General features: G+C 43.3%; 1 protein-coding gene and 1 pseudogene across 5 annotated transcripts; both read right to left on the bottom strand.

The window, feature by feature from the left end:
• Nucleotides 1-2,380: 2,380 nt before the first annotated feature.
• On the bottom strand, nt 2,381-96,097 carry LOC115208313 (vitamin D3 receptor B). Of its 5 annotated transcripts, XM_029776259.1 has the most exons (14): nt 92,707-93,523; nt 92,562-92,588; nt 92,389-92,458; nt 83,732-83,882; nt 81,502-81,584; nt 38,097-38,244; nt 32,773-32,903; nt 28,490-28,674; nt 23,927-24,026; nt 18,952-19,132; nt 16,699-16,850; nt 13,380-13,496; nt 10,414-10,658; nt 2,381-3,566 (listed from the first exon to the last, which is right to left on the bottom strand). In XM_029776259.1, exons 5-14 carry the CDS (start codon nt 81,566-81,568, stop codon nt 3,543-3,545), a joined length of 1,350 nt encoding a protein of 449 aa, XP_029632119.1. In that variant the 5' UTR covers nt 81,569-81,584; nt 83,732-83,882; nt 92,389-92,458; nt 92,562-92,588; nt 92,707-93,523; the 3' UTR covers nt 2,381-3,542. The 5 variants fall into 5 exon arrangements, with proteins under 5 accessions (XP_029632119.1, XP_029632118.1, XP_029632117.1 ...); XM_029776258.1 differs by having other exon boundaries at nt 92,562-93,523; XM_029776261.1 differs by lacking the exons at nt 2,381-3,566; nt 92,562-92,588; nt 92,707-93,523 and adding an exon at nt 96,019-96,097 and having other exon boundaries at nt 10,041-10,658.
• On the bottom strand, nt 96,036-99,635 carry LOC115208314 (tripartite motif-containing protein 35-like; annotated as a pseudogene).
• Nucleotides 99,636-109,273: the final 9,638 nt, after the last annotated feature.

Here is a 109,273-nt window from a genome sequence, read left to right as displayed (position 1 = left end):
TCTGTTGTAATAGAAAAAAAAACATCTTAAAAAGAAATAAAAACAAAGAACATACATTGCAAGAAATTAGACAAATTACTTTGATAATTGCAGCCATATAACGCTGACATCGACAGGCAGTAATTGATAGCATATTCATCCAAATGTATGCATTGTGTTACAAACAATACTCTAAGTGCTTTCGTTGTTTCTGTCTTTCCATCGAATGTGATGTGGTGCAGTGTCTTAAAAACAGGATTATTCATTTAACAAGCGAACATTTTAGAAACAATTCTTAAACAACTAAATTTTCTTGCCAATAAAGACAGCTCAAGTAGAATCACCGTCTGTTGCTAGAATAATAGGTTATTAAGTAGTATTGACCAATCTTTGAAATAAGCCATCTTGAGAAACAATATATATATTTTTTAATAGTTTTAACATACTTGAAAAAGATAATTGGAAAAGTTTGCTTGCTAACTTTCTAATCCTGCTTCACGAAACACTCCAATCTTCAAAAGGTTCCTATAGGCACTCAACTCAGGCCCTGAAGGGCCACAGTGTCTGCTGGCTGTCAATACCTATAGCTAATCGCTACTAATTCTGAACTCCTTTCACTCCCTGCATTGTTCCCCAAAGTGTAGAGTGAGGAGTACATGGGAGCCAATTCCCCATTTTCTTTGGGAAAAAGGAATTCTTTGTGAATGCAGGTAACTTTAAAGTACTTTTCAGTTAGCTTCTATCGATTTCATGTGTAGCAAGGTCTACATACACTACCGTTCAAAAGTTTGGGGTCACTTAGAAATGTCCTTGTTTTTGACAGAAAAGCAATTTTTTTGTCTAATAAAATAACATCAAATTGATCTGACAGTGTAGACATTGTTAATGCTGTAAATGACTATTGTAGCTGGAAATGGCAGATTTTTTATGGAATATCTACATAGGAGTACAGAGGCCCATTATCAGCAACCATCACTCCTGTGTTCCAACGGCACGTTGTGATAGCTAATCCAAATTTATAATAAAAAAAAGGCTAATTGATCATTGTAAAACCCTTTTGCAATTATGTTAACACAGCTGACAACTGGGGTGCTGATTAAAGAAGCAATAAAACTGGCCTTCTTTAGACTAGTTGAGTATCTGGAGCATCAGCGTTTGTGGATTCGATTACAGGCTCAAAATGGCCAGAAACAAATCACTTTCTTTTGAAACTTGTCCATCTATTCTTGTTCTGAGAAATGAAGGCTACGAGAAATTGCCAAGAACCTGAAGATCTCGTACAACGCTGAGTACTACTCCCTTCAAAGAACAGCGCAAACTGGCTCTAACCAGAATAGAAAGAGGAGTGGGAGGGCCCGGTGCACAACAGCAAGAGGACAAGTACATTAGAGTGTCTAGTTTGAGAAACAGACGCCTCACAAGTCCTCAACTGGCAGCTTCATTAAATAATACCCGCAAAACACCAGTCTCAACGTCAACAGTGAAGAGGCAACTCCGGGATGCTGGCCTTCTAGGCAGAGTTGCAAAGAAAAAGACATATCTCAGACTAGCCAATAAAAATAAAAGATTAAGAACACAGACACTAGACACAGGAAGTTTGGAAAAAAGAGTTATGGACAGACAAATCTAAGTTTGAGGTGTTCGGATCGCAAAGAAGACAATTCTTGACACGCAGAAAAAATGAAAAGATGCTGGAGGAGTGCTTGACGCCATCTGTCAAGCATGGTGGAGGCTATGTGACGGTCTGGGGGTGCTTTGGCGGTGGTAAAGTGAGAGATTTGTACAGGGTAAAAGGGATCTTGAAGAAGGAAGGCTATCACTCCATTTTGCAATTCCATGCCATACCCTGTAGATGGAGGCTATGTGACGGTCTGGGGGTGCTTTGGCGGTGGTAAAGTGAGAGATTTGTACAGGGTAAAAGGGATCTTGAAGAAGGAAGGCTATCACTCCATTTTGCAATTCCATGCCATACCCTGTAGATGGCGCTTAATTGGAGCCAATTTCATCACAGGACAATGACCCAAAGCACAGCTCCAAGCTATGCAAGAACTATTTAGGGAAGAAGCAATCAGCTTGAATTCTGTCTATAATGGTAGTTGCCAGCACACTCACCGGATCTCAACCCTATTGAGCTGTTGTGGGAGCAGCTTGACTGTATGGTACGTAAGAAGTGCCCATCAAGCCAATCCAACTTGTGGGAGGTGTTTCAGGAAGCATGGGGTGAAATCTCTTCAGATTACCTCAACAAATTGACAACTAGAATAACAAAGGTCTGCAAGGCTGTAATTGCTACAAATGGAGGATTCTTTGACGAAAGCAATGTTTGAAGGACACAATTATTATTTCAATTAAAAATCATTATTTATAACCGTGTCAACGTCTTGACTATATTTCCTATTCATTTTGCAACTCATTTCATGTATGCTTTCATGGAAAACAAGGACATTTCTAAGTGAACCCAAACTTTTGAACGGTAGTGTACCTCCAATAGCTAGCATGATGATTGATTATCAAACTGGCTGATTTTTCTAGACACTTTTCTTTTTTAAAGTTCTGTTTGAAAACAAATGGTCAAAATTGAGACAGTTAGTTGGAAAGATAGTAGAGAGCATTGCCAAAAAGTATTAAAAAACAGTACTCAAAGATATTAAAGCAGTTACTCAACATCTTTAATTGGTACTAACTGAGCAATGTCGGGCAGGGCAGAATTGTTTTTGTTTGCCCGCGCTACAGACGGCTATATAGGTCCACTAATACAGGACTTGTAAAGGCCTACCTTTGTTAAAAAAATAAAAAATAAAAAAACGTTTTCATAACGTAATTCCGATTTTTCAGGGGGTGCTGCAGCACCACCACTTCCCGCGGCTATGGTAGCTGGCGATTAATATTACACTGATCAATTAAAGCGGTTTAATCAAAGTTTATAAATGGGCATCTACTTCCTCAAGTCCACACTGTTCAAATAGGAACTTGCCCCATCTGTGCTTTTCTAGAACCAGCTTGTCCTAGCTTCAGACCAACCTAAACTACACAACACGACACTGTGGCCTCCTATGTCCTGGTTAGCATATTTCTGCTGGGTGATACTCAACCGTGCCAATGGTAGTAAGAATAACAACATTCCCATCAATCTGTGATGTTCTTGATAAAAGCAGCATTAAATGGATACTGAGGGTTGTCCTCTCAGAACTTTTGCCCTTTCCTGAAAATCTGAAGATCTATATGGAATAGTCTACTCTAAAAAGGTGGGTTGGTGCATAAGAGTGGAGAAAATGAGCTGAGAGAAGGAGGGAAGGAGAGAGAGAAGAGATGGATTGGGGAAAGGGGACAGAGTGAGAGACATCTAGTGAGGGCAAAGACCATTCCAACTGTGCCAAGAGGAGCAGACACTCCAACTCTCCGACCGAAACCATATGACTCATGACCTCTCTATACAGAGGTCACAGTTAAGTCTCTGGCTGCGTTTCATTCCAGGATGTTGCTCCCTCCCTTCTGTCCTTCAATGAAAGCCGAATATGGCGGAAACCAGGTGGAGGTATTTCTTACATACAGCTACCCAGTTGTCAGACGTGCGATATGCGAGTGAACTAAGAAAAAAAGGGAGGAAACCACGTATTAGAATGAAACGCAACCCCGGCCAACCCAAACCCAGCCTGGAATCCCATTGGTCAGAATGCAGGCACAATTAAACCACAACCTCTGGTGGGTCTTTGTGCGTTACTTAAAAAATGCAATGCTTTTAGTTGAAAAATACTTTACAAAAAAATACCAATGACTTCATTAGCTGTATAGTCTCCCAGTCTGCATGATGAGACATCTTTGAGGTAACCAAAGTGTTTCATTAGACAGCAATAAATACCAACACATATTACAAAAGTAAAAACAGAGGCAACTGCTTTAATGCTAAAGCATAATCTGTAGCTAAAAGAGGTAGATCATTGTTGTGTACATCCATTGTGGACACTCCTTTTTAATGTTTGAAGAAGAACAAAATAAAAATCTACACGTCGAAATCAATGGTACTGTGTATCAATCCCTGTCACATTCAAAACATTTATTGAAAGGCAATCTCACTCGATCAAAACGATTCGTATGTTCTTTAAAGAAGAAAAAAAAAATCTATTTGTGAGTTGAATTTCTAATCATTTTTTTGAAACTGGATTTGTAATGGGTAATTGCTTTGTACAACCTTTATACATAAGAACTTCAAATATGAGACTGTTAAGCTAGCTGATGCTGGTGTACCATGGGCTGTAATGTAGGCGTTCACCCTCTGTTTGACATAGAAATATAAACAAGACAAGAAAAGACATAGCCTACTGTATTAACCTCAACATTTCTAGTTGAATTTCGTTTAATAAATGGTTCCTAAAGGTAACTGACAAAATAAAGGAAACGCCAACAAAGTGTCTTAATAGGGCGGTGGGCTGCTACGAGACACCAGAACAGCTTCAATGGTCCTTGGCATAGATTCTACCAGTGTCTGGAACTCTATTGGAGTGATGCGACACCATTCTTCTACGAGAAATTCTGTTGAAGGTGGTGGAAAATGCTGTCTCAGGAGCCGCTCCAGAATCTTCCATAAGTGTTCAATTGGGTTGAGATCTGGTGACTGAGACACACACACCCTTTAAACCCCCTATACTAATTTGAGACCCCCCCCCCCTCTTTCAAAGTCACTGAGATCTCTTCTAGCCATGGTAGCCAAAATAATGGGTAACTGGGCATTTTTATACATGACCCTAAGCACGATGGGATGTTAATTGCTTAAATCATTTAGGAACCACACCTGTGTGGAAGCTCCTTTGCATCCCTCATTTGCCCAAGTGTTTCCTTTATTTTGGCAGTTACCTGTATGTTCCAGTTCGGAGTTCAATAAAAATGTCAGAGCTAAAATTGAGACATTCTAAGTCGATGAATGAAAATGAAAAAAATGCTTAATTTGGATTACTGATCAAAAATCTATAGAAAGAAAATTAAGAGTTTGCTTGTCCGACCCATAGTTAATGCTATTGAACAGCTTATTAGGTGAAAAGTCAAAAGTTTATATCAATGGTCATAAAGCCACATTAGGCCTTTTCTTCATCAAGCGTTTTGGAATATCCCCTCCGGTTGTTGACTGAATATTGAGCAGCGATAACTGTGCAAACCAGATGCGAGCGAGAGAGACCTCTCCTTACCCTGTACTTCTTTAAAGGGGAGATTTGTGACAACATCCCGCCCTGTGGCACTTACATGATACCCGAGCCTTATACGCACATATCGAAAATCAATACTGTATATCTATATCTCATCAACTGAAAACAATCAACTCTCTTTATGTACACACAGAGATATGCATGTGGAAAGGAAATTAAAAACCAAAGCCGCCCAAAATGCACAAGTCATCTAACAACCGTAAACTCGCAACACACCATAACCTTCACCAAACTGACATGAACACGAGTGGTACTGAGTAAAAGGAATCATGTAGCCTATCATCACCTTAATAAAACACATCCCGAGAAAGAGGAACTTGTCAATCAACAGTATGAACTAAAATAATTCCACAAATCATCAGGTGCCTATGTAAGTGAATTCCTAACACTAGGTATTTAGTGTGTTTTGCAAAACAATATCACTTTATACGACTTATATAGCTTATCGATAAAAATCCATTAAAAAGTCACTTTTCTGCAGTCATTCAACGGAACATTTGCTATGGTGGCTGGGAGGGGACATAACAAAATAATGAATGACTGTCAATAAGGGGGAGAGTGATGGTATAGGCTGTGGTCCACTATCTGACGTCTAATGTTGATGTTGATGTTTTAAAGCAATGACGAGGTTTACTGTATGCTAAGAACACAATGTTCTGATTACGTTCCTTCAACAGTAGGAAGACAGTGTCCTTGTTCTCCCCCACGTCCTGCAAAAAGACCACAAAATAGCCCTCTCTGTAGCCTATAGTGATGATGTCATAACTAAGTGTCACAGTAGTTTCTGTTTGGCCAATCACGAGTCCAGTTGAAGCAGAAGTGGCACTCGCGTACAGGGACTGAAGGACAGGATGTACAATAGAGAGCCGTCTACCTCGACTCACGCAATCCATTTACCCTCTTTTTGACAATTTCCCCAGATGATGTCAGTGTCTTAGCTTCGAGGCCACAGCTATAGGCTGACATAATTGGAAGTCAATGTGTCATGCCCATTAAAACAGAAGGAGATACTATAGGCTCCGGGGACAAGTAACCCCTAGGTACAGATCTAGGCTCAGCTTCTTCCTTCCCCAATCCTAAACTTAACCATTAGTAAGGGAAATGACCCAAGGTCAGCGTCTAAGGGCAACTTCACCATACACCAAGATCTCGCTATAGCCTCTTCGGCCAGTTTCCGGCACACAGATTAGGCTAAGCCTAGTCCTGGACTAAACATGAATTTAATAAAATGTGTCCAGGGAAAGCGTTCCTCAGTGTCCATTCACTTGCTTTACAATATCATATACATGTAGGTCATTTTGAACACTGGAGCAGGTGATATGACATTAAATGTGGTCAACAGGTGCTCCCTAAAAACCTTTAAGGTCTCTGTAGGGTAGCCTTAATAGTTCATAATAAGGGATTGGAATGAAGTGCTTTACATTGTATGGGTGAACTCACCTAATCCACACAGCCAATGTGTTGCACACCCTTGGGTGACCTTACACACGGTTCGTGCATGGACAGGGGAATGAAGAGATCGAAAGCATATGAGTTGATTCTACTTTACACAAGTACAATAGCACATCTGAGACATAGAAATAAACATATTAGATATATCAATTGTGTATCTACAGCCCAATGAAATCAATAGCTACTAATGAATACGAGCCACATTTCTTTAAACTGGCTTTTTTTGTATTTCTCTCCCTCTATATGGCTTATATTAGAGAGCAGCACTGTATATTCAGCTTGTATAACATCCTTTTTCTCCCAAATGACTAACCAAAGTAAAGGCGCCAACCACCCATCGACGACACAACCTTAGCCAACGCGTCAATCAATCACTCACCCACACCCAAAAATATATAGATTAATCTATATAGATATATATATATATATATATAAGTAGAAAGGTTTGGACACAGACTCATTCCAGGTGTTTTCTTTATTATTTACTATTTTCTACATTGTAGAATAATAGTGAAGACATCAAAACTATGAAATAACACATATGGAATTATGTAGTAACCAAAAAAGTGTTAAACAAATCAAATATATTTTAGATGTTAGATTCTTCAAAGTAGCCAACCTTTGCCTTGATGACAGCCTTGCACACTCTTGGCATTCTCTCAACCAGCTTCATGAGGTATTAACCTAGAAAGGATTTCAATTAACAGGTGTGCTTTGTTAAAAGTTAATTTGTGGAATTTGTTTGTGAGCCAATCAGTTGTTTGTGATAAGGGAGGGGTGGAATACAGAGGATAGCCCTATTTGGTAAAAGACCAAGTCCATATTATGGCAAGAACAGCTCAAATAAGCAAAGAGAAATGACAGTCCATCATTACTTTAAGACAAGAACTTTGAAAGTTTCTTCAAGTGCAGTCGCAGAAACTGGCTCTCATGAGGACCACCACAGGAAAGGAAGACCTAGAGTTACCTCTGCTGCAGAAGATGCGCTCATTAGAGTTAACTGCACCTCAGATTGCAGTCCAAAATAATGCTTCAAGTAACAGACATCTCAACATCAACTGTTTAGAGGAGACTGCATGAAATCAGGCCTTTATGGTCAATTTGCTGCAAAGAAACCACTACCAAAGAACACCAATAAGAAGAGACTTGCTTGGGCCAAGAAACATGAGCAATGGACATTAGACCGGTGGAAATTTGTTCTTTGGTCTGATGTGGCGAAATTTGAGATTTTTGATTCCAATCGCCGTGTCTTTGTGAGACGTAGAGTAGATAAATGGATGATCTACGCATGTGTGGTTCCCACAGTGAAGCATGGAGGAGGAGGTGTGATGGTGTGGGAGTGCTTTGCTGGTGACATTGTCAGTGATTTATTTAGAATTCAGGGCACACTTAACCAGCATGGCTACCACAGAATTGTGCAGTGATACGTCATCCCATCTGGTTTGCGCTTAGGGGACTATCATTCGTTTTTCAACAAGACAATGACCCAAAACACACCCCCAGGCTGTGTAAGGGCAATTTGACCAAGGAGAGTGATGGAGTGTTGCATCAGATGACCCGGCCTCCAGAATCACCTGACCTCAACCTAATTGAGATTGGAATGAGTTGGACCACAGAGTGAAGGAAAAGCAGCCAACGAGTGCTCAGCATATATGGGAACTCCTTCAAGACTGTTGGAAAAGCATTCCTCATGAAGCTGGTTGAGAGAATGCCAAGAGTGTGCAAAGCTGTCATCAAGGCAAAGAGTGGCTACTTTGAAGAATCTAACATCTAAAATATATTTTCACTTTTTTGGTTACTACATGATTCTATATGTATGATTTCATAGATTTGATGTCTTAACTATTATTCTACGATGTAGAAAATAGTACAAATAAAGAAAAACCCTTGAATGTGTAGGTGTGTCCAAACTTTCACTGGTACTATATATATATATAAAAAAAGTTGAGAAAGCATAGTGTTTCAGAGAGAGAAAGTGAGAATAAGTCATAAAACACGGTCATCAATATCATGTTTGCATATATAATCCAAGAATATCTTACTAAGCGTTAGTAGTAGTAATATCTATGTAGCCCTATGTACAGCTGCGCGGTCATTGTATCGATACGTAGTATTTACAGGATGCAGCCACTGGAGGGCTGAGCAGCATACAACACCGGAGGACTCAGACGTGTCAAAAAACTAAACAGAAAACGGTCCATCCGAGTCCTCAAGACATTCTTTTCAACTAATTCCACTTCCGAGTTGGAAACGAAAGGGGTGATATCTGTGAAGAAGCAGCTTTGAAACACTCCACCTACTAAAAACTGTACATTTGAGGAAAAAAAATGAACAATTCATGGAATTGTTTTAAGATCCTGTCCAGATAACTTGCATGGTTTGTGGCTATAATACAAAAAGACGTGGACAGTAGAGTAACCGACCTAACTATGCATTTCCAGTCAGAGTTTGGCATTGTAGCCCTTTAAAAACGGTGGTATAACTTAAACATAGACATATATTAATAGATACGCATGAGTACAGGTAGCAGTGTTCGTGATACATAGAAGTTGTAGCTAAGTCCATTTAGAGCTATCATAACAACCCCCCCCCCCCCCCCCCCCCCCACCCCAAACAACCAGAGCTCTGGCTTGGTTTGATTGACAGCTTGTTTTAGTGACTAAACAGCCACAGCTCCCGCACACTATTCCGCAACCAAACTATTTCCAGGTTACAGATAATATTCCGTAGGCTGTATGAATCTATTCAGAGTATACACATTTCCTTCATCAATTCCTAGAGGCTAGTTAGCAAAAGCTAGCGCAAATGGTGAGTGTGCACATAAAAGGCATCATGTGGCTACACTAGAAGCCTGGAAGCTTAGAGAGCGTTGACAATACCTTTGGCAGAGGTGAAGAACGTGCGTTTTGCTGCGTATACGGTACACTCAAACACTTGCCCTTGAGGGAAGCGATTGAGCGGAATAACCGGAGAAAGGATGAGAGAAACATGTGGAAATACTTTGCAGGCACTGTTTTCGCTCCAGGGAGGACGTAGTATCTATTTGCTATCCATGATTGAAATGTTATCATGCATTTTGAAGGTTCGATGCTGTGTGTATTTCTGAATACAAAAACTGAGAGGAGAAAATCAGAGGTAGCTCCAACATATTGGCTAACTGTATAAGTGAGTGTCCTTACGTGTGTGTGTGTGTATGTGTGTAATCATATGTATGAGTGATCATACACCGCCATGCAGAAAAGCAGCACTTGCATGACACACACACAAAAAGCACACGGTGTACTGTATGTACCGGCACACAAGACGCAATACTGTTTGGCAATATACTGTCTCTTAAATACCAAGGTAAGCGTACATGTCAAATATAGGCAGAAGTTCCATGTAGGTATGGTTCTGAAGTAAATTCCCTTGTTTGTATCATTCGCTCCCCATCGCTTTGCATGTTCCAGTCAACAGCTCCTCAGGTACCCAGTCCCAGGCCTGACCTACCGAAGCTCCTCACGCACACACGGCAGGGAACTTTCTAACACACACACACACACACACACACACACACACACACACACACACACACACACACACACACACACACACACACACACACACCTATTACCCCCCCTCCCCCCTCCCTCACAAGACACACTTACATTCACACCATCCACAGTCCGTCTAACCACATTCCTCATAGCTCCCACCTCATACTCTCCTCCCACCTCTCCTATGACCCTTCGTCCACCTCATCCACCTCCATCAAAGGTCACCAAAAAGTGTTAATTTAGGAGACCTCGCTGCCGAACACCTCCAGCACCAGCGGGGTCAGCTGCATGCTGTGCTCGGGCTGGAAGGACAGCGAGCGGTACTGCTTGGAGTGCTCTTCGTTCAGGCTGCGCAGGTCCGCCAGCTTCTGGATCATTTTGGCATACACGAGGCGGCCGCCAGGGTGGTGCAGCTGGATGTAGGCCTGCAGCGTCTCCGACAAACGGTCCTGCAGGGTCTCGATGCGCCCGTGATCCTGCACGCCCGGACGGTCTGGAGGGGAGAGAAAGGAGGGAGAGGCGCAAGGAGACACGGACGGTAAGACTTTTAAAGGGCTTCTTCGTATTCAGCATCGTCCAGCGCCGTACTAGACAGTGTCTACACATGAAGGGAGTAGGGAGACATGCTGGTAAGACTTTAAAGAGGCTATATAGAACTTTTGCCTCAGAGAGGTGCTCTTGAGCCAAAATGAGTCCGCTAAATGTCCAGAAATGAAGTCCAGAAATTACCTTATTGTATGAAAAGTGGCACACCTCCTCACAGCCATGACCAAAAGCTTATGTTAGCCTAACATCAGCCTAAAACTAAGCATATGTGTGGTTTCATAGGAAAATAAATCAATTAGGCTAATATTATATAATGTACAAATATGCTTGCATGTATATTTTAGCCTACAGTAAACTGGGAAATCTACACTGAGTGTACAAAACATTAAGAACACCTGCTCTTTCCATGACATAGACTGACCAGGTGAATCCAGGTGAAAGCTATGATCCCTTATTGATGTCACTTGTTAAATCCACTTCAAACAGTGTAGATGAAGGGGAGGAGACCAGTTAAAGAAGGATTTTTAAGCCTCAAGGCAATTGAGACATGGATTGTGTATGCGTGCCATTAGGAGGGTGAAAAGGCAAGACAAAATATTAATGTAGCTTTGAACGGCGTATGGTCGTAGGTGCCAAGGCACCTGTTTGAGTGTGTCAAGAACTGCAACACTACTGGGTTTTTCACGCTCAACAGTTTCCTGTGTGTATCAAGAATGGTCCACCACCCAAAGGACATCCAGCAAACTTGACCCATATTGACACAAATTGATGCTGTTCTGAGGGCAAAAAGGGGTGCAACTCAATATTAGTAAGGTGTTCCTAATGTTTTTGTATACTCAGTGTATATACACACACATTATCAGACACTAAGGAATTCATGAGACAAGAAATTGATTAATATTAATGTACAAACACAGGCACGCAGTGCATGCATGTACAGTGCATTCAGAAAGTATTCACACCGCTTGACTTTCTCCATATTTTGATTCGTTACAGCCTTATTCTAAAATGGAATAAAAATAATAATAATCACACATAATACCCCATAATTACAAAGCAAAAACAGGTTTTTACACATTTTTGCAAATGTAAAACGGAAATATCAAATTTACATAAGTATTCAGACCCTTTACTCAGTACTTGAAGCACCTTTGGCAGCGATTACAGCCAGATTACAGTGTCTTCTTGGGTATGACGCTACAAGCTTGGCACACCTGTATTTGGGGAGTTTCTCCCATTCTTCTCTGCAGATCTTCTCAAGCTCTGTCAGGTTGGATGGGAGTGTCATTACACAGCTTTTTTCAGGTCTCTCCAGAGATGTTTGATTGGGTTCAAGTCCGGGTTCTGGCTGGGCCACTCAAGGTCATTCAGAGACTTGTCCCAAAGCCACTCCTACGTTGTCTTGGCTGTGTGCTTATTGTCATTGTCCTGTTGGAAGGTGAACCTTCGTCCCAGTCTGAGCGCTCTGGGGCAGGTTTTCATCAAAGATCTCTCTGTACTTTGCCTCCGTTCATCTTTCCTGAGATCCTGATTTGTCTCCCAGTACCTGCCGCTGAAAAACATCCCCAAAACTGCCACCACTATGCTTCACTGTAGGGATGGTGCCAGATTTACTCCTGACGTGACGCTTGGCATTCAGGCCAGAGTGTTCAATCTTGGTTTCATCAGACCAGAGAATCTTGTTTCTCATGGTCTGAGAGTACTTTAGCTGCCTTTTGGCAAACTCCAAGCGGGCTGTCATGTGCCTTTTACTGAGGAGTGGCTTCCGTCTGGCCACTTTAATATAAAGGCCTGATTGGTGGAGTGCTACAGAGATGGTTGTCCTTCTGGAAGGTTCTCCCATCTCCCCAGAGGAACTCTAGAGCTCTGTCAGTTATCATCGGGTTCTTGGTCACTTCACTGACCAAGGCCCTTCTTCCCCGATTGCTCAGTTTGGCTGGGCTTGGTGGTTCTAAACTTCTTTCATTTAAGAATGATGGAGGCCACTGTGCTCTCAGGGACCTTCAATTCCTTTGACCTCATGACTTGGTTTTTGCTCTGACATGCACTGTCAACTGTGGGACCTTATATAGACAAGTGTGTGCCTTTCCAAATCATGTCCAATCAATTGAATTTAGCAAAGATGGACACCCATCAAGTTGTGGAAACATCTCAACAATGATCAATGGAAATAGGATGCACCTGAGCTCAATTTTGAGTCTTCTAGGAAAGGTTCTGAATACTTATGTAAATAAGGTATTTCTGTTTTTATTTGTAAGAAATGTACAAACATTCCTAACCACCTGTTATCACTTTGTCATTATGGCATATTGTGTGTAGATTGATGAGGGAAACAATTGATTTAATCCATTTCAGAATAAGGCTGTAACGTAACAAAATGTGGAAAAAGTCAAGGGGTCTGAATACTTTCCGAATGCACTGTATATGCACATGTTATCGTCAACCTCGCTGACGAAAATGTACAAAATATACACACACGCACAGGTGTGTGAACTTCAGCACAAAGACACACCCCCCCCCCACACACACACACACACACAAGCTAACTGATCCTCACAAAAACAAGCAGACTCACATAAACAATTCATGACAGACACACACACTACCCGAACCACCCCCCCCCCCACACACACACACACACACACACACACCCAGTGTCAGCGTGTACCTGGGGAGAGTAGGCAGATGGCCATGAGCAGCACGTGTTCCTCCTCGTGGAGGTTGAGTTTTTTCAGGCCCACCTGGAATTTGACCAGAGGCTCCAGCAGCTCCAGAGTGTGGCCCGCTGCAGGACACAACACACACACACACACACACACACACACACACACACACACACACACACACACACCGTCAATCAGATCAGATAACAATCACAATATACAGTACCAGTCAAACGTTTGGACACACCTACTCATTCAAGGGTTTTTATTTTTATTAAGAGAGTGCAAAGTTGTCATCAAGGCAAAAGGGTAGCTACTTTGAAGAACCTCAAATATAAAATATATTTGGGATTTGTTTAACACTTTTTTGGTTCCGTATGTGTTATTTCATAGTTTTGATGTCTTCACTATTATTATACTATTATTCTGCAGTGTATAAAATAGTAAAAATAGAGAAACACCCTTGAATGAGCAGGTTTGTCCAAACTTTTGACTGGTACTGTATCTGTCATTATATTGTTTGAGTAACACTAAGGATTGGTGTGGTTTTGTGAGATAAGAAATTGATTTATATTATATAATGTATGTGATATATTATACAGTATATCTACACTGAACAAAAAATATAAACACAACATGTAAAGTGTTGGTCCCATGTTTCATGAGCTGAAATGAAATGTCTCTAAAATGTTGTGCACAGATTTGTTTACATCCCTGCTAGTGAGCATTTCTCATTTGCCAAGATAATCCATCCACCTGACAGGTGTAGCATATCAAGAAGCTGATTAAACAGCATGATCATTACACAGGTGCACCTTGTGCTGTGGACAATAAAAGGCCACTCTAAAATGTGCAGTTTTCTCACACAGCACAATGCCACAGATGTCTCAAGTATTGAGGGAGCATGCAATTGGCATGCTGACTGCAGGAATGTCTACTAGAGCTGCTGCCAGAATGTTCATTTCTCTACCATAAGCCAAGCCCAATGTCGTTTTAGAGAATTTGGCAGTACGTCCAACCGGCCCCTCAACTGCAGACCACATGTAACCACGCCCAGGACCTCCACATCCAGCCTCTTAACCTGCGGGATCGTATGAGACCAGCCACATGGACAGCTGATGAAACCATGGGCTTTGCATAAGCGAAGAATCTCTGCACAAACTGTCAGAAACTCATCTGCATGCTCGTCATCCTCACCAGGGTCTTGAGCAGACTGCAGTTCGGCGTCGTAACCGACTTTAATAGGCAAATGCTCATCTTCGATGGCCACTGGCACACTAGAGAAGTGTGCTCTTCACAGATTTATTCCTGTTTCAATTATACTGGGCAGATGGCAGACAGAGTGTATGGTGTCGTGTGGGCGACCGGTTTGCTGATGTCAACGTTGTGAATAGAGTGCGGTAGGGTTATGGTATGAGCGTGAATAAGCTACTGACAACAAACACAATTGTATTTTATTGATGGCAATTTGAATGCACAGAGGTACCGTGACGAGATCCGGAAGCACATTGTTGTGCCATTAATCCGCTGCCATCACCTCATGTTTCAGCATGATATTGCACAGACCCATGACGCAAGGGTCTTTACACAATTTCTTGGAGCTGAAAATGTCCCAGTTCTTCCATGGCCTGCACCAGACATGTCACCCATTGAGCATGTTTGGGACGCTCTTGATCGACAACGCGTTACAGTTCTCATCAATATGCAGCAACTTCGCACATCCATTGGAGAGAAGTGGGACAACAATTCCACAGGCCACACTCAACAGCCTGTTCAACTCTAAACGAAGGAGGCAAACGGTGGTCACACAAGATACTGACTGGTTTTCTGATCCACACCCCTACCTTTTATTTAAGGTATCTGTGACCAACAGATGCATATCTGTATTCCCAGTCATGTGGAATACATAGACTAGGGCCTAATGAATTTATTCCAATTGACTGATTTCCTTATATGAACTGTAACTCAGTAAAATCTTTGAAATTGTTGCATGTTGCGTTTATATTTTTGTTCATTGTATGTCTCTTATTCATTATAATTTCAAAGGCCAAACTGATCCTAGTTTAGCACTCCTAGATTACAAGGGCCCAGATAACAAATAACTGTTGATTATGGTTTCCCAAACACTCCTCTCAATGCCATTTTCAAAGATGTATGGGTTTATTTCCAATTATTGATCTTACGGTTTTCACATGGTTTCCCTAGCACTGAGGATTTGTGTGGTTTCATGAGATAAGAAGTGGATTAACTGAATAGCATACAAGTCGTAGCGTTGTCGACGGAAACATGTAGTTCACCTCAGTTCACTTTGGTTAGGTGGTAAACGCGACTACATGTCTCCTGGTTGTCTACTTTGGAACATAACAAAAGGAAAATGAGAAAAAAGCAAGTTGCCAACTTAACAACCAAAAAAGTCTACTTGTGCGTTATCAATTGATTAATGAATTGTTAGTTATTAATTATCTATATTTACTTCTATTGAATAATACTACAGCTGGTTAACAATCATAGCCTGCTTATTCAAATCGCCTTGTAACAAAGGAGAATGGAGTGTCGCTAGACAAAAGCTGACAAAGTAACTAGCTACGGAAGACAACAACAACAGCATCATTTTGAGTGAAAATACAAAAATGGGTACAACGCTTGTTTTCCGGAAAAGTCTGGCTAATTTGCTGTTGAGCCCGACTAAAAGTCCAATTGACTGGTCGGCCACAGAGACGCCATGGCTAACTTAGGTTTGTCTTCTAGGACAACGCCAAATTCGTTCTGTGAGAGACCAGACGCTTTGTGAGAGAGTCTTGGTCTAGAGTGACATTCTTCGGTTGATCTGTAAAAAATACCCGAGGCTTCTTTGGAAGGCAAATGAATGCCGTGCCTTGAGGGTCTGCGGATGGGTGTATGGTGTGTGAGAGAGTACGTGTTTATAGGTGCACGTGCCAAAGTGTGTTTACACTCCATTTCAGCGTTCCTGGCGGAACTGACACACAGTCATGATAGGAAGGCCACGGGACATGTACTGGAGAGTGTATTGGAGAGTGTATTGCATTTTTGTTACCCTTTCTCGCTCACCTTTAGTGGCAGCAATGGTTGTCAAGTGAGTGTGTGTGGGATTGTCACATTGACTCGCCTTTTTGTAAAGTGGTGTCCCCCACAGTTTCAGAACACGTCCTCTAAACGAAACGACTGGTGTTTGTGTGTGTGTGCTAGTGCCATCGTTGACAGAGTACAATGGTTTATGACTGCCTATTTTGTGTGTGTCGATCTCAGGGTCTGTGTTCCATCCTCACGCATACATGTGTGTGCTAGCCTGCCTAAGTCTCGTACCTTTAGTGACGTCGTTGACGCAGTACTTGAAGTCGGGCCCTCCGCAGCTCCAGGACATGTCCTCCAGGTTGAAGGACTGGTTGGAGCGCAGCATTATCACCTCGATGGCACTCGACTTGAGCAGGGCAATCTGGTCCTCAGCCGTCAGCTCCCTGGAAGGATTACAACCAGGGGTGTATTCATTAGTGCACACCGCAGAAAAAAACGATTTTTGCAGCAGGAAACAGAAAGGAGCGTTTCTCATTGTTTAAGTCGTTTTTCTTCTGTTTGGTAGTTAATGAACGTGAATCAGGAAGATGGCATCTGTTAAAAGAAGAGGACATAATCAGTCGGCTTACGGTCTTCTTACGGTCAGAAAGGGGTTAAAAGGATTGGGTTGTTGATTGAGATTTAGGAGACGGTTGGTTCCAGCCCACGATATCTGATTGGTCAAAAAAATCAGTCGTTCCAGTCGCACAGTGGGCTAATGGTCAGACAGGGGTTAAGTTAAAAGGCTCGGGGATCTAGATCTAGCTATAGGGGGTAAATAGTGGAAGGATCTGGTAACACTTTAGATAAATGGGGCACAAGATAGCTATTGGCTATTCATAACACCTTTATAAACTCCACTCACAAGTGGTGATATAAGGAAGTTCATGTCATGTTCATGTAGGCGGTTTTCCTACCCTGTCATTGAGTTACCAAAGATGTATACCCATTAGTTTGAGCAGTTGTGTTGTGCAATCGAGATAAATAATTGTCTAGAGTTGTAAGGCGCTGTATCTCACACATGCATGCACGCGTCCACACACACACACACACACACACACACACACACACACACACACACACACACACACACACACACACACACACACACACACACACACACACACACACACACACACACAGAGAGAGAGAGAGAGGGAATAATGACGTCCAGGAAAGACAGGCCCCTTTCCATGACCTCCATGACACTGAACGATGGCCTCTGTTGGCAAACTTGACATGCACCAAAAGGAGCACACGCTGTACGACAACAGGCCTTGTGTTGTCGGGTGAAAAAACAACAACCCGTCATATCTGTCACGGCAGAAGTTAAGAGTTTCCGCAGGAACTTCTATGTCATATCCGTCACAAACTCTATCATATTCGTCACGGCAGGTGTTACGAGTTTCCCCAGAAACTTGTATATCCATCATGGCTAACGAGCTGCAATCAGTAGATATTATAGCCCCTGAGGGGATAAATGAAGTTGTACAGAATTGAATTGAAAATGTTATTTATTTTTGATGATTTGTTTTGTATTCTTTGTACTATTTCAGGGTAAACGTACTGAAGACCCCTAGTTCTTTACTGACGCAATATGACCTTCGACCTAATCAACCAATCACATCTTCAGTGTGATGTTAAAGATGCAAGCTGTAATTTTGACAGCCTGTTTCTGCCACTAGGCTTGCTTTAAGCTGAGGGATGGGGCTTGAGAAAGAACCACTCTCAAATACATAAACAGCGCTATGGATGCATGAACTAGTTTTCAACACATTGAAGCTATACTGTTTGTATAGCTTGTTAACAAAAGACTCAAAAGACAAAAAACATTTGAGTAATACAACCTTAGATTCAGCTGTAGTAAGACATTCATAATGTGTATTATAGTCTTCGAGAAGCAACGGCTTTCTAACATTAATTGTAGAGCACTGACAAGCCTTTAAGCTCAAAGCTCTTCTTGGGTCAGAAGACAGCTTACGTGATCATGACTAACAATGCCCATTACTGTGTCCTCGACCTCACTTTACTCTGCCACCCGGGGGGGATGAAGACAGAATGTACACATTGACGACCACACACACGCCTAAGGTTACTGTGACGACAGCCACTCGTGTCATGTGTAGGACAGATATCAGCTGCTGATAACAAAAGATAACAGAAATAATTGCATGTGTAGGCACATTTGTCCTTGTTTGTAGGAACACTCAGACCCTTAAACGAGTAAACACACAAATAAGGCTTCGTTCACAAGTGCTTTTACTCATATTGGAGTATCGCATATACACATTTTTTTGGGGCACATTGTAGGAACACACACAAACACATGAACGCACACAATCTCTCTCTCTCTCTCTCTCTCTCTCTCTCAAAAAAACAAGCACACAATGTAAAGTACAACCCCCCCACACACACACACACACACATTTACCCCCCTTGCTATCCCCTCATCCCCTACCTAATCCACCCACCCACCCCCCTTACCCCACTCAGCCCTCCACCCACCTGAAGCCAGGGATCATCTTGGCGAAGCCGATGACCTTTTGGATGCTGTAGCTGACCAGGTCGGCCAGGTGGGGCAGCATGGAGAGCTTGGAGCCGTCGTCGTCGGAGTCCGGGCTGCCCCCCTGCTCCTGGTACATCATCAGCAGGTTACTGAAGTTCATCAGCTTAGTGTCCACCGACTCTATATGGAGGGAGGGTGGAGGAGAGGGGGGGGGGGGGCGCGAGCGAGAGATTAGATGAGTTAAAAACTCTTCGGAGAAAAACAACATTCCCACCAGATCCTGCTGATAAAGGGAAAGGGGACACGGAGAGAGCGACAGAGAAAGAGTGAAAACATGAAAACACAAGAAAGAAACATAACATCTACGTCAGTCGGATAAAAAAAACCTGGATACTGTGGTAAACCACACACACACACACACACACACACACACACACACACACACACACACACACACACACACAAACACACATGCGCATACACACACACCCACCCACTCACATGTAAATCGAATGAATGACTCAACACAGAGCAAGGTTTGTTCCATTGAGGAATGGAACACAGTGACCATCAGAAAACAGCTTAGATAAGAGTAAGAGAGAAACAGAAGTAGAGTGATTGACAAAAAGAGATACGACAAAAGGATAATAGAGAGAGAGAGAGATAGAAAGAAACAGAGTAGAGATACAGTTGAAGTCGGAAGTTTACATAAACCTTAGCCAAATACATTTAAAGTAAGTTTTTCACAATTCCTGACATTTAATCCTAGTAAAAATGTCCTGTCTTAGGTCAGTTAGGATCACCACTTTATATTAAGAATGTGAAATGTCAGAATAATAGTAGAGAGAATGATTTATTTCAGCTTTTATTTCTTTCATCATATTCCCAGAGGGTCAGAAGTTTACATACACTCAATTAGTATTTGGTAGCATTGTCTTTAAATTGTTTAACTTGGGTCAAACGTTTTGGGTAGCGTTCCACAAGCTTCCACAATAAGTTGGGTGAATTTTGGCCCATTCCTCCTGCCAGAGCTGGTGTAACTGAGTCAGGTTTGTAGGCCTCCTTGTTCGTACACGCTTTTTCAGTTCTTCCCACAAATTTTCGATAGGATTGAGGTCAGCGCTTTGTGATGGCCACTCCAATACCTTGACTTTTTGTCCTTAAGCAATTTTGCCACAACTTTGGAAGTATGCTTGGGGTCATTGTCCATTTGGAAGACCCATTTGCGACCAAGCTTTAACTTCCTGACTGATGTCTTGAGATGTTGCTTCAATATATCCACATCATTTTCCTCCTCATGATGCCATCTATTTTGTGAAGTGCACCAGTCCCTCCTGCAGCAAAGCAGCCACACAACATGATGCTGCCACCCCCATGCGTCACGGGTTGGGATGGAGTTCTTCAGCTTGCAAGCCTCCCTCTTTTTCCTCCAAACATAACGATGGTCATTATGGCCAAACAGTTCTATTTTTGTTTAATCAGACCAGAGGACATTTCTCCAAAAAGTACGATATTTGTCCCCATGTGCAGTTGCAAACCGTAGTCTGGCTTTTTTATGGCGGTTTTGGAGCAGTGGCTTCTTCCTTGCTGAGCGGCCTTTCAGGTTATGTTAATATAGGACTCGTTTTACTGTGGATATAGATACCTTTGTACCTGTTTCCTCCAGCGTCTTCACAAGGTCCTTTACTGTTGTTCTGGGATTGATTTGCACTTTTTGCACCACAGTACGTTCATCTCCAGGAGACAGAACGCGTCTCCTTCCTGAGCGGTATGACAGCTGCGTGGTCTAATGGTGTTTATACTTCCGTAATATTGCTTGTACAGATGAACGTGGTACCTTCAGGCATTTGGAAATTGCTTCCAAGGATGAACCAGACTTGTGGAGGTCTACAACTGTTTTTCTGAGGTCTTGGCTGATTAAAAAAAAAAATGTCCCATGATGTCAAGCAAAGAGGCACTGAGTTTGAAGGTAGGTCTTGAAATGCATCCACAGGTACACCTCCAATTGACTAAAATTATGTCAATTAGCCTATCAGAAGCTTCTAAAGCCATTACATTATTTTCTGGAATTTTCCAAGGTGTTTAAAGGCACAGTCAACTTAGCGTATGTAAACGTCTGACCCACTGGAATTGTGATACAGTGAATGATAAGTGAAATAATCTGTCTGTAAACAATTGTTGGAAAAATTACTTGTGTCACACACAAAGTAGATGTCCTAACTGACAGGCCAAAACTATAGTTTGTTAACAAGAAATATGTGGAGTGGTTGAAAAACGAGTTTGAATGACTCCAACATAAGTGTATGTAAACATCTGACTTCAACTGTACATAGAGAGAACGAGAGAGAAAGTGACAGGAATAAAGAATGTGTCACGTCCTGACCAGTAAAGGGGTTATTTGTTATTGTAGTTTGGTCAGGACGTGGCAGGGGGTGTTTGTTTTATGTGGTTCGGGGTTTGTTGGGATATGTGTTTATATAGAGGGGTGTTTGTTTAGAGTGTTCCGGGGTTTTGGTTAATGTTCTGTTAGTATATTTCTATGTTCTAGTCTTTCTATGTTTAGTTGATGGGGTTGACCTTCAATTGGAAGCAGCTGCTCTTCATTGCTTCTAATTGAAGGTCTTATTTAAGAGGGGTGTTTTTGTCATGGGATTTGTGGGAAGTTGTTTTTGCACTGCTGTGTTTAGCCTGTAATACTGTGCGTTTGTTCATTTTCTTGTTTTGTCATTTAAGTGTTCTAATAAACGTTAAAATGAGCACTCAACCCGCTGCGCCTTGGTCCACTATATACGACGACCGTTACAGAATGATAGAGATTTAGAAAGAAAAGGAGAGAGAAAGAAAAATAACGAGCAAGTGAGAAAGAAACAAAGAAATAAGGGGAAATAAAAAAGGTTGAAAAATACATGTATCATACAATATCCCTGTAACAAGGTAACAACACATCCACCACGCTGATCCTCAACACAGGGGACCCTCAGGGGTGCGTGCTCAGTCCCGTCCTGTAATCCCTGTTCACTCATGACTGCACGGCCAGGCATGACTCCAAAACCATCATTAAGTTTGCCGATGACACAACAGTGGTAGGCCTGATCACCGACAACGACGAGACAGCCTATAGGGAGGAGGTCAGAGACCTGGCCGTGTGGTGCCAGGACAACAACCTCTCCCTCAACGTGATCAAGACAAAGGAGATGATTGTGGACTACAGGAAAAAGAGGACTGAGCACGACCCTATTCTTATCGACGGGGCGGTATAGGAGCAGGTTGAGAGCTTCAAGTTCCTTGGTGTCCACATCACCACCAACTCTCTCTCCCTCCCTCTCTACGACACCTGCTGTCTCGACGTCTGAATGATCGGCTATGAAAAGCCAACTGACATTTACTCCTGAGGTGCTGACCTGTTGCACCCTCTACAACCACTGTGATTATTATTTGACCCTGCTGTTTATCAGTGAACGTTTTAACATCTTGAAGAACGATCTGGCCTTAATGACCACGTACTCTTATAATCTCCACCCGGCACAGCCAGAAGAGGACTGGCCACCCCTCAGAGCCTGGTTCCTCTCTAGGTTTCTTCCTAGGTTCCTTCCTTTCTAGGGAGTTTTTTCTAGCCACCGTGCTTCTACATCTGCATTGCTTGCTATTTGGGGTTTTAGGCTGGGTTTCTGTATAGCACTTTGTGACATCTGCTGATGTAAAAAGGGCTTTATAAATACATTTTATTATTATTATATATAACAAACTAACATGGTCCAAGCACACCAAGACAGTCGTGAATAGGGCACAACAAAACCTATTCTCCCTCAGGAGACTGAAAAGATTTGGCATGGGTCCTCAGATCCTCAAAAGGTTCTACAGCTTCACCATCGAGAGAATCCTGACTAGTTGCATCACCGCCTGGTATGGCAACTGTTCGGCCTCCAACCACAAGGCACTACAGCCACCCTAGTCATAGACTGTTCTCTCTGGTACCGCACGGCAAGCGGTACCGGAGCGCCAAGTCTAGGTCCAAGAGGCTTCTAAACAGCTTCTACCCCCAAGCCATAAGACTCCTGAACATCTACTCAAATGGCTACCAAGACTATTTGCATTGACCCCCCCCCCCCCTCTTTTACACCGCTGCTACTCTCTGTTGTTACCATCTATGCATAGTCACTTTAATAACTCTACCTACATGTACATATTACCTCAATTACCTAGACTAACCGGTGTCCCAGCACATTGACTCTATTTTACTGCTGCTCTTTAATTACTTGTTACTTTTATTTATTTTTCTTATTTGTACTGCATCGTTGGTTAGGGGCTCGTAAGTAAGCATTTCACTGTATTCGGTGCATATGACAAAGGAAATTTGATTTGATTTGCTGTTTTTGAAGCCAGGGAACGCAGGCTGTGAGGGTCATGTCCCTCTGTGAGTTCACTTCATTATGAGCGGATGTGTTAATGGGAGACTGTGGTCTGAAGGTCTACAGGGTGTCCAGAGAAACCCCTGAAGATTCTGAGTAAAACCGCATGAGGGATTGACACACGCACACGCACACACACACGCACACGCACACGCACACACACACACACACACACACACACACACACACACACACACACACACGGGAATCAATCACTGATGACAACTAACACCAATTGTGTGATCTGCACCATCTCCCTCTCTATGTGTCCGCTTCACCATCTGATTCTGAATTGCTCACCTTTTCCCATTTTTTTGTGTATGTGTGTGCGTGCATGCATGTCTAACGGAGGTAAGAATGTGCCGTAAGCTCACTCCACAGCTAGCTTGAAATGTTGCCAATGGTGTTATCGAAAATAATATTTTTCTATAGCACAACAGGACGGTACGTTGTCAAAAAGGGCGGTCACGTGTTTGCCATCAGAGGACCACCGGTTCAAGCCCAGTAAGGGGACAGGGACAGTGGAGGAAGCGACGCTGTTAGAAGCACACTGATGTTTGTTTACCTGGAGAGTGACTGAAGGAGTCAGATGAGGCATCAGATAGAGAGTGGAGAGAGGCAGCTCTGCTGGCACTGCGTGTCACTGGGCCTTCTCGAACCGGAGGCTAAAGGAAAACACACAAACCATTTAGTATACATTTTTACATGAATATAAAATCAAACCCACAATCCTGGCATTGCAAGCGCCATGCTCTACCAACTAATGCTGACCGTAATTAGTCGACTGGTCGATTGTTTGGTGGATAAGCTGTTGGTCAACCAAGATTTTTAGTCGAGTAGTAGCATATATATACAGTGCATTCGGAAAGTAATCAGACCCCTTCCCTAAAATGGATTAAATAAAAAAAAATGTAATTGATTAAATTGTTTTTTTTCCCCCCCTCATCAGTCTACAAACAATAGCCCATAATGACAAAGCAAAAACAGGTTTTTACACATTTTTGCTAATTTATTTAAAATAATTAAACGGAAATATCACATTTACATAAGTATTCAGACCCTTTTACTCAGTACTTTGTTGAAGCACCTTTGGCAGCGAGTACAGCCTCAAGTCTTCTTGGGTATGACACTACAAGCTTGACACACCTGTATTTGTGGAGTTTCTCCCATTCTTCTCTGCAGATCCTCTTGTCATGACTGTCCTGATCAGGTCAGGGTACAGGAGACCACCACCCTACAGATTATCTCCCAAACCCCCAACAGAGGAGGAGAGATCTAGGGGTCTGAAGATGTGGGGGTTTTATGACCCCTCACGCCCATGATAAACCTTAGGCCACAGAGAAATTCCTTTGTCCTCACAATGGAGAACTGGCCTCAGAACATTAAACATGCAATAAAGGGACTTTGGAACAATGGTTTCCGTCAGCCACAATGGTGGTCATGACGAGAGGTGGAATATGAAAATGTATGTAACTTTTGTGTTGTTATTAAAGGTTAAGAGATGACGTTATTATGAAAACATTGTACCTTTAAGAGTTTTCCCAGTATATGCCTGATGTTTATACATTGTACGTTGTGTGGAAAATATCCAAATCAAAGAGAATGTTTTGGTAAAGATGAGATGTGAAGTTAGTGTCTAAAATAGGATTTTAGTCAAATCTAGGCCTTGTCCCTTAACTTGGTCCGCCCAGAGAATTGCCCTAAAGGCGGTTACGCCCACTTCTGACCCGAGGGTATAAGACAGAAGAGTGAAGAATTAACATATCAGACTAAGTGACCCCAAGCTGCAGCTAAGGTCCAACAAAGTCAACGAACCCAAAACGAAACACAAGGTTGAAAACAAAGAAATCTTTTTCTACACGAGCTACGGACGAGTAGCTGTGTCTAAGCGGGTGAATTCAAGCCGAACCACCCAGCCTCCACTCTCCATTGAATCGTGGTATCTACACTGTTCGAGTCCTAAGCTGTGAGCTCTGAGCTACAGAGCTGTCTGTCCTCAGAAGACCCCTTTCAGATCAAGGGCGAGGGATCAGACCACTAAGCCAAGAAGGACACTGACATCGTGAGTACAACCAGAGAGTTGCGCCGGAGAAGTGCGTCATTGAGAAGCCGACACGACCCACGCGGAGCTTCCCACCTGAGACCTCCAACACGTAATTACATCATTATATTCTGACCCATAAGAGCGGCAGTTCGGGGCAAGGCTAGGTTTAAATAAGCATAGCTGACAGATGAACCCAAATGTATATTTCTCTCGTGTACTTTCTTTGTTTCTCTCTCTTTTAAATCCCCATTTTGGGTAACACGTGCCATAGTGTGTTGGCCCGTTATACTAAGTCCTAATCAATAGCCTAGACTGTGTTTTGTGTATGTGTATTTTTATCATCATTTTAGCTTGCTAGTAAATAAATAATCAACTAAGATTGGTGTGGTAAACTCATTGGTGTAGCCCGGGTTCGTGCAGATTCCCGGATTATGCGACGTTCAGACATGAGACTAGAGGTTGATTAATTTAGCGACTGTTGTAAAATCGATATTCTGATATTCTTTGAGTTAATTTGGGAAATAGAAACTCAATCAAACTAATTTTCCCATGGTGCCCCAGGTTAATGAGTTAATAATTGCTTGATTCATTGCTTAATTCATTTAATCACGCAATTATAAACCGTTAATCATTCGATGAGCAACAGTCGTCACATTAACTAATACAACGTCACGACACTCTCAAGCGCTGTCAGGTTGGATGGGGAGCGTCGCTGCACAGCTATTTTCATGTCTCTTCAAAGATGTTTGATCAGGTTCATGTATGGGCTCTGGCTGGGCCACTCAAGGACATTCAAAGACTTGTCCCGAAGCCACTCCTGTGTTGTCTTGGATGTGTGCTTAGGGTCGCTGTCCTGTTGGAAGGTGAACCTTCACCCCAGTCTGAGGTCCTGAGCGCTCCTGAGCAGGTTTTCATTAAGGATCTCTCTGTACTTTGCTCCGTTCATATTTGCCTCGATCCTGACTAGTCTCCCAGTCCCTGAAACTAAAAAACATCCCCACAGCATGATGCTGCCACCAGCATGCTTCCCTGTAGGGATGGTGCCAGGTTTCCTCCAGACGTGACGCTTGGCATTCAGGCCAAAGAGTTCCATCTTGGTTAAATCAGATCAGTAAAAGGTTGTCATGTGCCTTTTACTGAGGAGTGGCTTCCATCTGGCCACTCTACCATAAAGGCCTGATTGGTGGAGGGCTGCAGAGATGGTTGTCCTTCTGGAAGGTTCTCCCATCTCCACAGAGGAACCCTAGAGCTCTGTCAGAGTGACCATCGTGTTCTTGGTCACCTCCCTGACCAAGGCAATTCTCCCCCAATTGCTCAGTTTGGCCAGACACCCAGCTCTAGGAAGAGTCTTGGTGGTTCCAAACTTCTTCCATTTAAGAATGATGGAGGCCATTGTGTTCTTGGGGACCTTCAATGCTGCAGATAGGTTTTGCTACCCTTTCCCAGATCTGTGCCTCAACACAATCTGCGGCAATTCCTTCGACTTCATGGCTTGGTTTTTGCTCTGACATGCACTTTCAACTGTGGGACCTTATATAGACAGATGTGTGCCTTTCCAAATCATGTCCAATCAATTGAATTTACCATAGGTGGACTCCAAGTCTTAGAAACATCACAAGGATGATTAATGAAAACAGGATGCACGTGAGCTCAATTTTGAGTCTCATAGCAAAGGGTCTGAATACTTATGTGAATAAGGTATTTCTGTTGTTAATTTTTTGTCCATCTGCAAAAAATTCTAAAGAAATCTGTTTTCACTTTGTCTTTATGGGGTTTTGTGTGTAGAACGTAACAAATTGTGGAAAAGTGAAGGGGTCTGAATACTTTCCGAAGGCACCGTATGTAAAAATACACTTTTAAAAATGTTGACCAGTCGATTGGTCGAAAGAACAGACGACTTCCAGTCAATCAATACTTTTTTAGTCGGGGAAAGCCCTACTATCAACTGAGCCATACAAGGCCACGGGTACTCAGTATAGTGTGTATCACTGACCATCGGACAATTAAATGCCACACTGCACACTTCGGGAGTTTCAACCCTGGAGCTATAACCATGATGATCAATTCAATGTAGCTTCCTCCTATATAGGTGTAGGTGTGGGGCGGTGTAGGTGTCTGACTGTTACTGTTGTTTGATTCTTGATGTATTTACTATGTGATTTGGGTGTGTAATGTGTGAGGTGAGCTAAGACTCTTCTTGTAGGACAATAAACGGCAATCTAATCTGGCAATATTGTGCAGGCAAACAGTCAATTTGTATGACTGTATGCACAGTATACTTCAAGCCGTAAGTTCCTTGATAGGGAAATTGTCCTAAGGTAAATAAAAGGCAGAAATTGAGTTATGGAGTGGTCTGACTTCAACGCGAATGACTCTCACTGAGGTGACCGAGTGGGAGTTAAGTCTATGTTACGGGGCGCAGAAGTCCAGATACCAGAGAAGGAGTGGTATTTGCAGGTGGGGGGAGACTGGGAGTGAAGAAATGGAGTGGACACGGACTCTGACATACAGCGTATACATCATTGACACTGACCCTGGAGCAGGAAATGTCTGTTGTATAGAAAGAGATACTGCAGTGGGTGTTCTGTAACATGATGGATGCTGACAGAGTAGCAAATAGTATCAGGGTAGGGCTTATCTGTGGACAATTGAAATAAGAGTGGTGTTAGGAAGTGGAGTATGGTGTTATAGAGTTGACACTAGTGTAACAGAGTTGGCACTGGTGTAATGGAGTGGAGACTGGTGGTAGAGAGTGGAAACTGGTGCTTTAGAGTGAATACTGGTGTTACAGATCAGAGACTAGTGTTATTAAGTGAAGACAGGTATTAGAGAGTGAAAGCTGGTATTATAGAATTGAGTCTGGTGTTACGGAAGGGAGGCTGGTGTTACGGAGGGGAGGCTGGTGTTATGGAGGGGAGGCTGGTGTTACGGAGGGGAGGCTGGTGTTACGGAGGGGAGGCTGGTGTTACGGAGGGAAGGCTGGTGTTACGGAGGGGAGGCTGGTGTTACGGAGGGGAGGCTGGTGTTACGGAGGGGAGGCTGGTGTTACGGAGTGGAGGCTGGTGTTACGGAGTGGACACGGACCCTGAAGCGGTTGAAGTCGGAGTAGGAGTCGTCGTAGGTCTTGTGGTGAGCCTCCACCAGCGTGGCGATGACCTGGCTCTGCTCCTCGCTCAGCCGGGGTCGCTGCGCCTCCCTCTGCGCCTCCTCATCCTTCCTCCGTTGGATCATATCCTTCTTCCTCTGCACCTCCTCGTCTGTCAGAATAACTGGGAGAAAGAGGTTCAGAAGGAGAGAGATCAGGGTTATAAAAAAGGATTAGAGAGAGAGAGAGAGAGAGAGAAAGGGTTAAAGAAAAAGAGAATGTGTCCAATGCCGTAGTTTTTATATCAATATAAATAATTTCTGGGTAACAATTAAGTACCTTACTGTAGATTTCCATTAAAATGGCAAAAAAACGATTTCTCAAGCAATAATTTTGCTAGGACTGTCTAGGAGTGGAAAGGAGAAAACTGAAAAGTAGCTGTAATTGGCAGAACTCTCTTTATTGGTCTATTTACCAATTTAACGCATGGTGACGTCATGCTGATAAGACAGTCCAATGTAGATTGTATTTTCACCCAGCAACTATCAGAAAATTACACATACTTTTTTTTCTCACACTTTTATAGTGTTAGTTTCATCAGATGATGCACTGTACAACATAAAACACAGGAAAAGCTGACTTTTGACTGGGCCTTTAAGGAGTTTAAAAGAGAGGGAGGAGCTCCATAGAAAAAAGTGGTGCGACAGAAAGTGAGAAATGGAGATATCCCCATGAGTATATCAGACTGAAATGATTGGGACAAGGGCGATATGGCCAAAATATCACATCGCAAAAGTATTCTCATTTTTGATGGTATGCTGGTATTTGACTGTATTCAATGTTTCTGAAAAATACAAGTTTTAAATGTATTTTTATGATTCGTGCATAATCCAAGAATGGCAACAAACTAATTCGAAGTGATTTAAATTATCTTTCTCCATTAAGATGGTTTTACACTGAAACAAACTAGGACAAAACTGACAGTGAAATATCCCAATTTGTAGAACTTTTCATTTCATTTAGCATTGTATCAAACTATCATTATAAACTCAGCAAAAAAAGAAGCGTCCCTTTTTCAGGACTCTGTCTTTCAAAAATCCAAATAACTTCACAAATCTTCATTGTAAAGGGTTTAAACACTGTTTCCCATGCTTGTTCAATGAACCATAAACAATTAATGAACATGCACCTGTGGAGCGGTCGTTAAGACACTAACAGCTTACAGATAAAGATGCCCAGGGTCCCTGCTCATCTGCGTGAAAGTGACTTAGGCATGCTGCAAGGAGGCATGAGGACTGCAGATGTGGCCAGGGCAATAAATTGCAATGTCCGTACTGTGAGACGCCAAAGACAGCGCTACAGGGAGACAGGACGGACAGCTGATCGTCCTTGCAGTGGCAGACCATGTGTAACAACACCTGCACAGGATCGGTACATCCGAACATCACACCTGCGGGACAGGTACAGGATGGCAACAACTGCCTGAGTTACACCAGGAACGCACAATCCCTCCATCAGTGCTCAGACTGTCCGCAATAGGCTGAGAGAGGCTGGACTGAGGGCTTGTAGGCCTGTTGTATGGCAGGTCCTCACCAGACATCACCGGCAACAATGTCGCCTATGGGCACAAACCCACCGTCGCTGGACCAGACAGGACTGGCAAAAAGTGCTCTTCTCTGACGAGTCACAGTTTTGTCTCATCAGGGGTGATGGTCGGATTCGCGTTTATCGTCAAAAGAATCAGCGTTACACTGAGGCCTGTACTCTGGAGCGGGATCAATTTGGAGGTGGAGGGTCCGTCATGGTCTGGGGCGGTGTGTCACAGCATCATCGGACTGAGTTTGTCGTCATTGCAGGCAATCTCAACACTGTGCGTTACAGTGAAGACATCCTCCTCCCTCATGTGGTACCCTTCCTGCAGGCTCATCCTGACGTGACCCTCCAGCATGACAATGCCATCAGCCATACTGCTCGCTCTGTGCATGATTTCCTGCAAGACAGAAATATCAGTGTTCTGCCATGGCCAGCAAAGAGCCTGGATCTCAATGCCATTGAGCACGTCTGGGACCTGTTGGATCGGAAAGGTGAGGGCTAGGGCAATTCCCCCCAGAAATGTCTGGGAACTTGCAGGTGTCTTGGTGGAAGACTGGGGTAACATCTCACAGCAAGAACTGGCAAATCTGGTGCAGTCCATGAGGAGGAGATGCACTGCAGTACTTAATGCAGCTGGTGGCCACACCAGACACTGACTATTACTTTAGATTTTGACCCCCCCTTTGTTCAGGGACACATTATTCCATTTCTGTTAGTCATATGTCTGTGGAACTTGTTCAGTTTATGTCTCAGTTGTTGAATCTTGTTATGTTCATACAAATATTTACACATGTTAAGTTTTCTGAAAATAAATGCAGTTGACAGTGAGAGGACATTTCTTTTTTTGCCGAGTTTAGATGGTTTTGTAAAAATTTCATATAGGTATGTGGATTCATACTGGTAAACCGGTATTCACGATATATCGTCCAGCTCTAATTGGGACATTGGCAAAATAGAGATGTTAACACTGTTGCTGTGTGTGTGTCAGAACTAGCGTATGTAAGTGTGTGTGTGTGTGTGTATACACAAGAACAAGCCAGCGTGTGCTCTACGACGTGATGAGGCTGCCGCGGCGCCCGCATCGGAAGGGCTTGTTGTTGTCAGGGGGGTGTCCGTGAAAAAGACTCCCTAGTGCTGTCGTCAACACAGCACGCATTGTCTCCGTTCCGTTCCGCCTGTTGTTGCCCCAGCCACTGAATTAGCTCACACTCCGCTCTGCACTACAACATGTTGTTGTCCATGCAGCAGCAGCAGCTCCAAAGAGCAACAGCAGCAGCAGTAGCAGCAGCATAAGTGCATTCCAATGGCTCCCATTCATGTACAGTGTTCGGAGCAGTGGCGTCACTCTCCGGGAATTCACTGTTCAATCTCAGGGGGAGAACAACATCCGGAACCAGCCCCTGCTTCAAATACAAATTCTAAACACCCGCCTGGACAATATCCAGATTTCACGGGAAAACAACAGAACGACCAAACCTTCCATTTACGGACTCTGAAATCAAACAGTCCATTGGATTGAAGCGTGGCCAAAACATCAGCAGGTGTCTAAAGTTCAGATGGGAGCATAATGTACAGGCTCTCCCAGAACGATCTAGTACTTCTAGTGGACATTATAAAACAATCTCATGAGGGCAATGGCCTAGATGGACTTGACCAAGGAGTCCCAACGTTGTGTAACACTATCGGTATATAACAAACACTATACGGTGCGTGCCTGCCTTGCGCTCTAAAGGCATGATGGCACTGTGGCACTGTAGATGTGTCCAGTGTGTGCGTGTGTTTGTTATTGCTATTGGCACGCTAATACATGTTTTAAAGCTGACACGTATTTGCTTCTAAGAGGAAAGGATCTTTATTTCGTTTGAGTTCCCATTTTCCTCCAAGAGTGGCTGAATTATTTCCTGTTATCAGCGTGTCATTACACACTATCAACAGTTGCCGAACAACAGACTGATAGAAGCACATCTCTCTCTTTAGTGCACTTTCTACTCTTTTCAACACACACATCGTCATGGTTCAAGAGATTGTTCATAATTCAAGAGATCATTCAGCCACTCATGGAGGAAAATTAGTGTATTTGCCTTAGAACCGGCTGAAAAAACATGCTCTTCAGAGTAAAATGCAATTTTTCTTTGTGTGATCATGTGTATGTCTGATCTTATACCTCAGTAGGACAACACCACATGATTCAGTGGCTCAAACCTAGTGTTTCTCAGTCCTGGTCCTGGACCCAAATGGGTGCACATTCTTGTTTTTGCCCTAGCACGACACACCTGATTCCACTAATCAAAGGTTTGATGATGAGTTGATTATTTGCATTAGGTGTGTAGTGCTAGGGCAAAAACAAGAATGTGCACCCTTTTGGGTCTCCAGGACCTGGATTAAGAAACACTACTTTAATCTGCAAGGCTATCCTCTATCAGTCAAAAAGAAACCAAGCAATTCTGATGGAAGAGATTAGGAAGGAGGAGTGGGATAAGGTCGCCCCTAGGCAGTGCTCTACGGTCAGTTTTGCATTATACTCCCTAAAAGCTGATGGTAAGATTTGGGAAAAGGGAAGCTGATCTCATACACTCACATTCCTTAAACATGCTGGTCTTAGGTCAGTTTTGCATTATTCCCCCGAATGGCTGACATTAGGATTTACTGAAGCGGAAACTGATCCTGGATCTGTGTACAAGACACTCACACTCTTTCATCATGCCGATGTCCACGCAGCGCTTGAGCCGGCAGGCCTGGCAGTGGCGGCGGTTGTCCTTGGTTATGGTGCAACTGCCGTTGAAGGGACAGGTGAAGCTGGCCTTACGCTTCATACTGCGTCTGTAGAGGGAGAGGGGGAAGAGGGAGAGAGCGGGATAGAGGGAGGGAGAGGGAGGAAGAGCGAGAGAGAGGGAATGTGATGAGAAATAAGGTCCGTATATCTGGTGCTGAATGTGGCGTGACCCTTTCGCCACACTTCACATAGCACGATACTACTTCTGAATGATTTCTTTAAAATCTATATTACAATAACCTGACTAAATTAACATAAAAATAAATAGAAAGATACATTTAGAACATTAATGTGCATCACAGCTTTTTATATTACCCTTAAAACTACTACTACTACTTTGAATGTTCTAATTATCAATTGATAACATGCCCATATTAGCAGAGTTGTTTCATTTCAAACTTCACATTTCTCTAGTATTGGCTACTTGTTATTAACAATATCATCATAATGTCCTCGATGAGTGGTCTGTTTGGTTGATGCCGGTAATTTCCGGTTTATCTTCCCGGTTCTACTAACCATCAGTTCGAAGTGGGACCCAAATGTGTAATCATAGTGTAATAGTTACATAAATATTTATGTCCTTCAGCTTTTCGCTCTGGATCCTACTCAAAGAAGCACAACCATGAACACATTCCAGTTGAGGCAAAAAGAGAGAGGGGGATGCTTAAAAGCCATGCATAATAACTAACAGAAACGCACATGTAAACATTCGTGACACACACGCGCGCCCACGCACGCACACGCACACACACGCACACACGCACACACACAATCATCATCATGTCTCTATTTTACCCAATCATTTCAGTCTGACATACAGTACCAGTCAAAAGTTTGGACACACCTACTCAAGACATCAAAACTATGAAATAACACATATGGAATCATGTAGTAACCAACAAAGTGTTAAACAAATTAAAATATATTTTATATTTGAGATTCTTCAAAGTAGACACTCTTTGCCTTGATGACAGCTTTGCACACACTTGTTAAACACTTTTTTGGTTACTACATGATTCCATATGTGTTATTTCATCGTTTTGATGTCGTTCTACAATGTAGAAAATAGTAAAAATAAACAAAAACCCTGGAATTAGTAGGTGTGTCCAAATGTTTGACTGGTACTGTGTTCATGATGCGACATCTGCATTTCTCACTTTCTGTCGCACCACTTTTTTCTTTGGAACTCCTCCCTCTCTTTTAAACCCCTTAAAGCCTAATTTCTTCTCCTTCAACAACACATTCTCTCTTTCTTTAATGCATAATTACTGTAAATAAATATTTGTTTCGTTTGACACACACACAAACACACACACGCACTTGTCTGTCTGTCTGTAAGAGAGAGAGAGAGTGTTAAACAACGTGATAAGGCTGAGTCAAATCAAATGGTATTTGTCGCACGCGACGTGAAATGCTTACTTACAAGCCCTTAACCAACAATGCAGTTCAAGAAATAGAGTTAAGAAAATATTTACAAAAAATAAATAAAAAATGAACACAATAAAATAACAATAACGAGGCTATATCGAATCAAATGTTATTTGTCACATGTGCCAAAGCCCTAAACCAACAATGCAGTTAAGGAAAATAAGTGTTAAGAAAGTATTTACTAAATAAACTGAAGTAAATAATAAATAAATACAAATGGGGTAGTGACTAAGCATATAGATAATAAACAGCGAGTAGCAAATATGGGGGGGGGGTCAATGTAAATAGTCTGGGTGGCTATTTGATTAACTGTTCAGCAGTCTTGAGGGTAGAAGCTGTTAAGAGGCCACTTGGACCTAGATTTGGTGCTCCGGTACCGCTTGCTGTGTGGTAGCAGAGAGAACAGGCAATGACTTGGGTGACTGGGGTCTGACAATTTTTTGGGCCTTCCTCTGACACCGTCTAGTATATACAGTGAGGGAAAAAAGTATTTGATCCCCTGCTGATTTTGTATGTTTGCCCACTGACAAAGAAATGATCAGTCTATAATTTTAATGGTAGGTTTATTTGAACAGTGAGAGACAGAATAACAACAAAAAATCCAGGAAAATGAATGTCAAAAATGTTATAAATTGATTTGCATTTTAATGAAAGAAATAAGTATTTGACCCCCCTGCAAAACATGACTTAGTACTTGGTGGCAAAACCCTTGTTGGCAATCAAAGAGTTCAGACGTTTCTTGTAGTTGGCCACCAGGTTTGCACACATCTCAGGAGGGATTTTGTCCCACTCCTCTTTGCAGATCTTCTCCAAGTCATTACGGTTTCGAGGCTGATGTTTGGCAATTCGAACCTTCAGCTCCCTCCACAGATTTTCTATGGGATTAAGGTCTGGAGACTGGCTAGGCCACTCCAGGACCTTAATGTGCTTCTTCTTGAGCCACTCCTTTGTTGCCTGGTGTGTGTTTTGGGTCATTGTCATGCTGGAATACCCATCCACGACCCATTTTCAATGCCCTGGCTGAGGGAATGAGGTTCTCACCCAAGATTTGACGGTACATGGCCCCGTCCATCATCCCTTTGATACGGTGAAGTTGTCCTGTCCCCTTAGCAGAAAAACACCCCCAAAGCATAATGTTTCCACCTCCATGTTTGACGGTGGGGATGGTGTTCTTGGGGTCATAGGCAGCATTACCCCTCCTCCAAACACGGCGAGTTGAGTTGATGCCTAAGACCTCCATTTTGGTCTCATCTGACCAGAACACTTTCACCCAGTTGTCCTCTGAATCAATCAGATGTTCATTGGCAAACTTCAGACGGGCATGTATATGTGCTTTCTTGAGCAGGGGGACCTTGCGGGCGCTGCAGGAATTCAGTCCTTCATGGCGTAGTGTGTTACCAATTGTTTTCTTGGTGACTATGGTCCCAGCTGCCTTGAGATCATTGACAAGATCCTCCCGTGTAGTTCTGGGCTGATTCCTCACCGTTCTTATGATCATTTCAACTCCACGAGGTGAGATCTTGCATGGAGCCCCAGGCCGAGGGATATTGACAGTTCTTTTGTGTTTCTTCCATTTGCGAATAATCGCACCAACTGTTGTCACCTTCTCACCAAGCTGCTTGGCGATGGTCTTGTAGCCCATTCCAGCCTTGCGCAGGTCTACAATCTTGTCCCTGACATCCTTGGAGAGCTCTTTGGTCTTGGCCATGGTGGAGAGTTTGGAATCTGATTGATTGATTGCTTCTGTGGACAGGTGTCTTTTATACAGGTAACAAGCTGAGATCAATCTACACCCATAATTCTTTTAGACATTTTTCAGACCCTTTACTCAATACTTTGTTGAATTTTTATTTATTTTATAATTTATTTAACCTTTATTTAACTAGGCAAGTCAGTTAAGAACTAATTCTTATTTACAATGCCGGCCTATCCCGGCCAAAACCTAACCCGGACAATGCTGGGCCAATTGTGCACCGCCCTAAGGGACTCCCAATCACGGCCGGTTGTGATAGTTAGTTGCCTTTTTGGCAAACTCCATTCAGGCTGTCATGTGCCTTTTACTGAGGAGTGGCTTCCGTCTGGCCACTCTACCATAAAGCCTGATTGGTGGAATGCTGCTGAGGTTGTCACCTCCCTGACCAAGGCCCTTCTTTCACAATTGCTCAGTTTGGCTGGGCAGCCAGCTTTAGAAAGAGTCGGTTGTTCCAAACTTCTTCCATTTAAGAATGATGGCGGCCACTGTGTTCTTGGGGACCTTCAATTCTTCAGACATTTTTTGGTACCCTTCCCCAGATCTGTGCCTCGACACAATCCTGTCTCAGAGCTCAACAGACAATTCCTTCGACCTCTTGGCTTGGTTTTTGCTCTGACATGCACTGTCAACTGTCGGTACTTATATAGACAGTTGTGTGCCTTTCCAAATCATGTCCATTCAATTGTATGTACCACAGGTGGACTCAAATCAAGTTGTAGAAACAAGGATGATCGATGGAAACAGGATGCATTTGAGCTCAATTTCGAGTCTCATAGCAAAGGGCCTGAATAATTATGTAAATAAGGTATATGTCTTTATTTTGAATACATTTGTAAAAAAAACTGTGTGTAGATTGATGAGGAAAACATGTCATTTTATACATTTTAGAATAAGGCTGTAACAAAATTTGTAAAAAGGGAAGGTGTGTGAATACTTTCCGAATGCACTGTAGGTCCTGGATGGCAGGAAGCTTGGCCGCAGTGATGTACTGGGCCATACGCACTAACCTTGCGGTCGGATGCCGAGCAGTTGCCATACCAGGCGGTGATACAAACGGTCAGGATGCTCTCGATGGTACAGCTGTAGAACATTTTGAGGATCCGGGGAACCATGCCAAATCTTTTCAGTCTCCTGAGGGGGTGCCCTATTCACAACTGTCTTGTGTGTTTGGACCATGATAGTTTGTTGGTGATGTGGACACCAAGGAACTTGAAACTCTCGACCCGCTCCACTACATCCCCATCAATGTGAATGGGGGCGTGTTCGGCCCTCCTCTTCCTGTAGTCTTGCACACGTTGATGGAGAGGTTGTTGTCCCGTCAAGCCTAGGATCCAGTTGCAGAGGTAGGTGTTTAATCCCAGGGCCCTTAGCTTAGTGATGAGCTTTGTGGGTATTATGGTGCTGAATGCAAAGCTGTAGTCAATGAACAGCATTCTTACATATGTGTTCCTTTTGTCCAGGTGGGAAAGGGCAGTGTGGAGTGCGATTGAGATTGTGTCATCTGTGGATCTGTTGGGGCGGTATGCGAATTGGAGTGGGTCTAGGGTTTTCGGGATGATGATGTTGATGTGAGCCATGACTAGCCATTCAAAGCACTTCATGGCTACCGACGTGAGTGCTACGGGGCGGTAGTCATTTAGGCAGGTTACCTTAGATTTTTTGGGCACAGGGACTATGGTGGTCTGCTTGAAACATGTTACGTATTACACACTTGGTCAGGATTTTTTTTTTAAATGTCAGTGAAGACACTTGCCAGCTGGTCCGTGCATGCTCTCAGTACACATCCTGGTAATCTGTTTGGCCCTGCAGCCTTGTGAATGTTGACCTGTTTAAAGGTCTTGCTCACATTGGCTACGGAGAGCGTGATCACACAGTTGTCCGGAACAGCTGGTGCTCTCATGCATGCTTCAGTCTTGCTTGCCTCAAAGCATAAAAGGCATTTAGCTCGTCTGGTAGGCTTGCGTCACTGGGCAGCTCAAGGCCAACAATGGAGGGTCTTGTTGTTGCCAGGAAATGTGTGCATGTGTGTGTGTGTGCATGTGTTTACGTCTGTCCATACCTGAAGAAGCCCTTGCAGCCCTCGCAGGTCATGGCATTGAAGTGGAATCCGGAGGCCTTGTCCCCGCACACACCGCAGATCCGCGGCATGTTCCTGTCAAACTCATCATTGGCCAGAGTGGTGGTACTCACAGCCGTAGTCTCCATTACTACAGAGATAGAGAGAGCGAGGAGTAAGAGAGAGAGAACGAGAGAAAGCACGAGAGAATGAGTGAGGGGGGTGAGATGGAGTGGGAGAGAGGGAGAGAGAAATAGAGAGCGATAGGCACATCAATGACCGTTGACCTGCAATGGACACTGTGGGATTGGTCAGTATGTGATCGGTCCTCTGACCCCCTTCGGACCTATGGCTGAATTGTGGGTCATGTATGTATACTGTTGAATTGTATGGCTGCATAGACTGAAACCATCCTGAAATAGGATACATCTCACACAGACAGAAATATCAGTGTTTGCGTGTGCGTGTGTGTTTGTATCGTGTGTGTGTGTGTGTGTGTGCGTGTGTCAGAGAAGAAGGAAGCAAATATTTGCATGTGGAAATTGTTTGACGAAACGAAACGTGACAACATCTTGCCCAAAATCTTGTGGTCATTGTAGAACACTGTCGCCTCTCAATAACCCAACCCGTCGTCCAAGTCGTGGGAGGCGGAAACAGGTAAAGTCCGGGATTACCAGACAGGGCGAAGCATGGTGGGTGGCTCTTCCACCCGGGCCGCTAAGGTTACCATAAAGGCCTGTCTGGAAACACGATGGCCAACAGGGCTCTGGTAAAGCTAGGTGAACCAATCATCCACTTAGTGGAAAATACAATTTACAGAAACATTCACAAAGAAACTACAGCAAGATTTGGAAAAGGAAGGTGTCTCAAGTCAGACAAGAATAATGCTGCACAACCAAAACCGAAAGGAAGTTGCACAGTTGACCCCCCCTTCAACCACGGAGAACAATTCAGTGACTTCTGTGCATTCCACAACCTTGCCATTGGAGAGATTGTCTTCCCACGCGAAAGAGTGCACAAGGCCACATAGGTATCTCCAGACCACACCAAGGAAAACCAGATACGTAGATCCTAAACTCAGCAAAAAAGAAGCGGCCCTTTTTCAGGACCCTATCTTTCAAAGACAATTCGTAAAAATCCAAATACCTTCACAGATCTTCACTGTAAAGGGTTTAAACACTGTTTTCCATGCTTGTTCAATGAACCATAAACAATTAATGAACATGCACCTGTGAAATGGTCGTTAAGGCACTAACAGCTTACAGACGGTAGGCAATTAAGGTTACAGTTATGAAAACTTAGGACACTAAAGAGGCGTTTCTACTGACTCTGAAAAACACTGAAAGAAAGATGCCCAGGGTCCCTGCTCATCTGCGTGAACGTGCCTTAGGCATGCTGAAAGGAGGCATGAGGACTGCAGATGTGGCCAGGACAATAAATTGCAATGTCCGTACTGTGAGACGCCAAAGACAGCGCTACAGGGAGACAGGACGGACAGCTGATCGTCCTCGCAGTGGCAGACCATGTGTAACAAAACCTGCACAGGTTAGGTACATCCGAACATCACACCTGCGGGACAGGTACAATCCCTCCATCAGTGCTCAGACTGTCCGCAATAGGCTGAAAGAGGCTGGACTGAGGGCTTGTAGGCCTGTTGTAAGGCAGGTCCTCACCATACATCACCGGCAACAACGTCACCTATGGGCACAAACCCACCACGGCAGGACCAGACAGGACTGGCAAAAAGTGCTCTTCACAGACGAGTTGGGGTTTTGTCTCATTGGGGTGATGGTCGGATTCGCGTTTATCGTCGAAGGAATAAGTGTTACACCGAGGCCTGTACTCTGGAGCGGGATCGATTTGGAGGTGGAGGATCGTCATGGTCTGGGGTGGTGTGTCACAGCATCATCAGACTGAGCTTGTTGTCATTGCAGGCAATCTCAACGCTGTACGTTACAGGGAAGACATCCTCCTCCCTCATGTGGTACCCTTTCTGCAGGCCCATCCTGACATGACCCTCCAGCATGACAATGCCACCAGCCATACTGCTCGTTCTGTGTGTGATTTCTTGCAAGACAGGAATGTCAGTGTTCTGCCATGGCCAGCAAAGAGCCCGGATCTCAAACACATTGAGCACATCTGGGACCTGTTGTATCGGAGGGTGAGGGCTAGGACCATTCCCCCCAGAAATGTCCGGGAACTTGCAGGTGCCTTGGTGGAAGAGTGGGGTAACATCTCACAGCAAGAACTGGCAAATCTGGTGCAGTCCATGAGGAGGAGGTGCACCACAGTACTTAATGCAGCTGGTGGCCACACCAGATACTGACTGTTACTTTTGATTTAACCCCCCCTTTGTTCAGGGACACATTATTCAATTTCTGTTAGTCACATGTCTGTGGAACTTGTTCAGTTTATTTCTCAGTTGTTGATTCTTGTTATGTTCATACAAATATTTACACATGTTAAGTTTGCTGAAAATAAACGCAGTTGACAGTGAGAGGACGTTTATTTGTTTGCTGAGTTTATATGCATCAGCAAAATGCAGCATCAGACCACCACTTCATAATAGGACTGCTCATGCTGAAACTCAAGAAATTCACAGACACAGCAAGAAAAAACAGTTTGTCAGCCTACTCCAAGACCAGAACATAAGAGAGCTACTCCAGATCAACCTTTCAAACAGGTTCAAACCTCTTGATAGCTGATGAGGAAGAAGAGAAAACCCTGGACCAGAGGGTCCGAACACCCTATTCAGGTCCATACCAACAAGCCCTGTAAACATTAAATAGAGAAAGCCATCCAAAAACGGAAAAACAGAAAAGCACCAAGACCTGACGGAATAGCTATCAGAGCAGACCCTGAGAAAGCAACCGAAATGCTGCACCAACTTCTGGGACAGATATTGGATGAAGAAAGAGTACCAACGAAAGGATAGAAGGACACTTGGTAAAGCTTTCCAAAAAGGGCAACCTCAGAGACCGCAATAACTACAGGGGCATGATGCTTTTATCTGTGCCAGGAAAAGTCTTGAGCAGGATCATCCTGGAAAGTCTTTCAAAAACACTGGACAAAGAACTCAGAGACCAACAAGCAGGATTCCGACATGATAGATCATGTACCGACCACATTGCCACCATTTGCATCAATGCTGAACAGACCCTGGAATGGAACACATCTCTAGTCCTCACATTCATCGACTTTCAAAAAGCATTCGTCGGTCTAGACCGAGAAACCTTGTGGAAACTCATGGCACACTATGGCATACCTAAGAAGTTCATCAACATCACCCAACAGTTATATCTATCTACAGTCATCCTGCAGAGTAATACACAATGGACACCTCACTGACAGCTTCCCCATAAACACAGGAGTTCGACAGGGCTGCCTGCTGTCCCCCCTTCTCTTTCTGATGGCAGTCGATAGGATAAAACTTTGGCATACCGTGGACCCAACTAGAAGAACAAGACTTACAACATATACAGAACAAAACCTCAAAACTGGCTTTTAGGCTTGGGTGGTATACGGTTTATACAGGTATTTGGAAATAGCCACGGGATGTTTTTCAGTACCGTCAACACCGTTGAAACTATTTCTTTGACGTTTTTCAATACATTTTAATATTTGTAGCTATTTTTTAAGTAAATACCTGCAGTCAACTTGTGCAATGCGTTTAGGAGATAAAGCAGATTGTGTTCTTATTTCACCCGTCAAATTATGAAGCTTACTTAGTTTCCCAGCACCTTTGAGCCGGTCATGTGTGTTTGTTTGTAATTAGCACAACAGGAGAAAGAGGAAGCAAGTGAGGCCAGCTGTGTACTGACAGTGGTCGCGTTTTATATTGAAAGTCAACAGTGTTTATTTTTCTTCAATAGAACGATCAGGGATGTGCAACTATAGTTTTTCTTCACAGAAAATACATTAGTGCAACACATTTGGCATAATATAGCTTTGATTTCATCAGATGACAACTGAAGTACAACATTATTTGGCTGGCAGCCACACAAGTAAATTAGCTTACAATGAAAAAGGTATTTTTTTATAAAACTATGCATGGACATCACATTTCTAATGTTTTGCTTAAAGTTAATCTTGCATTTTACCTGAGAAAAACAGGCTGGCTACACTGAGAAAAGTACAGGAGAAAAGAAGCTACCGACACATTGGAGCGCTGTCTGCTGATAGAACGCTCGTTCTTGAATTCTCATCCAAGTTTAGAATTAGAAGTGCAACTGAAGCACAAAATGAGTCTGATGCTGAGCAGAAATTACAATAAGAAGCATTTTAGATCTGTGTTTACAAAACGCAGCAAGATATTTCAATTGCGTTTGATCTGCATAATTATTTGTTTAACACGACCCCTCGTTTAACTTGCTATCTAAGGAAGTGGCTGAATTAATAAGGTGACAGGGCATCATACTGTGTTAGGTTTCTGCCATGTTTGAGAAGGCAAAGACCTTTGGATGAGTTATTTTCTCCTCTCAGTTCTCAGCCTGTCTGCTCCTCCCCCCTCTTCCCCAAGCAGAGCAGGCAGGCCTGTTGCCCTAGCGACTCCAGACTCCACACAGACAGCCAGTAGACATGCTGCTGGAGAGCCAGCTCTGCATGCGTCAAACCTTGTTCATTTGCACAATGTCTCTCGTTCACATTTGCTTGTAAATGTCCAAACTCACCAAGAATGACATTAGGTATATTGGCCAAACATCATAAGGAATGAAAATCTCTGGGAAATCACACAGCAAGAACATATTGAAACTCAAATAAAATGCAGGAAATGAGGCTGGATTGGGCACACCTTAAGAAAACTACTCACCAACATGACCAGACAAGCTCTAACCTGGAAAGCATAGGGAAACCAGGAAGACCCAGAAACAGCTGAAGGCCTGTGAAGACAGAACTTAAAGTTGCAGGATCATCCTAGAAAGAAGCAAAGAAAAACCGCCCAACACCGAACCCACTGGAGGAAGTTTGTGAATGACCTATGCTTCCCAAAGAGCAAAAGGATTTAAGTCAAGAACAGTGTCACAGGCCGCCAGTGGCCAATATCCCACAGTCAAGTCACCTTTGAGGACAGCTCTCTAGCTCTCGAGTGAGTCCAAGTCCACAATGAAAAATGTGAAATGAGTCTAGACTTACATTGCAAAGAAGAAAGAATGAGGAAAGAGAGTGAAGTATTGCATTGCATTACATTGCATGCAGTTGCCACTGCCTTCTGCCGAGGTGACTGAAAACCAGATAAGCATTTTGCAAACGTGTTTCTGATGGCTCAACCTTCAATACCTTGGCCCTCCACTCAAAGTTTTTGAACAAAACTGCATTTCCAGCTTAACATTTTACATATACATTTTAGTCATTTAGCAGACACTTATCCAGAGAGACTTACAGTAGTGAGTGCATACATTTTCATATTTTTTTTCATACTGGTCCCCCGTGTGAATCAAACCCACAACCTGGCGTTGCAAGAGCCATGCTCTACCAACTGAGCTACACGGGACAATATGATTTGTGTGGAGGGACACGGTATGTTTTTCAAAAGTTAAACCTTGCTCCTTTGCCTCGTCCTCCAAATGAAGACTACAAACAGGTAAGAGCCCACTTTATGTAGGCTGTGTCGACATTTTGCCAGTATAACGGTCTGCATCTATACTGCCATCATGGTGGAGTCTTCAATTGACTTAGTGGAGAGGTGAACTCCAGTGGCTTGGAATATTACCCGAAGGATTAAAGTGGAAAAACCCTTGTTCTAGTCCAAATGTCGGGTCTGAGTTACATTTGATTACATAGTACGCAGGGTATCAATTTCACTTAAGAGTGTCTGTGAGGGGGAAAAAGCATGTCACCGCAAGGGTAGCATCCCCATAAACAAACAATCACTATCCTTTACAAAGCCTTTTCCCATTCCTTTCCACTGCCAACGAGTGAAAGGAAAGCAGAGACGGAGGGATGGATGGAGGAGGGATGGAGGGGAGACAAAAGGACGGTGACAGAATCTCAATACTGTACCGACATGAATATAAACAAACTCACAAATCACAAGCAATGGGGTAAGGAGGCAAGTTGAATAATTTAAGCCGTTTTGACAGAGCTCTCCATCATCACTTGCTGCAAACCTGGGTGTCTAAAAACATGGGTGCTAAACGCCTCCAAAACACATCTTGACACATATAGGTCTATATGAATCAAGCATGACAGAGTGGGAGTGCTGATATACATTGAGTGTACAAAACATTTCCATGACATAGACTGACCAGATGAATCCATGCGAACGCTATGATCCCTTATTGATGTCACCTGAAGTGCCTTCGAATGGGGTATGGTAGTAGCTGCCAGGTGCCCAGAACTGCATCGCTGCTGGGTTTTTCACACTCAACCGTTTCCATTGCGTATTAACTTGACAAAACTGTGGGAAGTATTGGATTAAACATGGGCCAGCATCCCTGTGGAACACGTTAGACACCTTGTAGTCCATGCCCCGAAGAATTGAGGCTGTTCCTAATGTTTTGTACACTCAGTGTATGACATTTTTGGAAAAGCAAACAAATATTTGCATGACTATGGTTAGCAGATGTCCTGAGCTAGCCTTTGCTATGAAAACCATGGCAAGGAAAGACCCAATGTTGATGAGTAAACACTTTACAGAACCACTCAACTATGAAGCAGATTGTTTTTACAACGAAGAACAGCTGAACAGCTGGAGGCTTGCCTTAACACCGTGACGCAGAATGACAGCTCTACTTAACGGTATAACACAGATTGGGAGATACAGTCAATATCACAGCCCAGAGAGAAAGCAATACTCAATACCACGACACAGTATGAGACTTCTACTCATCAACACCACCAAACAGTGGTGACAGTTTGAATCAACACCGTGACGCAGAATGACAGCTCTACTTAACGGTATAACACAGATTGGGAGATCCAGTCAATATCACAGCCCAGAGAGAAAGCAATACTCAATACCATGACACAGTATGATACTTCTACTCATCAACACCACCAAACAGTGGTGACAGTTTGAATCAACACCGTGACGGACTTGACAGCTGCACACGACAATTTCACACCACTCATTGCGTCATGAAACGTGGGCGTCGGCTTCTCTCAGCTAAGATGATTGAACAGTCAAGAGTGTCTTATTTTTTACCCAGATTGTTTTACTGTACCTCCCCCCCCCCCCCCCCACACCGAGCTCACTTACATTAAGTACAATAGTAGCCTAAATCAAAGCATATCATAGGAAAGTAGACAGTAATATAGTAAAGTATAGGCTAGTGTATAGACCTAATATTATCTGGTTACAAAAATTATATTACCGATTCATTATTTGTAGTCTATTATTTGTAGGCTTTGTTTAACATATGGTTAACCCCCAAAACAGGACATTCCCAATGCAAACAGGAAGATAGAATGAAAATACAGTTATGTGCAGACAAAGTTTACCAAGTTTCCTGTTTCTCCCCCAGGTCTCAGCTTTCCAGGTCATTAGTTTCTTAATAACACTGATTTCATGGGAAAAGTGCTTCTTTTAAGGACAATAAACACTTCTTGCACTGTATGTGAGACACTGAAGGGAGGTCTTCCGATATCTTGCTGAGTTTTTGTGAAGTGAGGCAATTGAAAATATCCTGTAGACTTGCACATCCACAACCTAACATATAAACTCAGCAAGAAAATAGACGTCCTCTCACTGTCAACTGCGTTTATTTTCAGCAAACTTAACATGTGTAAATATTTGTATGAACTTAACAAGATTCAACAACTGACACAAACTGAATAAGTTCCCCAGACATGACTAACAGAAATTCAATAATGTGTCCCTGAACAAAGGGGGAGTCAAAATCAAAAGTAACAGTCAGTACTGCAGTGCATCTCCTCCTCATGGACTGCACCAGATTTGCCAGTTCTTGCTGTGAGATGTTACCCCAGTCTTCCACCAAGGCACCTGCAAGTTCCCAGACATTTCTGGGGGGAATGGCCCTAGCCCTCACCCTCCAATCCAACAGGTACCAGATGTGCTCAATGGGATTGAGATCCGGGCTCTTCGCTGGCCATGGCAGAACACTGACATTCCTGTCTTGCAGGAAACCACACACAGAACGAGCACTATGGCTGGTGGCATTGTCATGCTGGAGGGTCACGTCAGGATGAGCCTGCAGGAAGGGTACCCCATGAGGGAGGAGGATGTCTTCCCTGTAACACACAGCGTTGAGATTGCCTGCAATGACAACAAGCTCAGTCCGATGATGCTGTGACACACCGCCCCAGACCATGACGGACCATCCACCTCCAAATCGATCCCGCTCCAGAGTACAGGCCTCAGTGTAACGCTCATTCCTTCAACGATAAACGCAAATCCAACCGTCACCCCTGGTGAGACAAAACCGTGACTCGTCAGTGAAGAGCATTTTTTGCCAGTCCTGTCTGGTCCAGCGACGGTGGGTTTGTGCCCATAGTCGACGTTGTTGCCGGTGATGTCTGGTGAGGACCTGCCTTACAACAGGCCTACAAGCCCTCAGTCCAGCCTCTCTCAGCCTATTGCGGACAGTCTGAGCACTGATGGAGGGATTGTGCCTCCCTGTAGCGCTGTCTTAGGCGTCTCACAGTACGGACATTGCAATTTATTGCCCTGGCCACATCTGCCTCCTTGCAGCATGCCTAAGGCACATTCACGCAGATGAGCAGGGACCCTGGGCATCTTTCTTTTGGTGCTTTTCAGAGTCAGTAGAAAGGCCTCTTTAGTGTCCTAAGTTTTCATATATGTAACCTGAATTGCCTACCGTCTGTAAGCTGTTAACGTCTTAATGACCGTTCCACAGGTGCATGTTCATTAATTGTTTATGGTTCATTGAACAAGGGGAAACAGTGTTTAAACCCTTTACAATGAAGATCTGTGAAGATATTTGGATGTTTACGAATTATCTTTGAAAGACAGGGTCTTGAAAAAGGGGCATTTCTTTTTTTTGCTGAGTTTAGGTTAGCCACTCTCGTTCAACCGGTTCATACAAGCGCTATAGGCAAATGTAACACATACAGTGGGGCAAAAAAGTATTTAGTCAGCCACCAATTGTGCAAGTTCTCCCACTTAAAAAGATGAGAGAGACCTGTAATTGTCATCATAGGTAAACGTCAACTATGACAGACAAAATGAGAAAAAAAATCCAGAAAATCACATTGTAGGATTGTTAATGAATTTATTTGCAAATTATGGTGGAAAATAAGTATTTGGTCACCTACAAACAAGCAAGATTTCTGGCTCTCACAGACCTGTAACTTCTTCTTTAAGAGGCTCCTCTGTCCTCCACTCATTACCTGTATTAATGGCACCTGTTTGAACTTGTTATCAGTATAAAAGACACCTGTCCACAACCTCAAACAGTCCCACTGCAAACTCCACTATGGCCAAGACCAAAGAGCTGTCAAAGGACACCAGAAACAAAATTGTAGACCTGCACCAGGCTGGGAAGACTGAATCTGCAATAGGTAAGCAGCTTGGTTTGAAGAAATCAACTGTGGGAGCAATTATTAGGAAATGGAAGACATACAAGACCACTGATAATCTCCCTCGATCTGGGGCTCCACGCAAGATCTCACCCCGTGGGGTCAAAATGATCACAAGAACGGTGAGCAAAAATCCCAGAACCACACGGGGGGACCTAGTGAATGACCTGCAGAGAGCTGGGACCAAAGTAACAAAGACTACCATCAGTAACACACCACGCCGCCAGGGACTCAAATCCTGCAGTGCCAGACGTGTCCCCCTGCTTAAGCCAGTACATGTCCAGGCCCGTCGTTAGTTTGCTAGAGAGTATTTGGATGATCCAGAAGAGGATTGGGAGAATGTCATATGGTTAGATGAAACCAAAATATAACTTTTTGGTAAAAACTCAACTCGTCGTGTTTGGAGGACAAAGAATGCTGAGTTGCATCCAAAGAACACCATACCTACTGTGAAGCATGGGGGTGGAAACATCATGCTTTGGGGCTGTTTTTCTGCAAAGGGACCAGGACGACTGATCCGTGTAAAGGAAAGAATGAATGGGGCCATGTATCGTGAGATTTTGAGTGAAAACCTCCTTCCATCGGCAAGGGCATTGAAGATGAAACGTTGCTGGGTCTTTCAGCATGACAATGATCCCAAACACACCGCCCGGGCAACGAAGGAGTGGCTTCGTAAGAAGCATTTCAAGGTCCTGGAGTGGCCTAGCCAGTCTCCAGATCTCAACCCCATAGAAAATCTTTGGAGGGAGTTGAAAGTCCGTGTTGCCCAGCGACAGCCCCAAAACATCACTGCTCTAGAGGAGATCTGCATGGAGGAATGGGCCAAAATACCAGCAACAGTGTGTGAAAACCTTGTGAAGACTTACAGAAAACATTTGACCTGTGTCATTGCCAACAAAGGGTATTTAACAAAGTATTGAGATAAACTTTTGTTATTGACTAAATACTTATTTTCCACCATAATTTGCAAATAAATTCATTAAAAATCCTACAATGTGATTTTCTGGATTGTTTTTCTAATTTTGTCTGTCATAGTTGAAGTGTACATATGATGAAAATTACAGGCCTCTCATCTTTTTAAGTGGGAGAACTTGCACAATTGGTGGCTGACTAAATACTTTTTTGCCCCACTGTAGATGTGTAGGCCTATACTACATTGGCAATTTGGCACTACTGCTGCACAACCATACAATAAACAACATATAGGCTACAGAAGAGCACCCATCGGCAACAACCACATACTTACATACAACACATACTTATCAGCACATTCAAGGCCGAGGTCCAACTTTCTGACTCACCCCAACTTTGGCAAATCCAGTGAACAGACACTTATTATGAAAACATTATTAATTACTTTTTCTATATCGTTCCACTCTATCAGAGAAAGTCGATCCATTGTGATTCAACTCGGCCCTGACAACCCATTAGACTAAACTCACAACAGCATACAGTGGAGCTCTAAATAATGAATGAGTCTATTACAGCAGACCTGCTGCCACTAGTGCCCAACACGGAAGAGGGGAAACGGTAAATAATAATAAGAAAAACCTGTGCCCCCATCCCAGTATTGATGAATTAATATTCAGACAATGTATGGTCCTGGTCAGATGTGGGAGCAGTATCAATCAAGTTGCCAATATATGTTTATGCAGTGGCTTTTGTTTACACGACTACTGCTAATTCACAAACAGGTCGAGGCAGTACAGTATGACATGTAACGTAGGTTAACTGTAAGAGGAGACTACCTGCTCCGTTTACATTACAAAGCCTTATGGGATGTCCCTTTGACAATGGGAGAAAAAAGGGTATGTTTATGCCAACGAAAGAGAAAATCCCACCGGATCCGATGTTGAACCGTTAACGGAATGGAAGTGTATGTCCGTAACGCTGATATGCTCCCAGTCCCGACTGAGACACAATCAGACATGGACGTTTCAATCCCCATTGGAATCATGGTCAGGATGTTGATATGCGCTAGTGTTTGCATAAATACTGCAATGCACCGTTTTATCATGGGATAGAGTTCCCTGGCTACTTAGTGCTGCCTGGTGGAAAGCCCCTCTTCCACATGGGATAAGAAGCAGTCAATCTACGCCAAGCCATAAAACAATGGGAGATCGATAGTTCAGGGTAGTTACTAGCTTCTACTGCGTTATCACATGTAATGGTAGGACACCTACAGCTAATTGACCATTGATGTCTGCCATAACCGGAGCCAATCCAGGTCAGGGATAGGTCAGGGATAGCAATGAAAATACACGTTTATCGTGGTGGTACAAAGACGGAGAGGAGAGCATTCCTCGGGTTTAGTTAGCAGGGCGTTGCGTAATTGTGTTCTTGAATGTTACATTGCAGAGATGCATAGAAAGTGACACACTTAAAGCGACTCTCTGGGATCTTGGCTTGAATCTAGGCCAAGGAGCTACAAGGGATAATGCGGCCTTACTACCATCTATATAAAGTGTGTCACGTTCACTTTGCATTACACATTTTCTATTTGATTGGCGAGCTGCTCGTGGTAAGCTCAGGTATCTCTACAGTACGTGACCACGGAGTCGGTTCAAGACTAGAACTGACTCTAATCCGGTGTGATAACAGTGCTAAAGACACAATCTTTGAGATTTGATTACCATACAAGAGTTGGGCCAGGGCCCACCAACAAAACCCTAAACCAGGGTATCCCAGCTGGCGTCCGGTGATTTTATTTGCCCCTCCCCAAGTAAAAATAAATATATTAAGTACACAAAATATTAGGAACACCTTCCTAATATTGACCATTCTTTATACACACAGGCAGTGTTGGAAAAAGTACCCAATTGTCATTCTTGAGTAAAAGTAAAGATACTTAATAGAAAATGACTCAAGTAAAAATGAAAGTCACCCAGTAAAATACTACTTTAAAAATAATTTTAAAAAGTAGATGGTTTTAAATATACTTAATTATCAAAAGTAAGAGTATAAATCATTTCAAATTCCTTACATTAAGCAAACCAGATAGCACCAGTTTCTTATTGTTTTTTACTTACGGATAGCTAGGGGTACACTTCAACACATCATTTACAAAGAATGAATGTGTGCTTAGTGAGTCCGCCCGATCAGAGGCAGTACGGATGACAACCAGGGATGTTGTCTTGATTATTGTGTGAATTGGACCATTTTCCTGTCATGCTTAGCATTCAAAATGTAACAGTACTTTTGGGTGTCTAGGGAAAATATACGGAGTAAAAAGTACATTACTTTCTTTAGGAACGTAGTGAAGTAACAGTAAAAGTAGTCAAAAATATAAATAGTAAAGTACAAATACCCCTTTAGTACTTTAAAGTATTTTTACTTAAGTAATTTACACCACTAAACACGGGAAACTGTTGACCGTAAAAACCAAATCAGCGTTGCAGTTTTTTACACAAACAGGTGCAACTGGCGTTGCGTATAATCGATGCGGTGCCTGTTAATTTCTCATTGAATCACAGCCTACTTCGACAAACGGGTGTTGATTTAACAAGCGCATTTGCGAAAAAAGCACTGTCGTTGCACCAATGTACCTAACCATAAACATCAATGCCTTTCTTTAAAACCAATACACAAGTATATATTTTTAAACCTGCATATTTAGTGAATATTAATTGCTAACATGAAATTGTGTCACTTATCTTGCGTTCATTGCACGCAGTCAGGGTATATGCAACAGTTTGGGCCGCCTGGCTCGTTGCGAACTAATTTGCCAGAATTTTACGTAATTATGACATAACATTGAAGGTTGTGCAATGTAACAGGAATAGTTAGACTTAGGGATGCCACCCGTTAGATGAAATACGGAACGGTTCCGTATTTCACTGAAAGAAAAAACTTTTGTTTTCGAAATGATAGTTTCCGGATTCGACCATATTAATGACCTAAGGCTCGTATTTCTGTGTGTTATTATGTTCTAATGAAGTCTATGATTTGATATTTGATAGAGCAGTCTGACTGAGCGGTGGTAGGCACCGGTGGTAAGCATTCATTCAAACAGCACTTTCGTGCGTTTTGCCAGCAGCTCTTCGCTGTGCTTCAAGCTGTTTATGACTTCAAGCCGGGTGGGTATAATTTGTGGAACGTTCCAACAGGAATCTATTCCAAAAACTTCGTAAATAACAAGGTTGCCAAAAAACAACGCATACAAAGTTGTATAGCGGCAGAATAAGATACCGGGTAGGGAGTGGTCTATTTCATTGCGTTTTTCACTCATCACGTTTATTCCGAAAAATGTCTGTCCTCACTCTGGTTGCCTATGGACAAACATTAAGAATAAGCTACGGGGCGAGTTGATGCCTATTCGGCAGCTAGTTAGCTAGGTTTGTATGCGTTGTTGGTTGGCAACCTTTTACTTCACGTTTTTTGGAACAGATTCCTGTTGGAATGTTCCACAAATTATACCCACCCCTTCAAGCCTATCAACTCCCAAGATTAGGCTGGTGTAACCGATGTGAAATGGCTAACGAGTTAGCCGGGTGTGCGCTAATAGCGTTTCAAACGTCACTCGCTCTGAGACTTGGAGTAGTTTTTCCCCTTGCTCTGCATGGGTAACGCTGCTTCGAGGTTGGTTGTTGTCGATGTGTTCCTGGTTCGAGCCCAGGTAGGAGCGAGGAGAGGGACGGAAGCTATACTGTTACACTGGCAATACTAAAGTTCCTATAAGAACATCCAATAGTCAAAGGTATATGAAATACAAATCGTATAGAGAGAAATAGTCCTATAATTCCTATAATAACTACAACCTAAAACTTCTTACCTGGGAATATTGAAGACTCGTGTTAAAAGGAACCACCAGCTTTCATATGTTCCCATATTCTGAGCAAGGCACTTAAACGTTAGCTTTCTTACATGGCACATATTGCAATTTTACTTTCTTCTCCAACACTTTGTTTTGCATTATTTAAACCAAATTGAACATGTTTCATTATTTGTTTGAGGCTAAATTGATTTTATTGATGTATTATATTAAGTTAAAATAAGTGTTCATTCAGTATTGTTGTAATTGTCATTATTACAAATAAATACATTTTACGAAATCGGCCGATTAATCGGTATCGGCTTTTTCTGGTCCTCCAATAATCGGTATCGGCGTTGAAAAACCATAATCGGTCGACCTCTACTTAAAAGTCTTTCTTTAACCTGTCTCTTCCCCTTCACCTACACTGATTGAAGTGGATTTAACAAGTGACATCAATAATGGATCATAACTTTCACCTGGATTCACCTGGTCAGTCTGTCATGGAAAGAGCACGTGTTCTTAATGTTTTGTATACTCATATGTGTATGTTATTTCTTATTTATATTTTTGTTGGACATAATCGACTGTAAAAACACTAGCAAATCAGCTCCAACTGATTTGAATGTTGGAAAATCTGTCCCAAAGTATTCCCAAGCATAATAGAGAGATATATGTGATCGTATACAAATGTAAGCAAGGTTTGAAATTATTATATTAGTTTCGGACCCCTGACCATCCGCTCAAGAAAATAATCGGCCCATGGCTGAATCTAATTGATGATCCCTGCCCTAAACAATGGAAACAATATTTCAAGGTACATTCGTAATCAGTAAAAAGAAATTCTGCCTCATAGATTTGCAATATGTGGTTGGTTGGGCTTCTGAACACACTAGAAGAATCCTATTGGAAAAACAGCTGTGATGGTTTCTCTTAAGCGACCAAAAGAGAACATCTTGGAATCAATCACTATTTTTCACATGAATATTCACTCTCATGAATACGTTTCCCTCCGTGCGGTGTGGTCAAAGAAGAGCGGCCAACGTGGCCTACATCAACATTTGGGACTCAGACCTTGTTGTTATCTTGGAATCTTGGATGCTTCACATTTTGGGTAGCCATCTCCTGCGGCCCCCTTGAGCTTGACACTAGGAATTCCTGACACACATGAACTGCATTGATTCAAATGTTCATTAATACTTATTTCCTCTTGAATCCCTTAATCTAATTACCAAATTAATTGTGAATGAGACACAGGGCAATTGTGCTCCTCCTGACAACTATACTATTGCTTCAATGAGATATGAGTCACGACTTTAGGGTGTACGTCCCAAACGGCACCCTATTTCTTATATGGTGCTCTACTTTTGACCAGGGCTCTGGTCAAAAGTAGGGCACTATATAGGGAATAGGGTGCCATTTGGGATGCTGGCAGGCACTGTTGCTTCTCTACAGGGACTATTAGCCCGAACCCTCCGCTGCTGCCCTCTAAATGGCCTCTCGCTGTTGACAGCCAGGGAGAGGAAGTGGCAGCCCACGGGCTGCAGAGCTAGCGTAGGAGGGAGGGAGCGAGAGATGGAGGGAGGGACAGACAGAGAGAGAGAGAAAGAGAGAAAACTATGGAGAGTATGAAAGAGTAAGAGAGGGAGCTAAAGAGAGGGAGCTAGAGAGAGGTCCGAATAAGAGAAGGGAAGAAAGCTCATCAGAAACCACGACAAACCGAGAAAGAATAGTGTCAGAAATCAGCAAACAGAGCGAAAGTGACAAAGATGGATTAAAATAGATAGAGATGGAAGGCGAGAAAAATCTGAATCAGAGAGAGAAATGAACAGCGAGAGAATGAGGGAGCGGTGGCGGTGGTGACCTCCTTGTCTCAGTGACATTGTGTGTCACAAAGCCCCAGTGTGCCTGATGCGGATACGAAGCAGGAGTTGGAGGCAGCCCAGGAAAGGACCAGTGGGCCAACAGCATGAGGGAACAGAGTAGTGAAGAGGACAAACAGACTGTTTTTCTGTTATTCAAACGGCGGCTAAAAATATAGCTATCTACACACAGAGTGCCGGGTAAAATTGCTAAAAATAAAACACAACACATCTCTCGACAACTATTTATCTTCTTTAGATCTATCAGCGATAAAATGAAAAAGGGTGAGGCCTGCGTTTGTATTCCGGAATGCGGAATGGCCTAATAGCTAGTGGTGTGATTTGTGGGACTTGTCTTGCGGTGTGTGTCTAATGTGTGTGATGTGTGTTGACGGAGTGCGAGGGAGATGGAGGCCCCTTTTTTCCACATCCTGGCCAATCGGGCCATTGTATACATTGACTGTACAGGAAGGAGTGGGCCGATCTATGGCAGACAGGGGCCACGAAAGTGGGCGGGGTGACATGTTACAAACTGACTGGAGCAGTATCTGACACGCCCCCTCACGCCATGGGTCAGGGGGTCAAAGGTCCCTCGCTGTACAGTGTCACTATAGGGTCTCAGCTGCCGGGATCTCATTGGTTGGAGGAACAAGTGCCTGTTTCACACTATAGGTCCAAACCAAGCCAAACAGAGCTGTACTGAGCTGGCCTGGTTACTCCTCCGCCATAGTTGCTGGAACCATGCTGGTAAGGGCAATTTGAAATGAAAATATCCTGGCCTGCACAGTAGGGTCAGTTTTTGTATCACTGTAAGGTTAAGGTTGAGGGTAGGGTAATCTTAATTCAAACTTGGTAACCAAGTGTGTGAAATGTCTGGCCAATCAATGATTTTACCTGATCAATCAAGTGTTAAGGAGAAAGGAAAACCTGTAATACAGCAGTCATCACACAGCCCTGGTCTAGTGAAATAACTCATGAGAGAGATATGAAGTGGTGGTTAAGATGAGAAAGCGGCGAGGCGCGCTATAATTACACGCTAGGCCACAAAATCGAGTACGACGTACCATTTCAAGTGGGTGATGATAGCTACGAAATGAGCCATACCCATCTGAGAAAAAACATGGGCCTGTTCAGAAGGGTGCAAAAACGTAACAAAACATTCAGATGGAAATACGTTTTGTAGAACGGATGTGATTTTCCGTCTTGCCAGCTCTATTTGACGCATGCATGAGCGCACGCACGCACGCACGCACCCACACAAACACACCGTCAATCAGATCAGATAACAATTACGATATATCTCTCAATATATCGTTTGCCTAACACTAAGGATGTGTGGTTTTGCAAGATAAGAAATATATTTATATTATATAATATTTGTGATATACAGTGCCTTCAGAAAGTAATCACACCTCTTGACATATTCCACATTTTCAAAATTGATTAAATATCCAATTTACATAAATATTCACAACCCTGAGTCAATACTTTGTAGAAGCACCTTTGGCAGTGATTACAGCTGTGAGTCTTTCTGGGTAAGTCTAAGTGCTTTCCACACCTGGATTGTACAACATTTGCCCATTATTATTTTCAAAACTATTCAAGCTCTGTCAAATTGATTGTTGATACTCACTAGACAACCATATTCAGGTCTTGCCACAGATTTCAAGAAGATTTACAGTGAGGGAAAAAAGTATTTGATCCCCTGCTGATTTTGTACATTTGCCCACTAACAAAGAAATGATCAGTCTATAATTTTAATGGTAGGTTTATTTGAACAGTGAGAGACAGAATAACAACAAAAAAATCCCAAAAAAGGCATGTCAAAAATGTTCTGAAATGATTTGCATTTTAATGAGGGAAATAAGTATTTGACCCCTCTGCAAAACATGGCTTAGTACTTGGTGGCAAAACCCTTGTTGGCAATCACAGAGGTCAGACGTTTCTTGTAGTTGGCCACAAGGTTTGCACACATCTCAGGAGGGATTTTGTCCCACTCCTCTTTGCAGATCTTCTCCAAGTCATTAAGGTTTCGAGGCTGACGTTTGGCAACTCGAACCTTCAGCTCCCTCCACAGATTTTCTATGGGATTAAGGTCTGGAGACTGGCTAGGCCACTCCAGGACCTTAATGTGCTTCTTCTTGAGCCACTTCTTTGTTGCCTTGGCCGTGTGTTGTGGGTCATTGAATACCCATCCACGACCCATTTTCAATGTCCTGGCTGAGGGAAGGAGGTTCTCACCCAAGATTTGACAGTACATGGTCCCATCCATCGTCCCTTTGATGCGGTGAAGTTGTCCTGTCCCCTTAGCAGAATAACACCCCCAAAGCATAATGTTTCCACCTCCATGTTTGACGGTGGGGATGGTGTTCTTGGGGTCATAGGCAGCATTCCTCCTCCTCCAAACACGGCGAGTTGAGTTGATGCCAAAGAGCTCCATTTTGGTCTCATCTAACCACAACACTTTCACCCAGTTGTCCTCTGAATCATTCAGATGTTCATTGGCAAACTTCAGACGGGCATGTATATGTGCTTTCTTGAGCAGGGGGACCTTGCGGGCGCTGCAGGATTTCAGTTCTTCACGGCGTAGTGTGTTACCAATTGTTTTCTTGGTGACTATGGTCCCAGCTGCCTTGAGATCATTGACAAGATCCTCCCTTGTAGTTCTGGGCTGATTCCTCAACATTCTCATGATCATTGCAGCTCCACGAGGTGAGATCTTGCATGGAGCCCCAGGCCGAGGGAGATTGACAGTTTTTTTGTGTTTCTTCCATTTGCGAATAATCGCACCAACTGTTGTCACCAAGCTGCTTGGCGATGGTCTTATAGCCCATTCCAGCCTTGTGTAGGTCTACAATCTTGTCCCTGACATCCTTGGAGAGCTCTTTGGTCTTGGCCATGGTGGAGAGTTTGGAATCTGATTGATTGATTGCTTCTGTGGACAGGTGTCTTTTATACAGGTAACAAACTGAGAGTGTGCTCCTAATCTCAGCTCGTTACCTGTATAAAGACACCTGGGAGCCAGAACTCTTTCTGATTGAGAGGGGGTCAAATGCTTATTTCCCTCATTAAAATGCAAATCAATTTACAACATTTTTGACATGCGTTTTTGTGGATTTTTTGTTGTTGTTATTCTGTCTCTCACTGTTCAAATAAACCTACCATTAAAATTATAGACTGAACATTTCTTTGTCAGTGGGCAAACGTACAAAATCAGCAGGGGATCAAATACTTTTTTCCCTCACTGTAAGTCAAAACTGTAACTCGGCCACTCAGGAATATTCACTGTCTTCTTGGTAAGCAACTCCAGTGTAGATTTGGCCATGTGTTTTAGATTATTGTCCTGCTGAAAGGTGAATTGATCTCCCAGTGTCTGGAGGAAAGCAGAGTGAACCAGGTTTTGCTCTAGGATTTTGCCTGTGCTTAGCTCCATTCCGTTTAATTTTTTTTAAATTCCCCAATCCTTAATGATTAGGATGCATGTTTCGGAATATTTTTAAAACATTGTGTACAGGCTTCCTTCTTTTCACTCTGTCAATTAGGTTAATATTGTGGAGTAACTAAAATGTTGTTGATCCATTCTCAGTTTTCTCCCATAACAGCCATCTTAACTGTTTTAAAGTCAACATCGGCCTCGTGGTGAAATTTCTGAGCGGTTTCCTTCATCTCCGGCAACTGAGTTAGGAAGGACGCCTGTGTCTTTGTAGTGACTGGGTGTATTGATACAGCATCCAAGGTGTAATTAATAACTTCACCATGCTCAGAGGGATATTCAATGTCTGCTTTTTTATTTTTACCCATCTACCAATAGGTGGCCTTCTTCGCGAGACATTGGAAAACCTCCCTGGTCTTTGTGTTTGAAATTCTCTGCTCAACTGAGGGACCTTACAGATCTGTGTGGTACAGAGATGAGGTAGTCACAAAATTATGTTAAACACAATTATTGCACACATAGTGAGTTCATGCAACTTATGTGACTTGTTAAGAAATGTTTTACTCCTGAACTTATTTAGGTTTGCCATAACAAAGGTGTTGAATACTTATTGACTGAAGACATTTCAGTTTTTCTTTTCATTTTGTTGTGTTAATTTGTAAAAATTCTGCAACACATAATTCCACTTTGACATTATGGGGTTTGTGTGTAGCCAAGTAACAAAATAATCTCAATTGAATCCATTTTCAATTCTGGCTGTAACACAACAAAATATGGAAAATGTCAAGGGGTGTGAATACTTTATGAAGGCAACGTATCACTTTTGCTTCAAACTGTCAAAATGAAGACCAGAATTGACGTGTTTCACTATAACTAAGCCTAACATTTTTTTCATGAAAGATACACTTTAAATGCCCAGTGCAATCAAAAACTTGACTTTCCTATGTTTTATATGTATTTCCACACTATGAGTTTGTGAGTTTGTGAAATTGTGAACGCGATGATAATGCCATTTTATTGTAAGAGCTGTTTGAAAAGACCGCATGAAATGTCCCCATGCGGTAAATTAGTTAATAGACCAATAAGAAAGAGAGTTCCAAACCTCTCTGCGAATAAAAGCTAATTTCTCATTTTCCCCTGCCCACTCAGACCACTCCTAGACAGTCCTAGCAAAATTCTTGCTTGAGAAATTGCTCTTTGCTAAGAAGCAATTTTGGTTTCTTTTTGGCAATTTCTATTAAAAACTTTCTAGCCTATTGTTTTTTACTTTCCTAAAACAATAATTTTCCACATCACGATTCAGCTGTCGGAGATTTGACCACTAAATGTCCTAAATCAGGGGAATTGCATGCATAGGCCTATAGGCTTCCACTGTATGATATTAACATTTTAAAAAATCAATATAAAAAGGAAGAGAAGCTCAGGCTTAGCCCCAGAGAGATAGAGAGATATGCCGGCAGCATGCTACGACACCGTCATGCATTTCTTTATCCTTGTCAGATAGGCTACTGAGTCTGCTACACAGATATAGGCATACAGAAGAGGCTAACTCGTGAATTTTCTATCAGAATATATTTTTAGAAAGATAAGCATTATATTGTTACATTATAGGAGTAAGTCTGCTAGGCCTAAAACATTCTTCCTCACCTCAAGTTCAACTGTCCGAGTCATTAGGAGAGCCAGCGCGCACTGCCTTCATATCATAGCCCTGCAGTAGCTAAAGCTTAATAATAGCCACACCAAACCTTAACAAAAGTTTCTAAACTTTATTAGGGTAATATAAAAATAGGTCAAGCCATTGATCATAGTGAAAATACTAACAGACTATTATATTGCGGCAAACACAACACTACAGTTGGAACGTAATTAAACAAAACACTTCACAAAAAAATGTAAACAGGCTATATTGCAGCAATTACCAAGAAAGGCTAGTGCCTACCGTACCCAACAAATAACAGCAATAGGCTAATGATTTAAAAAAAAAATTTTTACAACATCTTAAACTAATTTATCCAACAAAAATGTTTCAACAGAATGAAAGAAAACACACATCTAAAGAACTGGTAAAGATTAGTAAATAGGCCTACAATATTAACAATTATATACAATAATAAGAATAATAATAATAGGCTACCTGGGGCGACAGGTAGTGGTTAGAGCATTGGGCCAGTAACCGAAAGGTTGCTGGATCGAATCCCCAAGTTAACAAGGCAAAAATCTGTTGTTCTGCCCCTGAACAAGACTGTTCTTAACTGACTTGCCTAGTTAAATAAAGGTTACATTTTAAAATAAACTTACTTTCATTTTACTTCAATGAAAAAGGCCTCCATCTTCCTGAAAATTTGTCCGGCTACAATTGTATTTATCAGTTTTTCTTTTTTTTGATGGGGTCAAAAGCCAGCAATTACCGGCTAAAGGAAACCCTGCTTAGATTAGTAGTGTTTCTGGGGAGGGGGGGGGGCTTCCTACTCTGCTGGAGGAATTAAAGGGATAGTTTATCCATAAATCTACATTTCTTTTATACTTTCATACCTCAAGAAAGGGTCCAGAAAATACATTTTTTGCACTATCAGTTACTTAGGCTAGGTCCTGCATACATGTCTTATTCCAGAACAAATGAGAAAGATTGGCACCATCTAATTACATATAGCAAATTATATGGTGCCAACCATTCCCATTACTTTAATTTTTCTTTCTCCTCATATAGCATGATCATATAGGCCTACACAACAGATGTCATTGAATAGGTGAAGCATTCAGCTTCACCTAGGACCACTTTTGTAAACATCCACCAAACGTTGACTAATGGGTGACATAAGATGGCGCCGACAGAGGTGGTCGCTTCGCTTCACGTTCTTAGGAAACTATGCAGTCATTTGTTTTTTTATGTATTATTTCTTACATTGTTAGCCCAGTTAATCTCAAGTGTTATTAAATACAGCCAGGAAGAACTTTTGGATATAAGAGCGACGTCAACTTACCAACATTACGACCGGAAAACGACTTTCCCGAAGCGGATCCTTTGTTTGGACTTCCACCCTGGACATTGGATCTAATCCCAGAGGCCGACCCAAAACAACATCATCGCCACAGGAGAGGCAGATGGAGTGGCCTCCTGGTCAGAATTAGAAGGCGAGCACACCATCCACCGCTTCCGAGCATATTACTCACCAATGTCCAGTCTCTAGACAACAAGGTGGACGAAATTAGGGCACGAGTTGTAATCCAGAGAGACACCAGAGAATGTAACATTCTCTGTTTCACGGAAACATGGCTCACTCGGGATATGTTGTCAGAGTCGGTACAGCCACAGGGTTTCTTAATGCGTTGCGCCGACAGAAACAAACATCTCTCCGGTAAGAAGAAGGGCGATGGGTGTATGCCTCATGATTAACGACTCATGGTGTAATCATAACAACATACAGGAACTCAAGTCCTTTTGTTCACCTGACAGACAATTCCTTACAATCAAATTCCGACCGCATTATCTCCCAAGAGAATACTCTTTGATTATAGTCACAGCCGTGTCTATTCCCCCCCAAGCAGACACCTTGAAGGCCCTGAAAGAACTTCACTGGATTCTATGTAAACTGGAAACCATATATCCTGAGGCTGCATTAAGTGTAGCTGGTGATTTTAACAAAGCTAATTTGAGAACAAGGCTACCTAAATTCTACCAGCACATTGATTGTTGTACCCACTCAAGTGAAACATTGGACCACTGCTACTCTAACTTCCGCGATGCATACAAGGCCCTCCCCCGCCCTCCATTCGCCAAATCTGACCATGACTCCATCTTGTTGCTCCCCTCCTATAGGCAGAAACTAAAACAGGAAGCGCCCATGCTTAGGTCTATCAAACGCTGGTCTGACCAATCGGATTACATGCTTCGATTGCTTTGATCACGTGAACTGGGATATGTTCCGGGTAGCCTCAGACAATAACATTGATGTATACGCTGACTCGCTGAGTGAGATGATTAGGAAGTGCATTGGAGATTTTGTACCCACTGTGACTATTATAACCTTCCCTAACCAGAAACCATGAATTGATGGCAGCATTTGAGCAAAACTGAAAGCACGAGCCACCGCATTAAATCCTGGCAAGGCGACTGGAAACGCGACAGAATTCAAAACAGTGTAGTTATTCCCTCCGTAAGGCAATGAAACAAGCAAAGCGTCAATATAGAGACAAAGTAGAGTCACAATTCAATGGCTCAAACACGAGACGTTGTCACGGTTGTCGTAGGAAGGAGCGGACCAAAGTGCAGCGTGTGTCGTTCCACATTTTATTTTCACTGTGAAACTAAGCAATACATACAAAATAAACTGACTGAACAAAAACAACAAACCGCGAGGAAGAGTTAACATGCACATACTCCAAATCAATCTCCCACAAACCCAGGTGGGAAAAACACCTACTTGAGTATGATCTCCAATTAGAGACAACGATGACCAGTTGCCTCTAATTGGAGATCATCCCAAACAAAACCCAACATAGAAATACAATGACTATCACCCCGTAGCACTCACATTTGTCATCATGAAGTGCTTTGAGAGACCAGGGAAGGATCATATCGCCCCCACCCTACTTGACACCCACTCCAATTTTCTTACCGCCCCAATAAGTCCATAGATGATGCAATTGCCATCACACAGCACACTGCTATCTGGACAAGAGAAATACCTACCTAAGAATGCTGTTCATTGACTACAGCTCAGCATTCAACACCATAGTACCTTCCAAATTCGTCATTAAGCTTGAGACCCTGGGTCTCGACCCCGTCCTGTGCAACTGGGTCCTGGACTTTGTCAGGCCGCCCCCAAGTGGTGAAGGTAGGAAACAACATCTCCTCCCAGCTGATCCTCAACACTGGGGCCCCACAAGGGTGCGTTCTCAGCCCTCTCCTGTACTCACTGTTCACCCATGACTACGTGGCCAAGCACGCCTCCAACTTAATCATCAAGTTTGCAGACGACACAACAGTGGTAGTCTTGATTACCAACAACGAAGAGACAGCTTACAGGGAGGAGGGTGAGAGCCCTCGGAGTGTGGTGTCAGGAAAATAATCTCTCACTCAACGTCAACAAAACAAAGGAGATGATCGTGGACTTCAGGAAACAGCAAAGGGAACATCCCCCTATCCACATCGATGGGACAGCAGTGGAGAATGTGGAAAGTTTTAAGTTCCTCGGCGTACACATCACGGACAAACGGAAATGATCCACCCACACAGACAGCATGGCGAAGAAGGCGCAATAGCGCCTCTTCAACCTCAGGAGGCTGAAGAAATTTGGCTTGTCACCTAAAACCCTCAAACGTTTACAGATGCACAATCGAGAGCATCCTGTCGGGCTGTATCACCGCCTGGTACGGCAACTGCAACTGCACCGCCCACAACCACAAGGCTCTCCAGAGGGTAGTGCGGTCTGCACAACGCATCACCGTGGGCAAACTACCTGCCCTCCAGGACACCCACACCACCCGATGTCACAGGAAGGCCAAAAAGATCATCAAGGACAACAACCACCCGAGCCACTGCCTGTTCACCCCGCTAACATCCAGAAGGCGAGGTCAGTACAGGTGCATCAAAGCTGGCACTGAGAGATGGAAAACAGCTTCTATCTCAAAGCCATCAGACTGTTAAACAGCCATTTTACATTTACATTTTAGTCATTTAGCAGACGCTCTTATCCAGAGCGACTTACAGTAGTGAATGCATACATTTCATTAAAAAAAAATGTTTCTGTACTGGTCCCCCGTGGGAATTGAACCCACAACCCTGGCGTTGCAAACACCATGCTCTACCAACTGAGCCATCACCAACATAGACAGGCTGCTGCCAACATACAGACTCAAATCACTGGCCACTGTAATAAATGGATTTAATAAAGGTATCACTAGTCACTTTAAATAATGGCACTTTAATAATGTTTACATTTCCTACATTACTCATCTCATATGTATATACTGTATTTTATACCATCTATTGCATCTTGCCTATGCCGCACAGCCATGGCACATCCATATATTTATATGTACATATTTTGATTCCATCCCCTTACATTGTGTGTATAAGGTAGTCGTTGTGAATGTGTTACATTACTTGTTAGATATCACTGCACTGTCGGAACTAGAAGCACAAGCATTTAGCTACACTCGCATTAACATCTGCTAACCATGTGTATATGACCAATACAATTTGATTTGAACTATCCCTTTAAAACTAATGCAATCCCTTTAAAATGGTGTACTAATATAATATAAGCTTGGTGTTGGATAAATGCACATGAAGACATTCAATAAAAGGGTACAGGTACATGCACTCCCACAATTCCATCCAATTTAACAGAGTCAATAAATCAGGAGTACATGGTGGTTAGAATTTTGTACCGAGGTGTATACATTTCCACACCTTGTTGCGGCATGCTGTATCTCCTATCCTCTACCCACAGTCAGTTGGCACTGTTACAAGCTCCTATTGCAAAGAGGACAGAGGTGCAGTTGTGGTACGTCCACAAACTGACCTTGGTAGTGTTCCAACCCTCACAAAATACCTCCTTTCCTTGCTTCCTTTTTGTCACTGACCATATAAAAGTGGACAGGTAGGGAAACTAACCGTTGGTTTCACCTATCCAGTTGTTTCGGGCTTGTGGTGAGGCAGAAAAGGAGACAAGGAAACCGGTGGGCCAATGCAAAAGGTTTTGAACTCGATTTCCATGAACGCCATTCGAGGCCGGGCTTCCCACCAACCTGATTAGGTGGTGATGTTAGAAACCCAGCATTACGTCTAAGTAAAGGGTGATTATGGAATACCGTAATAGAGGGAGGGGAAGAAGGTTAGGAGGGGGGAAGGAGGATGCAGACGGGATTTTCTAAAAGGGATAATTTGCCTTAACTGCGCACAGACACGCAAGAAAGTGGAAGAAAAGAAAAAAAACCGTCTCGGCATCATGCCTCAAGAATGTCAGCAATGAGCTTACAGACCACATCCCTGACACACAAGAGTCGGAATCACATCCAGACCTATAACAAAGCTGGAAAAATGAGAGAGGATGGAACGTCGGTGGAGCGAGAGAGAAGGGGGCCTTCTCCAAAACGACAGAGCCCAATGAGCGGCTCCCTACCGCATCACATGACGCAATCCTAGAAATGGCTTGGAAATCACTCCCGACTGCCAAGATTTTCCCGAAAGGAAAAAAAAAGAGAGAGAGAGGAGAAAACACAAGGCGATGTGTTTTACTGCATACCTCTGGCTGGGTCACTACGAGTACAGAACAGACATAAAACAAATCAGACCTGGAATGACCCTCGCCGGAGAGAGAGAGAGAAAAAGAGAGAGAGAGATAGAGAGGGAGAGAGAAAGAGGGATAGAGAGAGCGAGAGAGAGATAGAGAGGGATAGAGAGTGAGAGAGAGAGGGGATAGAGAGCGAGAGAGAGGGATAGAGAGAGAGCAAGAGCGAGAAAGAGAGGGATAGAGAGTGAGAGAGAGGGATAGCTTGTGTGAGAGAGAGAGAGAGAGAGAGAGAGAGAGAGAGAGAGAGAGAGAGAGCATGTGAGAGAGAGAGAGAGCGCAAGAGAGAGAGAGAGAGCGCAAGAGAGAGAGAGCGCAAGAGAGAGAGAGAGAGCAAGAGGGAACTAACTGGCCTATATGGAAATACACTGGCCATACACTCCACATCCACACACAGCAAGATCAACTAAAATCTGCAGAGAGAGGAGGAGGGAGGGAGAAACGAGCAACTTTACGAGGCGAAGAAAAGTGGGGGGAGGAGGGGGAGAAAGGGAGAGAAAGAAAGAGTCAGAAACACAGGCAAACAGAGCGAAAATAAGAAAGGGATATAGAAAAACAGGGAGAGAAGTGTCAGAAGAGATAGGGAACGCAGTAATGCAACCCTTAAAAGACGGTGATCGACTGGCGGAAAAAAAGAGAACGAAAAGAACAATAGACAGAGAGACAATGGGAGAGAGAGAGAGAGCGAGAGAGAGAGAGAGAACGTGGAACAACAGAATAGGCCCCGATAGACAGGAGTGAGTAACTGACAGAGCAGACTAGTCCAGTCCTGTCATTCCATTTGCCTTTCTCTCTCTCCCGCTTTCTTTCCCTCCGTCTTACTCCCTGCCTCGTGTTCTATTTTTTTCTCTGCATTCACAGAGAAGCATGCGGCGGCAGCACATGACGAGGTGACCTGTGCCCCACAGGATGGGCTGGACTGGGGGGGGGGGTGCCATGTTCTGTGACCAATCCCCATGGTCTCCACACAGAACACACACACCCCTCTCCAGGCCCCATTGCGAGGGGAGAGAGGCAGTAGCGGCCTGCCCTTTCGCTGGGCCCCTCGCTAGACTCTGGAGAGGGGAGAGGACGAGGCAGGGAGAGGCCAGTTTGGACACAAACAGACGAAACACACACAGACAGGCAGCCCCGTCTCTGCAGAGCTCGGCAGCAATTGAGTGCTCTCGCTCTCTCGCAAACACACAGTCACACACTCTGAACTAGCAAGGACAGGAACGAATAGACAACAGACATGTGGGTGATGTGGGTGCGTAAGCACTTAGCTCTGGTCCCAGTTACATAACCTCAACCCAAAAAGTACAAACCTTGGCGACGTGTACTATACTCAAAGTCAATCGTCAAGTCATTAAATTCCAGGAAATAATGCCATGCTGACTTTGTATCATCATTATGGGTGGATAGTAAAGCATTCTATTTCCACACTACTAACTCATAGTAAATCATACCAACTCACTCATACTAACTAAATCATACTAACTCTTAAAGGTCATGAACAGTCAAAATCATGTTTTTCATGAAATTTGATGATATATGAAGGAAACCAGATCAAAAAAATGACTGTTTCTTCTACATTGATGAAGTTCAATCGTAGAGTTACTGGTCGCCTCCCCCATTTCAAACACTTGGATTAATTATTAAGGGGACAAGGTGGCATCACCTTAACGCTCATTTTAATACACCAATTGTAACATGATATTCTTTTACTTCATTTAAATATGTACCGCCTTCTAACCAACATCAGAGAAAGCGTGTTTGCAGAGGGGCGTGGTTTATATAGCTACAGTGCCTTCAGAAAGTATTCACACACAGACTTTTTACAATTTTGTTACTAAAGTATTGATAATGAAATACAGAATTTACATAAGTATCAACACCCCCGAGTCAATACATGTTAGAATCACTTTTGGCAGTGATATTTATGGGTAAGTCTCAGAGCTTTGCACACCTGGATTGTACAATATTTGCACATCATTCTTTTCAAACATTCTTCAAGCTCTGTCAAAGTTGATTGTTGTTAATCGCTAGACAGTCATTTGCAAGTCTTGCCATAGATTTTCAAGCCAACTATAGTCAAACTAGAACTACGCCACTCGGGGATATTCATTGTCGTCTTGGTAAGCAACACCAGTGTATATCTGGCCTTGCGTTTTAGGATATTTTCCTGCTGAAAGGTGAATTTGTCTCCCTGTGTCTGTTGGAAAGCAAACTGAACCAGGTTTTCCTCTAGGATTGTGCCCATGCTTAGCTCTATTCCATTTATTTTTATCCTAAAAAACTCCCTAGTCCTTGACGATGACAAGCATACACATAGCATGAGGCAACCACTATCATGCTTGAAAATATGAGGAGTGGTACTCAGTGATGTGTTGGATTTGCCCCAAACATAACACTTTGTATTCAGGACATAAAGTTAATTTCTTTGCCACATTTTTGGCAGTTTTCCTTTAGTGCCTTATTGCAAACAGAATACATGTTTTGGAATATTTTTTATTGTGTACAGGGTTCCTTCTTTTCACTCTGTCAATTAGGTTAGTATTGTAGAGTAACTACAATGTTGTTGATCCATCCTCAGTTTTCTACTATCACAGCCATTAAACTCAAACTGTTTTAAAGTCACCATTGGCCTCATAGTGTAATGCCTGAGTGGTTTCCTTCCTCTCCGGCAACTGAGTTAGGAAGGACTCCTGTATCTTTGTAGTGACTGGGTGTATTGATATACCACACCAAAGTGGAATTCATAATTTTGCCATGCTCAAAAGATATTCAATGTCTTCTTTTTACCCATCTACCAATAGGTACCTTTCTTTGCTAGGCATTGGGAAATCTCCCTGTTGTTTGTGGTTGAATCTGTGTTTGAAATTCACTGTTCGGTCAATGAACTTAACAGATAATTGTATGTGTGTGTGTGTAATTTGTTTTATTCATTTGTCAACATTTCTAAAAACATAATTCCACTTTGACATTATGGGCTACTGTGTGTAGCAGGCCTGTGACACAAAATCTCAATTTAATCCATTTTAAATTCAAACTGTAACACAACAACATTTAGAAAAAGTCAAAGGGTGTGAATACTTTCTGAAGGCTCTGTAGATAAATATTCTACTGGTGCCAAAATTTGACTGGAGGGTGTCAGAAAATACATTTAAACGTTTACCATAATCATCTATGGCAAATGTACTATATGTTTCCCTTCATCTGTGTCTGGTGTTAGCTAGTTACTAACTAGCTAGGTCTTCATCTGTGTCTGGTGTTAGCTAGTTACTAACTAGCTAGGTCTTCATCTGTGTCTGTTGTTAGCTAGTTACTAACTAGCTAGGTCTTCATATGTGTCTGGTGTTAGCTAGTTACTAACTAGCTAGGTCTTCATCTGTGTCTGTTGTTAGCTAGTTACTAACTAGCTAGGTCTTCAGCCAGCATAGAACAAAAGGGGGAGGGGTCGTTCAAAATGCTGATGCAGCTGTCAAGTCAACACATCCATCAGTGCTGCTGTGAACCACATCACAAGAGATGTATAAAAAAAAAACATATCATTGATGCAATTTTAATGTTGTTTGAGTTTCTTCCACATTTGCTCGAGATGATTTTACTGCAACCCTGCTCACTGCATACAAGTTGCTTGACATGGGCGTTTCAAAGAGCTGTCAGTTAAGGCGAGCTAAGCTCCCCGCCCACTCAGCCTGTCTTTTCAAGAGAAAAAGTGCTTTTCAGAAAGACTTTTCAGGACCTTTAACAACTAACTCATACTAACTCACTAATACTAACTCCCTCATACTAACTCCCTCATACTAACCCCCTCATACTAACCCCCTCATACTAACCCCCTCATACTAACACACTCATACTAACTCCCTCATACTAACTCCCTCATACTAACCCCCTCATACTAACACCCTCATACTAACTCCCTCATACTAACTCCCTCATACTAACTCCCTCATACTAACTCCCTCATACTAACCCCCTCATACTAACCCCCTCATACTAACTCCCTCATACTAACTCCCTCATACTAACTCCCTCATACTAACACACTCATACTAACTCCCTCATACTAACTCCCTCATACTAACTCCCTCATACTAACTCACTCTTACTAACTCACTCTTACTAACTCACTCTTACTAACTCACTCTTACTAACTCTGCCATACTAACTCTGCCATACTAACTCTGCCATACTAACTCTGCCATACTAACTCCCTCCTAGTAACTCATACAGGAACCAAACAAAGCCAGCTGGGTTTCTCCTTTGCTCACGTTCCCAAGAAGTCGTATTATTCTACATGACTACCGCCTGCCTATACTTAAAACAGTAAAAATGATATGTGACGCGTCGAGCGTAAGAGCCATCAATCACTGGACGTTTCAACTTGGACCCAACACTAAAGGGCTATTTATACCCTACGGTGCGTAGCGCAGTGTCACAATTGATTTCAGGCTACTGGTAAAAACAGCTGCGAGATATTTGTTTAGAAGTGCTAACGTTATTCTCGGCTATTTGGAAACATAAAAACATATAGACATGCTTTCTTTCTCTGTGAATAAAAATTAAGACATTGTATTTTAAGCTGATACGGGAGCGAATACACTGAAGCAGCATATCAAATTGGGATCATGTTTTCGGTTACACGAGCAAGTATAAGAATATTTGCCAGGGCATGATATTTAATTATAAATCTGATTATTTCACATGGCGATGTGGGAAGCGAAAAGGCTAGCTAGCTTGTAGTGTTTTGCCAACTTGCTGGCAAGGGAAGACGAGTGACTCTTCTTTTACTGTAACAATAAATGAGAAGACAACAAGAAAGCCTCTGTCGCCCCCTTGTGAATGTTGCTATTTGGGAGTCTGGATTGGCGAGGTATCATGTTACCCCAAAAAATCGAACTCCCCCAGCGCACGCATGCACATAGGTCTACGCACGTTAAGTGTGTTGAAACCTTAACAGGTGGAACTTAACACGTCATTACTCCCAACAACAACTTCAAATGTGCCCTATATACGCCTATACGGCACACGCTCACATAAAAGCCCATCTTGCGGTGCCTAGTAAAGGGTAGCTCTATAGGAGGCCTATACTGTTACATGTGGGAGAGGAGGAAGCAACCAATCACTGGTCACGGCGGGGGTGGGGTGGGTTGGACGACTGTACTGCTGTCGCAGAGTGGACAAAAAGCTAATGGACTATACCAACACGACTGCTCGGCTCTCGTACACAACCTGCCATTGTTGTACAGTGACTGGCCGGAGCTGAACATGAGCCTACATTACAATGCCCTTGGCTACTGTTCTAGGTTCAGCTCTTGTTGTGCAGCTCCTAGTGGGATAGAGTTTGGAGTAATGCGGGAGGGCTGTTCCAAAGTCAGTTGTTAAGGGCACAAAGTAATCACTGTGTGCCAGTGAGGCTCTCCCTCAAAGCTTTCAAATGAATGGCCGAAAGAATAGCTTGGTCTGAAATGAAAACACCCCCCTACGCCTCTAGTGTTTCAGATCGGAAGGAACTGGATAGGTGTAAGAAGAGGTAAGCAATATGGCGGAAGCTCCCCTGAGACCATTGAAAAAGACTAGGTGGAACCGCCACCATCACATTGCTGAATTACACTTAGACTCAGATCTGAAAACACTGAAGAAGTGGGGGCTAGGGGAAGTGAATTATGAGGGGGCTAGGGGAAGTGAATTATGAGGGGGCTAGGGGAAGTGAATTATGAGGGGGCTAGGGGAAGTGAATTATGAGGGGGCTAGGGGAAGTGAATTATGAGGGGGCTAGGGGAAGTGAATATTTGTTTTCTTTCAACCGAGAAGGACTTCTGCTTTCTTTAGATCGTATCACGTTTATTCACGTTTTCCAATTCTCTAGACCCAGTGGTGGAAAAATATGTCTCTTTTGCAACTTCTGGATAAAATCTTTACAGCCTTTAACAACAATGAATATGTTCTTGGCATCTTTTTAGTTTTATCCAAAGCTTTTGACACGGTTGATCATGAAATATTACTTTCTAAATTGCATTATTACGGTTTTTCATAAATATACACGTGAATCGGCAGTGGTGGAAAAAGTACCCAATTGTCATACTTGAGTAAAAGAAAAGACACCTTAATAGAAAATGACTCAAGTAAAAGTCTCCTAGTAAAATTCTACTTGATTAAAAGTCAAAAAGTATTTGCTTTAAAATATACTTAAGTATCAAAAGTACATTTAATTGCTGAAATATATTTAAGCATCAAAGTAAAAGTGTAAATAATTTCAAATCCCTTATATTAAGCAAACCAGACGGCACCATTTTCTTGTTTTTTGTTTTATGGATAGGCAGGGGTACACTCCAACACTCAGACATAATTTACAAACAAAGCATGTTTGTTTAGTGAGTCCGCCAGATCAGAGGCAGTAGGGATGACCAGAGATGTTCTGTTGATAAGTGCGTGAATTGGACCATTTTCCTGTCCTACTAAGCATTCAAAACGTAATTCAAAACGTAAACGAGTGTCAAGGAAAATGAATGGTGTGAAAAGTACATTATTTTATTAAGTAAAAGTAAAAGTAGTTAAAAATATGAACATTAAAGTATGGATACCCCCCAAAAATGACTTAAGTAGTACTTCAAAGTATTTTTACACCACTGACTAGACCAGTGGTTCTCAAACTTGGTCCTGGTGACCCAAAGGGGGGCACATTTGAGTTTTTGCCTTAACACTACAGAGCTGGTTCAAATCATCAACTTATCATCAAGCTTTGGTGATTTGAATCAGCTGTGTAGTGTTAAGGCAAAAACAAAAATGTGCAGGACCAGGATTGAGAACCACTGGTCTAGACTCTAGAGGTGAACGCACTGTACGTCAATTCTACAGGCCTCTAAACATGTCCTCTTGGCAACTTGACTTCACCCTTTCTCTCATCGTCCCCTCTTTGGCAGAGGAAGTGTGATTGAGCAAGGGAGTGTGTTGGGGAGAAATTTGGCACCCCGACCAGGTTCATATAATCTTATTACACGGTCTTGTACATAGCAACCAGGAACTGCACGTTCCACAACAAGAGGGACTTAATTAGGGGTGCTGCAGTGTACACTGCAACTTATCAGTACCTTGTCATCTGCTGATAAATGCTCTCGAGTCCCATCTGAGGTGATGGCATCCGGTGGCAGGAGGACCATAACATTAAGACAATTTCCTTAGGATAGATCTTTTATTGTCCCTAAGAAGGAAATTGTCTTGGACACACAGTACAGCTGTAGGCTATAAAACAAACACTATACATTACAAACTTGACAAATACATAGTACAGGCCTACATTGCATGTTACCCCTGTCATACACATCATACAGATCTATCCGTAGTGGGTTACATAGTTCTTTGGTCCGCGGTAGGCCTATCCCTTGAATGGCGCTACTATAATATTGTGTGTCAAGAAAAAAAGGGGGGGGGTTACACTTCAAATTACAGTGCTCTTATGACTCTTATGTATTATTGTTCATAGTAAGTGTATACAGTATCCTCAAGTACAGGGTAAACATTATTGTCATGACTTATTGTTACACTGTACTTACACCGGACATAGGATTAGGATATGGGTTAAGGGTAGGGCTAAGATTTGGTATAGTATACAATTGTAAAACAGTAGAACAACGAGTAACCCTTATACTCTGTTATACTGCACTTACATGTATATTTACGCAGGAATGAAAACACTGTGGTGTAAAGTGTTAAACAACAAGGCTATTCTAATGTAATTGAAGTGGTTTATTGGTCAAAACCTTTTACATTTTTCAATCATCTAGGCCTGAGTAAAGATCTATCAGGGGCAGTATGAGAGGAATAACGTACCAATAACACAGAGAGCACTGATATCAATTCACAATTCTTAATAGCTCGAGAGGACTATCAAATGAACATTTTCCTTGGATTCATTAAAGCCAACCAAAGCATGATTCCTACAATAACATGACCAGTTGCCCCAGGTCACTGATGACAAATCAATGACGTTTAACTCAGCATTGTGAGTAGTGAGTAGCACTTAGAGAGGCAGTGTTTTGAATTCTCATCATTCCTAATAGTGAAATCTCATATGGAATCACTCGTCAACACCTTCAGTTACAAAGGCTGCATAGTAAAACAAAGGACACTCCCCACTTCTAAATGGAAACCGGGTCATGTTCAGTAGGAGCAAATGGTAGAAAAAATGTTGAAGCAGAGAAGGGGCTGCATGTGAACGTGTCTAACAAGAGCACTGATTTGTTTTCTGTTTGACATTGTGTCCTACACGCTTAGAAAAAAGGGTTGTGCAAAGGTTCTCAGGTTGTCCCCATAGGAGAACCCTTTTTGGTTCCCAGTAGAACCCTTTTTGGTTTTGGGTAGAACCCTTTTGGGTTCCATGTAGAATCCTCTGTGGAAAGGGTTCTGCATGGAACCCAAAAGGGTTCTACCTGGAACCAAAAAGGGTTCTCCTATGGGGACAACCTGAGAACCTTTGCACAACCCTTTTTTTTAAGCGTGTAGGACACAATGTCAAACAGAAAACAAATCAGTGCTCTTGTTAGACAGTACCCTTTTCGGTTCTAGTAAGTACCCTTTTAGGTTCTAGATAGTACCTTTTTTTCGAAAAATGAACATAACTATTGACTAAAATAAGAATGTGAGGTAGCATAAGTTTACTTACACGCAGGGGTGAAAGTAAGGCGGTACAGTCCATTACAGCGGCCCGGCAAAAAAAATTGTAGGGGTACGCTGTACCGTTAAAACATGAGCCATATTACACCACTATTTATCCTTACCGCATGTCAGAGGCATGAAAAATGAGCGAATTGACTTGAAAACAGATGATAGCCTATAGCATTCGCTCCAAAATGTGATGTGGTTCGATGAGAACATTGACATTTTGCCAAAGTAGAGATTAGTAGCCGAGACGCGCACTGACAGCAGTGGACGCATAAATTCTGGCCTAATGACAATTGCCAAATGTCATTACACTTTTTTTTTTTGTGTGTAACAGATGTCTCTTTCAATTCACCACTGTTTGGAGGATGGAAATATATTGTGAGTGGATTAATGTGCACGGGTAGCCTAGTAAAGGAAACCTTTGAAGTGATTGTTTGACAAGAGCGTGCACACATAGGAGGTCACATACCGGGACAAAATGTATTCTACTTTCACCCCTGCTTATATGTCACCTATTTCCAGGATAGTTTTATGCATATGGTGCACATTTGTGAATAAAAACTTGATTTTTTTCAAACATACACTATATATATAAAAAAGTATGTGGACACCCCTTCAAATTAGTGGATTCGGCTAATTACGCCACACCCATTTCTGACAAGTGTATAAAATCGAGCACACAGCCATGCAATCTCCATAGGCAGTAGAACGGCCTTACTGAAGAGCTCGGTGATTTTCAACGTGGCACCGTCATAGGATGCCACCATTCCAACAAGTCAGTTCGTCAAATTTCTGCCCTGCTTCAGCTGTCCTGGTCAACTGTAAGTGCTGTTATTGTGAAGTGAAAACGTCTTGGAGCAACAATGGCTCAGCCGCGAAGTGGTAGGCCACACAAGCTCACAGAACAGGCCCACCGAGTGCTGAAGCTCGTAAAAATCATCTGTCCTCGTTTGCAACACTCACTACCAAGTTCCAAATGCCCTCCGGAAGCAACGTCAGCACAAGAACTGTTCGTCGGGAGCTTCATGAAATGGATTACTTTGGCCGAGCAGCCACACACTGGTGTAGTGTACAGCTCGCCGCCATTGGACTCTGGGGCAAGGGAAATCGGTCTCTGGGGTGATGAATCACGCTTCACCATCTGGCAGTCCAATGGGTGAATCTGGGTTTGGCTGATGCCAGGAGAACGCTATGTCCCCGAACGCATGTTGCCAACTGTAAAGTTTGATGGAAGAGGAATAATGGTCTGGAGCTGTTTTCATTGGTTCGGACTAGGCCCCTTAGTTCCAGTGAAGGGGAATCTTAACACTACAGCATACAATGACATTCTAGCCGCTTCTGTGCTTCCAACTTTGTGGCAACAGTTTGGGGAAGGCCCTTTTCTGTTTCAGCATGACAATGCCCCCGTGCAAAAAGCGAGGTCCATACAGAAATGGTTTGTCGAGATCGGTGTGGAAGAACTTGACTGGCCTGCACAGGGCCCTGACCTCAACCCCATCGAACACCTTTGGGATGAATTGGAACGCCGACTATTAGCCAGGCCTAAATGCCCAACATCAGTGCCCGACCTCACTAATGCTCTTGTAGCTGAATGGAAGCAAGCCACCACAGCAATGTTCCAGTGGAAAGCCTTCCCAGAAGAGTGGAGGCTGTTAAAGCAGCAAAAGGGGGGACCAACTCCATATTAATGCCCATGATTGTGGAATGAGATGTTAGAGCAGGAGTCCACCTACTTTTGGTCATGTGGTGTATATTTGATTTAACCTACGTATTGAACCCATTAAGACGGTAGATGTTCAATCAGAGACAAAAGTTAATGTGAGACATCACAAGAGGCCTATTTTCATAGTTTTATGGTCTAGTAACAGAAGCCTAAAATGTAATTCCTGTTATATAAAATAGTGGTAGTCTGTCACATTTGGGGCAAGGGTGTCTTCAATTCTCTCAAGCTTTTAATAAGCCTATCGGTCACACTTTTTTTTCCCGGACTATCCAAATAACAGATGGTCACACTATTAACAAACGATCTGTTGATATGCAACTGCTTGCTAAGGTTACGGTTAGGTTTAGAATAAGGGTTAGAGTAAGGGATAAAGTTAGGGTTAAGTTTAGGGTTGGGGTTAGTAGATAGCTAGTTGAAATGTTATTCGATGGTCTGTAGAGATAAAATACCAGGAAAATATTCAACCATAGTCAGTAGAGTAGGTATTATCAACTAGATTCAGCCGCAGAATGATTTTTCTGGAGCGGATGGTTACGGGGCCAGAACATTAATTACCAATAATTTGTAGACTGCAAAAAAAAGGCCAAACAAATATAATATTTGATTAAAGCGTAATAATTTCAAACCTTGCTTCCATTTGTATACGATCACATCTCTATCATGCCTGTGTCAGGTGCGTCGTAAAAGGTGGACCAAAACGCAGCGGGTATATGAACACTCATCTTTTATTAGAAGAAAACCCAAAACAAAACACTTATACAAAAACAACGACGAAAAACAGTCCTGTAAGGTACTCTGACTATACATGGAACAACTACCCACAAAACCCATGGAAAAACACCCCAACTAAATAGGACCTTCAATTAGAGGCAACGAGGAACAGCTGCCTCCAATTGAAGGTCAGCCCAATAAACTAAACATAGAAATATAAGAACTAGAACAAACATAGAAATATATTAACATAGAACATAACCCCAAAAAAAACGAAACACACAAAACAAACACACCCCTGCCACGTCCTGACCAACTACAATAACAAAATTACCCCTTTTCTGGTCAGGACGTGACAGTACCCCCCCCCCAAAGGTGCAGACCCCGAATGTACCTTAACCATAAGACACAAACAAAACCCCACAACAAAAACCCAAAACTACAGGGAGGGAAGGGAGGGTGGCCACCGTCAACGACGGTTCCTGTGCAAACACCCCCCCTTCCCCAATACTCCCCTCTACGGAGGTGGCTCTGGTTCTGGCCCTAGTCCCCAACCTAACCTGTCCACCCCCACTGAAGGCTCAGGGCTAAGGCGCGTCGCTGGAGACCTCGGGCTGAGGGGCGACTCTGGCTGCGCCGGACTGGAGGGCGACTCTGGCTGCGCCGGACTGGAGGGCGACTCTGGCTGCGCCGGACTGGAGGGCGTCTCTGTCGGTTCCGGACTGTAGGGCGTCTCTGTCGGTTCCGGACTGTAGGACGTCACCGGAAGCACTGGACGGGGAACTGTCGCCGGAAGCTCTGGACGGGGAACTGTCGCCGGAAGCTCTGGACGGGGAACTGTCGCCGGAAGCTCTGGACGGGGAACTGTCCCCGGAAGCTCTGGACGGGAACTGTTGCCGGAAGCTCTGGATGGGGAACTGTCGCCGGAAGCTCTGGACTGGACAGGCGCACTAAAGGCCTGGTGCGTGGGGCTGGCTTTGGAGGCGTCAGACTAGGGACACGCACCTCAAGGCTAGTGCAAGGAGCAGGAACAGGACGTACTGGACTGGGCTGACGCACTACAAGCCTGGTGCGTGGGGCTGGCTTTGGAGGCGCCAGACTAGGGACACGCACCTCAAGGCTAGTGCGAGGAGCAGGAACAGGACGTACTGGACTGGGCTGATGCACTGGAGGCCTGGTGCGTGGGACTGGCTTTGGAGGCGCCAGACTAGGGACACGCACCTCAAGGCTAGTGCGAGGAGCAGGAACAGGACAGGACGTACTGGACTGGGCAGGCGCACTACAGGCCTGGTGTGTGGGGCTGGCTTTGGAGGCACCAGACTGGTGACACGCACCTCCAGGCTAGTGCGAGGAGCAGGAACTGGATACACGGGGCCTTGACTACGCACTGGAGGTCTAGAGCGCACAACCTGCTCAACCCGTTCTGGCTCGATTGTTACCATAGCTTGGCACGGGCCTAGTGCTGGCACAGAGCGAACTGGGCTGTGCTGAGGCATGATGGCTGCCATGCGTATTGCCGCATAGCTTGGTGCCTTCATGATCCGTTGCTCACCATAATAAGCACAGGGAGTCTACGACCTGACTTAGCCATACTACCCGTGTGCCCCCCCAAACATTTTTTGGGGCTGCCTCTCGGGCTTCCTTGCCAGCCGTGTTCCCATATAACACTCCCGGTCCTCTCCAGCCTTCCTCCATGGTCCTTCTCCAGCTAGTATCTCCTCCCAGGTCCATGACTCCCTATAGCTCCTTTGCTGCTCCTTTCTCCGCTGCTTGGTCCTCGTTTGGTGGGTAGTTCTGTCAGGTGCGTCGTAAAAGGTGGACCAAAACACAGCGGGTATATGAATACTCATCTTCTTTTATTAGAAGAAAACCCAAAACAAAACACTTATACAAAAACAACGACGAAAAACAGTCCTGTAAGGTACTCTGACTATACATGGAACAACTACCCACAAAACCCATGGAAAAACACCCCAACTAAATAGGACCTTCAATTAGAGGCAACGAGGAACAGCTGCCTCCAATTGAAGGTCAGCCCAATAAAATAAACATAGAAATATAAGAACTAGAACAAACATAGAAATATATTAACATAGAACATAACCCCCAAAAAAACGAAACACACAAAACAAACACACCCCTGCCACGTCCTGACCAACTACAATAACAAAATGACCCCTTTTCTGGTCAGGATGTGACAGCCTGGGAATACTTTGGAACAAATTTCCAAAATGTATGTTTGAAAAAAAACAATAAATGATAATATATATATATATATATACACACATCCAAACAACACAATCGATTGGCTAAAACGCATTAAGGAAAGAAATTCCACAAATGAACTTTGAACAAGGCACACCTGTTAACCTTTTCACACGTACCAACAAATGGGTGTGATCATTCTACAGTGGTCCCTTTAGCATACGCTCAAACCGGTGTGATTAGAACGCTTATTTAGAATGCTTATTTAGAACGTCTAGTTTCCATTGATGCAACAGTCAGCATTTGAGCTAGCCACACTGTTTCTTCACAGAAACATTTTGCACAAACACTGTCCTTTTAAAGTTATGTCCTGAATGTGACAAGTTAATTTTTGGATGCAATGTTCAGACATTCGCAGAAGTAGCTACAGCATAAACAATCATCCAAACCGGAAAATGTAAGCTACATTAGTCCTAGCACTATCTGAAGAAATATTGATGTTACACAAGTGGTCATATTTAGATAACGACAGAAACCACAATATGAATTAGCTAATAGCAATTACTATTGATAATTCATCACATCACGGGTGAGCTCAACATTGATCTAAATAATTGAGTAAAACACTTTCTAGAAATCAAAAGTAATCTGATGGGTAGTTTGTGCGCGGCTCTATGTTTGTTTTTTGCATCAACCAAATATAATAAGCAGAGACAAGATGAGTTTGGTCTGTTAATAGTATGCATGTTGAAGGGGGTGTGTTGTCTACGATCATTCACTTCCCTTCATTCACTTCCGGAAGTTTACCCGAAAGAGGAGTGAACCATTCCTTCACCTCATTATAACGTCTTTGGTCTGACAGACGTTTACGTGACACCCAAAATGCATTGTATGATGTCAACAAACATGGCGCCACACATAGCTGGCAAATAGAATAGCATTAGCTCATTATAAATCAGTACAACCTTCAAAAAGGTATTTTACACACATCATAGGTGTCCATTACAATCTATGCAATAATCAGAATGCATTATTCGTCACCAGTACTTGAAAACATGTGAATAAAACTGTTATGCTCCATACATAAATACTTCATGCTACAGTAACAACGACAGCATGATATGCAGAAAATAAGGCACTTACTTTGATAGGAACGCACACATGTCCAAAGTTATTATTTGTATTGAAACAACAATGGAGGCATTGGGGAAGGGCTCTCCTCGAAGAGGGAAGTTTGTCCGGCTCAGTAAAGCCTCAAACATAAATTGTCAGCAACACTGAAATCGGCTACTTCCATGTGAATTAACGAGGCGGAACACACCTCAATTCAAACTGTTGTTAGAAAATAAAACTTGTTAGAAAATAATTTGAAATTGACAAGTTGAAACAGATAATTAGCAGGGAGCGCATGTTAACTGTCCTGTTGTGTAACAATCACATTTTGGAACATTGAGTGCATTCTGACATCACGTGCATAAAACAACTCACGCTGGGGCGACTGTTAAAGATATTTGGAACTCACGTATGAAAAGGTTAATTGAAATGCATTCCAGGTGACAACCTCATGCAGCTGTTTGACAGAATGCCAAGAGTGTGCAAAGCTGTCATCAAGGCAAAGGGAGCCTACTTTGAAGAATCTCAAATACAAAATCTATTTTGATTTGTTTAACACTTTTTTGGTTATTACATGATTCCATATGTGTTAATTCATAGTTTTGAAGTCTTCGCTATTATTTTACAATGTAGAAAATTGTCAAAACAAAGGAAAACCCTGGAATGAATAGGTGTGTCCAAACTTTTAACTGGTACTGTCTTTCAGGACCCTGTCTTTCAAAGATAATTTGTAAATATCCAAATAACTTCACAGATCTTCATTGTAAAGGGTTTAAACAGTGTTTCCCATACTTGTTCAATGAACCATAAACAATGAACGAACATGCACCTGTGGAACAGTCGTTAAGACACTAACAGCTTACAGACGGTAGGCAATTAAGGTCACAGTGATGAAAAAGTAGGACACTAAAGAGGCCTTTCCACTGACTCTGAAAAACACAGAAAGACGCCCAGGGTCCCTGCTCATCTGCGTGAACGTGCCTGTGGGACAGCTACAGGATGGCAACAACAACTGCCCTAGTTACACAAGGAACGCACAATCCCTCCATCAGTAATCAGACTGTCCGCAATAGGCTGAGAGAGGCTGGACTGAGGGCTTATAGGCCTGTTGTAAGGCAGGTCCTCACCAAACATCACCGGCAACAACGTCCCCTATGGCCACAAACCCACCGTCGCTGGACCAGACAGGACTGGCAAAAAGTGCTCTTCACTGACGAGTCGCGGATTTGTCTCACCAGGGGTGATGGTCGGTCTCGTGTTCATCGTCGAAGGAATGGAGGGTCCGTCATGGTCTGGGGTGGTGTGTCACAGCATCATCGGACTGAGCTTGTTGTCATTGCCGACAACCTCAACGCTGTGCGTTACAGGGAAGACATCCTCCTCCCTCATGAGTACCCTTCCTGCAGGCTCATCCTGACATGACTCTCCAGCATGACAATGCCACCAGCCATACTGCTCATTCTGTGCGTAATTTCCTGAAAGACAGGAACGTCAGTGTTCTGCCATGGCCAGCGAAGAGCCGGATCTCAATTCCATTGAGCACGTCTGGGACCTGTTGGATCCGAAGGTGAGGGCTAGGTCCATTTCCCCCAGAAATGTCTGGGAACTTGTAGGTGCCTTGGTGGAAGAGTGGGGTAACATCTCACAGCAAGAACTGGCAAATCTGGTGCAGTCCATGAGGAGATGCACTGCAGTACTTAATGCAGCTGGTGGCCACACCAGATACTGACTGTTAGTTTTGACCCCCCCCCCCCCTTTGTTCAGGGACACATTATTCAATTTCTATTAGTCACATGTCTGTGGAACTTGTTCAGTTTATGTCTGTTGTTGAATCTTATGTTCATACAAATATTTACACATGTTAAGTTTGCTGAAAATAAATGCAGTTGACAGTGAGATGACTTTCTTTTTTTTCTGAGATATATATATATATATTACAATTGCTTGGAAAACTGGGAGGGCAAAATCCAGTCTGCTGGTTGGAGAATCCTGCTGTAGAGCATCTATTCACGGACTATCCAAATAAAGTCTATAATAAAGTCTATTATTTATAAATTGTGACAAATAATACATATTTGGACATATCCAGCTGAGATTAAATGCATGCATTTTATACAGGTGTAGTTTGGCTATGAATGCAAGGATTTAAAACAGATCAAATTAATTTACCTGAGATTTTGGCATGCCCTTTTTTGTAGATGGGAGATAAAGACTTGGCAACTCTCTTCTTAACCATAAAGATATCTTAAATCCTGAAAAATAAGAAATTGGCTTGATCAATTCGGACCTTGTTTCAAACAGTTTGGTTGTTTGAATAATAGTCTTATCATATATTCTCTGTAAAGAAAAGCATGACAATTATTTGAGCAACATGCGTGCAATGGTTTGATTGTAAAGATTATTTTGGTAAACTGACAGCCTTGTAACGCTGCGTTTGTTTTGAGCTCGAGCCGCAGAATAGTTTCAGCTTTCACATTCCTTCTCTGGATGTGAGTTTCATACCTGCGTACAACTTTTTCCAAGACCAAGTTGCCGTTAATCCGTTTGTCGTCGTCAATCTCTTGAAAATAAATTCATTTCCATGTTGACTTGTGGTATGAGATACTGTGTAATAACTGCGTTATACAAATATCCGCATGTGATCGACTCGAAACGTCAAAACTATCACGCCCAAGGAAGGTTCTAAATGTTGGCTGGCGAGCTGATACTGATAGCTAGCGTGGCTAGATGTCTGGTTAACCCTAAATTGGTGTATCAAGTTCAGGCGATATATCAACTATATCCAGACCGAACGCGACTGCAATTAACGAATACGGCTAGTAATAATGGTTACGATATTTACCTTGTTCGCTCTACAAACGGCGAATTCTATAGAAGAGCTATGAGAAACCCCCTGGCCAGACCCTAAATAGATGGCCATTACTTTTTGGTATGCCCCGCCCCCGGACTTCCACAAAATGGGATATTTTCTCCAAGCTTCTCCAATAACCAATCAAAGGTGCAATCTGCGTGTATCCCGTCTATCCCGTGTTTTGGTTGGTGACGGCTTACACCAGCCCTGCTTTGCTTGGTCAAATCCAATGCTCGTAACGTGTGTGAGCGACTCCCCTTCCCCCAAACACAGGGGTGTGTCATGACGTCAGAGGTAACGAAGAGGTAAACAACTTTGACCGCGTGAGGTTTAAAGCAACATTGTTTCTTCGCAGGCACTGATACAGTGCTACAATAACATTGTAACAACATGATCATAGGTGCGCTGAAAAGGAAATTATATCATTATATACCACAAGTCTGTGCAACGCACTCTCTGTTGTTACGTGACCACACCGGTGGCAGCATTGTAATAAAATATGGAGTTACAGAGAGGCACTGAATTAAACATTTGTAGCGACATATCGCCGATATTTTCGTGGTCTCGGAGTTTGTATTATTATTATTTTTAATTTTAGGATTGTGCGTATGCGGAAGCGCGTGTGTGAAAGAGACAGGGAGAACGAAAAGGACAGAGGGGTGTGTCTGCGGTGTGCTGCGGATGGCGTGTCAGCTGCCTAACGTAGCATAAACATGCTTTGTTGCTATGATTGTTATGCAATGTACTTGTGGAACAAACTATAGAGTACCATGGCCCTCCCTTCCTCTCCTTTTAGACACAGACCGGGATACCCACTGAAGAATGGTAAGTGAGGTTAGCTACAAACATTCAAATTCAACATGGGTGATATTGATATTTTACATAGGTGGTTTCAGTTCGGTTCATATGTTTTTGCATGATTTATTGAGGGATTAGTGCATATTGTATGTTGTGTCAGTGACATACACGTTGTGTTGGAATTCATGCCATGGTGTGTGTGTGTGTGTGACAGGATTGGGGGATGGTGGTTTGGGTGAAGGACAGGGGTGTGTCGACAGTGTAAACAGTAAATGCGACAGAAATGAAGGAAAGATGGAGAGAGGGGGCTCCATCCCGGCCCATACAAAGTCACTGGAAAGGCAGGGAGGGCATGGAATAGGTGGCTGCATATTTATTTTGGAATGTTGATTATGTTGCCTTTCAATGACACGTAATTACGTTTATGAAATGCCTGGTCAATGTCACAATAGTAATAAGTTGAAGCTTTCGTGGCCTAATCAAACTGGTTTAATCTTTCTATTCTGGGGGGTATTTTATTTACCTATTCACATATTCTGTTAAATAATCCAGTGTGCTTTCCTATTGTGTGTTTAGACATAAAATTCAATTTATTTTAAGATATATATTTCAAAAAATTCTCAAATTCACTATGCTTGAAGTCAGCGGTAGGTTTTTTTTCCTCCAGAGAGAACAAAATGCAGCGATATCTCCTTTCAAATCTACTCATACCATGTTGTGTTTATCAAATGTATATTGCAGTTTCATCACCTCTCCAGTTATCCCTTGATCGATCCAGCCATCAGTACAAGTTTAGCACAATGCTGGGGGCCACTCTCTGTCCCCTCCTCTTCTTCTCCCCCTTGCTGTTTCGGCACCACTGACTGAAGGTTCCACTTCCACCCGGAACCTGGGACATTTTCTGCAAAATAACAAATTCCATTAGATTCCACAGTTTCAGCCCCTCATCTGTGTGGTTTAAGTGACTAGACAGCACATCAATTCAAATCATACAATGGAATAACTATATTGATAGATTCAATTTACCATATGCCACGTGCAAAATGCCTGTTACAAATAAGAACCGTGTCTAGGCTTACCTATGAATGCATATTTTTTTTTACCTCATCCAAAACCCTAGAAATACTGCATCTGAGTGTGTTGATATATTGTATTTTATCTCATAATTAAGTGTGAGAGTTAACTTTAGAAGCCATGGCCGTGTGTAGTGGAGAGTTGATCCTTGTCCTGAGGCTTGGGTCGCCTTCAAACTGGCACCAACTCAGGATCAAGCTGTTCTGTTAATGAGGATTTATTCGGCTCCATAACACCTCTGTCAGATCCGTTTTCCGGCGCGGCCATTTTGTGTCCTCAAATGTTCACCCAGTAGCCAGGTTGGACGGTAACCAGGTTGGCAGGGAGTGATGAATTAAGCACTAGCTGGCCAGAGTTCAGTGAGTGAGTGGGTGGGGATAGGGCTGGGGCACGTGTGGGGGGAAATATAGGCAACGTCAAGAAGTCCGTTTCTATAACTCACTTCATGATCACTTCAAACATCTACAAATATTTGCATAAAGGATTCACAGGAAGTAGAAAAACTGGTTTCAAAGAGCGGTAAGCATGTGACCACATGAACCATTTTATATAATGTTTTGTTTTCTTCTTATTTTAAAGCCCGTCTAGGTGTTGATGCTGGACCGTAACATATGCTCATTTTAGAACGTAATTTTAATCTAGGGACTGAATTTTTTTTATAAAAGCTTGGTGATACGTTATCTTATTATTCAATGTGTCAATGTTTTATTGGATCTGTCCCTATTCAAATACACGTTGTAAATCAATACAGTATTAGGCCTATAGAAGTCATAATATGACATAGTAATATAGAGTTATTCGTTAACATAGGACATGGCAAGTATGAGAATATCGAGCTCTGTGATGTGTTGAGTCTCGTTTCTATAGGTTTACCAATCATACAGAATTGTAAAGCTACAGTACAACCTCGGTCTTGAATTGAACGTTGTCAAACCCTCAGAAGAGGGGAATAATTATTACATTGATGAACTGTATGATTTTAAGATCTCTATCCTCCTCGGCAAGAACATGTCTATGTATTCATTGATCTGTCAACACTAGCGAAAAACATGAGCACATTACTAGGTATCTCTCTAGGCTAATATCATTATGATATATGGATATCTTTCGGGGGAAAAATATTTAAAACGTGACATAGCAGAATGGTAAATGCATACACTGTGTACAAAACATTAGGAACACCTGCTCTTTCCTTGACATAGACTGGACATGTGAAAGCTGTGATCTCTTATTGATTTAACTTGTTAAATCCACCTCGATCAGTGTAGATGAAGGGGAGGAGACAGGTTAAAGAAGGATTTTTAAGCCTTGAGACAATTGAGACATGGATTGTGTATGTGTGCCATTCAGAGGGTGAATGGGCAAGACAAAATATTTAAGTGCTTTTGAACGGGGTCTGGTAGTAGGTGCCAGGCGCACTGGTTTGAGTGAACTGCAATGCTAATGGATTTTTCACGTTCAAGAGTTCCCATGTGTATAAAGAATGGTCCACCACCCAAGGACATCCAGCAAACTTGACACAACTGTGGGAAGCACTTGAGTCAACATACAGTGGGGGAAAAAAGTATTTGATCCCCTGCTGATTTTGTGCATTTGCCCACTTACTAAGAAATGATCAGTCATGAGAGACAGAATAACAACAAAAAACTCCAGAAAAACGCATGTCAAAAAGGTTATAAAATGATTTGCATTTTAATGAGGGAAATAAGTATTTGACCCCTCTGCAAAACATGACTTAGTACTTGATGGCAAAACCCTTGTTGGCAATCACAGAGGTCAGACGTTTCTTGTAGTTGGCCACCAGGTTTGCACACATGTCAGGAGGGATTTTGTCCCACTCCTCTTTGCAGATCTTCTCCAAGTCATTAAGGTTTCGAGGCTGACGTTTGGCAACTCGAACCTTCATCTCCCTCCACAGATTTTCTATGGGATTAAGGTCTGGAGACTGGCTAGGCCACTCCAGGACCTTAATGTGCTTCTTCTTGAGCCACTCCTTTGTTGCCTTGGCCGTGTGTTTTGGGTCATTGTCATGCTGGAATACCCATCCACGAGCCATTTTCAATGCCCTGGCTGAGGGAAGGAGGTTTTCACCCAAGATTTGACGGTACATGGCCCCGTCCATCGTCCCTTTGATGCAGTGAAGTTGTCCTGTCCCCTTAGCAGAAAAACACCCCCAAAGCATAATGTTTCCACTTCCATGTTTGACGGTGGAGATGGTGTTCTTGGGGTCATAGACAGCATTCCTCCTTCTCCAAACACGGCGAGTTGAGTTGATGTCAAAGAGCTACATTTTGGTCTCATCTGACCACAACACTTTCACCAGTTGTCCTCTGAGTCATTCAGATGTTCATTGGCAGACTTCAGACGGGCCTGTATATGTATTCTTGAGCAGGGGGACCTTGCGGGTGCTGCAGGATTTCAGTCCTTCACGGCTTAGTGTGTTACCAATTGTTTTCTTGGTGATTATGGTCCCAGCTGCCTTGAGATCATTGACAAGATCCATCCTCCCGTGTAGTTCTGGGCTGATTCCTCACCGTTCTCATGATCATTGCAACTCCACGAGGTGAGATCTTGCATGGAGCCCCAGGCCGAGGGATATTGACAGTTCTTTTGTGTTTCTTCCATTTGCGAATAATCCGACCAAATGTTGTCACCTTCTCACCAAGCTGCTTGGTGATGGTCTTGTAGCCCATTCCAGCCTTGTGTAGGTCTACAATCTTGTCCCTGACATCCTTGCAGAGCTCTTTGGTCTTGGCCATGGTGGAGAGTTTGGAATCTGATTGATTGATTGCTTCTGTGGACAGGTGTCTTTTTTACAGGTAACAAGCTGCGGTTAGGAGCCCTCCCTTTAAGAGTGTGCTCCTAATCTGAGCTCGTTACTTGTATGTGTGGACGTGTGTGGACGAGCAAATCGCTCGTCCACACGACGCCATACAGACGAACCATCAAACAGGAAAAGCGTCAATACAGGACTAAGATTGAATCCTACTACACTGGCTCTGACGCTCTATTACAGACTACAAAGGGAAACCCAGCCACGAGCTACCCAGTGACGTGAGCCTACCAGACGAGCTAAATACCTTTTATTGTCGCTTCGAGGCAAGGAACACTGAAGCATGCATGAGAGCACCAGCTGTTCCGGACAACTGTGTGATCACGCTCTCGGTAGCCAATGTGAGCAAGACCTTTAAACAGGTCAACATTCACAAAGCCGCGGGGCCAGATGAATTACCAGCACGTGTACTCAAAGTATGCGCGGACCAACTGGCAAGTGTCTTTACTGACATTTTCAACTTCTCTCTGACCGAGTCTGTAATACCTACATGTTTCAAGCAGACCACCATAGTCCCTGTGCCCAAGGAAGCGAAGGTAACCTGCCTAAATGATCACCACCCCGTAGCACTTACATCGGTAGCCATGAAGTGCTTTGAAAGGCTGGTCATGGCTCACATTAACAGCATCATACCCTAGACCCACTCCAATTCGCATACCACCCCAACAGATCCACAGATGGCGTAATCTCGAACGCACTCCACACTGCCCTTTCCCACCTCGACAAAAGGAACACCTATGCGAGAATGCTGTTCATTGACTACAGCTCAGCGTGCAACACCATAGTGCCCACAAAGCTCATCACTAAGCTAAGGACCCTGGGACTAAACACCTCCCTCTGGATCCTGGACTTCCTGACGGTCACACCCCAGGTGGTAAGGGTAGGCAACAACATGTCTGCCATGCTGATCCTCAACACTGGGACCTCTCAGGGGTGCGTGCTTAGTCACCTCCTGTTCCCCCTGTTCACCCACGATTGCATGACCAAACACAACTCCAACACCATCATTAAGTTTGCTGATGACACAACAGTGGTAGGCCTGATCACTGACAACAATGAGACAGCCTATAGGGAGGAGGTCAGAGACCTGGCAGTGTGGTGCCAGAACAACAACCTCTTCCTTAATGTGAGCAAGACAAAGGGGATCGTGGACTACAGGAAAAAGCGGGCTGAACAGGCCTCCATTAACATTGATGGGGCTGTAGTGGAGCGGGTTGAGAGTTTTATGTTCCTTGGTGTCCACATCACCAACAAACTATAATGGTCCAAACACCAAGACAGTCATGAAGAGGGCACAACAAAACCGATTCCCCCTCAGGAGACTGAAAATATTTGGCATGGGTCCTCAGATCCTCAAAAGCTTCTACAGCTGCACCATCGAGAGCATCCTGACTGGTTGCATCACTGCCTGGTATGGCAACTGCTCGGCCTCCGATTGCAAGGCACTACTACGTAGTGCGAACAGCCCAGTACATCACTGGAGCCAAGCTTTCTGCCACCCAGGACCTATAAACTAGGCGGTGTCAGAGGAAAGCCCCAAAAATTGTCGAACACTCCAGTCACACAAGGCATAGACTGTTCTCTCTGCTACCGCACGGCAAGTGGTACCGGAGCACGAAGTCTAGGACCAAAAGGCCCCTTAACAGCTTCTACCCCCAAGCCATAAGACTGCTGAACAATTAATCAAATGTCCACCCGGACCATTTACATTGACATCCCCCTTTGTTTTTACACTGCTGCTACTCGCTGTTTATTATCAGTGCATAGTCACTTTACAAATTACCTCGACTAACCTGTACCCTCGCACATTGACTCTGTACCGAATCTGTATTTGATTAGATTTTTTTTTACTTTAGTTTATTTAGTAAATATTTTCTTAACCCTATTTCTTCAACTGCATTGTTGGTTAAGGTCTTGTTGTATTTGACACATGTGACAAATACAATTTGATTTGATGGTCTGCGGTTGTGAGACCGGTTGGACATACTGCCAAATTCTCTAAAACAACATTGGAGGTGGCTTATGGTAGAGAAATGAACATTCAGTTCTCTGGCAACAGATCTGGTGGACATTCCTGCAGTCAGCATGCCAATTGCACGCTCCCTCAACTTGAGACATCTGTGGCATTGTGTTGTGTGGCCTTTTATTGTCCCCAGCAAAAGGTGCACCTGTTTAATCAGCTTCTTGATATGCCACACCTGTCAGGTGGATGGATTATCTTGGCAAAGGTTAAATGCTCACAAACAGGGATATAAACAAGTTTGTGCACCAAATTTGAGAGAAATAAGCTTTTTGTGCATATGCACAATTTCAGAGATATTTTGTTTCAGCTCATGAAACATGGGACCAACACTTTAAATGTTGCATTTATATTTTTGTTCAGTATATATATATATATATATATATACTGCTCAAAAACATAAAGGGAACACTTAAACAACACTTCCTAGATCTGAATGAAAGAAATAATCTTATTAAATACTTTTTTCTTTACATAGTTGAATGTGCTGACAACAAAATCACACAAAAATAATCAATGGAAATCCAATTTATCAACCCATGGAGGTCTGGATTTGGAGTCACACTCAAAATTAAAGTGGAAAACCACACTACAGGCTGATCCAACTTTGATGTAATGTCCTTAAAACAAGTCAAAATGAGGCTCAGTAGTGTGTGTGGCCTCCACGTGCCTGTATGACCTTCCTACAACGCCTGGGCATGCTCCTGATGAGGTGGCGGATGGTCTCCTGAGGGATCTCCTCCCAGACCTGGACTAAAGCATCCGCCAAGTCCTGGACAGTCTGTGGTGCAACGTGGCGTTGGTGGATGGAGCGAGACATGATGTCCCAGATGTGCTCAATTGGATTCAGGTCTGGGGAACGGGCGTGCCAGTCCATAGCATCAATGCCTTCCTCTTGCAGGAACTGCTGACACACTCCAGCCACATGAGGTCTAGCATTGTCTTGCCTTAGGAGGAACGCAGGGCCAACCGCACCAGCATATGGTCTCACAAGGGGTCTGAGGATCTCATCTCGGTACCTAATGGCAGTCAGGCTACCTCTGGCGAGCACATGGAGGGCTGTGCGGCCCCCCAAAGAAATGCCACCCCACACCATGACTGACCCACCGCCAAACCGGTCATGCTGGAGGATGTTGCAGGCAGCAGAACGTTCTCCACGGCGTCTCCAGACTCTGTCACGTCTGTCACGTGCTCAGTATGAACCTGCTTTCATCTGTGAAGAGCACAGGGCGCCAGTGGCGAATTTGCCAATCTTGGTGTTCTCTGGCAAATGCCAAACGTCCTGCACGGTGTTGGGCTGTAAGCACAACCCCCACCTGTGGACGTCGGGCCCTCATACCACCCTCATGGAGTCTGTTTCTGACCGTTTGAGCAGACACATGCACATTTGTGGCCTGCTGGAGGTCATTTTGCAGGGCTCTGGCAGTGCTTCTCCTGCTCCTCCTTGCACAAAGGCGGAGGTAGCGGTCCTGCTGCTGGGTTGTTGCCCTCCTATGGCCTCCTCCACGTCTCCTGATGTACTGACCTGTCTCCTGGTAGCGCCTCCATGCTCTGGACACTACGCTGACAGACACAGCAAACCTTCTTGCCACAGCTCGCATTGATGTGCAATCCTGGATGAGCTGCACTACCTGAGCCACTTGTGTGGGTTGTAGACTCCGTCTCATGCTACCACTAGAGTGAAAGCACCGCCAGCATTCAAAAGTGCCCAAAACATCAGCCAGGAAGCATAGGAACTGAGAAGTGGTCTGTGGTCCCCACCTGCAGAACCACTCCTTTATTGGGGTGTCTTGCTAATAGCCTATAATTTCCACCTGTTGTCTATTCCATTTACACAACAGCATGTGAAATGTATTGTCAATCAGTGTTGCTTCCTAAGTGGACAGTTTGATTTCACAGAAGTGTGATTGACTTGGAGTTACATTGTGTTGTTTAAGTGTTATTTTTTTGAGCAGTGTATATTTAAATGCCCTTAAAAAATGTAATAAAATGTATGCACTCTACTGTAAGTCGCTCTGGATAAGAGCGTCTGCTAAATGACTAAAATGTAAATGTATATATATACTAGGAAAACTTGAGGCCCCCCCCAAATAAAACGCTGCCAGTTGTGGAACTCTGACATATAGACTTCACAGAAAGGCATAGTCTTCCCTGTCAACATAAAAATGAATTGACACAGCCACAGTATCATACCTCCTTTATTATGTTGCATGTGTTAAGTGAACTTGGGAGTGAAGACACTTCAACCGCAGATGGAGATAGGAAGGATGTATCTGTAGCCTATTAAGTTTTTCGTTAACACCTTACATCGGACTTGAATTTAGAGTGAAACCAGAGAGACATCTATTTTGTCATAACCTGGCACTTTTTTTTACCTCATTCTGGCAATATCATTGTAGATTTTGTTTTACATTTAGCTGTTGAATTAGTAATGATTTGTAATATGCAGTGGTGTAAAGTACCTAAGTAAAAATACTACTTAAGTCGTTTTTTGGGGTATCTGTACTTTACTATCTATATTTTGAACAACTTCTACTTTTACTTACATTCCTGAAGAAAATAATGTACTTTTTACTCCATACATATTCCCTGACACCCAAAAGTACTTGTTACATTTTGAATGCTTTGCAGGAATGGAAAATTGTCCAATTCACGTACTTATCAAGAGAACATCCCTGGTCATCCCTACCTCCTCTGATCTGGCGAACTCACTAAACACATGCTTTGTTTGTAAAGGATGTCTGAGTGTTGGAGTGTGCCCCTGGCAATCCGTAAATGAAAAAAAAAACAAGACAATGGTGCCGTCTGGTTTGCTTAATATAAGGAATTTGAAATGATTTATATTTTTACTTTTGATACTTAAGTATATTTTAGCTATTACATTTACTTTTGATACTTAAGTATATTTTAAACCAAATACTTTTAGACTTTTACTCAAGTAGGATTTTACTGGGTGACTTTCACTTTTACTTGAGTCATGCCCATGATTTTGGAATGAGATGTTCGACGAGCAGGTGTCCACACTTTTTAGTGTAAGTTATACTAACCCACTGGGCACAGACGTCAGTTCAACGCCTAGTTTTGATTAACATTTGGTTGTCAACTAACGTGAAATCACCATGTCTTTGGATTTACTGTAGGTTAAAAGTTGGGTGAAAAAAAGACAAAATGCTCTTAAATGTATGACTTTTTACAAATCCAATCAGTTTTCCACATTGATTCATCATCACAGCTGTTTAAAGAAAACCGAGCCATGGATTACAATTCCTCCTGGTCAATATACTACGTTCAGGGTGAGGAACCATCTAACATAATGTTTTCATATTCTGAACTTACCCTTTAATGTTTTGTTATTTAACTATACTCAATCGAACATTGAGGTCTGCTTATGCCCTTGTTTTTCGATTTATTTTGTAAATGAATGTATTATCTTAAGTTAGTAAATTAACGTGTTAATTGTAACATAACTATCATACTCACTGTATTGAGCTTGGCCACATGGATCAGTGCTCCTGAAACTCTCTCTGGATCCGGCAGTGTGCACTGGGCTCTGGAAGAATATTCAGGAGTCAGTTCAAATGTGGGGTTGGGTTAAGAATAACCTAGGTCAAAAACCAGGGATAAGAGAGAGAGACAAGCGGCAGATCACTTACCTTGCTTTCACTGTAGGCCTTATAGTTCTGGAGGAGCACAAAGACCAACTGAGTAATATACCCTCATAATACATGAGATGAAATCAGTTCATCAATAAATGTATCTCAAATAATGTCTTCTTGTCACAGAACTGTTTGTTCTTACCTGCAAGAATGGGATACCTTCTGCTTTCAGCTCCTCTACGGCTCTGATTGTGTCTGAAGGGAGCAGTATACTTCAGTCTTGTTTAGTCAGGTGTGCTTTCAAATCTCAGTATTGATGCCGTTTTATCTTTCTCTTCGGCGTTGCTATCTTGTAGTCATAAAAAAAGTTGGAATAACTTTGATTCCTATATCGTATCCAATGTTGAACACAGCAGGTAAAATACACCTGTAGCTGATACAAGCTGAATTCTACAGTGTGAGAGCCTTTACCCAGGACAGAATTCACAGTTCTACAAAGTCAGTCACATGTATTGTTTAGTATTTTATGTCTTGATGACTTGTCACTTGCCATATACAAACACATCAGAGGTGGAAATAAACTTTGGGACATTCCAATGGAAAACCCTTGAATTCAGCGCAGTTTGGTTTAGCCAAATATTCTTTATTTACTGAATATTTCTCTCTAATTGAGAGTTATTGGTGACCCTTGCCTGACCCTGGCCAGTGACTCTTAACTCCCTCTGCAAACTGTAGACTTACCTACCACACCGGTCTAAACTGGAAAAGCATACATTTCTGAAGAAACTTTATGTGCTTGCTCCAGCTGTCGAAAAGTATGCTATACTAGTTTGAGAAGAGTAAATCATGGAAGTGGGTTAGGCTAGTGGGTGAATGAAACGTTATGGTAAAACAGCATTAACTTTAACTGTTTTATTCCACTCTCATAGACAAAACAAAAAACAATAGAATGTATTTGGTTGAATCATGTAATAGGGAATGACAGTTACAGTATGGCTTTGTATTTCCATGCAATTGATCATATAACCTGTTACATCTAGGGGGCAGTAATTTCACGGCTGGATAAAAAACGTACCCGATTTAATCTGATTATTAGTCCTGCCCAGAAACTGGAATATGCATATAATTATTAGCTTTGGAGAGAAAACACTCCAAAGTTTCTGAAACTGTTTGAATGGTGTCTGTGAGTATAACAGAACTCCTATGGCAGGCAAAAACCTGAGATGCTTCTGTTCAGGAAGTACCCTGTCTGAACATTTCTTGCCCTTCTTTATTATCTCTGTCGTTTACAAAGGATCTCTGCTCTTACGTGACACTTCTCACGTCAACAATGGAGTCTCACAGCCCGGGAAAAACAGGAATGATGTCATTCAAAGCCCTGGCTGAAGCACACGAGAGCAAATGCTGAGTGGTCAGTCAATGGACTAAGCCTTAGGCGCGTGACACGCCCCGCCCCCGGCTTTTGGTTTTTTCCTCAGTTTACAGACAGGCAGATTCCCGGTCGGAATATTATCGCTTCTCTACGAGATAAATTGCATAAATATTGGTTTTAAACAGCGGTTGACATGCTTCGAAGTACGGTAATGGAATATTTCGAAATTTTTTGTCATATTTTGCGTCATGCTCGTGGCCGAGATTTAGCGTTGGGATAGTGTCTAGAACGCACGAACAAAACGTCGCTGTTTGGATATAACGATGGATTATTTGGGACCAAACCTACATTTGTTATTGAAGTAGAAGTCCTGGCAGTGTATTCTGATGAAGAACAAGCAAGGTAAGAACATTTTTCTTATAGGAAATGTGATTTTGGTGAAGGCTACACTGGGTGGGTGTCTAAATAGCTAGCCCTGTAACGCCGGGCTATGTACTTACATTATTGCAAAATGTGCTTCATCCGAAAAGCTATTTTAAAATCGGACATATCGAGTGCATAGAGGAGTTCTGTATCTATAATTCTTAAAATAATTGTTATGCTTTTTGTGAACGTTTATCGTGAGTAATTTAGTAAAATCACCGGAAGTGTTCGGTGGGAATGCTAGTTCTGAACGTCACATGCTAATGTAAAAAGCTGGTTTTTGATATAAATATGAACTTGATTGAACAGACATGCATGTATTGTATAACATAATGTCCTAGGTGTGTCATCTGATGAAGATCATCAAAGGTTAGTGCTGCATTTAGCTGTGGTTTGGGTTTATGTGACATGATATGCTAGCTTGAAAAATGGCTGTGTGATTATTCCTGGCTGGGTACTCTGCTGACATAATCTAATGTTTTGCTTTCGCTGTAAAGCCTTTTTGAAATCGGACAGTTTGGTTAGATAAAGGAGAGTCTTGTCTTTAAATAGCTGTAACATAGTCATATGTTTGAAAAGTGTAAGTTTTCGGATTTAGAGGAGTTTGAATTTCGCGCCCCGCCCATCATTGGATATTGGAGCAGACGTTCCGCTAGCGGAACGTGTAGATGTAAGAGGTTTTAAGGCAATAAGAGCAACTTCACATGATTAACAAAGCAATCTTATATAATACAAATAAGAAACAGGATTATACTCTACTAAATTTGGACTAGGTGTCAGTTCTACTCTCGTGCTTTATCAACAGTTTAAGCATTAAGTTCAAATCAGTCAAGTCTTTATAATGTCAGTAGGTGCTTGATTTAAAGGTGCAAAGTGCAGAAATCGCTCTACCATTTCCTGCTTGCTAAAATTCGAATAGTTCGCCTAATTTCAGTTTATGTGCCAAAACAAGCAATATACAGTGTAGAGAATAATTGTACCATCTCAACCGCTGTGAAATATATTTTCATAACCAAAAGGAGTGTGTTTTCAGCTGTTTGAAGCTGGTGTACAAGACCGAAAGTAAAAGATACAAAAACTAAACTTAGGAACGGGAAGCATAGAAGTAGGGCACAAAGAACAGATCTACCGTTTCTTAGACTTGCTTTCAATGAGAATTGCAGATCTAACACTCACCTTTATATGTGAAGTTGGCCAGGTCGCCCAATAGGTTACATATTTCACCTTTAAAGTTGTGATATGAGACATTATAACTTCCTTATCAGCTCTAACTGTGCTGTTCCTAGACAAGAGGCCTATCAGCTCTAACTATGTTGTTCCACTGTTACAGAGGCCATGACAAGATCTTTAGAGGCTGGTGTTTATATTGATTACCAAGGCAGGGAAAGACTCTCTCAGCGAAAGTGTGTGTGTAGGTGTGAGTTATTTAAAGGGTCATAGAACGACAGCTTTCCTCTGTCCCAGTCCAGCTGCACTCGGATCCTCTGGGGTCTCTGGCCCAACGTGAAGGGAATGGTTGACTTTGGTAGAGAATATGCCCTGTATTCACATGATTTATAATTTAGACCCCAGAGTCCACTGCGTATTCCTCCCTTCCTCCAGACAGTCTCTGTAACCACACCCAGGGTCCAGCCTACACTGTCCCCAACCTCAACATCCCAGATGTGTGTCCCTGAGTTAAAGCCTTCAGCGCCCAGGACCATTCTATTGTTATCAAACCTCTCTGGGTTGTCAGGATGCTTCTGTGTCCCATCACCAAGTCTCACAGTGGTCAGATCATCAGACAAGATGAGAGATGGGTGGGCAGTCTTGGGATCCAGTCACAGCAGCTAAACAGAGAGAACAGAGATTCTGTATGGGGTTTTCCAAACTGCACATTTGGGGCTTAGACCAGGGCCAAGCAACGTTTCACACTTGCATCAATTAGCATTATGCATTAACTATGGCTAGTAACTGAACAGCTTGTCAATTGCAACAATAAAATTATACTTACTATAGTGAGCAAACACTTCAACAATGTCCTGCATCTTCCCACAAAATCTGTGCAGGTTGTCAAGGTGCTTAGCCACATGGATCCGTGCTCCTGAAACCCTCTCTGGATCCGGCAGTGTGCACTGGGCTCTGGAAGAATATTCAGGAGTTAGTTCAACTGTGGGGTTGGGTTAAGAACAACCTTGGCACCCTAGGTTTAGAACCTCAGAAGAGACAGCGAAGAGGCAGATCACTCACCTTTTCACTGTGACCTTGTAGTTCTGCAGAATAATAAAATACCAAATTAATAATAAACCTATACCTGACATGTAATCCAGCCCGGCCTCAGAGCCAATACGTATGATATGTTACAAATGGTCGGATTATTTAAAACAGACAAGAAAGTGGCATCTTATCTGAATAGCAACTTTAGCTAACCACCATCATAGCGTTTTGCAACTGCTGAACATGTTATCTAACCCTCACCCCTATCCCTTACACCTAACCTAGCTAACCTTAGTGACAAATGCTAAAGCATCAGTGACTGTTGTTTAAGACGTATCATACTGTATCATACGAATTGGAAGGATGTAACAAATTATACATATTGGAGGGACCCCAAAATAACGTGCCAAATCCTACATGTGGTTGTGAGATGACAATGTGAAATCAGTTCATCAATAAATACACTCAGCAAAAAAAAGAAACATTCTCTCACTGTCAACTGCGTTTATTTTCAGCAAACTGAAGATGTGTAAATATTTGTATGAACATAAGATTCAACAACTGAGACATAAACTGAACAGGTTCCACAGACATATGACTAACTAACAGAAATTGAATAATGTGTCCCTGAACAAAGGGGGGGGGGGTTCAAAATCAAAAGTAACAGTCAGTATCTGGTGTGGCCACCAGCTGCATTAAGTACTGCAGTACATCTTCTCCTCATGGACTGCACCAGATTTGCCAGTTCTTGCTGTGAGATGTTACCCCACTCTTCCACCAAGGCACCTGCAAGTTCCCGGACATTTCTGGGGGGAATGGCCCTAGCCCTCACCCTCCGATCCAACAGGTCCTAGACGTGCTCAATGGGATTGAGATCCGGGCTCTTTGCTGGTCATGGCAGAACACTGATATTCCTGTCTTGCAGGAAATCACGCACAGAACAAGCAGTATGGCTGGTGGCATTGTCATGCTGGAGGGTCATGTCAGGATGAGCCTGCAGGAAGGTTACCGCATGAGGGAGGAGGATGTCTTCCCTGTAACGCACAGCGTTGAGATTGCCTGCAATGACAACAAGCTCAGACCGATGATGCTGTGACACACCGCCCCAGACCATGACGGACCCTCCACCTCCAAATCGATCATGCTCCAGAATACAGGCCTCGGTGTAACGCTCATTCCTTTGACGATAAACGTAAATCCGACCATCACCCCTGGTGAAGAGCACTTTTTGCCAATCCTGTCTGGTCCAGTGACAGTGGGTTTGTGCCCATAGGCGACATTGTTGCCGGTGATGTCTGGTGAGGACCTGCCTTACAACAGGCCTACAAGCCCTCAGTCCAGCCTCTCTCAGCCTATTGTGGACAGTCTGAGCACTGATGGAGGGATTGTGCGTTCCTGGTGTAACTCAGGCAGTTGTTGTTGCCATCCTGTAGCTGTCCCACAGGTGTAATGTTTGGATGTACCGATCTTGTGCAGGTGTTGTTACACGTGGTCTGCCACTGCGAGGACGATCAGCTGTCCGTTCTGTCTCCCTGTAGCGCTGTCTCACAGTACGGACATTGTAATTTATTGCCCTGGCCACATCTGCAGTCCTCATGCCTCCTTGCAGCATGCCTAAGTCACGTTCACGCAGATGAGCAGGGACCCTGGGCATCTTTCTTTTGGTGTTTTTCAGAGTCAGTAGAAAGTCCTCTTTAGTGTCCTAAGTTTTCATAACTGTAACCTTAATTGCCTACCGTCTGTAAGCTGTTAGTGTCTTAATGACCGTTCCACAGGTGCATGTTCATTAATTGTTTATGGTTCATTGAACAAGGGGAAACAGTGTTTAAACCCTTTACAATGAAGATCTGTAATGTTATTTGGATTTTTACGAATTATCTTTGAAAGACAGGGTCCTGAAAAAGGGACATTTCTTTTTTTGCTGAGTTTATATCTCAAATCATTTCTGCTTATTATTGAGTTATTGGTTTTTACCTGAAGGAATGAGATATCTTCTGCTTTCAGCTCCTCCTCTATTGCTTTGATTGTGTCTGAAAGTGATGATAACCCTCCGATCATCTCATCAATCTTCTTCTTCATCAAGTGACTCTCTTCTGCTCCTCTTCTTCCTTCAGAGTAGTTAATCTGGCCGCCTCGTCCTCTCGAAGCAACTGGTGTATCTTCTCAAACTCCCCTTTACTCTGCCTTTCTGTGTCCTTTGCTTACGGCTGCAGACAGTGGGAGGAATATGTGAAATACTATCATTACCACAGCAATTATCACAATTAATCCACAAATGCACATAGGCATTCAGCTACAGTTAAATTGCACTGTGGCATTAGACAACATAAGTCAACAATCTCACCTTAATATGGGTTACTGTTTGATGGCAGGCTAGTTTCACTTTATGGAAGATCTCAAACTTCTTCTGTAAGGGCTTCAACAAAGTCTTGAGTTCCTCCTAGAATATGAAAATTGACACTGCACTGATTATTAGTGTGTAGTTACTTTCAACAGCATTAAAAGTGACATAAGAGCCTAGAACAGACATGCAATATACACCTACAGGAGTGGGGAATGAAACACTCACAAATTCTATAATACAAACATGCTGTCCATAAGGACACCAGAGTTTGTAGGTATGACGAGAAAGTAAACACAAACATTGCTTTTTCTTCTGGTGTAAAATGTCAGCAAAATTATGTTGTGGTAATGTTATTATAAGCCCCCTACCTTAAAATCCTGTGCAGCTTCATCCATGGGACAGAAATTGTGGTTTGCATGTTTTTTAGAAGTATGACACACAAAACACACTGGCTGGTTATCATTCAGACAGAATAGTTTGAGTTTTTCGTGGTGCAGAAAGCAGAGCCCCTCAGGCCCTGCTGAATTTCTCTGATTCTTCTCCTCTAAGAAGGCCTCACACAGTTTCTTTAAAATTAGGTTACAAGGAGGTTCTTTGAGGATATTCTACTGCAAATTGGACATTCCAGAGAATCCTTTTGTTTCCAGAATTCTTTGAGACAGACTTTACAAAAGCTGTGGCTACATGACAGAATTACAGGATCCCAGAAGATGTTACTGTACACTGGACAGGAGAAATCCTTTTCTTGGAGAGAATGTTTGGAAGCCATTTTCTTTAAGATATCGCTGTCACAATCTTCTGTAATGGCTTCTGAAGGGAGCAGTATACTTCAGTTTTGTTTGGTCAGATGTGCTTTCAAAATCTCAGGATGCAGATTCCTCCTGTTCTTCGGAGCTGCTATCTTGTAGTTGTAAAAAGTTAGAACAAGTTTGAGTCCTATATTGTATCCAATGTCGAACACAGCAGGTAAATTACACCTGTAGCTGATCCAAGCTGAATACTAGTGTGACGGACTTTACCCAGGACAGAGTTATAAAAAAGCCAGTCTCTCTCTCACACACACACACACACACACACACACACGAGTGTTATCAAGTTCCATATTAGCCAGTGAGCTGGTCCTCTGTCCTGTGCAACTCCTTATTTATTTATACAAGGGCCAACAGCTTTTTTCCCCCCCAAATCCCAGCTTTAAAAAATATTTTCATACTGACCATGTAAAAAAGAAACACCGTGTGTGGGCCTAGTTAGGTGCCAAAAATTCTTTATTTAATAAATATTCCTCTTTGGTTGAGCATTAAAGTAATTATTGGTGACCCGGGCCCTTGACTCTATCTCCCTCTGCAGGCTGTAACCACTTACCTACAACACCAGGATAAACTGGAAAAGGTTGCTGCCTATAGTGAGATTGATTGTCTATTTGAAAAATTTAAAAGTAAATGCTACAGCCCACCTTTAGTGGTTTCATGTGACAGAGCTGAAAATGTCGACTTGAAATTTAGAGGAGAAATGTAATATTCCTATTATGCCGTTGGCTACTGGACAATGAAAGAAAGTGGAATCCCAATAGAACATGAGAGAAATGCTGGTTTCAATGGCATATGAGGAAGTTTTTATAAAATAAATATGGTCAGATTTTTCTTAGGCAACGTTGAAACAAGGCAAGACTTGGCTCATAAAATGACAAAAAAACATCCAGGTTAAAAAACAGTTTGTTTACATGCTGACTGCCTCTGCTCAGATTGCAAGATGAGTGATGTTAATTATCCTACATTATATTTGTGAAACATGACTGGCGTTTGGCCTATATATATATATATATATATATATATATATATAATTAAATGTCTCATTAATGTTTGGCTACATTTTCTATCACCTCTCTCATGTCCATAGCATCAGTGTGGTATGGACATGAAAGGCAGTAGCTAATACACATAGTGTGTCACTTACACTTTCTAACCAATTTAATTGGATATTTTGATTAATGGCCTTGGCAGATGATCTTACATTTACATTTTAGTCATTTAGCAGACGCTCTTAACCAGAGCGACTTACAGTAGCAAATGCATACAATTCATACATTTCATACATTTTTTTATTCAGTACTGGCCCCCCGTGGGAATCGAACCCACAACCCTGCGTTGCAAACACCATGCTCTACCAACTGAGCCACACAGGACCCTGGCAGATTGGGCACCTCTTGAAGGCTAAATGACCATGCCCTTAAAATCACGAAATTCCAGTGCTGCCCGGAACATATCCCATTCTGTACTAGCAAAAGGCTTGTAGCTTCCTGTCTGCTTCATTGGACCACTTTCATACTGAGCACATCACTGGTACTTACTGTTTGAGCTTTTGTTTGTAATCAGGAAGCAGGAGGATAGAGTCTTGGTCTGATTTGCCGAAGGGAGGTCGAGGGAGGACCTTGTATGTGTTTCTGTAGGTAGAATAAAAGTGGTCCATAGTTTTGGGTCCTCTTGTGGCACATGGAGACATGTTGGTAGAAGTTAGGTAGAACGGATCTTAGTCTTTCCTCGTAAAATTTTTGTTTATGGCCCCATACAGTTCATTGAATGACAGGTGGTGTTTGCTTTTTGTGGGATGTAGACAGCAGTGATAATTACGGATGAGAACGATCTTGGTAGATAAAAAGGTCTGCAGTTCACCATGAGGTATTCTATGTCAAGTGAGAAAAAGATTGAGATTTCCTTCACACTGGAAGCCAGTTATTGTATACTAAGAGGCACACCTCTCCCCCTGCTCTCTCTGCTCTCTCTCTCTCTCTGTTCTCTGCTCTTTCTGCTCTGCTCTCTCTGCGCTCTGTTCTCTGCTCTCTCTCTCTGCTCTTTCCCTCTGCTCTTCTCTCTCTCTGCTTTCCCTGCTCTCTCTGCTCTCTCTGCTCTCTCTCTGCTCTCTCTCTGCTCTCTCAGCCTGCTCTCTTCACACTGGAAGCCACTGTCTGATCATGATGCTGCATGGAGAAACCACTGAGTTGTATATCCATAGATTCAGTCAGCTAAGACTCTGTAAAGCATAGCATATTGCAGCTTTCAAGGCTCTTTGATAGGAGACTCCCGAACGAAGCTCATCCATCTTATTCTCGAGTGACTGGACATTTGCCAATAAAACGTAGCGGAGTGCCGTTTGATTTTCTCTCGGTCTCAGTCTCACCAGGATGCCAGCATGCCTTCTGCATCTATGCCTACGGCGCTTCGGTATCCAAAACAATAGGGTAGGATCCGGTGTAAGTTTGTACTTCAGGAAGATCACAGGATGGACCACCGCCAGGTAGCGCTCCACACAGATACAGGACTGGAACACGGGCCGGCCAGTGTAGATGAGACGTGAAGAAAACGTAGTCATGTATCGAAGAACATGTCCCAGGACATATTGGTCCAGATAGTACAAGGCCGTACAGAGGCAGTAGAGGATTTCAGACACAGACAGGTTGAGAGCGGAGAAGTCCTGAGGCCCCAAGGCCTTCCCTTCCGGTCATTACCAGCCACAGGAAATAAACATTGTTTGGGACACTTAGAATGATGTTGGTTACTGCATTCACAAGGTAGAGCAATGTGATTTCTGCAAAAGCAGGATCCATAGGGACAGGTTGAAGCAGTAGTGAAGTTATTTGCTTTGGAAGTATTAATTTCCTTGAGACGTCTGTGGTTTCAGTGGACACTGCAAAAAGAGACAAAATAAAAATAATAATAATAATAGTCAGGAATTTCCGTTGTAGAGGGAGTAGTTTTGGTACCAGATGACCAAAAACAAAATAGAAAATGTTCAATTAATTTCCCAAAGCAACTGAATCAGGCTGGAATTTACATCAACCCTTCAAAGCTTACAAGAGAGACCATAATGTTTGAAATCCCAAAATTGGACATTTCTAAAATACAAAGTATTCAGTCTAAAAGAACACTTCACTACATCTGATAGTTGATAACAATTGTTACAATTGCCTAACTTATAAAAAGCTAAACCTTGTTTGAAGGAGTTCTGTTTGCATTCATGGGGTGGATGTTGTGTGTAAGTCTGAAGAATCAGTGCTTGATAAATCTAAACTTCTCTTCCATAAACACATTTTGCAAACAAATACAGCCCATCATCTCGAGCACGGTATGCACATGTAAAGGAAAATCAGCACTCATTGTTCCATCCCTGGTTAAAGGGAGCAGGTTATTTTTGCTCTTGGAAGGAACACGACAGTGTATAGGAGTGCATCATGAATAAGATGGTGTCACGTCCTGGCCAGTATATAAGGTTAATTGTTTTGTAGTTTGGTCAGGGCGTGGCAGAGGGTATTTGTTTTATGTGGTTCAGGGTGGTGTGTTTGTTCAAAGGGGGGTTTGATTTAGTATTTCCGGGGTTTTGGTTGATGTTCTATGTTTATGTATTTCTATGTGTAGTCTGGTGAGTGTGTTTCTATGTTGTGCTAATTGGGGGTTGGGACTCTCAGTTGAAGGCAGGTGTTGTCTATCTGCCTTTAACTGAGAGTCCCATATATTAGGGTGTGTTTGTGTTTGTTATTCGTGGGTGATTGTTCTGTGTTCAGCCTTTGGCTTTGCCAGACTGTTTGTTGTTGTTGTTGTTGTTGTTGTTGTTGTTGTTGTTGTTGTTGTTGTTGTTGTTGTTGTTGTTGTTCGTTAGTTCTCATGGTTTTTTGTTCTTTTGTACGTTCATTTTTTGAAGTAATAAATTAACAAGATGAGCATACACGTACCTGCTGCGTATTGGTCCTCCTTCACCGACGACAACCGTGACAGAATCACCCACCACTCAAGGACCAAGCAGCAGAGGAAGGAGCAGACGGCGTTCGAGGTGGACAAACGAGAGAGATGGACTTGGGAGGAGATCTTGGAGGGAGAAGGCTCGTACACTTGGGAGGAGATCCAAGCAGGGAAAGATCGCCTTCCTTGGAAACAGGTGGTACGCGAGAGAGAGGAAAGGAGTGAGGCTGGTATGGACCGGGAACGTTTCCGAGGTACACGACTGGCGTTGAAGCGCGAGAGGCACCCCCAAGAAATTTTTTGGGGGGGGCACACGGGTAGTTTGGCTAGGCGTTGGAAGAGCCGGAAGCCAGCTACCCATGGTTATATGGAGGAGCGTATGAGGTGGGGAGCTCCATGTTTCGCTGAGAAGCGCACTCTCTCACCCATACGCACGCACAGTCCGGTGCGAGTTATTCCAGCCCCTCGCAGGTGCCGTGCTAGAGCGGGCATCCAGCCTGGTAGGAGGATGCCTGCGCAGCGCATCTGGTTGCCGGTACGCCTCCGAGGACCAGGCTACCCAACTCCCGCTCTACGCACGGCTACCATCAGGCCCCTGCACAGCCCAGTCTGCCCTGTACGAGCACTCCGCTCGTACAGGGCTACTAGTTCCATCCAGCCAAGGTGGGTTGTGCAGGAGGTAAGATCTAGACCGACTGTGCGCCTCCATAGCCCTGGGTTTCCAGCTCTTGTCTCTCGTGCGGACCCGGAAGTGCGTCCACCCAGTCCGACTCGTCCTGTTCCCGCTCCCCGCACTAAACTGCAAGTGCGTTAACCCAGCCTCGCCAGTCAACAGTCGTCGGAGCTGCCCGCCAGTCAACAGTCGTCGGAGCTGCCCGCCAGTCAACAGTCGTCGGAGCTGCCCGCCAGTCAACAGTCGTCGGAGCTGCCCGCCAGTCAACAGTCGTCGGAGCTGCCCGCCAGTCAACAGTCGTCGGAGCTGCCCGCCAGTCAACAGTCGCCGGAGTGGCCAGACTGCGCTGAACTGCCGGAGTGGCCAGACTGCCCTGAACTGCCAGAGTGGCCAGACTGCCCTGAACTGCCGGAGTGGCCAGACTGCCGGAGTGGCCAGACTGCCCTGAACTGCCGGAGTGGCCAGACTGCCCTGAACTGCCGAAGTGGCCAGACTGCCCTGAACTGCCGGAGTGGCCAGACTGCCCTGAACTGCCGGAGTGGCCAGACTGCCCAGACTGTCCCGAGTTGCCAGACTGCCCAGACTGTCCCGAGTTGCCAGACTGCCCAGACTGTCCCGAGTTGCCAGACTGCCCAGACTGTCCCGAGTTGCCAGACTGCCCAGACTGTCCCGAGTTGCCAGACTGCCCAGACTGTCCCGAGTTGCCAGACTGCCCAGACTGTCCCGAGTTGCCAGACTGCCCAGACTGTCCCGAGTTGCCAGACTGCCCAGACTGTCCCGAGCTGCCAGACTGCCCAGACTGTCCCGAGCTGCCAGATTGCCCAGACAGCCTGGAACGGCCTGAGCCGGAGCCACCTCCAAAAATAGGTGGGTTGGGGAGGGGGGGTGTAGCACAGTGCCGTCGTTGACGGCAGCCACCCTCCCTTCCCTCCCTTTAGTAAGGGGGAATTTTTCTTTTGGGTATTGTTTGGGGTTATTTTTTTTGCTAAGGTGCTTCCGGGGTAGCACCTTTAAGGGGGGGGGGTACTGTCACGTCCTGGCCAGTATATAAGGTTAATTGTTTTGTAGTTTGGTCAGGGCGTGGCAGAGGGTATTTGTTTTATGTGGTTCAGGGTGGTGTGTTTGTTCAAAGGGGGGTTTGATTTAGTATTTCCGGGGTTTTTGGTTGATGTTCTATGTTTATGTATTTCTATGTGTAGTCTGGTGAGTGTGTTTCTATGTTGTGCTGATTGGGGGTTGGGACTCTCAGTTGAAGGCAGGTGTTGTCTATCTGCCTTTAACTGAGAGTCCCATATATTAGGGTGTGTTTGTGTTTGTTATTCGTGGGTGATTGTTCTGTGTTCAGCCTTTGGCTTTGCCAGACTGTTTGTTGTTGTTCGTTCGTTAGTTCTCGTGGTTTTTTGTTCTTTTTGTACGTTCATTTTTTGAAGTAATAAATTAATAAGATGAGCATACACGTACCTGCTGCGTATTGGTCCTCCTTCACCGACGACAACCGTGACAGATGGTTTATTTTAATATTGAAAGAGGAGAAGACATGGCTGTTTCCAGAGATCTCTCCATCTGCCTGCTCTAAGGTTAGTATTATTACACAGGCCATCCACCAACGAGGACCGTCAATTGCGATGTTATTAACCAATGACGAGGATGCATTATGTGATCGTGCACTGAACAAGTGCACGCACCTTTAAGCAAAGGCATTGTGTGCATAATAACATTCTGCTGTCTATTCTCATACACAACATTCATGACCACTCATCAGTCCATTATTACATTTTACATTCTGTTCACACTCAGGTTGTACATTGTCTAGCTAAGGATTCTCCAACCCTGTTCCTGGAGAGCCACTGTCCTGTTGATTTTCACTCCAATCCTAATCTAGCGCACCTGATTCTAATAAATAGCTCGTTGATGAACTGAATCAGGTTAGTTACAACTGGGGTTGGAGCAAAAACCTATAGGAGGGTAATTCTCCAGGAACAGGGATGGAGAACCCTGGTCTAGCTCATCATGTTCTTATTAAATAGATTGCCAAGATACTTTGTAAGTAAACAAAAGTCTATGAGCTAAATGATATTGGAAATATACAAGGATAGAACAGCGGCCTCTGGTAAGACTAAGGTCTATGTATATTTGTAAACAACAGGTGGTGCACGAAATCTAAGGAAGTCTCAAGGTTTTGCTCGCCTAAGGTAGAGTATCTCATGATAAGCTGTAGGCCACACTATTTACCAAGAGAGTTTTCATCTCTATTAGCTGATGGTGGTATGTAGCTGTCTACATACCACCAAAAACCGATGCTGGTACTAAGACCACACTCAATGAGCTGTATAGGGTCATAAGTAAACAGGAAAATGCTCACCCAGAGGCAGCGCTCCTAGTGGCTGGGGACTTTAATGCAGGAAAACTCATAAGTTTTACCTCATTTCTACCAGCATGTTAAATGTGCAACCAGAGGGGAAAAAAACTCTAGACCACCTTTACTCCACACACAGAGACGGTACAAAGCTCTCCCTCGCCCTCCATTTGGCAAATCTGGACATAATTCTATCCTCCTTTATTCCAGCTTACAAGCAAAAACTAAAGTGGGAAGCACCAGTGACTCGGTCAATAAAAAAGTGGTCAGATGAAGCAGATGCTAAACTACAGGACTGTTTTACTAGCACAGACTGGAATATGTTCTGGGATTCTTCCGATGGCGTTGAGGAGTACACCACATCAGTCACTGGCTTCATCAATAAGTGCATCAATGATGTTGTTACCACAGTGACAGTACGTACATACCCCAACCAGAAGCCATCGATTACAGGCAAAATCTACAATGAGCTAAAGGGTAGAGCTGTCACTTTCAAGGTGCGGGACTCTAACCTGGAAGCTTATAAGAAGTTCCGCTATGCCCTCCGATGAACCTTCAAAAAGGCAAAGCGTCAATACAGGACTAAGATTGAATCGTACTACACTTGCTCCGACGCTTGTCGGATGTGGCAGAGCTTGCAAACTATTACAGACTACAAAGGGAAGTACAGCCGTGAGCTGCCCAGTGACACGAGCATACCACACTAGCTAAATTACTTCTATGCTCGCTTTGAGGCAAGCAACACTGAAGCATGCATGAGAGCACCAGCTGTTCCGGACAACTGTGTGATCACGCACTCCGTAGCCGATGTGAGTAAGACCTTTGAACAGGTCAACATTCACAAGGCTGCAGGGCCAGTTGGATTACCAGGATGTGCATTCCGAGCATGCGCTGACCAACTGGCAAGTGTCTTCACTGACATTTTCAACCTCTCCCTGTCTCAGTCTGTAATACCAACATGTTTCAAGCAGACCACCATAGTCCCTGTGCCCAAGAACACTAAGGTAACCTGCCTAAATGACTACCGACCCGTGCACTCATGTCTGTAGCCATGAAGTGCTTCCAAAAGCTGGTCATGGCTCACATCAACACCATTACCCCAGAAACCCTAGACCCACTCCAATTTGCATACTGTCCCAACAGAGCCACAGATGATGCAATCTCTATTGCACTCCACACTGCCCTTTCACACCTGGACAAAAGGAACACCTATGTGAGAATGCTATTCATTGACTACAGCTCAGCGTTCAACACCATAGTGCCCTCAAAGCTCACCACTAAGCTAAGGACCCTGGGACTAAACACTTCCCTCTGCAACTGGATCCTGGACTTCCTGATGGGCCGCTACCAGGTAAAGGTAGGTAACAACACATCCTCCACGCTGATCCTCAACACGGGGGCCCCTCAGGACTGTGTGCTCAGTCCCCTCCTGTACTCCCTGTTCACTCATGACTGCATGGCGAGGCATGACTCCACACCATCATTAAGTTTGCCGATGACAACAGTGGTAGGCCTGATCTCCTATGGGGAGGAGGTCAGAGACCTGGCCGTGTGGTGCCAGGACTACCATCTCTCTCTCAACGTGATCAAAACAAAGGAGATGATTGTAGACTACAGGAAAAGGAGGATCGAACACACCCCCATTTTCATTGACGGGGCTGTTGTGGAGCAGGTTGAGCACTTCAAGTTCCTTGGTGTCCACATCACCAACAAACTAAAATGGTCCAAGCACACCAAGACAGTTGTGAAGAGGCCACGACAAAACCTATTCCCCCTCAGGAGACTGAAAATAGTAGTAATGGCGCGGACAGCGATGTTCGCCTGGCGTCAGGTCCTTAGGAATCTATGCAGTAATATGTTTTTTATGTATTATTTCTTACATTGTTAGCACAGAAAATCTCAAGTGTTATTAAATACAGCCGGGAAGAACTACTGGATATAAAAGTGATGTCAACTTTCCTGAAGCGAATCCTTTGATCGGACCTCCACCCTGGATATGGGATCTTATTCCAGAGGCTGGCCCAAAACAATGTGGTTGCTGCAGGAGAGGCAGACAGAGTGGCCTCCTGGTCAGACTTAGAAGGCGAGCATACCAATCACCGCTTCCGAGCATATTACTTGCCAATGTCCAATCTCTAGACAACAAGATGGACGAAATTAGGGCACGAGTTTCAATCCAGAGAGACATCCAAGATTGTAATATTCTCTGTTTCACGGAAACATGGCACACTCGGGATATGTTGTCAGAGTCGGTACAGCCGATTTCTTCACGCATCACGCCAACAGAAACTAACATCTCTCCGGTAAGAAGAAGGACGGGGGTGTATCTCTCATGATTTACGACTCATGGTGTAATCATAACAACATACAGGAACTCAAGTCCTTTAATTCACCTGACCTAGAATTCCTTACAATCAAATGCTGACTGCATTATCTCCCAAGAGAATTCTCTTTGATTATAGTCACAGCTGTATATACCCCCCCGCGCCCCCAAGCAGACACGTTGAAGGCCCTGAAAGAACTTCACTGGATTCTATGTAAACTGGAAACAATATATCCTGAGGCTGCATTTATTGTAGCTGGGGATTTTAACAAAGCTAATCTGAGAACAATTCTTTGTAAATTCTATCAGCATATCGAATGCGTGACACTAGCTGGTAGCATTCTGGACCATT

Source organism: Salmo trutta, chromosome 14, assembly GCF_901001165.1.
Source record: "Salmo trutta chromosome 14, fSalTru1.1, whole genome shotgun sequence".
Taxonomy (NCBI): Eukaryota; Metazoa; Chordata; class Actinopteri; order Salmoniformes; family Salmonidae; genus Salmo; species Salmo trutta.
The sequence above is the reverse complement of the archived record's forward strand: the minus strand, read 5'-3'. Positions and strand labels throughout refer to the sequence as shown.

What these genes read in the sequence shown, in the direction of transcription:
- LOC115208313 (XM_029776258.1), bottom strand. Translation starts at nt 81,568, where the DNA reads ATGGTTAAGAAGAGAGTTGCCAAGTCTTTATCTCCCATCTACAAAAAA. An exon ending in CCGACTTCAACCGCTTCAGG is followed by an intron (nt 24,027 to 28,489) that starts GTCCGTGTCCAC and finishes GTTTTCCTTTAG; the next exon opens with CCTCCGGTTCGAGAAGGCCC. An exon ending in CATCTGCCTACTCTCCCCAG is followed by an intron (nt 10,659 to 13,379) that starts GTACACGCTGAC and finishes TCTCCCCTCCAG; the next exon opens with ACCGTCCGGGCGTGCAGGAT.